Source organism: Citrus sinensis, chromosome 3 (genome assembly GCF_022201045.2).
Source record: "Citrus sinensis cultivar Valencia sweet orange chromosome 3, DVS_A1.0, whole genome shotgun sequence".
NCBI classification, from domain to species: Eukaryota; Viridiplantae; Streptophyta; class Magnoliopsida; order Sapindales; family Rutaceae; genus Citrus; species Citrus sinensis.
In genome coordinates this window covers 46,977,773-47,121,350 of record NC_068558.1, presented here as the reverse complement: position 1 = coordinate 47,121,350, position 143,578 = coordinate 46,977,773, and the positions used below count along the sequence as shown (strand labels likewise).

Here is a 143,578-nt window from a genome sequence, read left to right as displayed (position 1 = left end):
AAAATGCCCAGATCTTTTCAAAATTTGATTTAAAATCTGGTTTTTGGCAACTCGGCATTGAACCCTCCGAACGTTACAAAACCGCCTTTTGTATTCCCAATGCCCATTTCCAATGGACCGTCCTACCCTTTGGCCTCAAAACTGCCCCCTCCATTTTCCAAAAATCCATGGTCCAAATCTTCCAGCCCATTTTGCATCATGCATTGATTTACATTGACGATATTTTGCTTTTTTCAGGATCGCATGAAGAACATCGCAACCTATTGTCCCAATTCTATGATATTATCCAAAGTCATGGAATCATGTTATCAGCCAAGAAAAGCACCATTGCTACAGATAATATTGAATTCCTTGGTATGATCATTAAAGATGGACACTACCAGCCAGGAAAGCACATTGCCCAAGAATTGCTTCACTTTCCAGATCAGCAACTTTCCAAAAGGCAAATCCAACAGTTTCTCGGCATTATCAATTACATCCGTGATTTCCTCCCACATGTGGACCATCACACTCATCATCTCTCAGCTTTATTGAAAAAGCAGCCCCCAGAATGGAATGCTGACCACACACGTGCTGTCACTACTCTCAAGCAGATTGCGCAAAATCCGCCTCCTTTAAAGTTGCTTACTGATGGCAAGCGCATATTACAGACAGACGCAAGTGATGAATCATGGGGTGCCATCCTCCTCGAAGAACTCAATGACAAGGAACACTTTATCGCTTACGCTAGTGGACATTTTTCTGAAACACAGAAGCACTACCATAGCGTGTTTAAAGAAATCTTAGCGGTAAAGAATGGCATCAAAAAGTTTGAGTATCATCTGATTGGACACCATTTTCTCATCCGAATGGACAGCTCAGCCTTCCCCAATATCTTTCATTTCAAAGGTAAAACTGTTCCCGAAAAAATGTTACTCAGATTAAAAGATTGGTTTTCCAAATATGACTTTTCAGTCAAGCATATAAAGGGATCCCAGAACCTCATCCCTGATATGCTCTCCAGACTCTCTAAACCACAAGGCCCTCTCACCCTGTTTTCCACCACCTACCATTTTCCAATTATCTCCATGGCTACCTCACTACCCCCAGAAGCTCTCACCAAGAAAACTTTTCCCTTCAACAAAACCTTCTCTTCTGTTTTTGATATCCAAGAATTTGCAAGAAAAGCTCTCTTTCGCTTTTTCATGAAAGCCTACCTTGTCACCGACCCTTTTCCTTTTTCCACTTTCCACCCAGAAAATCTGTTCCTTACAGGTTTAACCCTTGATCCGACCAGAGACACCACTGAAGACGTGTTATGGTACATCTGGTGCCTAACAGTCCTTTACGCAACCAAGTTAGTCCTCCCCATTTCTCCCACTCTGGACCACCTCCTTAATCCAGATAACGCCACCTCCCTTACCTGGACCCTACTTGAATGGTTCTCCCCCATCCCATGGTGGAGAATGAAACTGCAACAACTGTCCGAAATTTACAACCTTGACCGTATGCCTGCCCCTGAAGCACAAATGTTCACATCAGTTTTTATTATTCACAGGCCATACTTCCAACATCCAGACACCCATCTCTTTTGGACTCAAGATCAGGTATATGAATGGTTCACTGCACCACATATAGCTGTGATTGAAAATGACATACAAGACGTCCTGCACAATTACCTTTGCCAATTAAACCACCAACCTCCGCCACTTAAAGATATCTCTCACACCTCCTTAGGTCCACAACATGACCTTCTCATGATACCCACTCCATCTGCCATATCTAAACCTAAGTCCACTGGCATCATCATCAAAGAAGAACGACCAGACTACACTGACTTCCTTTATCAAGACTCACAAGATCCATGGGAAGATTTTCTTCCTCTGAGCCAACACCTCCACCAGTTTCCCCAACCAACAATGGATGAACCTGGCCCCTCCGTACCAGGACCCTCAACCCAATCTTCCAAACGACCAGCTCAACCATCCAAAGTTGACAAAGCCACCCAAACTTCCCCTAAGTATACTCCGAAGTGTACTCCCAGAGACTATAATTGCCCTTATCCACCATGCCGTGGTCCCTCCTGTAAGCATCCAAAGCTCTCCAAAACTTTCTTCCAAAAGCATCCTCACTCTGGTGATACGGACCCAGATGAGACCGAAAGCTCATCCGACGACGAGTACATGAATCTCCGCTCTCCATAAAGTTGTTTGTCTTGTTGCTTTCAATAAAGTAGTTTGTCTTGTTGTCATAATGATGTTTCGCTTTATGTTTGCATAATTATTAAAGTTTGTTTTTACTTTAATACTTTTGTCCAAGTCATGCTTTAATTATTAAAGCACTTTTGTCTTTTGTAATAATTAAAGTCGTGCAATTATGTAAAAGATAGGGGTCCTGTCCTATCTTCTCACGAATCCTCCTCTATATAAAGGATTCTCCCCTTGCTTGTAAGATATAGAAGTTTGAAAGAAATAAACTCGTGTTTTTCTCTTACACCATGAATCCCTAAAACTCTTCTCTCTCTCTGCAAATGAAGTCCTAAGAAAGAAACAGAATAAAGAATTAAATTTGTTCATTTTGAAAACCTAAGGAAGTATGCTCTGCACTTGCCTTTTCTAAGGATCCTGTGCATCAGAAAACTTTTGATCATTTCTTATCTGGTTTGGTACCCTGTTTTAGACTAAAGGAAAGTCTGTTTTGGGTTGTATAACCTGAGAAAAATGTTTTAAAGGTTTTTGATTACAGAGGTATATCGGCTGGAAACCCGAGCTTGCGGACTACTGGTCCAAAGAACAGTTTTAACTGTTGTAGTTCTGGTATAACAACGCCACGTACTTCACCATAACTGGTATCAGAGCCATACCCATCCTTGAAAATTTCATGTTTTCTAAATTCACGATTTCTTGCCCAAAATGGTATAATTTAAGGCTTTTTCTATTTTGATCTCTAGCACTTCAGGCGCAGAGAGAACTTCTCCTTCATGGCATCCACTTCCTCTTCACCTCCTGTTACTCTTTCTTCCACCCTTTCTTTACCGAAATCTTGCACTTCTCATACTACTAATAAAATTGAAAATCTTGTAGAATACTCCTACATCCCTGAATCCGCCCAAATCAGTGAATCTTCTTACCCTCTCCTCAGCCCTTATCAGTTGTATAAACGACCTAGCTCCTTTACCCGCAGTATCCGCACCCTTATCTCTACCAGACGCCCTCACCCTAAAGAATACATCCAGTCTTCCCGCCTGGATCAGTGTGCTCTTCAAGCCACCTCTGCTGAGCAATATGTCACTCTGGAGATTCCCTCCGAGTTGCTCTCCAACTGGAAACGAGAAGGTTATACTCATCTCCACCTTGGCGGCATCAGATTAATCCTTACCCTTCATGGGAGAAAAGGATTACCGGTTACCGCTCGACTTGCTATGCTTGATACCCGGTTTAAACAGTACCAAGATGCTGTTATCGGTACTGTTCTCACAACCCTTCATGCAGGAAGTGTTTTACTCACTTTCTATCCCAATTTCAATCTTTCTCTCCAAGACCCCAATTTGCCCACAACCTTGAAAGTCCAAGTTCAGATTCAAGGTGCTGAACAAATTTCTTCTGCAAAAATTGCCACTTTACATCACCAACTGGTCTACAGGCTTCAAAATCATGCCTTAGATCTACCCGCTCCAGAACACCACTCTGACACCCTCATGGTGTTAGCAGAATCTGACCAGATCCCGACAATCATCCAGATTCCCCGACAAATTCCCCGTCATGAGCTCATCAAGCTTATGCCTCTTGAATGGATCTCCAACTATGAACAGTTCCACAACAATACAGCTCCAATTCAGACCTCTGACGGCATGTTTGAAAGACGACATGATGGAACAGTCAGAATGACTTTTAAACCACCCCCCAGTGCTCCACAAGAGCCTCCTAGGCTCTCCTTTACCTATTCTTCAATGATCACAGCTGTTCAGACAGCGCAGGAAGATCTGCCCATTACAGGGTTTAATTCTCAAGGCTACCCTGTTTATCCAGCCAAACACAATGGCCATTTCCTATGGGATGCCCCTGGTTCCGGCATGTGTGACCCAAATTGTCCCTGCTGGGATGATTGGGAAGAAGACGATGATTACGCAACCACAAGGAAAAAGAAACCCAAAAAGAAAAAACCTCCTGTTCCATGTCACCACTGTGACCCTAAACCACCATCAGATCCTCCACCTCCACCGGCTCCATTACCCATCTACCGAAAAGAACTCACATGGATTGCCAAACATTGCAAATCTGCGATTCCATCACCACTCTCACACCCAACACCTACCGTCCAACCACTGGCTTGTATGATGTTTTCCTCTACTTCTTCAGATTACTCTTCTTCCTTTCCTCCTTTGGAACCCCATACAGATTCTCAACGAAATGTTGTGTCCAAACCCTTTATCCCTTCCCCTATTACCTCCACTGGCCACCTAGAACCTCCCAAACCTTTTGAATCAGTCCTCAACTGGCAAACCCAAAATGCTAGAGCACAGAATGATACTTTGGTCAATATCAATTCCAAAGTTGAGAAAATCAGTTTACGAACTGAACAGCTTGAGACAAAGGTTGACTCCATCTCTGCTCAGATGCAGCAGATCCACCAAAATCTCCAGTCCAGAATTGGCCAACTCGATTCAGAGTTACGAGCCATGCTAGCCCACAGATACAATGGTCCCGAATTTGACCAAAAGGAAAGGGAAATCAGGCGATTAAAAGCTGAACTTGCTCAGATTGAATCTGAAAAACAGAGACCTACCCTTTTCACCAGTTCACCTCTTATTCCTTCTATCGGTCCAACTTACCATCCTTTTGCCTCTATGCTCTCTCCTATTAAACAATATGACCCTTCCAAGTTATTTGGCATGACTCATACTCTTTTCAGAGACAATCCTTTGCCACCGCCACCTAAACCTAAACCCAAACCTAGACCGCAGCCTCGACCTCCCCCTCTTCATCCTTCCTCTCTGACCATCCCTGGCCAACCATCTCCTACTTTTACACCGACCTCACCACCAGCTCCTTTATCAGTCCCTGCCCAATCAAAAGATAAAGAACCCATGAACCAATTTACTGCTCACGCAGTCGTCCATTCATCTACTGACAATCAAACTTCTGATTCAAATCTAGCTGTTTCAGATAGCCATACCGAAACCGACTCAGAATCTTCAGCATCCACCAGTGACTCTGAAAAGTCCTATGCTGATATTACCAAAATCCTGATGGCTCAACCTGATCAAGGCCAAACCTCTCATACAGAACCATATGTTGATATTCCCTCCGAAGTTGAAGACGAAATGCCTGAATCTTCTGCCACAAACCAACCTTCTCCAGCCCAGCCCAATCCACCCAGTCAAAAATCGTCAAATGGTCCATGGTTCACATTTGATGATCTTCCATCTCATAAATGGCGTGACCGACTCAATGAAATGTCTGCCTGGATTGACCTGCAGATGCTAAGAACAGGAGCAACAACTCAATCAGTCCTTAGAGAATTTGCTACTCGTTTTACGGGTGCTCTAAGAGATTGGTTTGATTCGTTAGGACAATATCGCCAGTTACAGTTTGTTGACCTTCCAGAAGTTTCAAGTGCTCTTGCTGTACTTCATGATCAATTCCTTGGCGACCCTTCTGCAGTCTTTGAAGCTGCCAGACGAGACTACCTCAACATGAAATGCTGCTCCCTCAATGCTAAGGATCTTGACTTCCATTATAAGCGAATGTCCCTGCTGTTCTATAAGCTTAATGGATTCAATGAGCCGACATTAAAGCATGTCTTTCTGGCTTCCCTCCCCGAAGAACTCCAACCTGACATCCAGAGACAACTTACAGCATCCAATCTTTCCCTAGACAACATCTCCCTTGGCAAAATCTTCCAGCTTGCCAAAACCTGTCTTGACAAACTTTGCGAGCAAAAACAGTTTTTCAAAGAACTGTTGAAAGACAAAGAACCTTTCCGCAGTGCTTGCAAAAAGCCTTATTTACAGATCAAATGCCACAAGAAAAAGGATTGCGATTGCAGTTCAAAGAAAAAACGGCATTTTCGGAAATTCAAAACTCCAGAATTTTCATCCAAACCTCGCAGATCCCGAAAGCCCTACCGGTTCTTCCGAAAGAAATCTTCCTCCTCCAGAGAATTCAAACGAAAGCAATCAAGCAGATGTTTCATCTGCAAGAGAAAAGGCCACTATGCCAAAGATTGTCCCAACAAAAGAGAAAAGGCCATCCGGTTGGTTGAACATCTTCAAGCAACCACAGACTACTCTCCTGCCAAAGATGAATTGGAATTCTATTTCTCTGAACAAGATGAACCCAACGATGAAACAGTGTTCGCACTACAAAATTCCTCTGACTCAGATAGTGACCAGTCTCAAGTGATTTTCCACCAACAGTTACTCTCCCTTGATACTACAGTTCCTATCCCATCCATCAAACTCCAGATCTTGCCCTCAAAATTCCAAAGGCCCATTCCAGCAATTGGTCTTATAGATACTGGTGCCCAACGAAGCATGTTGAACCCCCATATTCTTCCACCAGAATATTGGACCCAGTCTGAAGAACATTTCAAAGCTGTCAATGGCAAACTCTTCACCACCTCTTTGATTACCAAAAAATCCATTGGTATTCAAATCTTCCCAAATTGTGTCATTTGGACCAAGGTTATTGGTTCCACTCTTCCTAATAAGGATATCTTATTAGGATTTGACATCCTTCACCAAATCAAACACCTCCAAATCATTTCCACTGGAATCCGAGTCAAGTCCATGTTCAAACCATTCACAAACATTCTGAAACTCTACAATTTGTCTGAAACTCCCCAGTCTTACCAGGATATTTCAACCAAACTTTTGAGTTTCTGTCCAGAGTCCCATTCTGAGTTCACCCATCCAAATCCATTGTGGAAAAATAAGTCTTTCTTCATTAAGTTACCCTTCAAACTCAATGAAGACATTAACCCAACTAAAGCTACCCATCCAGGAATGAGTCCTTCTGACTTACTCCTAGCCCAACAAGAATGTTCACAATTGTTAGCCCAAGGTTTAATCGAGCCCACAAGTTCCCAATGGGCTTGCCAAGCCTTTTATGTTGAAAAGCATTCTGAAATTGTCCGAGGAAAGAAACGCCTAGTCATTGACTACCAGCCATTAAACATGTTTTTACAAGATGACAAATTCCCTTTACCTCGCCGACAAAGCATGTTCACTTTTCTTAAAAATGCCCAGATCTTTTCAAAATTTGATTTAAAATCTGGTTTTTGGCAACTCGGCATTGAACCCTCCGAACGTTACAAAACCGCCTTTTGTATTCCCAATGCCCATTTCCAATGGACCGTCCTACCCTTTGGCCTCAAAACTGCCCCCTCCATTTTCCAAAAATCCATGGTCCAAATCTTCCAGCCCATTTTGCATCATGCATTGATTTACATTGACGATATTTTGCTTTTTTCAGGATCGCATGAAGAACATCGCAACCTATTGTCCCAATTCTATGATATTATCCAAAGTCATGGAATCATGTTATCAGCCAAGAAAAGCACCATTGCTACAGATAATATTGAATTCCTTGGTATGATCATTAAAGATGGACACTACCAGCCAGGAAAGCACATTGCCCAAGAATTGCTTCACTTTCCAGATCAGCAACTTTCCAAAAGGCAAATCCAACAGTTTCTCGGCATTATCAATTACATCCGTGATTTCCTCCCACATGTGGACCATCACACTCATCATCTCTCAGCTTTATTGAAAAAGCAGCCCCCAGAATGGAATGCTGACCACACACGTGCTGTCACTACTCTCAAGCAGATTGCGCAAAATCCGCCTCCTTTAAAGTTGCTTACTGATGGCAAGCGCATATTACAGACAGACGCAAGTGATGAATCATGGGGTGCCATCCTCCTCGAAGAACTCAATGACAAGGAACACTTTATCGCTTACGCTAGTGGACATTTTTCTGAAACACAGAAGCACTACCATAGCGTGTTTAAAGAAATCTTAGCGGTAAAGAATGGCATCAAAAAGTTTGAGTATCATCTGATTGGACACCATTTTCTCATCCGAATGGACAGCTCAGCCTTCCCCAATATCTTTCATTTCAAAGGTAAAACTGTTCCCGAAAAAATGTTACTCAGATTAAAAGATTGGTTTTCCAAATATGACTTTTCAGTCAAGCATATAAAGGGATCCCAGAACCTCATCCCTGATATGCTCTCCAGACTCTCTAAACCACAAGGCCCTCTCACCCTGTTTTCCACCACCTACCATTTTCCAATTATCTCCATGGCTACCTCACTACCCCCAGAAGCTCTCACCAAGAAAACTTTTCCCTTCAACAAAACCTTCTCTTCTGTTTTTGATATCCAAGAATTTGCAAGAAAAGCTCTCTTTCGCTTTTTCATGAAAGCCTACCTTGTCACCGACCCTTTTCCTTTTTCCACTTTCCACCCAGAAAATCTGTTCCTTACAGGTTTAACCCTTGATCCGACCAGAGACACCACTGAAGACGTGTTATGGTACATCTGGTGCCTAACAGTCCTTTACGCAACCAAGTTAGTCCTCCCCATTTCTCCCACTCTGGACCACCTCCTTAATCCAGATAACGCCACCTCCCTTACCTGGACCCTACTTGAATGGTTCTCCCCCATCCCATGGTGGAGAATGAAACTGCAACAACTGTCCGAAATTTACAACCTTGACCGTATGCCTGCCCCTGAAGCACAAATGTTCACATCAGTTTTTATTATTCACAGGCCATACTTCCAACATCCAGACACCCATCTCTTTTGGACTCAAGATCAGGTATATGAATGGTTCACTGCACCACATATAGCTGTGATTGAAAATGACATACAAGACGTCCTGCACAATTACCTTTGCCAATTAAACCACCAACCTCCGCCACTTAAAGATATCTCTCACACCTCCTTAGGTCCACAACATGACCTTCTCATGATACCCACTCCATCTGCCATATCTAAACCTAAGTCCACTGGCATCATCATCAAAGAAGAACGACCAGACTACACTGACTTCCTTTATCAAGACTCACAAGATCCATGGGAAGATTTTCTTCCTCTGAGCCAACACCTCCACCAGTTTCCCCAACCAACAATGGATGAACCTGGCCCCTCCGTACCAGGACCCTCAACCCAATCTTCCAAACGACCAGCTCAACCATCCAAAGTTGAAAAAGCCACCCAAACTTCCCCTAAGTATACTCCGAAGTGTACTCCCAGAGACTATAATTGCCCTTATCCACCATGCCGTGGTCCCTCCTGTAAGCATCCAAAGCTCTCCAAAACTTTCTTCCAAAAGCATCCTCACTCTGGTGATACGGACCCAGATGAGACCGAAAGCTCATCCGAAGACGAGTACATGAATCTCCGCTCTCCATAAAGTTGTTTGTCTTGTTGCTTTCAATAAAGTAGTTTGTCTTGTTGTCATAATGATGTTTCGCTTTATGTTTGCATAATTATTAAAGTTTGTTTTTACTTTAATACTTTTGTCCAAGTCATGCTTTAATTATTAAAGCACTTTTGTCTTTTGTAATAATTAAAGTCGTGCAATTATGTAAAAGATAGGGGTCCTGTCCTATCTTCTCACGAATCCTCCTCTATATAAAGGATTCTCCCCTTGCTTGTAAGATATAGAAGTTTGAAAGAAATAAACTCGTGTTTTTCTCTTACACCATGAATCCCTAAAACTCTTCTCTCTCTCTGCAAATGAAGTCCTAAGAAAGAAACAGAATAAAGAATTAAATTTGTTCATTTTGAAAACCTAAGGAAGTATGCTCTGCACTTGCCTTTTCTAAGGATCCTGTGCATCAGAAAACTTTTGATCATTTCTTATCTGGTTTGGTACCCTGTTTTAGACTAAAGGAAAGTCTGTTTTGGGTTGTATAACCTGAGAAAAATGTTTTAAAGGTTTTTGATTACAGAGGTATATCGGCTGGAAACCCGAGCTTGCGGACTACTGGTCCAAAGAACAGTTTTAACTGTTGTAGTTCTGGTATAACAACGCCACGTACTTCACCATAACTGGTATCAGAGCCATACCCATCCTTGAAAATTTCATGTTTTCTAAATTCACGATTTCTTGCCCAAAATGGTATAATTTAAGGCTTTTTCTATTTTGATCTCTAGCACTTCAGGCGCAGAGAGAACTTCTCCTTCATGGCATCCACTTCCTCTTCACCTCCTGTTACTCTTTCTTCCACCCTTTCTTTACCGAAATCTTGCACTTCTCATACTACTAATAAAATTGAAAATCTTGTAGAATACTCCTACATCCCTGAATCCGCCCAAATCAGTGAATCTTCTTACCCTCTCCTCAGCCCTTATCAGTTGTATAAACGACCTAGCTCCTTTACCCGCAGTATCCGCACCCTTATCTCTACCAGACGCCCTCACCCTAAAGAATACATCCAGTCTTCCCGCCTGGATCAGTGTGCTCTTCAAGCCACCTCTGCTGAGCAATATGTCACTCTGGAGATTCCCTCCGAGTTGCTCTCCAACTGGAAACGAGAAGGTTATACTCATCTCCACCTTGGCGGCATCAGATTAATCCTTACCCTTCATGGGAGAAAAGGATTACCGGTTACCGCTCGACTTGCTATGCTTGATACCCGGTTTAAACAGTACCAAGATGCTGTTATCGGTACTGTTCTCACAACCCTTCATGCAGGAAGTGTTTTACTCACTTTCTATCCCAATTTCAATCTTTCTCTCCAAGACCCCAATTTGCCCACAACCTTGAAAGTCCAAGTTCAGATTCAAGGTGCTGAACAAATTTCTTCTGCAAAAATTGCCACTTTACATCACCAACTGGTCTACAGGCTTCAAAATCATGCCTTAGATCTACCCGCTCCAGAACACCACTCTGACACCCTCATGGTGTTAGCAGAATCTGACCAGATCCCGACAATCATCCAGATTCCCCGACAAATTCCCCGTCATGAGCTCATCAAGCTTATGCCTCTTGAATGGATCTCCAACTATGAACAGTTCCACAACAATACAGCTCCAATTCAGACCTCTGACGGCATGTTTGAAAGACGACATGATGGAACAGTCAGAATGACTTTTAAACCACCCCCCAGTGCTCCACAAGAGCCTCCTAGGCTCTCCTTTACCTATTCTTCAATGATCACAGCTGTTCAGACAGCGCAGGAAGATCTGCCCATTACAGGGTTTAATTCTCAAGGCTACCCTGTTTATCCAGCCAAACACAATGGCCATTTCCTATGGGATGCCCCTGGTTCCGGCATGTGTGCCCCAAATTGTCCCTGCTGGGATGATTGGGAAGAAGACGATGATTACGCAACCACAAGGAAAAAGAAACCCAAAAAGAAAAAACCTCCTGTTCCATGTCACCACTGTGACCCTAAACCACCATCAGATCCTCCACCTCCACCGGCTCCATTACCCATCTACCGAAAAGAACTCACATGGATTGCCAAACATTGCAAATCTGCGATTCCATCACCACTCTCACACCCAACACCTACCGTCCAACCACTGGCTTGTATGATGTTTTCCTCTACTTCTTCAGATTACTCTTCTTCCTTTCCTCCTTTGGAACCCCATACAGATTCTCAACGAAATGTTGTGTCCAAACCCTTTATCCCTTCCCCTATTACCTCCACTGGCCACCTAGAACCTCCCAAACCTTTTGAATCAGTCCTCAACTGGCAAACCCAAAATGCTAGAGCACAGAATGATACTTTGGTCAATATCAATTCCAAAGTTGAGAAAATCAGTTTACGAACTGAACAGCTTGAGACAAAGGTTGACTCCATCTCTGCTCAGATGCAGCAGATCCACCAAAATCTCCAGTCCAGAATTGGCCAACTCGATTCAGAGTTACGAGCCATGCTAGCCCACAGATACAATGGTCCCGAATTTGACCAAAAGGAAAGGGAAATCAGGCGATTAAAAGCTGAACTTGCTCAGATTGAATCTGAAAAACAGAGACCTACCCTTTTCACCAGTTCACCTCTTATTCCTTCTATCGGTCCAACTTACCATCCTTTTGCCTCTATGCTCTCTCCTATTAAACAATATGACCCTTCCAAGTTATTTGGCATGACTCATACTCTTTTCAGAGACAATCCTTTGCCACCGCCACCTAAACCTAAACCCAAACCTAGACCGCAGCCTCGACCTCCCCCTCTTCATCCTTCCTCTCTGACCATCCCTGGCCAACCATCTCCTACTTTTACACCGACCTCACCACCAGCTCCTTTATCAGTCCCTGCCCAATCAAAAGATAAAGAACCCATGAACCAATTTACTGCTCACGCAGTCATCCATTCATCTACTGACGATCAAACTTCTGCTTCAAATCTAGCTGTTTCAGATAGCCATACCGAAACCGACTCAGAATCTTCAGCATCCACCAGTGACTCTGAAAAGTCCTATGCTGATATTACCAAAATCCTGATGGCTCAACCTGATCAAGGCCAAACCTCTCATACAGAACCATATGTTGATATTCCCTCCGAAGTTGAAGACGAAATGCCTGAATCTTCTGCCACAAACCAACCTTCTCCAGCCCAGCCCAATCCACCCAGTCAAAAATCGTCAAATGGTCCATGGTTCACATTTGATGATCTTCCATCTCATAAATGGCGTGACCGACTCAATGAAATGTCTGCCTGGATTGACCTGCAGATGCTAAGAACAGGAGCAACAACTCAATCAGTCCTTAGAGAATTTGCTACTCGTTTTACGGGTGCTCTAAGAGATTGGTTTGATTCGTTAGGACAATATCGCCAGTTACAGTTTGTTGACCTTCCAGAAGTTTCAAGTGCTCTTGCTGTACTTCATGATCAATTCCTTGGCGACCCTTCTGCAGTCTTTGAAGCTGCCAGACGAGACTACCTCAACATGAAATGCTGCTCCCTCAATGCTAAGGATCTTGACTTCCATTATAAGCGAATGTCCCTGCTGTTCTATAAGCTTAATGGATTCAATGAGCCGACATTAAAGCATGTCTTTCTGGCTTCCCTCCCCGAAGAACTCCAACCTGACATCCAGAGACAACTTACAGCATCCAATCTTTCCCTAGACAACATCTCCCTTGGCAAAATCTTCCAGCTTGCCAAAACCTGTCTTGACAAACTTTGCGAGCAAAAACAGTTTTTCAAAGAACTGTTGAAAGACAAAGAACCTTTCCGCAGTGCTTGCAAAAAGCCTTATTTACAGATCAAATGCCACAAGAAAAAGGATTGCGATTGCAGTTCAAAGAAAAAACGGCATTTTCGGAAATTCAAAACTCCAGAATTTTCATCCAAACCTCGCAGATCCCGAAAGCCCTACCGGTTCTTCCGAAAGAAATCTTCCTCCTCCAGAGAATTCAAACGAAAGCAATCAAGCAGATGTTTCATCTGCAAGAGAAAAGGCCACTATGCCAAAGATTGTCCCAACAAAAGAGAAAAGGCCATCCGGTTGGTTGAACATCTTCAAGCAACCACAGACTACTCTCCTGCCAAAGATGAATTGGAATTCTATTTCTCTGAACAAGATGAACCCAACGATGAAACAGTGTTCGCACTACAAAATTCCTCTGACTCAGATAGTGACCAGTCTCAAGTGATTTTCCACCAACAGTTACTCTCCCTTGATACTACAGTTCCTATCCCATCCATCAAACTCCAGATCTTGCCCTCAAAATTCCAAAGGCCCATTCCAGCAATTGGTCTTATAGATACTGGTGCCCAACGAAGCATGTTGAACCCCCATATTCTTCCACCAGAATATTGGACCCAGTCTGAAGAACATTTCAAAGCTGTCAATGGCAAACTCTTCACCACCTCTTTGATTACCAAAAAATCCATTGGTATTCAAATCTTCCCAAATTGTGTCATTTGGACCAAGGTTATTGGTTCCACTCTTCCTAATAAGGATATCTTATTAGGATTTGACATCCTTCACCAAATCAAACACCTCCAAATCATTTCCACTGGAATCCGAGTCAAGTCCATGTTCAAACCATTCACAAACATTCTGAAACTCTACAATTTGTCTGAAACTCCCCAGTCTTACCAGGATATTTCAACCAAACTTTTGAGTTTCTGTCCAGAGTCCCATTCTGAGTTCACCCATCCAAATCCATTGTGGAAAAATAAGTCTTTCTTCATTAAGTTACCCTTCAAACTCAATAAAGACATTAACCCAACTAAAGCTACCCATCCAGGAATGAGTCCTTCTGACTTACTCCTAGCCCAACAAGAATGTTCACAATTGTTAGCCCAAGGTTTAATCGAGCCCACAAGTTCCCAATGGGCTTGCCAAGCCTTTTATGTTGAAAAGCATTCTGAAATTGTCCGAGGAAAGAAACGCCTAGTCATTGACTACCAGCCATTAAACATGTTTTTACAAGATGACAAATTCCCTTTACCTCGCCGACAAAGCATGTTCACTTTTCTTAAAAATGCCCAGATCTTTTCAAAATTTGATTTAAAATCTGGTTTTTGGCAACTCGGCATTGAACCCTCCGAACGTTACAAAACCGCCTTTTGTATTCCCAATGCCCATTTCCAATGGACCGTCCTACCCTTTGGCCTCAAAACTGCCCCCTCCATTTTCCAAAAATCCATGGTCCAAATCTTCCAGCCCATTTTGCATCATGCATTGATTTACATTGACGATATTTTGCTTTTTTCAGGATCGCATGAAGAACATCGCAACCTATTGTCCCAATTCTATGATATTATCCAAAGTCATGGAATCATGTTATCAGCCAAGAAAAGCACCATTGCTACAGATAATATTGAATTCCTTGGTATGATCATTAAAGATGGACACTACCAGCCAGGAAAGCACATTGCCCAAGAATTGCTTCACTTTCCAGATCAGCAACTTTCCAAAAGGCAAATCCAACAGTTTCTCGGCATTATCAATTACATCCGTGATTTCCTCCCACATGTGGACCATCACACTCATCATCTCTCAGCTTTATTGAAAAAGCAGCCCCCAGAATGGAATGCTGACCACACACGTGCTGTCACTACTCTCAAGCAGATTGCGCAAAATCCGCCTCCTTTAAAGTTGCTTACTGATGGCAAGCGCATATTACAGACAGACGCAAGTGATGAATCATGGGGTGCCATCCTCCTCGAAGAACTCAATGACAAGGAACACTTTATCGCTTACGCTAGTGGACATTTTTCTGAAACACAGAAGCACTACCATAGCGTGTTTAAAGAAATCTTAGCGGTAAAGAATGGCATCAAAAAGTTTGAGTATCATCTGATTGGACACCATTTTCTCATCCGAATGGACAGCTCAGCCTTCCCCAATATCTTTCATTTCAAAGGTAAAACTGTTCCCGAAAAAATGTTACTCAGATTAAAAGATTGGTTTTCCAAATATGACTTTTCAGTCAAGCATATAAAGGGATCCCAGAACCTCATCCCTGATATGCTCTCCAGACTCTCTAAACCACAAGGCCCTCTCACCCTGTTTTCCACCACCTACCATTTTCCAATTATCTCCATGGCTACCTCACTACCCCCAGAAGCTCTCACCAAGAAAACTTTTCCCTTCAACAAAACCTTCTCTTCTGTTTTTGATATCCAAGAATTTGCAAGAAAAGCTCTCTTTCGCTTTTTCATGAAAGCCTACCTTGTCACCGACCCTTTTCCTTTTTCCACTTTCCACCCAGAAAATCTGTTCCTTACAGGTTTAACCCTTGATCCGACCAGAGACACCACTGAAGACGTGTTATGGTACATCTGGTGCCTAACAGTCCTTTACGCAACCAAGTTAGTCCTCCCCATTTCTCCCACTCTGGACCACCTCCTTAATCCAGATAACGCCACCTCCCTTACCTGGACCCTACTTGAATGGTTCTCCCCCATCCCATGGTGGAGAATGAAACTGCAACAACTGTCCGAAATTTACAACCTTGACCGTATGCCTGCCCCTGAAGCACAAATGTTCACATCAGTTTTTATTATTCACAGGCCATACTTCCAACATCCAGACACCCATCTCTTTTGGACTCAAGATCAGGTATATGAATGGTTCACTGCACCACATATAGCTGTGATTGAAAATGACATACAAGACGTCCTGCACAATTACCTTTGCCAATTAAACCACCAACCTCCGCCACTTAAAGATATCTCTCACACCTCCTTAGGTCCACAACATGACCTTCTCATGATACCCACTCCATCTGCCATATCTAAACCTAAGTCCACTGGCATCATCATCAAAGAAGAACGACCAGACTACACTGACTTCCTTTATCAAGACTCACAAGATCCATGGGAAGATTTTCTTCCTCTGAGCCAACACCTCCACCAGTTTCCCCAACCAACAATGGATGAACCTGGCCCCTCCGTACCAGGACCCTCAACCCAATCTTCCAAACGACCAGCTCAACCATCCAAAGTTGACAAAGCCACCCAAACTTCCCCTAAGTATACTCCGAAGTGTACTCCCAGAGACTATAATTGCCCTTATCCACCATGCCGTGGTCCCTCCTGTAAGCATCCAAAGCTCTCCAAAACTTTCTTCCAAAAGCATCCTCACTCTGGTGATACGGACCCAGATGAGACCGAAAGCTCATCCGAAGACGAGTACATGAATCTCCGCTCTCCATAAAGTTGTTTGTCTTGTTGCTTTCAATAAAGTAGTTTGTCTTGTTGTCATAATGATGTTTCGCTTTATGTTTGCATAATTATTAAAGTTTGTTTTTACTTTAATACTTTTGTCCAAGTCATGCTTTAATTATTAAAGCACTTTTGTCTTTTGTAATAATTAAAGTCGTGCAATTATGTAAAAGATAGGGGTCCTGTCCTATCTTCTCACGAATCCTCCTCTATATAAAGGATTCTCCCCTTGCTTGTAAGATATAGAAGTTTGAAAGAAATAAACTCGTGTTTTTCTCTTACACCATGAATCCCTAAAACTCTTCTCTCTCTCTGCAAATGAAGTCCTAAGAAAGAAACAGAATAAAGAATTAAATTTGTTCATTTTGAAAACCTAAGGAAGTATGCTCTGCACTTGCCTTTTCTAAGGATCCTGTGCATCAGAAAACTTTTGATCATTTCTTATCTGGTTTGGTACCCTGTTTTAGACTAAAGGAAAGTCTGTTTTGGGTTGTATAACCTGAGAAAAATGTTTTAAAGGTTTTTGATTACAGAGGTATATCGGCTGGAAACCCGAGCTTGCGGACTACTGGTCCAAAGAACAGTTTTAACTGTTGTAGTTCTGGTATAACAACGCCACGTACTTCACCATAACTGGTATCAGAGCCATACCCATCCTTGAAAATTTCATGTTTTCTAAATTCACGATTTCTTGCCCAAAATGGTATAATTTAAGGCTTTTTCTATTTTGATCTCTAGCACTTCAGGCGCAGAGAGAACTTCTCCTTCATGGCATCCACTTCCTCTTCACCTCCTGTTACTCTTTCTTCCACCCTTTCTTTACCGAAATCTTGCACTTCTCATACTACTAATAAAATTGAAAATCTTGTAGAATACTCCTACATCCCTGAATCCGCCCAAATCAGTGAATCTTCTTACCCTCTCCTCAGCCCTTATCAGTTGTATAAACGACCTAGCTCCTTTACCCGCAGTATCCGCACCCTTATCTCTACCAGACGCCCTCACCCTAAAGAATACATCCAGTCTTCCCGCCTGGATCAGTGTGCTCTTCAAGCCACCTCTGCTGAGCAATATGTCACTCTGGAGATTCCCTCCGAGTTGCTCTCCAACTGGAAACGAGAAGGTTATACTCATCTCCACCTTGGCGGCATCAGATTAATCCTTACCCTTCATGGGAGAAAAGGATTACCGGTTACCGCTCGACTTGCTATGCTTGATACCCGGTTTAAACAGTACCAAGATGCTGTTATCGGTACTGTTCTCACAACCCTTCATGCAGGAAGTGTTTTACTCACTTTCTATCCCAATTTCAATCTTTCTCTCCAAGACCCCCATTTGCCCACAACCTTGAAAGTCCAAGTTCAGATTCAAGGTGCTGAACAAATTTCTTCTGCAAAAATTGCCACTTTACATCACCAACTGGTCTACAGGCTTCAAAATCATGCCTTAGATCTACCCGCTCCAGAACACCACTCTGACACCCTCATGGTGTTAGCAGAATCTGACCAGATCCCGACAATCATCCAGATTCCCCGACAAATTCCCCGTCATGAGCTCATCAAGCTTATGCCTCTTGAATGGATCTCCAACTATGAACAGTTCCACAACAATACAGCTCCAATTCAGACCTCTGACGGCATGTTTGAAAGACGACATGATGGAACAGTCAGAATGACTTTTAAACCACCCCCCAGTGCTCCACAAGAGCCTCCTAGGCTCTCCTTTACCTATTCTTCAATGATCACAGCTGTTCAGACAGCGCAGGAAGATCTGCCCATTACAGGGTTTAATTCTCAAGGCTACCCTGTTTATCCAGCCAAACACAATGGCCATTTCCTATGGGATGCCCCTGGTTCCGGCATGTGTGACCCAAATTGTCCCTGCTGGGATGATTGGGAAGAAGACGATGATTACGCAACCACAAGGAAAAAGAAACCCAAAAAGAAAAAACCTCCTGTTCCATGTCACCACTGTGACCCTAAACCACCATCAGATCCTCCACCTCCACCGGCTCCATTACCCATCTACCGAAAAGAACTCACATGGATTGCCAAACATTGCAAATCTGCGATTCCATCACCACTCTCACACCCAACACCTACCGTCCAACCACTGGCTTGTATGATGTTTTCCTCTACTTCTTCAGATTACTCTTCCTTTCCTCCTTTGGAACCCCATACAGATTCTCAACGAAATGTTGTGTCCAAACCCTTTATCCCTTCCCCTATTACCTCCACTGGCCACCTAGAACCTCCCAAACCTTTTGAATCAGTCCTCAACTGGCAAACCCAAAATGCTAGAGCACAGAATGATACTTTGGTCAATATCAATTCCAAAGTTGAGAAAATCAGTTTACGAACTGAACAGCTTGAGACAAAGGTTGACTCCATCTCTGCTCAGATGCAGCAGATCCACCAAAATCTCCAGTCCAGAATTGGCCAACTCGATTCAGAGTTACGAGCCATGCTAGCCCACAGATACAATGGTCCCGAATTTGACCAAAAGGAAAGGGAAATCAGGCGATTAAAAGCTGAACTTGCTCAGATTGAATCTGAAAAACAGAGACCTACCCTTTTCACCAGTTCACCTCTTATTCCTTCTATCGGTCCAACTTACCATCCTTTTGCCTCTATGCTCTCTCCTATTAAACAATATGACCCTTCCAAGTTATTTGGCATGACTCATACTCTTTTCAGAGACAATCCTTTGCCACCGCCACCTAAACCTAAACCCAAACCTAGACCGCAGCCTCGACCTCCCCCTCTTCATCCTTCCTCTCTGACCATCCCTGGCCAACCATCTCCTACTTTTACACCGACCTCACCACCAGCTCCTTTATCAGTCCCTGCCCAATCAAAAGATAAAGAACCCATGAACCAATTTACTGCTCACGCAGTCATCCATTCATCTACTGACGATCAAACTTCTGCTTCAAATCTAGCTGTTTCAGATAGCCATACCGAAACCGACTCAGAATCTTCAGCATCCACCAGTGACTCTGAAAAGTCCTATGCTGATATTACCAAAATCCTGATGGCTCAACCTGATCAAGGCCAAACCTCTCATACAGAACCATATGTTGATATTCCCTCCGAAGTTGAAGACGAAATGCCTGAATCTTCTGCCACAAACCAACCTTCTCCAGCCCAGCCCAATCCACCCAGTCAAAAATCGTCAAATGGTCCATGGTTCACATTTGATGATCTTCCATCTCATAAATGGCGTGACCGACTCAATGAAATGTCTGCCTGGATTGACCTGCAGATGCTAAGAACAGGAGCAACAACTCAATCAGTCCTTAGAGAATTTGCTACTCGTTTTACGGGTGCTCTAAGAGATTGGTTTGATTCGTTAGGACAATATCGCCAGTTACAGTTTGTTGACCTTCCAGAAGTTTCAAGTGCTCTTGCTGTACTTCATGATCAATTCCTTGGCGACCCTTCTGCAGTCTTTGAAGCTGCCAGACGAGACTACCTCAACATGAAATGCTGCTCCCTCAATGCTAAGGATCTTGACTTCCATTATAAGCGAATGTCCCTGCTGTTCTATAAGCTTAATGGATTCAATGAGCCGACATTAAAGCATGTCTTTCTGGCTTCCCTCCCCGAAGAACTCCAACCTGACATCCAGAGACAACTTACAGCATCCAATCTTTCCCTAGACAACATCTCCCTTGGCAAAATCTTCCAGCTTGCCAAAACCTGTCTTGACAAACTTTGCGAGCAAAAACAGTTTTTCAAAGAACTGTTGAAAGACAAAGAACCTTTCCGCAGTGCTTGCAAAAAGCCTTATTTACAGATCAAATGCCACAAGAAAAAGGATTGCGATTGCAGTTCAAAGAAAAAACGGCATTTTCGGAAATTCAAAACTCCAGAATTTTCATCCAAACCTCGCAGATCCCGAAAGCCCTACCGGTTCTTCCGAAAGAAATCTTCCTCCTCCAGAGAATTCAAACGAAAGCAATCAAGCAGATGTTTCATCTGCAAGAGAAAAGGCCACTATGCCAAAGATTGTCCCAACAAAAGAGAAAAGGCCATCCGGTTGGTTGAACATCTTCAAGCAACCACAGACTACTCTCCTGCCAAAGATGAATTGGAATTCTATTTCTCTGAACAAGATGAACCCAACGATGAAACAGTGTTCGCACTACAAAATTCCTCTGACTCAGATAGTGACCAGTCTCAAGTGATTTTCCACCAACAGTTACTCTCCCTTGATACTACAGTTCCTATCCCATCCATCAAACTCCAGATCTTGCCCTCAAAATTCCAAAGGCCCATTCCAGCAATTGGTCTTATAGATACTGGTGCCCAACGAAGCATGTTGAACCCCCATATTCTTCCACCAGAATATTGGACCCAGTCTGAAGAACATTTCAAAGCTGTCAATGGCAAACTCTTCACCACCTCTTTGATTACCAAAAAATCCATTGGTATTCAAATCTTCCCAAATTGTGTCATTTGGACCAAGGTTATTGGTTCCACTCTTCCTAATAAGGATATCTTATTAGGATTTGACATCCTTCACCCAATCAACCACCTCCAAATCATTCCACTGGAATCCGAGTCAAGTCCATGTTCAAACCATTCACAAACATTCTGAAACTCTACAATTTGTCTGAAACTCCCCAGTCTTACCAGGATATTTCAACCAAACTTTTGAGTTTCTGTCCAGAGTCCCATTCTGAGTTCACCCATCCAAATCCATTGTGGAAAAATAAGTCTTTCTTCATTAAGTTACCCTTCAAACTCAATGAAGACATTAACCCAACTAAAGCTACCCATCCAGGAATGAGTCCTTCTGACTTACTCCTAGCCCAACAAGAATGTTCACAATTGTTAGCCCAAGGTTTAATCGAGCCCACAAGTTCCCAATGGGCTTGCCAAGCCTTTTATGTTGAAAAGCATTCTGAAATTGTCCGAGGAAAGAAACGCCTAGTCATTGACTACCAGCCATTAAACATGTTTTTACAAGATGACAAATTCCCTTTACCTCGCCGACAAAGCATGTTCACTTTTCTTAAAAATGCCCAGATCTTTTCAAAATTTGATTTAAAATCTGGTTTTTGGCAACTCGGCATTGAACCCTCCGAACGTTACAAAACCGCCTTTTGTATTCCCAATGCCCATTTCCAATGGACCGTCCTACCCTTTGGCCTCAAAACTGCCCCCTCCATTTTCCAAAAATCCATGGTCCAAATCTTCCAGCCCATTTTGCATCATGCATTGATTTACATTGACGATATTTTGCTTTTTTCAGGATCGCATGAAGAACATCGCAACCTATTGTCCCAATTCTATGATATTATCCAAAGTCATGGAATCATGTTATCAGCCAAGAAAAGCACCATTGCTACAGATAATATTGAATTCCTTGGTATGATCATTAAAGATGGACACTACCAGCCAGGAAAGCACATTGCCCAAGAATTGCTTCACTTTCCAGATCAGCAACTTTCCAAAAGGCAAATCCAACAGTTTCTCGGCATTATCAATTACATCCGTGATTTCCTCCCACATGTGGACCATCACACTCATCATCTCTCAGCTTTATTGAAAAAGCAGCCCCCAGAATGGAATGCTGACCACACACGTGCTGTCACTACTCTCAAGCAGATTGCGCAAAATCCGCCTCCTTTAAAGTTGCTTACTGATGGCAAGCGCATATTACAGACAGACGCAAGTGATGAATCATGGGGTGCCATCCTCCTCGAAGAACTCAATGACAAGGAACACTTTATCGCTTACGCTAGTGGACATTTTTCTGAAACACAGAAGCACTACCATAGCGTGTTTAAAGAAATCTTAGCGGTAAAGAATGGCATCAAAAAGTTTGAGTATCATCTGATTGGACACCATTTTCTCATCCGAATGGACAGCTCAGCCTTCCCCAATATCTTTCATTTCAAAGGTAAAACTGTTCCCGAAAAAATGTTACTCAGATTAAAAGATTGGTTTTCCAAATATGACTTTTCAGTCAAGCATATAAAGGGATCCCAGAACCTCATCCCTGATATGCTCTCCAGACTCTCTAAACCACAAGGCCCTCTCACCCTGTTTTCCACCACCTACCATTTTCCAATTATCTCCATGGCTACCTCACTACCCCCAGAAGCTCTCACCAAGAAAACTTTTCCCTTCAACAAAACCTTCTCTTCTGTTTTTGATATCCAAGAATTTGCAAGAAAAGCTCTCTTTCGCTTTTTCATGAAAGCCTACCTTGTCACCGACCCTTTTCCTTTTTCCACTTTCCACCCAGAAAATCTGTTCCTTACAGGTTTAACCCTTGATCCGACCAGAGACACCACTGAAGACGTGTTATGGTACATCTGGTGCCTAACAGTCCTTTACGCAACCAAGTTAGTCCTCCCCATTTCTCCCACTCTGGACCACCTCCTTAATCCAGATAACGCCACCTCCCTTACCTGGACCCTACTTGAATGGTTCTCCCCCATCCCATGGTGGAGAATGAAACTGCAACAACTGTCCGAAATTTACAACCTTGACCGTATGCCTGCCCCTGAAGCACAAATGTTCACATCAGTTTTTATTATTCACAGGCCATACTTCCAACATCCAGACACCCATCTCTTTTGGACTCAAGATCAGGTATATGAATGGTTCACTGCACCACATATAGCTGTGATTGAAAATGACATACAAGACGTCCTGCACAATTACCTTTGCCAATTAAACCACCAACCTCCGCCACTTAAAGATATCTCTCACACCTCCTTAGGTCCACAACATGACCTTCTCATGATACCCACTCCATCTGCCATATCTAAACCTAAGTCCACTGGCATCATCATCAAAGAAGAACGACCAGACTACACTGACTTCCTTTATCAAGACTCACAAGATCCATGGGAAGATTTTCTTCCTCTGAGCCAACACCTCCACCAGTTTCCCCAACCAACAATGGATGAACCTGGCCCCTCCGTACCAGGACCCTCAACCCAATCTTCCAAACGACCAGCTCAACCATCCAAAGTTGACAAAGCCACCCAAACTTCCCCTAAGTATACTCCGAAGTGTACTCCCAGAGACTATAATTGCCCTTATCCACCATGCCGTGGTCCCTCCTGTAAGCATCCAAAGCTCTCCAAAACTTTCTTCCAAAAGCATCCTCACTCTGGTGATACGGACCCAGATGAGACCGAAAGCTCATCCGAAGACGAGTACATGAATCTCCGCTCTCCATAAAGTTGTTTGTCTTGTTGCTTTCAATAAAGTAGTTTGTCTTGTTGTCATAATGATGTTTCGCTTTATGTTTGCATAATTATTAAAGTTTGTTTTTACTTTAATACTTTTGTCCAAGTCATGCTTTAATTATTAAAGCACTTTTGTCTTTTGTAATAATTAAAGTCGTGCAATTATGTAAAAGATAGGGGTCCTGTCCTATCTTCTCACGAATCCTCCTCTATATAAAGGATTCTCCCCTTGCTTGTAAGATATAGAAGTTTGAAAGAAATAAACTCGTGTTTTTCTCTTACACCATGAATCCCTAAAACTCTTCTCTCTCTCTGCAAATGAAGTCCTAAGAAAGAAACAGAATAAAGAATTAAATTTGTTCATTTTGAAAACCTAAGGAAGTATGCTCTGCACTTGCCTTTTCTAAGGATCCTGTGCATCAGAAAACTTTTGATCATTTCTTATCTGGTTTGGTACCCTGTTTTAGACTAAAGGAAAGTCTGTTTTGGGTTGTATAACCTGAGAAAAATGTTTTAAAGGTTTTTGATTACAGAGGTATATCGGCTGGAAACCCGAGCTTGCGGACTACTGGTCCAAAGAACAGTTTTAACTGTTGTAGTTCTGGTATAACAACGCCACGTACTTCACCATAACTGGTATCAGAGCCATACCCATCCTTGAAAATTTCATGTTTTCTAAATTCACGATTTCTTGCCCAAAATGGTATAATTTAAGGCTTTTTCTATTTTGATCTCTAGCACTTCAGGCGCAGAGAGAACTTCTCCTTCATGGCATCCACTTCCTCTTCACCTCCTGTTACTCTTTCTTCCACCCTTTCTTTACCGAAATCTTGCACTTCTCATACTACTAATAAAATTGAAAATCTTGTAGAATACTCCTACATCCCTGAATCCGCCCAAATCAGTGAATCTTCTTACCCTCTCCTCAGCCCTTATCAGTTGTATAAACGACCTAGCTCCTTTACCCGCAGTATCCGCACCCTTATCTCTACCAGACGCCCTCACCCTAAAGAATACATCCAGTCTTCCCGCCTGGATCAGTGTGCTCTTCAAGCCACCTCTGCTGAGCAATATGTCACTCTGGAGATTCCCTCCGAGTTGCTCTCCAACTGGAAACGAGAAGGTTATACTCATCTCCACCTTGGCGGCATCAGATTAATCCTTACCCTTCATGGGAGAAAAGGATTACCGGTTACCGCTCGACTTGCTATGCTTGATACCCGGTTTAAACAGTACCAAGATGCTGTTATCGGTACTGTTCTCACAACCCTTCATGCAGGAAGTGTTTTACTCACTTTCTATCCCAATTTCAATCTTTCTCTCCAAGACCCCAATTTGCCCACAACCTTGAAAGTCCAAGTTCAGATTCAAGGTGCTGAACAAATTTCTTCTGCAAAAATTGCCACTTTACATCACCAACTGGTCTACAGGCTTCAAAATCATGCCTTAGATCTACCCGCTCCAGAACACCACTCTGACACCCTCATGGTGTTAGCAGAATCTGACCAGATCCCGACAATCATCCAGATTCCCCGACAAATTCCCCGTCATGAGCTCATCAAGCTTATGCCTCTTGAATGGATCTCCAACTATGAACAGTTCCACAACAATACAGCTCCAATTCAGACCTCTGACGGCATGTTTGAAAGACGACATGATGGAACAGTCAGAATGACTTTTAAACCACCCCCCAGTGCTCCACAAGAGCCTCCTAGGCTCTCCTTTACCTATTCTTCAATGATCACAGCTGTTCAGACAGCGCAGGAAGATCTGCCCATTACAGGGTTTAATTCTCAAGGCTACCCTGTTTATCCAGCCAAACACAATGGCCATTTCCTATGGGATGCCCCTGGTTCCGGCATGTGTGACCCAAATTGTCCCTGCTGGGATGATTGGGAAGAAGACGATGATTACGCAACCACAAGGAAAAAGAAACCCAAAAAGAAAAAACCTCCTGTTCCATGTCACCACTGTGACCCTAAACCACCATCAGATCCTCCACCTCCACCGGCTCCATTACCCATCTACCGAAAAGAACTCACATGGATTGCCAAACATTGCAAATCTGCGATTCCATCACCACTCTCACACCCAACACCTACCGTCCAACCACTGGCTTGTATGATGTTTTCCTCTACTTCTTCAGATTACTCTTCTTCCTTTCCTCCTTTGGAACCCCATACAGATTCTCAACGAAATGTTGTGTCCAAACCCTTTATCCCTTCCCCTATTACCTCCACTGGCCACCTAGAACCTCCCAAACCTTTTGAATCAGTCCTCAACTGGCAAACCCAAAATGCTAGAGCACAGAATGATACTTTGGTCAATATCAATTCCAAAGTTGAGAAAATCAGTTTACGAACTGAACAGCTTGAGACAAAGGTTGACTCCATCTCTGCTCAGATGCAGCAGATCCACCAAAATCTCCAGTCCAGAATTGGCCAACTCGATTCAGAGTTACGAGCCATGCTAGCCCACAGATACAATGGTCCCGAATTTGACCAAAAGGAAAGGGAAATCAGGCGATTAAAAGCTGAACTTGCTCAGATTGAATCTGAAAAACAGAGACCTACCCTTTTCACCAGTTCACCTCTTATTCCTTCTATCGGTCCAACTTACCATCCTTTTGCCTCTATGCTCTCTCCTATTAAACAATATGACCCTTCCAAGTTATTTGGCATGACTCATACTCTTTTCAGAGACAATCCTTTGCCACCGCCACCTAAACCTAAACCCAAACCTAGACCGCAGCCTCGACCTCCCCCTCTTCATCCTTCCTCTCTGACCACCCCTGGCCAACCATCTCCTACTTTTACACCGACCTCACCACCAGCTCCTTTATCAGTCCCTGCCCAATCAAAAGATAAAGAACCCATGAACCAATTTACTGCTCACGCAGTCATCCATTCATCTACTGACGATCAAACTTCTGCTTCAAATCTAGCTGTTTCAGATAGCCATACCGAAACCGACTCAGAATCTTCAGCATCCACCAGTGACTCTGAAAAGTCCTATGCTGATATTACCAAAATCCTGATGGCTCAACCTGATCAAGGCCAAACCTCTCATACAGAACCATATGTTGATATTCCCTCCGAAGTTGAAGACGAAATGCCTGAATCTTCTGCCACAAACCAACCTTCTCCAGCCCAGCCCAATCCACCCAGTCAAAAATCGTCAAATGGTCCATGGTTCACATTTGATGATCTTCCATCTCATAAATGGCGTGACCGACTCAATGAAATGTCTGCCTGGATTGACCTGCAGATGCTAAGAACAGGAGCAACAACTCAATCAGTCCTTAGAGAATTTGCTACTCGTTTTACGGGTGCTCTAAGAGATTGGTTTGATTCGTTAGGACAATATCGCCAGTTACAGTTTGTTGACCTTCCAGAAGTTTCAAGTGCTCTTGCTGTACTTCATGATCAATTCCTTGGCGACCCTTCTGCAGTCTTTGAAGCTGCCAGACGAGACTACCTCAACATGAAATGCTGCTCCCTCAATGCTAAGGATCTTGACTTCCATTATAAGCGAATGTCCCTGCTGTTCTATAAGCTTAATGGATTCAATGAGCCGACATTAAAGCATGTCTTTCTGGCTTCCCTCCCCGAAGAACTCCAACCTGACATCCAGAGACAACTTACAGCATCCAATCTTTCCCTAGACAACATCTCCCTTGGCAAAATCTTCCAGCTTGCCAAAACCTGTCTTGACAAACTTTGCGAGCAAAAACAGTTTTTCAAAGAACTGTTGAAAGACAAAGAACCTTTCCGCAGTGCTTGCAAAAAGCCTTATTTACAGATCAAATGCCACAAGAAAAAGGATTGCGATTGCAGTTCAAAGAAAAAACGGCATTTTCGGAAATTCAAAACTCCAGAATTTTCATCCAAACCTCGCAGATCCCGAAAGCCCTACCGGTTCTTCCGAAAGAAATCTTCCTCCTCCAGAGAATTCAAACGAAAGCAATCAAGCAGATGTTTCATCTGCAAGAGAAAAGGCCACTATGCCAAAGATTGTCCCAACAAAAGAGAAAAGGCCATCCGGTTGGTTGAACATCTTCAAGCAACCACAGACTACTCTCCTGCCAAAGATGAATTGGAATTCTATTTCTCTGAACAAGATGAACCCAACGATGAAACAGTGTTCGCACTACAAAATTCCTCTGACTCAGATAGTGACCAGTCTCAAGTGATTTTCCACCAACAGTTACTCTCCCTTGATACTACAGTTCCTATCCCATCCATCAAACTCCAGATCTTGCCCTCAAAATTCCAAAGGCCCATTCCAGCAATTGGTCTTATAGATACTGGTGCCCAACGAAGCATGTTGAACCCCCATATTCTTCCACCAGAATATTGGACCCAGTCTGAAGAACATTTCAAAGCTGTCAATGGCAAACTCTTCACCACCTCTTTGATTACCAAAAAATCCATTGGTATTCAAATCTTCCCAAATTGTGTCATTTGGACCAAGGTTATTGGTTCCACTCTTCCTAATAAGGATATCTTATTAGGATTTGACATCCTTCACCAAATCAAACACCTCCAAATCATTCCCACTGGAATCCGAGTCAAGTCCATGTTCAAACCATTCACAAACATTCTGAAACTCTACAATTTGTCTGAAACTCCCCAGTCTTACCAGGATATTTCAACCAAACTTTTGAGTTTCTGTCCAGAGTCCCATTCTGAGTTCACCCATCCAAATCCATTGTGGAAAAATAAGTCTTTCTTCATTAAGTTACCCTTCAAACTCAATGAAGACATTAACCCAACTAAAGCTACCCATCCAGGAATGAGTCCTTCTGACTTACTCCTAGCCCAACAAGAATGTTCACAATTGTTAGCCCAAGGTTTAATCGAGCCCACAAGTTCCCAATGGGCTTGCCAAGCCTTTTATGTTGAAAAGCATTCTGAAATTGTCCGAGGAAAGAAACGCCTAGTCATTGACTACCAGCCATTAAACATGTTTTTACAAGATGACAAATTCCCTTTACCTCGCCGACAAAGCATGTTCACTTTTCTTAAAAATGCCCAGATCTTTTCAAAATTTGATTTAAAATCTGGTTTTTGGCAACTCGGCATTGAACCCTCCGAACGTTACAAAACCGCCTTTTGTATTCCCAATGCCCATTTCCAATGGACCGTCCTACCCTTTGGCCTCAAAACTGCCCCCTCCATTTTCCAAAAATCCATGGTCCAAATCTTCCAGCCCATTTTGCATCATGCATTGATTTACATTGACGATATTTTGCTTTTTTCAGGATCGCATGAAGAACATCGCAACCTATTGTCCCAATTCTATGATATTATCCAAAGTCATGGAATCATGTTATCAGCCAAGAAAAGCACCATTGCTACAGATAATATTGAATTCCTTGGTATGATCATTAAAGATGGACACTACCAGCCAGGAAAGCACATTGCCCAAGAATTGCTTCACTTTCCAGATCAGCAACTTTCCAAAAGGCAAATCCAACAGTTTCTCGGCATTATCAATTACATCCGTGATTTCCTCCCACATGTGGACCATCACACTCATCATCTCTCAGCTTTATTGAAAAAGCAGCCCCCAGAATGGAATGCTGACCACACACGTGCTGTCACTACTCTCAAGCAGATTGCGCAAAATCCGCCTCCTTTAAAGTTGCTTACTGATGGCAAGCGCATATTACAGACAGACGCAAGTGATGAATCATGGGGTGCCATCCTCCTCGAAGAACTCAATGACAAGGAACACTTTATCGCTTACGCTAGTGGACATTTTTCTGAAACACAGAAGCACTACCATAGCGTGTTTAAAGAAATCTTAGCGGTAAAGAATGGCATCAAAAAGTTTGAGTATCATCTGATTGGACACCATTTTCTCATCCGAATGGACAGCTCAGCCTTCCCCAATATCTTTCATTTCAAAGGTAAAACTGTTCCCGAAAAAATGTTACTCAGATTAAAAGATTGGTTTTCCAAATATGACTTTTCAGTCAAGCATATAAAGGGATCCCAGAACCTCATCCCTGATATGCTCTCCAGACTCTCTAAACCACAAGGCCCTCTCACCCTGTTTTCCACCACCTACCATTTTCCAATTATCTCCATGGCTACCTCACTACCCCCAGAAGCTCTCACCAAGAAAACTTTTCCCTTCAACAAAACCTTCTCTTCTGTTTTTGATATCCAAGAATTTGCAAGAAAAGCTCTCTTTCGCTTTTTCATGAAAGCCTACCTTGTCACCGACCCTTTTCCTTTTTCCACTTTCCACCCAGAAAATCTGTTCCTTACAGGTTTAACCCTTGATCCGACCAGAGACACCACTGAAGACGTGTTATGGTACATCTGGTGCCTAACAGTCCTTTACGCAACCAAGTTAGTCCTCCCCATTTCTCCCACTCTGGACCACCTCCTTAATCCAGATAACGCCACCTCCCTTACCTGGACCCTACTTGAATGGTTCTCCCCCATCCCATGGTGGAGAATGAAACTGCAACAACTGTCCGAAATTTACAACCTTGACCGTATGCCTGCCCCTGAAGCACAAATGTTCACATCAGTTTTTATTATTCACAGGCCATACTTCCAACATCCAGACACCCATCTCTTTTGGACTCAAGATCAGGTATATGAATGGTTCACTGCACCACATATAGCTGTGATTGAAAATGACATACAAGACGTCCTGCACAATTACCTTTGCCAATTAAACCACCAACCTCCGCCACTTAAAGATATCTCTCACACCTCCTTAGGTCCACAACATGACCTTCTCATGATACCCACTCCATCTGCCATATCTAAACCTAAGTCCACTGGCATCATCATCAAAGAAGAACGACCAGACTACACTGACTTCCTTTATCAAGACTCACAAGATCCATGGGAAGATTTTCTTCCTCTGAGCCAACACCTCCACCAGTTTCCCCAACCAACAATGGATGAACCTGGCCCCTCCGTACCAGGACCCTCAACCCAATCTTCCAAACGACCAGCTCAACCATCCAAAGTTGACAAAGCCACCCAAACTTCCCCTAAGTATACTCCGAAGTGTACTCCCAGAGACTATAATTGCCCTTATCCACCATGCCGTGGTCCCTCCTGTAAGCATCCAAAGCTCTCCAAAACTTTCTTCCAAAAGCATCCTCACTCTGGTGATACGGACCCAGATGAGACCGAAAGCTCATCCGAAGACGAGTACATGAATCTCCGCTCTCCATAAAGTTGTTTGTCTTGTTGCTTTCAATAAAGTAGTTTGTCTTGTTGTCATAATGATGTTTCGCTTTATGTTTGCATAATTATTAAAGTTTGTTTTTACTTTAATACTTTTGTCCAAGTCATGCTTTAATTATTAAAGCACTTTTGTCTTTTGTAATAATTAAAGTCGTGCAATTATGTAAAAGATAGGGGTCCTGTCCTATCTTCTCACGAATCCTCCTCTATATAAAGGATTCTCCCCTTGCTTGTAAGATATAGAAGTTTGAAAGAAATAAACTCGTGTTTTTCTCTTACACCATGAATCCCTAAAACTCTTCTCTCTCTCTGCAAATGAAGTCCTAAGAAAGAAACAGAATAAAGAATTAAATTTGTTCATTTTGAAAACCTAAGGAAGTATGCTCTGCACTTGCCTTTTCTAAGGATCCTGTGCATCAGAAAACTTTTGATCATTTCTTATCTGGTTTGGTACCCTGTTTTAGACTAAAGGAAAGTCTGTTTTGGGTTGTATAACCTGAGAAAAATGTTTTAAAGGTTTTTGATTACAGAGGTATATCGGCTGGAAACCCGAGCTTGCGGACTACTGGTCCAAAGAACAGTTTTAACTGTTGTAGTTCTGGTATAACAACGCCACGTACTTCACCATAACTGGTATCAGAGCCATACCCATCCTTGAAAATTTCATGTTTTCTAAATTCACGATTTCTTGCCCAAAATGGTATAATTTAAGGCTTTTTCTATTTTGATCTCTAGCACTTCAGGCGCAGAGAGAACTTCTCCTTCATGGCATCCACTTCCTCTTCACCTCCTGTTACTCTTTCTTCCACCCTTTCTTTACCGAAATCTTGCACTTCTCATACTACTAATAAAATTGAAAATCTTGTAGAATACTCCTACATCCCTGAATCCGCCCAAATCAGTGAATCTTCTTACCCTCTCCTCAGCCCTTATCAGTTGTATAAACGACCTAGCTCCTTTACCCGCAGTATCCGCACCCTTATCTCTACCAGACGCCCTCACCCTAAAGAATACATCCAGTCTTCCCGCCTGGATCAGTGTGCTCTTCAAGCCACCTCTGCTGAGCAATATGTCACTCTGGAGATTCCCTCCGAGTTGCTCTCCAACTGGAAACGAGAAGGTTATACTCATCTCCACCTTGGCGGCATCAGATTAATCCTTACCCTTCATGGGAGAAAAGGATTACCGGTTACCGCTCGACTTGCTATGCTTGATACCCGGTTTAAACAGTACCAAGATGCTGTTATCGGTACTGTTCTCACAACCCTTCATGCAGGAAGTGTTTTACTCACTTTCTATCCCAATTTCAATCTTTCTCTCCAAGACCCCCATTTGCCCACAACCTTGAAAGTCCAAGTTCAGATTCAAGGTGCTGAACAAATTTCTTCTGCAAAAATTGCCACTTTACATCACCAACTGGTCTACAGGCTTCAAAATCATGCCTTAGATCTACCCGCTCCAGAACACCACTCTGACACCCTCATGGTGTTAGCAGAATCTGACCAGATCCCGACAATCATCCAGATTCCCCGACAAATTCCCCGTCATGAGCTCATCAAGCTTATGCCTCTTGAATGGATCTCCAACTATGAACAGTTCCACAACAATACAGCTCCAATTCAGACCTCTGACGGCATGTTTGAAAGACGACATGATGGAACAGTCAGAATGACTTTTAAACCACCCCCCAGTGCTCCACAAGAGCCTCCTAGGCTCTCCTTTACCTATTCTTCAATGATCACAGCTGTTCAGACAGCGCAGGAAGATCTGCCCATTACAGGGTTTAATTCTCAAGGCTACCCTGTTTATCCAGCCAAACACAATGGCCATTTCCTATGGGATGCCCCTGGTTCCGGCATGTGTGACCCAAATTGTCCCTGCTGGGATGATTGGGAAGAAGACGATGATTACGCAACCACAAGGAAAAAGAAACCCAAAAAGAAAAAACCTCCTGTTCCATGTCACCACTGTGACCCTAAACCACCATCAGATCCTCCACCTCCACCGGCTCCATTACCCATCTACCGAAAAGAACTCACATGGATTGCCAAACATTGCAAATCTGCGATTCCATCACCACTCTCACACCCAACACCTACCGTCCAACCACTGGCTTGTATGATGTTTTCCTCTACTTCTTCAGATTACTCTTCCTTTCCTCCTTTGGAACCCCATACAGATTCTCAACGAAATGTTGTGTCCAAACCCTTTATCCCTTCCCCTATTACCTCCACTGGCCACCTAGAACCTCCCAAACCTTTTGAATCAGTCCTCAACTGGCAAACCCAAAATGCTAGAGCACAGAATGATACTTTGGTCAATATCAATTCCAAAGTTGAGAAAATCAGTTTACGAACTGAACAGCTTGAGACAAAGGTTGACTCCATCTCTGCTCAGATGCAGCAGATCCACCAAAATCTCCAGTCCAGAATTGGCCAACTCGATTCAGAGTTACGAGCCATGCTAGCCCACAGATACAATGGTCCCGAATTTGACCAAAAGGAAAGGGAAATCAGGCGATTAAAAGCTGAACTTGCTCAGATTGAATCTGAAAAACAGAGACCTACCCTTTTCACCAGTTCACCTCTTATTCCTTCTATCGGTCCAACTTACCATCCTTTTGCCTCTATGCTCTCTCCTATTAAACAATATGACCCTTCCAAGTTATTTGGCATGACTCATACTCTTTTCAGAGACAATCCTTTGCCACCGCCACCTAAACCTAAACCCAAACCTAGACCGCAGCCTCGACCTCCCCCTCTTCATCCTTCCTCTCTGACCATCCCTGGCCAACCATCTCCTACTTTTACACCGACCTCACCACCAGCTCCTTTATCAGTCCCTGCCCAATCAAAAGATAAAGAACCCATGAACCAATTTACTGCTCACGCAGTCATCCATTCATCTACTGACGATCAAACTTCTGCTTCAAATCTAGCTGTTTCAGATAGCCATACCGAAACCGACTCAGAATCTTCAGCATCCACCAGTGACTCTGAAAAGTCCTATGCTGATATTACCAAAATCCTGATGGCTCAACCTGATCAAGGCCAAACCTCTCATACAGAACCATATGTTGATATTCCCTCCGAAGTTGAAGACGAAATGCCTGAATCTTCTGCCACAAACCAACCTTCTCCAGCCCAGCCCAATCCACCCAGTCAAAAATCGTCAAATGGTCCATGGTTCACATTTGATGATCTTCCATCTCATAAATGGCGTGACCGACTCAATGAAATGTCTGCCTGGATTGACCTGCAGATGCTAAGAACAGGAGCAACAACTCAATCAGTCCTTAGAGAATTTGCTACTCGTTTTACGGGTGCTCTAAGAGATTGGTTTGATTCGTTAGGACAATATCGCCAGTTACAGTTTGTTGACCTTCCAGAAGTTTCAAGTGCTCTTGCTGTACTTCATGATCAATTCCTTGGCGACCCTTCTGCAGTCTTTGAAGCTGCCAGACGAGACTACCTCAACATGAAATGCTGCTCCCTCAATGCTAAGGATCTTGACTTCCATTATAAGCGAATGTCCCTGCTGTTCTATAAGCTTAATGGATTCAATGAGCCGACATTAAAGCATGTCTTTCTGGCTTCCCTCCCCGAAGAACTCCAACCTGACATCCAGAGACAACTTACAGCATCCAATCTTTCCCTAGACAACATCTCCCTTGGCAAAATCTTCCAGCTTGCCAAAACCTGTCTTGACAAACTTTGCGAGCAAAAACAGTTTTTCAAAGAACTGTTGAAAGACAAAGAACCTTTCCGCAGTGCTTGCAAAAAGCCTTATTTACAGATCAAATGCCACAAGAAAAAGGATTGCGATTGCAGTTCAAAGAAAAAACGGCATTTTCGGAAATTCAAAACTCCAGAATTTTCATCCAAACCTCGCAGATCCCGAAAGCCCTACCGGTTCTTCCGAAAGAAATCTTCCTCCTCCAGAGAATTCAAACGAAAGCAATCAAGCAGATGTTTCATCTGCAAGAGAAAAGGCCACTATGCCAAAGATTGTCCCAACAAAAGAGAAAAGGCCATCCGGTTGGTTGAACATCTTCAAGCAACCACAGACTACTCTCCTGCCAAAGATGAATTGGAATTCTATTTCTCTGAACAAGATGAACCCAACGATGAAACAGTGTTCGCACTACAAAATTCCTCTGACTCAGATAGTGACCAGTCTCAAGTGATTTTCCACCAACAGTTACTCTCCCTTGATACTACAGTTCCTATCCCATCCATCAAACTCCAGATCTTGCCCTCAAAATTCCAAAGGCCCATTCCAGCAATTGGTCTTATAGATACTGGTGCCCAACGAAGCATGTTGAACCCCCATATTCTTCCACCAGAATATTGGACCCAGTCTGAAGAACATTTCAAAGCTGTCAATGGCAAACTCTTCACCACCTCTTTGATTACCAAAAAATCCATTGGTATTCAAATCTTCCCAAATTGTGTCATTTGGACCAAGGTTATTGGTTCCACTCTTCCTAATAAGGATATCTTATTAGGATTTGACATCCTTCACCAAATCAAACACCTCCAAATCATTCCCACTGGAATCCGAGTCAAGTCCATGTTCAAACCATTCACAAACATTCTGAAACTCTACAATTTGTCTGAAACTCCCCAGTCTTACCAGGATATTTCAACCAAACTTTTGAGTTTCTGTCCAGAGTCCCATTCTGAGTTCACCCATCCAAATCCATTGTGGAAAAATAAGTCTTTCTTCATTAAGTTACCCTTCAAACTCAATGAAGACATTAACCCAACTAAAGCTACCCATCCAGGAATGAGTCCTTCTGACTTACTCCTAGCCCAACAAGAATGTTCACAATTGTTAGCCCAAGGTTTAATCGAGCCCACAAGTTCCCAATGGGCTTGCCAAGCCTTTTATGTTGAAAAGCATTCTGAAATTGTCCGAGGAAAGAAACGCCTAGTCATTGACTACCAGCCATTAAACATGTTTTTACAAGATGACAAATTCCCTTTACCTCGCCGACAAAGCATGTTCACTTTTCTTAAAAATGCCCAGATCTTTTCAAAATTTGATTTAAAATCTGGTTTTTGGCAACTCGGCATTGAACCCTCCGAACGTTACAAAACCGCCTTTTGTATTCCCAATGCCCATTTCCAATGGACCGTCCTACCCTTTGGCCTCAAAACTGCCCCCTCCATTTTCCAAAAATCCATGGTCCAAATCTTCCAGCCCATTTTGCATCATGCATTGATTTACATTGACGATATTTTGCTTTTTTCAGGATCGCATGAAGAACATCGCAACCTATTGTCCCAATTCTATGATATTATCCAAAGTCATGGAATCATGTTATCAGCCAAGAAAAGCACCATTGCTACAGATAATATTGAATTCCTTGGTATGATCATTAAAGATGGACACTACCAGCCAGGAAAGCACATTGCCCAAGAATTGCTTCACTTTCCAGATCAGCAACTTTCCAAAAGGCAAATCCAACAGTTTCTCGGCATTATCAATTACATCCGTGATTTCCTCCCACATGTGGACCATCACACTCATCATCTCTCAGCTTTATTGAAAAAGCAGCCCCCAGAATGGAATGCTGACCACACACGTGCTGTCACTACTCTCAAGCAGATTGCGCAAAATCCGCCTCCTTTAAAGTTGCTTACTGATGGCAAGCGCATATTACAGACAGACGCAAGTGATGAATCATGGGGTGCCATCCTCCTCGAAGAACTCAATGACAAGGAACACTTTATCGCTTACGCTAGTGGACATTTTTCTGAAACACAGAAGCACTACCATAGCGTGTTTAAAGAAATCTTAGCGGTAAAGAATGGCATCAAAAAGTTTGAGTATCATCTGATTGGACACCATTTTCTCATCCGAATGGACAGCTCAGCCTTCCCCAATATCTTTCATTTCAAAGGTAAAACTGTTCCCGAAAAAATGTTACTCAGATTAAAAGATTGGTTTTCCAAATATGACTTTTCAGTCAAGCATATAAAGGGATCCCAGAACCTCATCCCTGATATGCTCTCCAGACTCTCTAAACCACAAGGCCCTCTCACCCTGTTTTCCACCACCTACCATTTTCCAATTATCTCCATGGCTACCTCACTACCCCCAGAAGCTCTCACCAAGAAAACTTTTCCCTTCAACAAAACCTTCTCTTCTGTTTTTGATATCCAAGAATTTGCAAGAAAAGCTCTCTTTCGCTTTTTCATGAAAGCCTACCTTGTCACCGACCCTTTTCCTTTTTCCACTTTCCACCCAGAAAATCTGTTCCTTACAGGTTTAACCCTTGATCCGACCAGAGACACCACTGAAGACGTGTTATGGTACATCTGGTGCCTAACAGTCCTTTACGCAACCAAGTTAGTCCTCCCCATTTCTCCCACTCTGGACCACCTCCTTAATCCAGATAACGCCACCTCCCTTACCTGGACCCTACTTGAATGGTTCTCCCCCATCCCATGGTGGAGAATGAAACTGCAACAACTGTCCGAAATTTACAACCTTGACCGTATGCCTGCCCCTGAAGCACAAATGTTCACATCAGTTTTTATTATTCACAGGCCATACTTCCAACATCCAGACACCCATCTCTTTTGGACTCAAGATCAGGTATATGAATGGTTCACTGCACCACATATAGCTGTGATTGAAAATGACATACAAGACGTCCTGCACAATTACCTTTGCCAATTAAACCACCAACCTCCGCCACTTAAAGATATCTCTCACACCTCCTTAGGTCCACAACATGACCTTCTCATGATACCCACTCCATCTGCCATATCTAAACCTAAGTCCACTGGCATCATCATCAAAGAAGAACGACCAGACTACACTGACTTCCTTTATCAAGACTCACAAGATCCATGGGAAGATTTTCTTCCTCTGAGCCAACACCTCCACCAGTTTCCCCAACCAACAATGGATGAACCTGGCCCCTCCGTACCAGGACCCTCAACCCAATCTTCCAAACGACCAGCTCAACCATCCAAAGTTGACAAAGCCACCCAAACTTCCCCTAAGTATACTCCGAAGTGTACTCCCAGAGACTATAATTGCCCTTATCCACCATGCCGTGGTCCCTCCTGTAAGCATCCAAAGCTCTCCAAAACTTTCTTCCAAAAGCATCCTCACTCTGGTGATACGGACCCAGATGAGACCGAAAGCTCATCCGAAGACGAGTACATGAATCTCCGCTCTCCATAAAGTTGTTTGTCTTGTTGCTTTCAATAAAGTAGTTTGTCTTGTTGTCATAATGATGTTTCGCTTTATGTTTGCATAATTATTAAAGTTTGTTTTTACTTTAATACTTTTGTCCAAGTCATGCTTTAATTATTAAAGCACTTTTGTCTTTTGTAATAATTAAAGTCGTGCAATTATGTAAAAGATAGGGGTCCTGTCCTATCTTCTCACGAATCCTCCTCTATATAAAGGATTCTCCCCTTGCTTGTAAGATATAGAAGTTTGAAAGAAATAAACTCGTGTTTTTCTCTTACACCATGAATCCCTAAAACTCTTCTCTCTCTCTGCAAATGAAGTCCTAAGAAAGAAACAGAATAAAGAATTAAATTTGTTCATTTTGAAAACCTAAGGAAGTATGCTCTGCACTTGCCTTTTCTAAGGATCCTGTGCATCAGAAAACTTTTGATCATTTCTTATCTGGTTTGGTACCCTGTTTTAGACTAAAGGAAAGTCTGTTTTGGGTTGTATAACCTGAGAAAAATGTTTTAAAGGTTTTTGATTACAGAGGTATATCGGCTGGAAACCCGAGCTTGCGGACTACTGGTCCAAAGAACAGTTTTAACTGTTGTAGTTCTGGTATAACAACGCCACGTACTTCACCATAACTGATCAGTTATGGTGAAGTACGTGGCGTTGTTATACCAGAACTACAACAGTTAAAACTGTTCTTTGGACCAGTAGTCCGCAAGCTCGGGTTTCCAGCCGATATACCTCTGTAATCAAAAACCTTTAAAACATTTTTCTCAGGTTATACAACCCAAAACAGACTTTCCTTTAGTCTAAAACAGGGTACCAAACCAGATAAGAAATGATCAAAAGTTTTCTGATGCACAGGATCCTTAGAAAAGGCAAGTGCAGAGCATACTTCCTTAGGTTTTCAAAATGAACAAATTTAATTCTTTATTCTGTTTCTTTCTTAGGACTTCATTTGCAGAGAGAGAGAAGAGTTTTAGGGATTCATGGTGTAAGAGAAAAACACGAGTTTATTTCTTTCAAACTTCTATATCTTACAAGCAAGGGGAGAATCCTTTATATAGAGGAGGATTCGTGAGAAGATAGGACAGGACCCCTATCTTTTACATAATTGCACGACTTTAATTATTACAAAAGACAAAAGTGCTTTAATAATTAAAGCATGACTTGGACAAAAGTATTAAAGTAAAAACAAACTTTAATAATTATGCAAACATAAAGCGAAACATCATTATGACAACAAGACAAACTACTTTATTGAAAGCAACAAGACAAACAACTTTATGGAGAGCGGAGATTCATGTACTCGTCTTCGGATGAGCTTTCGGTCTCATCTGGGTCCGTATCACCAGAGTGAGGATGCTTTTGGAAGAAAGTTTTGGAGAGCTTTGGATGCTTACAGGAGGGACCACGGCATGGTGGATAAGGGCAATTATAGTCTCTGGGAGTACACTTCGGAGTATACTTAGGGGAAGTTTGGGTGGCTTTGTCAACTTTGGATGGGTGAGCTGGTCGTTTGGAAGATTGGGTTGAGGGTCCTGGTACGGAGGGGCCAGGTTCATCCATTGTTGGTTGGGGAAACTGGTGGAGGTGTTGGCTCAGAGGAAGAAAATCTTCCCATGGATCTTGTGAGTCTTGATAAAGGAAGTCAGTGTAGTCTGGTCGTTCTTCTTTGATGATGATGCCAGTGGACTTAGGTTTAGATATGGCAGATGGAGTGGGTATCATGAGAAGGTCATGTTGTGGACCTAAGGAGGTGTGAGAGATATCTTTAAGTGGCGGAGGTTGGTGGTTTAATTGGCAAAGGTAATTGTGCAGGACGTCTTGTATGTCATTTTCAATCACAGCTATATGTGGTGCAGTGAACCATTCATATACCTGATCTTGAGTCCAAAAGAGATGGGTGTCTGGATGTTGGAAGTATGGCCTGTGAATAATAAAAACTGATGTGAACATTTGTGCTTCAGGGGCAGGCATACGGTCAAGGTTGTAAATTTCGGACAGTTGTTGCAGTTTCATTCTCCACCATGGGATGGGGGAGAACCATTCAAGTAGGGTCCAGGTAAGGGAGGTGGCGTTATCTGGATTAAGGAGGTGGTCCAGAGTGGGAGAAATGGGGAGGACTAACTTGGTTGCGTAAAGGACTGTTAGGCACCAGATGTACCATAACACGTCTTCAGTGGTGTCTCTGGTCGGATCAAGGGTTAAACCTGTAAGGAACAGATTTTCTGGGTGGAAAGTGGAAAAAGGAAAAGGGTCGGTGACAAGGTAGGCTTTCATGAAAAAGCGAAAGAGAGCTTTTCTTGCAAATTCTTGGATATCAAAAACAGAAGAGAAGGTTTTGTTGAAGGGAAAAGTTTTCTTGGTGAGAGCTTCTGGGGGTAGTGAGGTAGCCATGGAGATAATTGGAAAATGGTAGGTGGTGGAAAACAGGGTGAGAGGGCCTTGTGGTTTAGAGAGTCTGGAGAGCATATCAGGGATGAGGTTCTGGGATCCCTTTATATGCTTGACTGAAAAGTCATATTTGGAAAACCAATCTTTTAATCTGAGTAACATTTTTTCGGGAACAGTTTTACCTTTGAAATGAAAGATATTGGGGAAGGCTGAGCTGTCCATTCGGATGAGAAAATGGTGTCCAATCAGATGATACTCAAACTTTTTGATGCCATTCTTTACCGCTAAGATTTCTTTAAACACGCTATGGTAGTGCTTCTGTGTTTCAGAAAAATGTCCACTAGCGTAAGCGATAAAGTGTTCCTTGTCATTGAGTTCTTCGAGGAGGATGGCACCCCATGATTCATCACTTGCGTCTGTCTGTAATATGCGCTTGCCATCAGTAAGCAACTTTAAAGGAGGCGGATTTTGCGCAATCTGCTTGAGAGTAGTGACAGCACGTGTGTGGTCAGCATTCCATTCTGGGGGCTGCTTTTTCAATAAAGCTGAGAGATGATGAGTGTGATGGTCCACATGTGGGAGGAAATCACGGATGTAATTGATAATGCCGAGAAACTGTTGGATTTGCCTTTTGGAAAGTTGCTGATCTGGAAAGTGAAGCAATTCTTGGGCAATGTGCTTTCCTGGCTGGTAGTGTCCATCTTTAATGATCATACCAAGGAATTCAATATTATCTGTAGCAATGGTGCTTTTCTTGGCTGATAACATGATTCCATGACTTTGGATAATATCATAGAATTGGGACAATAGGTTGCGATGTTCTTCATGCGATCCTGAAAAAAGCAAAATATCGTCAATGTAAATCAATGCATGATGCAAAATGGGCTGGAAGATTTGGACCATGGATTTTTGGAAAATGGAGGGGGCAGTTTTGAGGCCAAAGGGTAGGACGGTCCATTGGAAATGGGCATTGGGAATACAAAAGGCGGTTTTGTAACGTTCGGAGGGTTCAATGCCGAGTTGCCAAAAACCAGATTTTAAATCAAATTTTGAAAAGATCTGGGCATTTTTAAGAAAAGTGAACATGCTTTGTCGGCGAGGTAAAGGGAATTTGTCATCTTGTAAAAACATGTTTAATGGCTGGTAGTCAATGACTAGGCGTTTCTTTCCTCGGACAATTTCAGAATGCTTTTCAACATAAAAGGCTTGGCAAGCCCATTGGGAACTTGTGGGCTCGATTAAACCTTGGGCTAACAATTGTGAACATTCTTGTTGGGCTAGGAGTAAGTCAGAAGGACTCATTCCTGGATGGGTAGCTTTAGTTGGGTTAATGTCTTCATTGAGTTTGAAGGGTAACTTAATGAAGAAAGACTTATTTTTCCACAATGGATTTGGATGGGTGAACTCAGAATGGGACTCTGGACAGAAACTCAAAAGTTTGGTTGAAATATCCTGGTAAGACTGGGGAGTTTCAGACAAATTGTAGAGTTTCAGAATGTTTGTGAATGGTTTGAACATGGACTTGACTCGGATTCCAGTGGAAATGATTTGGAGGTGTTTGATTTGGTGAAGGATGTCAAATCCTAATAAGATATCCTTATTAGGAAGAGTGGAACCAATAACCTTGGTCCAAATGACACAATTTGGGAAGATTTGAATACCAATGGATTTTTTGGTAATCAAAGAGGTGGTGAAGAGTTTGCCATTGACAGCTTTGAAATGTTCTTCAGACTGGGTCCAATATTCTGGTGGAAGAATATGGGGGTTCAACATGCTTCGTTGGGCACCAGTATCTATAAGACCAATTGCTGGAATGGGCCTTTGGAATTTTGAGGGCAAGATCTGGAGTTTGATGGATGGGATAGGAACTGTAGTATCAAGGGAGAGTAACTGTTGGTGGAAAATCACTTGAGACTGGTCACTATCTGAGTCAGAGGAATTTTGTAGTGCGAACACTGTTTCATCGTTGGGTTCATCTTGTTCAGAGAAATAGAATTCCAATTCATCTTTGGCAGGAGAGTAGTCTGTGGTTGCTTGAAGATGTTCAACCAACCGGATGGCCTTTTCTCTTTTGTTGGGACAATCTTTGGCATAGTGGCCTTTTCTCTTGCAGATGAAACATCTGCTTGATTGCTTTCGTTTGAATTCTCTAGAGGAGGAAGATTTCTTTCGGAAGAACCGGTAGGGCTTTCGGGATCTGCGAGGTTTGGATGAAAATTCTGGAGTTTTGAATTTCCGAAAATGCCGTTTTTTCTTTGAACTGCAATCGCAATCCTTTTTCTTGTGGCATTTGATCTGTAAATAAGGCTTTTTGCAAGCACTGCGGAAAGGTTCTTTGTCTTTCAACAGTTCTTTGAAAAACTGTTTTTGCTCGCAAAGTTTGTCAAGACAGGTTTTGGCAAGCTGGAAGATTTTGCCAAGGGAGATGTTGTCTAGGGAAAGATTGGATGCTGTAAGTTGTCTCTGGATGTCAGGTTGGAGTTCTTCGGGGAGGGAAGCCAGAAAGACATGCTTTAATGTCGGCTCATTGAATCCATTAAGCTTATAGAACAGCAGGGACATTCGCTTATAATGGAAGTCAAGATCCTTAGCATTGAGGGAGCAGCATTTCATGTTGAGGTAGTCTCGTCTGGCAGCTTCAAAGACTGCAGAAGGGTCGCCAAGGAATTGATCATGAAGTACAGCAAGAGCACTTGAAACTTCTGGAAGGTCAACAAACTGTAACTGGCGATATTGTCCTAACGAATCAAACCAATCTCTTAGAGCACCCGTAAAACGAGTAGCAAATTCTCTAAGGACTGATTGAGTTGTTGCTCCTGTTCTTAGCATCTGCAGGTCAATCCAGGCAGACATTTCATTGAGTCGGTCACGCCATTTATGAGATGGAAGATCATCAAATGTGAACCATGGACCATTTGACGATTTTTGACTGGGTGGATTGGGCTGGGCTGGAGAAGGTTGGTTTGTGGCAGAAGATTCAGGCATTTCGTCTTCAACTTCGGAGGGAATATCAACATATGGTTCTGTATGAGAGGTTTGGCCTTGATCAGGTTGAGCCATCAGGATTTTGGTAATATCAGCATAGGACTTTTCAGAGTCACTGGTGGATGCTGAAGATTCTGAGTCGGTTTCGGTATGGCTATCTGAAACAGCTAGATTTGAAGCAGAAGTTTGATCGTCAGTAGATGAATGGATGACTGCGTGAGCAGTAAATTGGTTCATGGGTTCTTTATCTTTTGATTGGGCAGGGACTGATAAAGGAGCTGGTGGTGAGGTCGGTGTAAAAGTAGGAGATGGTTGGCCAGGGATGGTCAGAGAGGAAGGATGAAGAGGGGGAGGTCGAGGCTGCGGTCTAGGTTTGGGTTTAGGTTTAGGTGGCGGTGGCAAAGGATTGTCTCTGAAAAGAGTATGAGTCATGCCAAATAACTTGGAAGGGTCATATTGTTTAATAGGAGAGAGCATAGAGGCAAAAGGATGGTAAGTTGGACCGATAGAAGGAATAAGAGGTGAACTGGTGAAAAGGGTAGGTCTCTGTTTTTCAGATTCAATCTGAGCAAGTTCAGCTTTTAATCGCCTGATTTCCCTTTCCTTTTGGTCAAATTCGGGACCATTGTATCTGTGGGCTAGCATGGCTCGTAACTCTGAATCGAGTTGGCCAATTCTGGACTGGAGATTTTGGTGGATCTGCTGCATCTGAGCAGAGATGGAGTCAACCTTTGTCTCAAGCTGTTCAGTTCGTAAACTGATTTTCTCAACTTTGGAATTGATATTGACCAAAGTATCATTCTGTGCTCTAGCATTTTGGGTTTGCCAGTTGAGGACTGATTCAAAAGGTTTGGGAGGTTCTAGGTGGCCAGTGGAGGTAATAGGGGAAGGGATAAAGGGTTTGGACACAACATTTCGTTGAGAATCTGTATGGGGTTCCAAAGGAGGAAAGGAAGAAGAGTAATCTGAAGAAGTAGAGGAAAACATCATACAAGCCAGTGGTTGGACGGTAGGTGTTGGGTGTGAGAGTGGTGATGGAATCGCAGATTTGCAATGTTTGGCAATCCATGTGAGTTCTTTTCGGTAGATGGGTAATGGAGCCGGTGGAGGTGGAGGATCTGATGGTGGTTTAGGGTCACAGTGGTGACATGGAACAGGAGGTTTTTTCTTTTTGGGTTTCTTTTTCCTTGTGGTTGCGTAATCATCGTCTTCTTCCCAATCATCCCAGCAGGGACAATTTGGGTCACACATGCCGGAACCAGGGGCATCCCATAGGAAATGGCCATTGTGTTTGGCTGGATAAACAGGGTAGCCTTGAGAATTAAACCCTGTAATGGGCAGATCTTCCTGCGCTGTCTGAACAGCTGTGATCATTGAAGAATAGGTAAAGGAGAGCCTAGGAGGCTCTTGTGGAGCACTGGGGGGTGGTTTAAAAGTCATTCTGACTGTTCCATCATGTCGTCTTTCAAACATGCCGTCAGAGGTCTGAATTGGAGCTGTATTGTTGTGGAACTGTTCATAGTTGGAGATCCATTCAAGAGGCATAAGCTTGATGAGCTCATGACGGGGAATTTGTCGGGGAATCTGGATGATTGTCGGGATCTGGTCAGATTCTGCTAACACCATGAGGGTGTCAGAGTGGTGTTCTGGAGCGGGTAGATCTAAGGCATGATTTTGAAGCCTGTAGACCAGTTGGTGATGTAAAGTGGCAATTTTTGCAGAAGAAATTTGTTCAGCACCTTGAATCTGAACTTGGACTTTCAAGGTTGTGGGCAAATGGGGGTCTTGGAGAGAAAGATTGAAATTGGGATAGAAAGTGAGTAAAACACTTCCTGCATGAAGGGTTGTGAGAACAGTACCGATAACAGCATCTTGGTACTGTTTAAACCGGGTATCAAGCATAGCAAGTCGAGCGGTAACCGGTAATCCTTTTCTCCCATGAAGGGTAAGGATTAATCTGATGCCGCCAAGGTGGAGATGAGTATAACCTTCTCGTTTCCAGTTGGAGAGCAACTCGGAGGGAATCTCCAGAGTGACATATTGCTCAGCAGAGGTGGCTTGAAGAGCACACTGATCCAGGCGGGAAGACTGGATGTATTCTTTAGGGTGAGGGCGTCTGGTAGAGATAAGGGTGCGGATACTGCGGGTAAAGGAGCTAGGTCGTTTATACAACTGATAAGGGCTGAGGAGAGGGTAAGAAGATTCACTGATTTGGGCGGATTCAGGGATGTAGGAGTATTCTACAAGATTTTCAATTTTATTAGTAGTATGAGAAGTGCAAGATTTCGGTAAAGAAAGGGTGGAAGAAAGAGTAACAGGAGGTGAAGAGGAAGTGGATGCCATGAAGGAGAAGTTCTCTCTGCGCTTGAAGTGCTAGAGATCAAAATAGAAAAAGCCTTAAATTATACCATTTTGGGCAAGAAATCGTGAATTTAGAAAACATGAAATTTTCAAGGATGGGTATGGCTCTGATACCAGTTATGGTGAAGTACGTGGCGTTGTTATACCAGAACTACAACAGTTAAAACTGTTCTTTGGACCAGTAGTCCGCAAGCTCGGGTTTCCAGCCGATATACCTCTGTAATCAAAAACCTTTAAAACATTTTTCTCAGGTTATACAACCCAAAACAGACTTTCCTTTAGTCTAAAACAGGGTACCAAACCAGATAAGAAATGATCAAAAGTTTTCTGATGCACAGGATCCTTAGAAAAGGCAAGTGCAGAGCATACTTCCTTAGGTTTTCAAAATGAACAAATTTAATTCTTTATTCTGTTTCTTTCTTAGGACTTCATTTGCAGAGAGAGAGAAGAGTTTTAGGGATTCATGGTGTAAGAGAAAAACACGAGTTTATTTCTTTCAAACTTCTATATCTTACAAGCAAGGGGAGAATCCTTTATATAGAGGAGGATTCGTGAGAAGATAGGACAGGACCCCTATCTTTTACATAATTGCACGACTTTAATTATTACAAAAGACAAAAGTGCTTTAATAATTAAAGCATGACTTGGACAAAAGTATTAAAGTAAAAACAAACTTTAATAATTATGCAAACATAAAGCGAAACATCATTATGACAACAAGACAAACTACTTTATTGAAAGCAACAAGACAAACAACTTTATGGAGAGCGGAGATTCATGTACTCGTCTTCGGATGAGCTTTCGGTCTCATCTGGGTCCGTATCACCAGAGTGAGGATGCTTTTGGAAGAAAGTTTTGGAGAGCTTTGGATGCTTACAGGAGGGACCACGGCATGGTGGATAAGGGCAATTATAGTCTCTGGGAGTACACTTCGGAGTATACTTAGGGGAAGTTTGGGTGGCTTTGTCAACTTTGGATGGTTGAGCTGGTCGTTTGGAAGATTGGGTTGAGGGTCCTGGTACGGAGGGGCCAGGTTCATCCATTGTTGGTTGGGGAAACTGGTGGAGGTGTTGGCTCAGAGGAAGAAAATCTTCCCATGGATCTTGTGAGTCTTGATAAAGGAAGTCAGTGTAGTCTGGTCGTTCTTCTTTGATGATGATGCCAGTGGACTTAGGTTTAGATATGGCAGATGGAGTGGGTATCATGAGAAGGTCATGTTGTGGACCTAAGGAGGTGTGAGAGATATCTTTAAGTGGCGGAGGTTGGTGGTTTAATTGGCAAAGGTAATTGTGCAGGACGTCTTGTATGTCATTTTCAATCACAGCTATATGTGGTGCAGTGAACCATTCATATACCTGATCTTGAGTCCAAAAGAGATGGGTGTCTGGATGTTGGAAGTATGGCCTGTGAATAATAAAAACTGATGTGAACATTTGTGCTTCAGGGGCAGGCATACGGTCAAGGTTGTAAATTTCGGACAGTTGTTGCAGTTTCATTCTCCACCATGGGATGGGGGAGAACCATTCAAGTAGGGTCCAGGTAAGGGAGGTGGCGTTATCTGGATTAAGGAGGTGGTCCAGAGTGGGAGAAATGGGGAGGACTAACTTGGTTGCGTAAAGGACTGTTAGGCACCAGATGTACCATAACACGTCTTCAGTGGTGTCTCTGGTCGGATCAAGGGTTAAACCTGTAAGGAACAGATTTTCTGGGTGGAAAGTGGAAAAAGGAAAAGGGTCGGTGACAAGGTAGGCTTTCATGAAAAAGCGAAAGAGAGCTTTTCTTGCAAATTCTTGGATATCAAAAACAGAAGAGAAGGTTTTGTTGAAGGGAAAAGTTTTCTTGGTGAGAGCTTCTGGGGGTAGTGAGGTAGCCATGGAGATAATTGGAAAATGGTAGGTGGTGGAAAACAGGGTGAGAGGGCCTTGTGGTTTAGAGAGTCTGGAGAGCATATCAGGGATGAGGTTCTGGGATCCCTTTATATGCTTGACTGAAAAGTCATATTTGGAAAACCAATCTTTTAATCTGAGTAACATTTTTTCGGGAACAGTTTTACCTTTGAAATGAAAGATATTGGGGAAGGCTGAGCTGTCCATTCGGATGAGAAAATGGTGTCCAATCAGATGATACTCAAACTTTTTGATGCCATTCTTTACCGCTAAGATTTCTTTAAACACGCTATGGTAGTGCTTCTGTGTTTCAGAAAAATGTCCACTAGCGTAAGCGATAAAGTGTTCCTTGTCATTGAGTTCTTCGAGGAGGATGGCACCCCATGATTCATCACTTGCGTCTGTCTGTAATATGCGCTTGCCATCAGTAAGCAACTTTAAAGGAGGCGGATTTTGCGCAATCTGCTTGAGAGTAGTGACAGCACGTGTGTGGTCAGCATTCCATTCTGGGGGCTGCTTTTTCAATAAAGCTGAGAGATGATGAGTGTGATGGTCCACATGTGGGAGGAAATCACGGATGTAATTGATAATGCCGAGAAACTGTTGGATTTGCCTTTTGGAAAGTTGCTGATCTGGAAAGTGAAGCAATTCTTGGGCAATGTGCTTTCCTGGCTGGTAGTGTCCATCTTTAATGATCATACCAAGGAATTCAATATTATCTGTAGCAATGGTGCTTTTCTTGGCTGATAACATGATTCCATGACTTTGGATAATATCATAGAATTGGGACAATAGGTTGCGATGTTCTTCATGCGATCCTGAAAAAAGCAAAATATCGTCAATGTAAATCAATGCATGATGCAAAATGGGCTGGAAGATTTGGACCATGGATTTTTGGAAAATGGAGGGGGCAGTTTTGAGGCCAAAGGGTAGGACGGTCCATTGGAAATGGGCATTGGGAATACAAAAGGCGGTTTTGTAACGTTCGGAGGGTTCAATGCCGAGTTGCCAAAAACCAGATTTTAAATCAAATTTTGAAAAGATCTGGGCATTTTTAAGAAAAGTGAACATGCTTTGTCGGCGAGGTAAAGGGAATTTGTCATCTTGTAAAAACATGTTTAATGGCTGGTAGTCAATGACTAGGCGTTTCTTTCCTCGGACAATTTCAGAATGCTTTTCAACATAAAAGGCTTGGCAAGCCCATTGGGAACTTGTGGGCTCGATTAAACCTTGGGCTAACAATTGTGAACATTCTTGTTGGGCTAGGAGTAAGTCAGAAGGACTCATTCCTGGATGGGTAGCTTTAGTTGGGTTAATGTCTTCATTGAGTTTGAAGGGTAACTTAATGAAGAAAGACTTATTTTTCCACAATGGATTTGGATGGGTGAACTCAGAATGGGACTCTGGACAGAAACTCAAAAGTTTGGTTGAAATATCCTGGTAAGACTGGGGAGTTTCAGACAAATTGTAGAGTTTCAGAATGTTTGTGAATGGTTTGAACATGGACTTGACTCGGATTCCAGTGGGAATGATTTGGAGGTGTTTGATTTGGTGAAGGATGTCAAATCCTAATAAGATATCCTTATTAGGAAGAGTGGAACCAATAACCTTGGTCCAAATGACACAATTTGGGAAGATTTGAATACCAATGGATTTTTTGGTAATCAAAGAGGTGGTGAAGAGTTTGCCATTGACAGCTTTGAAATGTTCTTCAGACTGGGTCCAATATTCTGGTGGAAGAATATGGGGGTTCAACATGCTTCGTTGGGCACCAGTATCTATAAGACCAATTGCTGGAATGGGCCTTTGGAATTTTGAGGGCAAGATCTGGAGTTTGATGGATGGGATAGGAACTGTAGTATCAAGGGAGAGTAACTGTTGGTGGAAAATCACTTGAGACTGGTCACTATCTGAGTCAGAGGAATTTTGTAGTGCGAACACTGTTTCATCGTTGGGTTCATCTTGTTCAGAGAAATAGAATTCCAATTCATCTTTGGCAGGAGAGTAGTCTGTGGTTGCTTGAAGATGTTCAACCAACCGGATGGCCTTTTCTCTTTTGTTGGGACAATCTTTGGCATAGTGGCCTTTTCTCTTGCAGATGAAACATCTGCTTGATTGCTTTCGTTTGAATTCTCTGGAGGAGGAAGATTTCTTTCGGAAGAACCGGTAGGGCTTTCGGGATCTGCGAGGTTTGGATGAAAATTCTGGAGTTTTGAATTTCCGAAAATGCCGTTTTTTCTTTGAACTGCAATCACAATCCTTTTTCTTGTGGCATTTGATCTGTAAATAAGGCTTTTTGCAAGCACTGCGGAAAGGTTCTTTGTCTTTCAACAGTTCTTTGAAAAACTGTTTTTGCTCGCAAAGTTTGTCAAGACAGGTTTTGGCAAGCTGGAAGATTTTGCCAAGGGAGATGTTGTCTAGGGAAAGATTGGATGCTGTAAGTTGTCTCTGGATGTCAGGTTGGAGTTCTTCGGGGAGGGAAGCCAGAAAGACATGCTTTAATGTCGGCTCATTGAATCCATTAAGCTTATAGAACAGCAGGGACATTCGCTTATAATGGAAGTCAAGATCCTTAGCATTGAGGGAGCAGCATTTCATGTTGAGGTAGTCTCGTCTGGCAGCTTCAAAGACTGCAGAAGGGTCGCCAAGGAATTGATCATGAAGTACAGCAAGAGCACTTGAAACTTCTGGAAGGTCAACAAACTGTAACTGGCGATATTGTCCTAACGAATCAAACCAATCTCTTAGAGCACCCGTAAAACGAGTAGCAAATTCTCTAAGGACTGATTGAGTTGTTGCTCCTGTTCTTAGCATCTGCAGGTCAATCCAGGCAGACATTTCATTGAGTCGGTCACGCCATTTATGAGATGGAAGATCATCAAATGTGAACCATGGACCATTTGACGATTTTTGACTGGGTGGATTGGGCTGGGCTGGAGAAGGTTGGTTTGTGGCAGAAGATTCAGGCATTTCGTCTTCAACTTCGGAGGGAATATCAACATATGGTTCTGTATGAGAGGTTTGGCCTTGATCAGGTTGAGCCATCAGGATTTTGGTAATATCAGCATAGGACTTTTCAGAGTCACTGGTGGATGCTGAAGATTCTGAGTCGGTTTCGGTATGGCTATCTGAAACAGCTAGATTTGAAGCAGAAGTTTGATCGTCAGTAGATGAATGGATGACTGCGTGAGCAGTAAATTGGTTCATGGGTTCTTTATCTTTTGATTGGGCAGGGACTGATAAAGGAGCTGGTGGTGAGGTCGGTGTAAAAGTAGGAGATGGTTGGCCAGGGATGGTCAGAGAGGAAGGATGAAGAGGGGGAGGTCGAGGCTGCGGTCTAGGTTTGGGTTTAGGTTTAGGTGGCGGTGGCAAAGGATTGTCTCTGAAAAGAGTATGAGTCATGCCAAATAACTTGGAAGGGTCATATTGTTTAATAGGAGAGAGCATAGAGGCAAAAGGATGGTAAGTTGGACCGATAGAAGGAATAAGAGGTGAACTGGTGAAAAGGGTAGGTCTCTGTTTTTCAGATTCAATCTGAGCAAGTTCAGCTTTTAATCGCCTGATTTCCCTTTCCTTTTGGTCAAATTCGGGACCATTGTATCTGTGGGCTAGCATGGCTCGTAACTCTGAATCGAGTTGGCCAATTCTGGACTGGAGATTTTGGTGGATCTGCTGCATCTGAGCAGAGATGGAGTCAACCTTTGTCTCAAGCTGTTCAGTTCGTAAACTGATTTTCTCAACTTTGGAATTGATATTGACCAAAGTATCATTCTGTGCTCTAGCATTTTGGGTTTGCCAGTTGAGGACTGATTCAAAAGGTTTGGGAGGTTCTAGGTGGCCAGTGGAGGTAATAGGGGAAGGGATAAAGGGTTTGGACACAACATTTCGTTGAGAATCTGTATGGGGTTCCAAAGGAGGAAAGGAAGAGTAATCTGAAGAAGTAGAGGAAAACATCATACAAGCCAGTGGTTGGACGGTAGGTGTTGGGTGTGAGAGTGGTGATGGAATCGCAGATTTGCAATGTTTGGCAATCCATGTGAGTTCTTTTCGGTAGATGGGTAATGGAGCCGGTGGAGGTGGAGGATCTGATGGTGGTTTAGGGTCACAGTGGTGACATGGAACAGGAGGTTTTTTCTTTTTGGGTTTCTTTTTCCTTGTGGTTGCGTAATCATCGTCTTCTTCCCAATCATCCCAGCAGGGACAATTTGGGTCACACATGCCGGAACCAGGGGCATCCCATAGGAAATGGCCATTGTGTTTGGCTGGATAAACAGGGTAGCCTTGAGAATTAAACCCTGTAATGGGCAGATCTTCCTGCGCTGTCTGAACAGCTGTGATCATTGAAGAATAGGTAAAGGAGAGCCTAGGAGGCTCTTGTGGAGCACTGGGGGGTGGTTTAAAAGTCATTCTGACTGTTCCATCATGTCGTCTTTCAAACATGCCGTCAGAGGTCTGAATTGGAGCTGTATTGTTGTGGAACTGTTCATAGTTGGAGATCCATTCAAGAGGCATAAGCTTGATGAGCTCATGACGGGGAATTTGTCGGGGAATCTGGATGATTGTCGGGATCTGGTCAGATTCTGCTAACACCATGAGGGTGTCAGAGTGGTGTTCTGGAGCGGGTAGATCTAAGGCATGATTTTGAAGCCTGTAGACCAGTTGGTGATGTAAAGTGGCAATTTTTGCAGAAGAAATTTGTTCAGCACCTTGAATCTGAACTTGGACTTTCAAGGTTGTGGGCAAATTGGGGTCTTGGAGAGAAAGATTGAAATTGGGATAGAAAGTGAGTAAAACACTTCCTGCATGAAGGGTTGTGAGAACAGTACCGATAACAGCATCTTGGTACTGTTTAAACCGGGTATCAAGCATAGCAAGTCGAGCGGTAACCGGTAATCCTTTTCTCCCATGAAGGGTAAGGATTAATCTGATGCCGCCAAGGTGGAGATGAGTATAACCTTCTCGTTTCCAGTTGGAGAGCAACTCGGAGGGAATCTCCAGAGTGACATATTGCTCAGCAGAGGTGGCTTGAAGAGCACACTGATCCAGGCGGGAAGACTGGATGTATTCTTTAGGGTGAGGGCGTCTGGTAGAGATAAGGGTGCGGATACTGCGGGTAAAGGAGCTAGGTCGTTTATACAACTGATAAGGGCTGAGGAGAGGGTAAGAAGATTCACTGATTTGGGCGGATTCAGGGATGTAGGAGTATTCTACAAGATTTTCAATTTTATTAGTAGTATGAGAAGTGCAAGATTTCGGTAAAGAAAGGGTGGAAGAAAGAGTAACAGGAGGTGAAGAGGAAGTGGATGCCATGAAGGAGAAGTTCTCTCTGCGCCTGAAGTGCTAGAGATCAAAATAGAAAAAGCCTTAAATTATACCATTTTGGGCAAGAAATCGTGAATTTAGAAAACATGAAATTTTCAAGGATGGGTATGGCTCTGATACCAGTTATGGTGAAGTACGTGGCGTTGTTATACCAGAACTACAACAGTTAAAACTGTTCTTTGGACCAGTAGTCCGCAAGCTCGGGTTTCCAGCCGATATACCTCTGTAATCAAAAACCTTTAAAACATTTTTCTCAGGTTATACAACCCAAAACAGACTTTCCTTTAGTCTAAAACAGGGTACCAAACCAGATAAGAAATGATCAAAAGTTTTCTGATGCACAGGATCCTTAGAAAAGGCAAGTGCAGAGCATACTTCCTTAGGTTTTCAAAATGAACAAATTTAATTCTTTATTCTGTTTCTTTCTTAGGACTTCATTTGCAGAGAGAGAGAAGAGTTTTAGGGATTCATGGTGTAAGAGAAAAACACGAGTTTATTTCTTTCAAACTTCTATATCTTACAAGCAAGGGGAGAATCCTTTATATAGAGGAGGATTCGTGAGAAGATAGGACAGGACCCCTATCTTTTACATAATTGCACGACTTTAATTATTACAAAAGACAAAAGTGCTTTAATAATTAAAGCATGACTTGGACAAAAGTATTAAAGTAAAAACAAACTTTAATAATTATGCAAACATAAAGCGAAACATCATTATGACAACAAGACAAACTACTTTATTGAAAGCAACAAGACAAACAACTTTATGGAGAGCGGAGATTCATGTACTCGTCTTCGGATGAGCTTTCGGTCTCATCTGGGTCCGTATCACCAGAGTGAGGATGCTTTTGGAAGAAAGTTTTGGAGAGCTTTGGATGCTTACAGGAGGGACCACGGCATGGTGGATAAGGGCAATTATAGTCTCTGGGAGTACACTTCGGAGTATACTTAGGGGAAGTTTGGGTGGCTTTGTCAACTTTGGATGGTTGAGCTGGTCGTTTGGAAGATTGGGTTGAGGGTCCTGGTACGGAGGGGCCAGGTTCATCCATTGTTGGTTGGGGAAACTGGTGGAGGTGTTGGCTCAGAGGAAGAAAATCTTCCCATGGATCTTGTGAGTCTTGATAAAGGAAGTCAGTGTAGTCTGGTCGTTCTTCTTTGATGATGATGCCAGTGGACTTAGGTTTAGATATGGCAGATGGAGTGGGTATCATGAGAAGGTCATGTTGTGGACCTAAGGAGGTGTGAGAGATATCTTTAAGTGGCGGAGGTTGGTGGTTTAATTGGCAAAGGTAATTGTGCAGGACGTCTTGTATGTCATTTTCAATCACAGCTATATGTGGTGCAGTGAACCATTCATATACCTGATCTTGAGTCCAAAAGAGATGGGTGTCTGGATGTTGGAAGTATGGCCTGTGAATAATAAAAACTGATGTGAACATTTGTGCTTCAGGGGCAGGCATACGGTCAAGGTTGTAAATTTCGGACAGTTGTTGCAGTTTCATTCTCCACCATGGGATGGGGGAGAACCATTCAAGTAGGGTCCAGGTAAGGGAGGTGGCGTTATCTGGATTAAGGAGGTGGTCCAGAGTGGGAGAAATGGGGAGGACTAACTTGGTTGCGTAAAGGACTGTTAGGCACCAGATGTACCATAACACGTCTTCAGTGGTGTCTCTGGTCGGATCAAGGGTTAAACCTGTAAGGAACAGATTTTCTGGGTGGAAAGTGGAAAAAGGAAAAGGGTCGGTGACAAGGTAGGCTTTCATGAAAAAGCGAAAGAGAGCTTTTCTTGCAAATTCTTGGATATCAAAAACAGAAGAGAAGGTTTTGTTGAAGGGAAAAGTTTTCTTGGTGAGAGCTTCTGGGGGTAGTGAGGTAGCCATGGAGATAATTGGAAAATGGTAGGTGGTGGAAAACAGGGTGAGAGGGCCTTGTGGTTTAGAGAGTCTGGAGAGCATATCAGGGATGAGGTTCTGGGATCCCTTTATATGCTTGACTGAAAAGTCATATTTGGAAAACCAATCTTTTAATCTGAGTAACATTTTTTCGGGAACAGTTTTACCTTTGAAATGAAAGATATTGGGGAAGGCTGAGCTGTCCATTCGGATGAGAAAATGGTGTCCAATCAGATGATACTCAAACTTTTTGATGCCATTCTTTACCGCTAAGATTTCTTTAAACACGCTATGGTAGTGCTTCTGTGTTTCAGAAAAATGTCCACTAGCGTAAGCGATAAAGTGTTCCTTGTCATTGAGTTCTTCGAGGAGGATGGCACCCCATGATTCATCACTTGCGTCTGTCTGTAATATGCGCTTGCCATCAGTAAGCAACTTTAAAGGAGGCGGATTTTGCGCAATCTGCTTGAGAGTAGTGACAGCACGTGTGTGGTCAGCATTCCATTCTGGGGGCTGCTTTTTCAATAAAGCTGAGAGATGATGAGTGTGATGGTCCACATGTGGGAGGAAATCACGGATGTAATTGATAATGCCGAGAAACTGTTGGATTTGCCTTTTGGAAAGTTGCTGATCTGGAAAGTGAAGCAATTCTTGGGCAATGTGCTTTCCTGGCTGGTAGTGTCCATCTTTAATGATCATACCAAGGAATTCAATATTATCTGTAGCAATGGTGCTTTTCTTGGCTGATAACATGATTCCATGACTTTGGATAATATCATAGAATTGGGACAATAGGTTGCGATGTTCTTCATGCGATCCTGAAAAAAGCAAAATATCGTCAATGTAAATCAATGCATGATGCAAAATGGGCTGGAAGATTTGGACCATGGATTTTTGGAAAATGGAGGGGGCAGTTTTGAGGCCAAAGGGTAGGACGGTCCATTGGAAATGGGCATTGGGAATACAAAAGGCGGTTTTGTAACGTTCGGAGGGTTCAATGCCGAGTTGCCAAAAACCAGATTTTAAATCAAATTTTGAAAAGATCTGGGCATTTTTAAGAAAAGTGAACATGCTTTGTCGGCGAGGTAAAGGGAATTTGTCATCTTGTAAAAACATGTTTAATGGCTGGTAGTCAATGACTAGGCGTTTCTTTCCTCGGACAATTTCAGAATGCTTTTCAACATAAAAGGCTTGGCAAGCCCATTGGGAACTTGTGGGCTCGATTAAACCTTGGGCTAACAATTGTGAACATTCTTGTTGGGCTAGGAGTAAGTCAGAAGGACTCATTCCTGGATGGGTAGCTTTAGTTGGGTTAATGTCTTCATTGAGTTTGAAGGGTAACTTAATGAAGAAAGACTTATTTTTCCACAATGGATTTGGATGGGTGAACTCAGAATGGGACTCTGGACAGAAACTCAAAAGTTTGGTTGAAATATCCTGGTAAGACTGGGGAGTTTCAGACAAATTGTAGAGTTTCAGAATGTTTGTGAATGGTTTGAACATGGACTTGACTCGGATTCCAGTGGAAATGATTTGGAGGTGTTTGATTTGGTGAAGGATGTCAAATCCTAATAAGATATCCTTATTAGGAAGAGTGGAACCAATAACCTTGGTCCAAATGACACAATTTGGGAAGATTTGAATACCAATGGATTTTTTGGTAATCAAAGAGGTGGTGAAGAGTTTGCCATTGACAGCTTTGAAATGTTCTTCAGACTGGGTCCAATATTCTGGTGGAAGAATATGGGGGTTCAACATGCTTCGTTGGGCACCAGTATCTATAAGACCAATTGCTGGAATGGGCCTTTGGAATTTTGAGGGCAAGATCTGGAGTTTGATGGATGGGATAGGAACTGTAGTATCAAGGGAGAGTAACTGTTGGTGGAAAATCACTTGAGACTGGTCACTATCTGAGTCAGAGGAATTTTGTAGTGCGAACACTGTTTCATCGTTGGGTTCATCTTGTTCAGAGAAATAGAATTCCAATTCATCTTTGGCAGGAGAGTAGTCTGTGGTTGCTTGAAGATGTTCAACCAACCGGATGGCCTTTTCTCTTTTGTTGGGACAATCTTTGGCATAGTGGCCTTTTCTCTTGCAGATGAAACATCTGCTTGATTGCTTTCGTTTGAATTCTCTGGAGGAGGAAGATTTCTTTCGGAAGAACCGGTAGGGCTTTCGGGATCTGCGAGGTTTGGATGAAAATTCTGGAGTTTTGAATTTCCGAAAATGCCGTTTTTTCTTTGAACTGCAATCGCAATCCTTTTTCTTGTGGCATTTGATCTGTAAATAAGGCTTTTTGCAAGCACTGCGGAAAGGTTCTTTGTCTTTCAACAGTTCTTTGAAAAACTGTTTTTGCTCGCAAAGTTTGTCAAGACAGGTTTTGGCAAGCTGGAAGATTTTGCCAAGGGAGATGTTGTCTAGGGAAAGATTGGATGCTGTAAGTTGTCTCTGGATGTCAGGTTGGAGTTCTTCGGGGAGGGAAGCCAGAAAGACATGCTTTAATGTCGGCTCATTGAATCCATTAAGCTTATAGAACAGCAGGGACATTCGCTTATAATGGAAGTCAAGATCCTTAGCATTGAGGGAGCAGCATTTCATGTTGAGGTAGTCTCGTCTGGCAGCTTCAAAGACTGCAGAAGGGTCGCCAAGGAATTGATCATGAAGTACAGCAAGAGCACTTGAAACTTCTGGAAGGTCAACAAACTGTAACTGGCGATATTGTCCTAACGAATCAAACCAATCTCTTAGAGCACCCGTAAAACGAGTAGCAAATTCTCTAAGGACTGATTGAGTTGTTGCTCCTGTTCTTAGCATCTGCAGGTCAATCCAGGCAGACATTTCATTGAGTCGGTCACGCCATTTATGAGATGGAAGATCATCAAATGTGAACCATGGACCATTTGACGATTTTTGACTGGGTGGATTGGGCTGGGCTGGAGAAGGTTGGTTTGTGGCAGAAGATTCAGGCATTTCGTCTTCAACTTCGGAGGGAATATCAACATATGGTTCTGTATGAGAGGTTTGGCCTTGATCAGGTTGAGCCATCAGGATTTTGGTAATATCAGCATAGGACTTTTCAGAGTCACTGGTGGATGCTGAAGATTCTGAGTCGGTTTCGGTATGGCTATCTGAAACAGCTAGATTTGAAGCAGAAGTTTGATCGTCAGTAGATGAATGGATGACTGCGTGAGCAGTAAATTGGTTCATGGGTTCTTTATCTTTTGATTGGGCAGGGACTGATAAAGGAGCTGGTGGTGAGGTCGGTGTAAAAGTAGGAGATGGTTGGCCAGGGATGGTCAGAGAGGAAGGATGAAGAGGGGGAGGTCGAGGCTGTGGTCTAGGTTTGGGTTTAGGTTTAGGTGGCGGTGGCAAAGGATTGTCTCTGAAAAGAGTATGAGTCATGCCAAATAACTTGGAAGGGTCATATTGTTTAATAGGAGAGAGCATAGAGGCAAAAGGATGGTAAGTTGGACCGATAGAAGGAATAAGAGGTGAACTGGTGAAAAGGGTAGGTCTCTGTTTTTCAGATTCAATCTGAGCAAGTTCAGCTTTTAATCGCCTGATTTCCCTTTCCTTTTGGTCAAATTCGGGACCATTGTATCTGTGGGCTAGCATGGCTCGTAACTCTGAATCGAGTTGGCCAATTCTGGACTGGAGATTTTGGTGGATCTGCTGCATCTGAGCAGAGATGGAGTCAACCTTTGTCTCAAGCTGTTCAGTTCGTAAACTGATTTTCTCAACTTTGGAATTGATATTGACCAAAGTATCATTCTGTGCTCTAGCATTTTGGGTTTGCCAGTTGAGGACTGATTCAAAAGGTTTGGGAGGTTCTAGGTGGCCAGTGGAGGTAATAGGGGAAGGGATAAAGGGTTTGGACACAACATTTCGTTGAGAATCTGTATGGGGTTCCAAAGGAGGAAAGGAAGAAGAGTAATCTGAAGAAGTAGAGGAAAACATCATACAAGCCAGTGGTTGGACGGTAGGTGTTGGGTGTGAGAGTGGTGATGGAATCGCAGATTTGCAATGTTTGGCAATCCATGTGAGTTCTTTTCGGTAGATGGGTAATGGAGCCGGTGGAGGTGGAGGATCTGATGGTGGTTTAGGGTCACAGTGGTGACATGGAACAGGAGGTTTTTTCTTTTTGGGTTTCTTTTTCCTTGTGGTTGCGTAAGCATCGTCTTCTTCCCAATCATCCCAGCAGGGACAATTTGGGGCACACATGCCGGAACCAGGGGCATCCCATAGGAAATGGCCATTGTGTTTGGCTGGATAAACAGGGTAGCCTTGAGAATTAAACCCTGTAATGGGCAGATCTTCCTGCGCTGTCTGAACAGCTGTGATCATTGAAGAATAGGTAAAGGAGAGCCTAGGAGGCTCTTGTGGAGCACTGGGGGGTGGTTTAAAAGTCATTCTGACTGTTCCATCATGTCGTCTTTCAAACATGCCGTCAGAGGTCTGAATTGGAGCTGTATTGTTGTGGAACTGTTCATAGTTGGAGATCCATTCAAGAGGCATAAGCTTGATGAGCTCATGACGGGGAATTTGTCGGGGAATCTGGATGATTGTCGGGATCTGGTCAGATTCTGCTAACACCATGAGGGTGTCAGAGTGGTGTTCTGGAGCGGGTAGATCTAAGGCATGATTTTGAAGCCTGTAGACCAGTTGGTGATGTAAAGTGGCAATTTTTGCAGAAGAAATTTGTTCAGCACCTTGAATCTGAACTTGGACTTTCAAGGTTGTGGGCAAATTGGGGTCTTGGAGAGAAAGATTGAAATTGGGATAGAAAGTGAGTAAAACACTTCCTGCATGAAGGGTTGTGAGAACAGTACCGATAACAGCATCTTGGTACTGTTTAAACCGGGTATCAAGCATAGCAAGTCGAGCGGTAACCGGTAATCCTTTTCTCCCATGAAGGGTAAGGATTAATCTGATGCCGCCAAGGTGGAGATGAGTATAACCTTCTCGTTTCCAGTTGGAGAGCAACTCGGAGGGAATCTCCAGAGTGACATATTGCTCAGCAGAGGTGGCTTGAAGAGCACACTGATCCAGGCGGGAAGACTGGATGTATTCTTTAGGGTGAGGGCGTCTGGTAGAGATAAGGGTGCGGATACTGCGGGTAAAGGAGCTAGGTCGTTTATACAACTGATAAGGGCTGAGGAGAGGGTAAGAAGATTCACTGATTTGGGCGGATTCAGGGATGTAGGAGTATTCTACAAGATTTTCAATTTTATTAGTAGTATGAGAAGTGCAAGATTTCGGTAAAGAAAGGGTGGAAGAAAGAGTAACAGGAGGTGAAGAGGAAGTGGATGCCATGAAGGAGAAGTTCTCTCTGCGCCTGAAGTGCTAGAGATCAAAATAGAAAAAGCCTTAAATTATACCATTTTGGGCAAGAAATCGTGAATTTAGAAAACATGAAATTTTCAAGGATGGGTATGGCTCTGATACCAGTTATTATTATTTATTGAAAAGATAAGACTGCAATAATTATTATTTATGTTTCTTTTAAAAAATATAATAACAATTCAATTTGATAGTGGGAAATATTTAATTAAAATAATATTAATTTATTCTTATTTGGTGAGTCTTTTGGAGGGGATTATATTTTTTTATACACTTATTTGCCACATCAAGAAGCAAATTGATATTTAAAAAGTAAAATTTAAAGAGATTTTTGGAGATGCTCTTACAACATAAGTCCATAAAAACAGAAAAATAAGAGGCCGTATAAAATATTTCAAGTTTTGGGCCGGTGGCCACAGAGCTACTCAATAGTTGTAGCAAGGCCGTCTCAAAATAGTCAGGCCCAAATATCGGCTGTTGGAGCTAGAGATTTGTTGGTTTTGGCCTTGATTGTTGTAGCTAGGCCCGAAGTCAGATTGGCCCATACTTGAGCTGCCTTGGTGACTGTGTCACTGTGACAAACCCGCTCGGTGACGGGTGGCAAACGTTTAACTAAATCCATATATGCAGCTAATAACAACTGAATTCAAATTAACATAAATAGTATATGTAGAAATTCTCAAATGCTGTCAATAAAATATGAAATTTCATGCAGATATAATTAAAAGATAAGGAAAATATAAATTATGATGTAATATTTTTTATTTTCCAGTTTTTGGGAGTCTTTGTTTTTTCCCTCATTTTTCAGTTGTGTTCGCACAAAATCTATATTTTAGCATCCGCCATCTAAAAAGTTATGGTTGTGTATCATCAATACATAAATTAAATTTTAAAGTGTTTGATAATTGGATGCTACTATGATTTAGAAACTAAATTAATTTTATTCTAAATTTGTACAATAAAAAATTTATAATACTTATAATATTTTATTAAAATTATCATTTAAAATTTTTATTTACCTTATTCTAACATATTTTATTTCATAGTTATTTTTTTTTCTTTATAACAATTATGGTTTAAAAGCCACAATACCTTAATACCAAATATACCTTTACTTAATACATAATTATCCTATTTCACAAATTATAGTTTGTACCGAAAATTTTAATAGATACAAAAATTCTTTAGTCTCAGTGTAATGCTAACCCCTTTCCCTCAAAATTCAAAAATTCACCGATGTTTAAAGACTGGGAGGAGGCACGTCCTGATATTTCAATCGCCATCAAGTACCTGCGGAGATATTTTCTTTCTAGTGACAGATTTTACTTGATTTCAATTTACCCGGCTGGGAAATATCTTGCCATTTGTTCAAATTCACCGACAATTCCTCAACTGGTTATTGCAAAGGCGGGTGATGCTAATTTGCTACAAAGAAAGATAACACAGTCGATTTTTTTAGGCACCAACGGAACAGAACAGAGGTCCTACCTGGAGCAGCGTATCCAATCAAACACCTTAAAATGCCTATCCAACTGCCATGTCAGCACTATCTGGATCAAACAAATGAGTGGCTATCTTGATCCAAACTTGGAGGAAGAAGCATCTCCACATTCCCAAGTTAGAATTATCAAATCAAACACACCCCACAAAACTAAAACCAGAATTTAAAAATTAAGAGAAAAAAAAAAGGGGAAAAGAGAACACAATAAACCACAACAAAATTAATTAACAATTATTTGCAACATTTTTCTTCAATTTTTGCCTCCTCTGTCTTCTCACAGGATCCCGTAGCCATGGCCTCCAGCGCACTCTCAATCTCTTCCTCCTCAACTCTTGTTGATGCCAAGGCTCCTCGCCAGTCCGCTCCTGCCTCAACACAATGTGTGTCTCTTCCTACACTCCCACCACCGCCGGTTCCCTCTCAAACCCGCCCTTGGAAGGCAACTACATATTGTGAGTCAAGTCACCTCACCTGATGGCTGATACATGCACTGCATACGGATCTTGTCATTAACATGGTCTTGGTATTTCTCAGGTCGAAAGATGGCCCGCAATGTCATGGCTATGGCAACAGGGGAGGCTCCAGCTGAAGTTGCTGCAACTGAGCTTCCAGAGATTGTCAAGACCGTGCAAGAAGCTGTAAGTTTCCACATTTTATCGATCAGGTTGCTAATTAATTGTTTTTTCTTTATTTTTTCAATTGTGACTTTATAATATGTACAGTGGGACAAAGTTGAAGATAAGTATGCAGTGACTTCACTTGCTGTAACTGTTGCTATTGCCGTATGGGGCTCTACGGGAATGATTTCGGTGAGATTCCCCCTGTGCATTTCCCCCGTGTTACCATTAGGTGGTCGTAGCTCTCCGATAAGGGAGAATTGCGTGGGATACACCTCATTTCTTTCAAAATATCTTATATATGCCTTAAATTATAATACTCTTAAATTTTACAGATATATACTTTAAAAAATTAGAGAGTACAAAAATAACCACAACTAAATCCTTATAAAACTGAATCCAAATCCTCAAGTCGGATAAATAGTCGAGAATACTCGACTTCAATCAAACCATACACAATTAGTAATTTGGCATAAATTTTTAACTTTTCCATGTTAATCGGGTAAATAGTCGAGAATACTCGACTTCAATTTAAATAAAAAATTGTCTGAAAATTTTTTAACTTTTTCAAATAAATCGAGTAAAGAGTCGAGAATACTCGACCTTAATTTAATTTTGCCCAACATTCATTCAACAAAAATTCTCGACTTTTCATTGAAATTCGATAACTGGTTGAAAATACTCTATTTAAATTGAAATGAAATTTTTATTTTTAATTAAGTCAGGTAAAAAGTTGAGTATACTCCACTTTGGTTTTGTTATTACGTAGAAGTCATGAGAGAGGAAGAAAATATAGATAGATAGTTTTTTTAGGTTATTTTTTACTTTTTATACTTTCATGAAATATATACATGTAATGGGGTATATATTTGATATTGAAAGACAAATGCGGCATATTTAAATAAAAGAAAAACCCTGACGATAACCCTAATAATTTTTATTTCACACGTGAGCCTTGGGTTAGAACTCAGAAGCTTGGGCATCCGTAAATCTTATTAAATTGTTCGGCCCAGATTGTTGGTGAAACTGGGTTCTAATATTAGTGTTAAGAGATCTTGAGCTTCTACCAATTCTAAAAACTAGCTTAAAATTCACAACCAACCCATTTCACAATTGATGTGAAATAATCCCAACAGTTACCATACGATTTTGTCGTCTTATTTTCTACATGTAATTCAATTCCCAAACATGAACTAGAAAAATTGGTCTTTTTTGTAACAGGCAATTGATAGGCTTCCTTTAGTTCCTGGAGTTCTCGAGCTTGTCGGCATTGGCTACACCGGGGTAAGTTGGAAAAATTAGAAAGATTTTGTTGCTAAATTCATATGTGTAGAAATTTTCTCTTATTTTCTCATGCTTCCGCTTTCTTTGTTGTACAGTGGTTTGCATACAAGAACCTGGTTTTCAAACCAGACAGGTAATTGCAGATTTTGCTACATCTTACGGACTCGACTGAAACATATTTTTCCAGTGTCATTTGAATTTATTTTAGCAGTTCTAAGAAATTTTCCTGCCCTCCTCGAGTGATGTTTAACACGTGGTTATAAGATTTCAGGGAAGCATTAATACAGAAAATAAAAGACACATACAAGGATATAATAGGGAGCAGCTGAAGGAAACCAAAGGAATAGTACGGCTGCTGAGATGATGAGGTAAAAGTTTCACTTTTTGAAGCGAATATCTTGCAGCATTAATTGAGTATAAGAATGTAAACAACAATGCTTCTTCTGTTGGCATTAGTTCCTAACCAGAGTAATTAAAACTCATGTGATGTACTTCTATCCTTTTAAATACATGTTTGTAACTACTAAATATTCCCTTTGCCTTTCTTTCCTTATTCTGAAGGCCCTGAACAACTTAAATAGAAAAGTTCACTCATGAGTTTATGACATGAAAGTTTCTTTTAAAGGAAAAGAATCCCAAGTTTCTTTTTCCTCATTCATTTTGTTTCTCCTTTCACAAGAGTCCAAATTATCTCAGCTAATGGTAAAAGGAGTTATTGAAATAAAAAACAGATAACTAAGGGAAATACAACGAAGCAGACACATTAGCCCAAATTTTTACAGAAAAATTAAAATACTTAATGTTACAGCACACTACATGTGTTCCTTATTATAGTAAATAGACAACACAATCACAACCACTTTTATAAGAACAATTAAGGATATTAAATCTACTTGAAGAACTCCATGATGTAGAGATTACAGACACAAGATGCAAAATTAATACCCTTAAATCCAGCAGCAATTGCCAATTCCGTGTATTCTTTTTTGGTTCGCTCCCTTCCTCCCCCGTCTCGAGTCATCAAAAGTACATCTAAAAGGGACGTTTCTCTTGCGGCAGAGCTAACCTCAGGTATCTCTGGAACTATCGAGTTCATCACAATTACCTTCCCGTTACCTGGAACGGCTTTGTAACAATTTTTCAGTATCCTCAAGCAGTGATCATCGTCCCAACAGTGCAGTATCCACTGCAAATTCCCATATTAATTACACGTGTTTAGTAGAATGACTTTAAAAAGGAAGAACAACGATCACTGATGCCTTCGATTCAAATATGTGATTGGTAATTTTCGAAATTACCTACCTTCATTAGAATGGCATCGCCTTCTGGAACGCTTTCGAACATGTTACCACCCACATGCTCCACGCCTGCAACAATCACAAATTAATTAACCACTCTGTATGAGTCTCATAATCATGTAATTGACTCATTAAAACACCAAGAGTAGTCTAAGTAGATGAAGAACTATATATATACATACCAGCGTAGGATGGAGCATCTTGGACAACATGAGGCAAGTCAAAGTTAACCGCCTTAATTTGGGGATATTTGGAAGTAATCATACTGAGGGTGACACCAAAGCCTCCTCCAACATCGACGAGTCGCTCAACGTTCTGAAAGCCCTCGTAATGTTCCAGGATTCTCTCCATGGCTATGGTTGAGTGGTTGAACATTGCCTCGTGATAAGTTTCATTAAACCTGGGGTTTCCGGAAGCGTACTCAAAGATGTGCATTCCATGCACCCTATTGAATGGTATTCCTCCCTCCATAACTGCATCTTTCAATCCCAACCTACATGCATTTTTAAAATTACTTAAATTGACTACTATATAGATTTGACCCGAAAGGGGAAAAAAAAAAAAAGAGAGAATAATAATGTACCAGCTCTCCATGAAAACCTTGTCGAGAGGCAAGGCCATAAAGTGACCCAACGAGGCTCCATCTTTATTACTAACAAAATATTTGGACACAGGGTTGAGAGCATACAGCCGCTCGCCACCAGAAACAGAGCACTCAAGCACACGGTGGCTGACCAGAAGCCTAAGCATTCTGTCTAGCATCATTGGTGCTTTTACGTTTTGCGCTTGTAACTGCGCTGCAATCTCTGGAGCCGAGAGCTCCCCAGCTTTGGCTATGATTTCAAAAACGCCAAGCTGAATAGCTGCCTGGGTTGCCATGGGCAGCACTACGCCCATTGCTAGCTGCATGGCATGTGAATAGCTCTCTTCTTCTTCTTCTTCTTCTTCATGTTTTTTCTGAGCGAGTTTTTGATATTCCGATAAAGAACCCATTGTTTCGTTGCTTTATTTTTGGTTGACTACTATTGCTTTTATTTTACTTGGCATATTGTGACTGAAGCTTGAACGGTTCATTTATAGAGAGATAGCAGACCAGGGGTAAGCTCCTTCAGACAATTTTCCACACATTTGATTATGTTCTAAGTCATAATTTCACATCAAACCACAAATTGAAACCACCAACAACTAATAATAGATGGACATGTTTTGATAAATGTTAAAAATTCTTTAATATAAAAATTTAAATGTTTCTCTCTTTTCAATATCCCTCCAATATTTTTAAATTTTAAAAGAAGAAATAAATCATTAATGTTCTTATTACTTTCTCTTCGTTATCTAATTCATATTCCTTCGGTCTCTCTTTAGTGTTCAATCACCATTCTAATGGCTGATATCTTTTAAATCTTATGGAGCAGAGGAAGATTTTTATTTTTTATTTTTACGAAGAAGATGTAGTCCACATAAAATATATTTTTTTTTATAACTTAGAAACTTCACATCTATTTGTCATTTGAGTTACATATTCAACGCACTCTTAAAATATCAAATTCTGCCTGCTTCCTAGAAATTGTAAATCAAAAATAATAATTCTGGTTGGCCTTTATTGTTGCTTTTCTTGCATTCTACATTAAGAAATTAGAACAAAATTTTTGACTATATATTTAGCAATCTTTATCATTTATGGCGTGTTTACTTGTGGATTTGAGGAATGAGAATGAAACCTATATTTACTTGATGAATTGTAATTTGAGAATAAGGAATGGGAATCTCATTCTCATAAGAGGGTTGGGAATGAAAATGTGGGAGTGGGAATGAGAATGAAAACATATATTTACTTTTCTATCCTTCTAATTTTTTTATATTTCCTAAATTATCCTTGTTCAAATCACAAATAATTTATTATTTTAAATGTCATTAATAATAATAATAATTATTATTATTAAATTTTATTAACTTTATTATTTTAGTTATTATTAATTATTTTTATTAATATTATCATTATTAACAATAAAAATAATGATAAAAATAATAATTAATAATAATAATAATATTATTAAATTTTATTAACTTTATTATTTTTAATAATAACAACAACAATAATAATGATAATATTGTTAATAATGATAAATTAATTATTTTTATTAATTATTAATACTATAGGTATTTTAGTAAATTGATTCTTATTTACATTCCTCATTCCCATTTATTTTGCCAAGTAAACACATCAATAGCATTCCAGCACATTCTCATTCCCATTTCAAGAAATAAATGTATCATTAATTCACGGACATGCCTATCCAATAATTGTTGATCTATTTCCCATACATTTGCATTCATTTTAGATCATAATAAAATAAGCTAAAGATGGAATGGGATGAATCGAAGTCAGGCCAGCTCAAGAGCTTTCATGGCCTTCAGAGAAAATTTTAATTTAGGCTTTTTTGTATTGTTAGATGTGAAATAAAAATTTGTTAAAAAAATTATTATAATAATTTTTGTTAGTAATAAATAGGAAAACAGGTATAATCACATAAAAAACTAAGCTATAATAGAGCTGCTTAGTCAATGATAATGGACAATGTTTGTAAGTCTTTAATGCATTAATATAAGATTTTGACTTGTTGACCAGAAACAAGAAAGATGGCGGTCAATTTATGGCAGCTGCCTTGAGGCGGCTGTGGGAGCAGCAAATGACAAGTACAAAGACGTGGATAATAATGGAGTAATCATTTTATTAAAAAAATATTAAAATATCTTATCTGATATATTTTTCTAATTCAGATGGATCACAGTAGTTGACGGAAGCTTCAATAGTGGGGCAGGCCCCCGTTGGACTATTCTAAATACTTAAAGTAATTTTAAAAAATTAAAAATTATTTTTAATGTTTGATGAATTTTTTAAAATTATTTTATTTTACAGTAGATTTTAAAAACATAAGAAATCAGTAATTTTTTAAAATCTGATTTTGTGAATAAATTTTATACTCGATATAATTTCATTTATATCATCATATATATTATAAACATTTAAACTTATCCTTATTATTTAAGAAATAAAATTATTAACTTTAAAGAAATTATTATTATTACTACTCATTATATTAAGATAAAAAAATTAAAAAAATAAATATTTATTTTAGTTATTAATTCTTATATATACACAATAAAAAAATATTTTATATACATATTTATAAATATCTAAATAAGATTGCTTCAATATTATGTTTAATTTAGTTATTTATATTCTTACAACAATTTTACAGTAAGATTTACTAAATATGTATAACTGCTTTTAAAATTCAGGCACTTTTAATAATAAATTTTATTAAATATTAAACATTTTCTCTTCATATCTAATTATTTATACAGCCAACTAACAACAATTATTTCAAAAGACACAACTCAAATAAATTGAAATTTTTTTTAATAGTTATTATTTAGTCTAATGTCAAAAAGATTTCTTCCCCATTCGTGTGGGAGGTTCCAACCCCAAATCACTTATTTGTAATAGGAGAGATTTTACCATTTCAGTTAAATTGCATCCACGAAACAAAAAGTCTATTCTTTCTTTCTTTTTCTTTTTAACATAAGCGGATGGGTAAAGTACAAATTCATTTTTTTTTTTGCGTCTTACCTCCCCTAAAATTTCAGTATATAAAAAAAAACTATTTAAAATCCACTGAACCACCCAAATGAGAGCAACAAAAACCCACCCATTCTAATAGGCAAGTTAATAAATTAAAAAAAAACTTAATTAATAGTAAAATCCATTAGCATCTTTCTTAAAGAAGACTAATAATATCTGATGATGAAATATCTAACCGACCAAGTTAGCGAGCTGCAATTGACACTTGAGATTAGCTAATCGATTAGCAACAACATTGGTCTCTCCTCGAAAAGTAGGAATGATCTTGAAGTGCATGAAATTCACCACGATGTAGTAGTTAATTAAATCCAATTCTCGAGATTACAAAACAAGTAACAACGAGAATTGAAGCATAACCTCATGCCATGAATAATTCCAACCTCTAGCAATGGCATTTTCAATAACTAGCAACATGGCATATCACCTCAAAAAAAAAGCTGCCCGAAGACGTCCCAATTATTCCCAAAGCCGCCAAGATAAGTACCAGACCGATCAGAGTTTTTAATTTTAAGAGTTGATATTGAAAAGCCTCATATTCATGCAACTTTTTATAAACACAAATAAAATGATGGACCAATTATATCGACCCGTGCAACTGTGCACGGACAGTCAAAGTAACAGGAAGGCTTTTTTATTTAAAAAAAAAAATTGTTACATCTTACAACCTATTATCTATTATTAGCTTAAGTTTATACGCTTATATAGTGTAATTTGAGATCTACCGAGGAGTTATATATACTTCCAAAAATATTTAGAGAGATACATACACCTTCTATTAATTTGTGTAGGAGAGCATCAATTGAGTCTTGAACAGGTGTCCCCCTATTGCACCACTAAACCCAGACCTTAATAACTTAAGGTTACATTTGGAAGATAGGATTTGATTGAATTAACTTTTAAAATTAAATTGGATTAGATTAGATTATAAATAATATCATATTTTATTTGTTACAATATTGAAAAGGACTATATTAATTTAATTTAATAAAGTTAAATAATTATTTAAATAATATAATCATTTTAAATTATATTGATAATTGTTGACTTTAATATTTAATATTCAATGCTACTATAAAGAAATAGTTTATTATTTTATGTTTAAAATTCAATATTAGTTTAATTAAATTTATGAATAAAATTTTGATATTCGATATAAAACAAAATTATAGGTTAAAAAATTATGAAATTAACTTCTATATTTAATTTTTATTAAAATATTAGGTTAAATGAAAAATAAAATAATGATAAAGAGGACACAAATTCTTCATTTAATTTTATCTCACCTAAACATATATAAATATAAAGACTAATAATCCCAATTGTTATGAATTAATTTTTATTTATCCTATTAATTCATGACAATCAAACATACCTTAAATTAAATTATTTTATTAATCTCAAAATTCAATGCAACCCCACAATTCATCTAAGCATGATCTAAGAGTGCAAATAAAGTCTAGAAAATTCCACACCATAAAAAATTAACGCCACCTTCTCTCATTAAATTCTTCATTATTAACAATCACACTGCCAGCAGTAACCGCACGTCAAGGTAATGCTGCTGCTTTCTCACCTTAAAGATTTCTATCGATTATATTATAGCAACTCCAAATAAAATTTAAACGCATGATGTGATAACTAGATTAAAAAAAAAGAAAAAGAAATCTCAATCGTAGTAAAGACATGCCGATTTCCAATTTCATGACCCATGAGGTGAAAAATGATACTTTGCCACCTAACCTTATTGTTAGATAAACAAGGTGTTCGATGAATGGATTAACGGTAATTATCTCCCGTCTATCTTTTTTTTCGCTCTTTTTTAAAAATATATAAATTTTAATTTTTTTTACTAAATTCCACTTAAATTTATATTTTTTTGCACTTATCCACTACCGTCTTCAAACCGTTAAGAAAGCTAACGGAATATTATCCAAATTACGCTTTTGAAGCGTAGGTGAAATTATAATTATACCTTATGACGTCAGTAAAGTCTTAATGGTTTGAAGACGGTAGTGGACAAACAACGCTGATGTGTTGACCTTCCTACTTTGACGGGTTATTTGCTCGTCCCTCTCCTACTGTTTTCGAATTTCACCAATTATTTACTCTTATAATTTTTTTAATATATCCTGTTACTCAAATTTCTAAAGAAAATAACTTTTTTTTTTCACTCTGCTAAATTTTTCTGTTAAAGAAAGTAATTGCGTATTATATATAAAAACCATAAAAATATTAAGTGAGTGATAAACACGAAAACTCGATTGAGAAAAAAAAGTGGCAGCCTCCCTAGTTTGGCACTCTCCCGAATAACTTTCTTTTACAATGAGAGTTTTATGTAATTATGTATTTGTACAAGCATTTTTTCAGATAGAAAATATTAAATAATGTGGGGAATTAGAAAATATGATAGAGATAATAAATACTTAGTTACGTGTGATGAGACTTCCTGGTAATAAAATTTTGGTTTTAATAACGGAATCTATAAGGAAACTAACTTATCTATTGGGAGAATAATTATGATAATTTAAGGGTTAAAGTTTCGAGTACAAATTTGTATTGAAAAATAAGGGAGACTGATACTTGAGTTCCTCCCACAATTTGTTTTTACCATTTTAATCCTTTATAGGTTTTTAATACCTCATTTTGTCTCTGGTATTCAAAGAATGATAGAGAAAACACGTCGTTTAAGGGTAAAAAATACATTTTAATATTTAATTAATTAGTTCTAATTAGCAGAGTTATCAGACAAATCACTTTATATGTGAAAGTGTCATATTTATTATGTAACAGTGTAATTTTCTGTTTTTCTTTTAATATCATGGACAATATGAGTACTAAAAGTCTATCATGGATATTAAGAGGGATTAAAGTATAATTCTAAGATTTGAGAAAAAAAAAAAAAAAACCTACTCCTGAACTGGGTGGCTTATACGTAAATATATATAATTAAGCAAACTCGGAAAAAATAAAAAGCTGATAATACTTATTAATCCAAAGTTAAACACTAAGCATAAACTTGTTTGATTAGTCAGTCACGCATACAACAATAGTTCCTTGATCTATCTGAAACTGAATATACACAGGTCATCCAATTGTCTTGACAAAATGCCAACAAATTAATGCATTGTGTCCTGCGAAACCTATGACTTTGGCATGTTCCGTTTGGGATTGTGATGTTGTGACTCAAAACAGTGAAAATTTTGATTATGAAATAACACTTGTCATTAGATTATAGATTATAGCTATTTTTATGGATTAAATCTTATTAGAAAATTGCAAATATTGTCACAAAATTAATCTAATGTGTAAAACATTTTTTATTGTTGACTTATACGAGCAAGGAGCACATAAGTAAGTCGACATAACCGAGATTCAAAGAGTATATTGACTTAAGCGAGGATTGTCGGGATAATCAAGAAGCTGCAAATTGAAACAACAAAGTAAAATTAATATAAAAAATAATGGCCGTGATATTGATCTTGTCAACACTACCAGTTAGAGCTGTACAAAAGATAATTCGACTATCCGCTCAAATAAAAAGCCAAAAATGGCTAAACCTTGCTTTCTTTTTACTTTTATCGTGTCTGCGCCATCAAGCATACCGTAGATTTTGCGGAAACAACTTTGAACAAAATTATTGTAGTTGGCACTTGTCATTTTCTATTTGCTCTATTGTTCAAAGCTGCCGGTTGTTACTAAGAATCAAGTTGAAGATTTGAGGAAAAAAAACTCATTCATTGATAAGTGACTTGCTTGAATTCTTAGAATACATATTACGTGGCAAAGAGAGTGGTAGGAGATGGCTGAAGAGAATAACATGCACAAGAGGTGTTGAATGGTAAAATAAGGACTGACGATGATATAATCTTAGTCCATACAGATGGACAAATAAGGATCAATTGCATCAGTAACTATGCGTGCCAGAAAAATATGATATTTTAATATAATTCCAAGAACTTTATTGGACTATACTTCCCGATCAATGGGATTAGAAATCTTGTCAAAAACGTGCCTTGAATTTACGGTGAAACTCCTTTAGAAATCTCCAGTGCCAGTTTTGATTTTTATTAGTTAGATGATTTTTTTTGCTGATGTGATTAGTTTTCCTTCCCCGATCCATTTGTCAAATTAGCACTTACAAGATAGCGAAACTATTTTATAGTTAAGATAACTAATTATACATACATACATACATACATACATACATACATACATACATACATACATACATACATATATATATATATATATATATATATATACAATGGCGGCTTTAATACTAGGCGAATTAGGCAGTTGCCTAAGGCCCCGATTTTCGGTATCTATTTATTAATTAATATAATTAATTTTTTTTAAGATTCAAAAAAATTAAGTTACGTATATATTTTTTGTACAGTAAAAAAAGCCTAATTTTTAGGCTTTACCCTATCATTACTCTTATTCATAATTATCTCTCTTATTTAATAATCTTTACCTTAAATATAAGATATATTTTTATGCTATAATAATGATTTTGAATGTTACTTCTTTACTTTCTTTTACTATTTCCCAAAAAACAATCAATGCTTTCCCTTTCCAAAAAAAAAACTCTTATTAAGATTAGTAACGTTAGATTTTTAGAACTAACTTTTGGTATTCTATTAAAATCTATTTAAAAGCTCATTATCTATAAACCGATACACATTGAATCAAAGCTATTTTCAGCAAGAAATTTTTGTGCTCTCTTCTCTTCTCTACAAAATTCATTGCCATCATCATCTTCATCTCAACTAGTCAATTGACTCAAATCCAGGTGCTATCATTCTATTTTTTTTTATTATTGTTCTTATCCTTTTTAAATTTAATTTATTTTTTATTTTTTGTATTGATTTTGGCTTGAATAATCTAGAAAAAAATTGTGTTTGTTTATTTGTTTTTTTATTTGAAAAGCATGTCAACTAGAAAATATGTATCGGGATATGAAAAATTGAAAAAAAAGAGGAGAATATAAAAGTTAGTTCAATCTCAAAAAGGGGTTCTTGATAAATTTGTCACAACTAGTAAAAAAGATATAGATTTAAATGAAGAATTAGTTATTGAACAACCAAGTTTAAATGAATTAAATAATGATGAAACGGTGAATGAAATAAACAACATTGAAGATGATAAAAATAAAAATGCGAACAAAGTTGATGTAGAAAATTTATTTGTTCCAAATAATATTTATGATCCAGGAAGATGGGAAAATGTTGATACAAAGTTAAGAGATCTTTTAGTAGAAAAATGCCCAATTAGAGAGAATAACATAACTTTCCCAAAAGATGAAAATTCTGGGCATTTCTCTACTGCATTTTATGTTAAAATGTTAACAAATGGAGAAAAACATGATAGAAAATGGTTAATATATTCAAAAGATTTTAACAAAGTATATTGTTTTTGTTGCAAATTATTCAATACAAGTTGTAGCAAAAATTAGCTTAGTGATGAAGGAACAAGAGATTGGAAAAATCTTAATTCTAAACTTAAAAGTCATGAAACAACCAATGAACATATAACTAATATGAATGCATGGGTTGATTTAGAAGCAAGACTATCGAAAAGAAAAACAATTGATAAAGATGTTCAAGAAAGAATTGACAAGGAAAAAGAACATTGGCAAAAAGTATTAATACGAATTATTGCTGTTGTAAAAAATCTTGCTAAAAATAATTTAGCATTTCATGGAAAAAATGAGAAGATCTATGAAGAGAGAAATGAGAATTTTTTAAGTTTAATTGAAATGATTGCAGAGTTTGATCCAACAATGCAAGAACATATTCGACGTATTAAAACCGGTGAAATTCATGATCATTATCTTGGACATAACATACAAAATGAACTCATATTAATGCTAGCACTTGAAATAAAAAAATCAATTGTTAACAAAGTTAAGGAAGCAAAGTACTTTTCAGTTATACTTGATTGTACTGCAGATGTAAGCCACCAAGAACAAATGTCTCTTATATTAAGATGTGTGGATATTTCAACAAATCTAGTAAAGATAGAAGAATATTTTTTAGGATTTTTACAAGTTGACAATACCACTGGAAAAGGTCTTTTAATGAACTTGTGGATGTAATTAAAACTCTTGAACTTGATATTAATGATGTAAGAGGACAAGGATATGATAATGGATCTAATATGAAAGGGAAAAATCAAGGTGTACAAAAAAGATTATTAGATATAAATCCTAGAGCATTTTATACACCATGTGGCTGTCATAGTCTTAACTTAGTGCTTTGTGATATGGCTAATTCTTGTCGTAAGGCTATTTCATTTTTTGGAGTTGGTCAACGTGTTTACTCACTATTTTCTTCTTCACCTAAGAGATGAAAAATTTTACAAGATAATATACCTAATTTAACTGTTAAATCATTGTCACAAACACGTTGGGAAAGTCGCATAGAAAGTGTCAAAGCAATAAGCTTTCAAACTCCCCAAATTAGAGATGCTTTACTTGAATTAGCAGAAGTTAGTGAAGATCCTAAAATAAAAAGTGAAGCTAAATGTTTGGCAACATATGAATTGGAAAACTTTGAATTTTTGTTAGGCATGATTATTTGGTATGATATATTATTTGCTGTGAACACTGTTAGTAAAAGCTTACAAAAGGAAGATATGCAAATTGATGTTGCCATAAATCAACTAAAAGGTCTTACATCCTTTTTTGAGAATTACAGAGAAAATGGTTTTGTGTCTGCTATGATTTCAGCTAAAGAGATTGCAAATGAAATGGAAATAGAACCAAAATTTCATCAAAAACGTATAATTCGTAGAAAAAATAAATTTGGCGAGAATAATAATGAAGAGAAAATTCTATCTCCCGAAGATTCTTTTAGAATTGATTACTTTGTATATATAGTAGATCAAGCTATTTCTTCAATCACCAATAGATTTGAGCAGTTTCAATTCTATGAAAATATTTTTGGATTTTTATTTAATTTTGAAAAATTAAAATCATTAGATGATGAAAGCTTAAAAAGTTATTGTATTAATCTTGAAAATATCTTAAAATATGATATGTTTTCTGATATTGATGGATTAGATTTGTTTTCAGAGTTAAAAGTCTTAAAAGAAGTTTTACGCATGGAAAGAAATAGTCCACTTGATATACTTAATTATATTAAAAAAGTAGATTCTTTTCCAATTGCATTTGTTGCTTATAGAATATTATTGACTGTACCTGTAACTGTTGCTTCTGCTGAGAGAAGTTTTTCTAAATTGAAGTTAATAAAATCTTATTTAAGAACTACAATGTCACAAGAAAGATTAAATGGATTAGCTATATTAGCTATTGAAAAAAATTTGTTAGCTAAATTAGAATATAAGATTTTAATTAATAATTTTGCATCTCAAAAAGCAAGAAGAATAAAATTTAATTGATTAGTAATTTGCATTAGTGATGGCTTGTAGCAAGGATCATAGTAGGTAAGATTAATGATTTAAAGTTCACAGGAAGATTATGGTTGTGGCTTATGAAGTTTTAAAGCATCTTAAGGAGATGAAATTTGTGGAAGGCAAAATTAATTAATATTTGTGTGGAAATAAATAGATATCTTTCCGGCTATTATTTTTTTTTGAGATCTTGTTAATAATTGTTGTAATTCAAGATATTATTGAATATAGTTAAAGTTTGAGCTATTTGATGTTGTTGTGAGAATTTTTTGAGCTGTTTAATGTTTTTGTGAGATTTAATATTTTAACATCAAAAGACCTAAAAGAAAATTTCGCCTAAGGCCCCCAATTGGTTAAAGCCGGCCCTGTATATATATGTATGCATATGTATATGTATATGGGTAAAACATTCTATTTTTTAATGGAAAAGTCAGATTTCAGGTTTTTGCATTTCAGCTTGTGCCGTAACTCTTAAAAATGGGAGGCAATTTATGAGTACGTTTTGGCAACACGTAATTTATTTTGTTATAATAATGAAGCCAAGAACTGAAAGATATACATGTCGCTGCTGCACCATGTTCATTATTCTACTACAAGATAACTCATTAATTCACAACGTCTTGTAACAACAAATATGTAAGATCTGATAGAGCCTTAGGGTACTTTAGGAGCATTATTTGATATTCATCCTCGCGCGCGGATAAACCTTTCCCCAAGATCACTCATAATATTTCCGTAAAATCTACTTGAAGAACTCCATGATGTAGAGATTGCAGACACAAGATGCAAAATTAATATGCTTAAACCCAGCAGCAATTGCCAATTCCGTGAATTCTTTCTTCGTTCGCTCCCTTCCTCCCCCGTCTCGAGTCATCAAAAGTACATCCAAAAGTGATGTTTCTCTTGCGGAAGAGCTAACCTCAGGTATCTCTGGAACTATCGAGTTCATTACAATTACCTTCCCGTTATCCGGAATGGCTTTGTAACAATTTTTCAGTATCCTCAAGCAGTGATCATCGTCCCAACAGTGAAGTATCCACTGCAAATTCCCATATTAATTACACGTGTTTAGTAGAATGACTTTAAAAAGGAAGATCAGCGATCACTGATGCCTTCAATTCATATATGTGATTGGTAATTTTCGAAACTACCTACCTTCATTAGAATGGCATCGCCTTCTGGAACGCTATCGAACATGTTACCACCCACATGCTCCACGCCTGCAACATTCACAAATTAATTAACCACTCTGTATATGAGTCTCATAATCATGTAATTGATTCATTAAAACACCAAGAGTAGTCTAAGTAGTTGAAGAACTATATATATACATACCAGCGTAGGATGGAGCATCTTGGACAACATGAGGCAAGTCAAAGTTAACCGCCTTAATTTGGGGATATTTGGAAGTAATCATACTGAGGGTGACACCAAAGCCTCCTCCAACATCGACGAGTCGCTCAACGTTCTGAAAGCCCTCGTAATGTTCCAGGATTCTCTCCATGGCTATGGTTGAGTGGTTGAACATTGCCTTGTGATAAGTTTCATTAAACCCGGGGTTTCCGGAAGCGTACTCAAAGATGTGCATTCCATGCACCCTATTGAATGGTATTCCTCCCTCCATAACTGCATCTCTCAATCCCAACCTACATGCATTTTTAAAATTACTTAAATTGACTACTTTATAGATTTGACCCAAAAAAAGGAAAAAAGAAAAAGAAAAATAATAATGTACCAACTCTCCATGAAGACCTTGTCGAGAGGCAAGGCCATAAAGTGACCCAACGAAACACCATCTTTATTACTAACAAAATATTTGGACACGGGGGTGAGACCATATAGCCTCTCGCCACTAGAAACAGAGCACTCAAGCACACGGTGGCTGACCAGAAGCCTGAGCATTCTGTCTAGCATCATTGGTGCTTTTACGTTTTGCGCTTGTAACTGTGCTGCAATCTCTGGAGCCGAGAGTTTGCCAGCTTTGGCTATGATTTCAAAAACGCCAAGCTGAATAGCTGCCTGGGTTGCCATGGGCAGCACTACGCCCATTGCTAGCTGCATGGCATGTGAATAGCTCTCTTCTTCTTCATATTTATTATTCTGTTTGGGTAACTGTATTTCCGACAACGAACGCATTGTTTCTTATAGTTTTTTTTTTCCCTCCTTTTTGTGTTTTGTGATTGAAGCTTTGCGGGGTGATTTATAGATACAGACCTAACATAGGCTGTGGCTGGCTGCTACCCTTGTCTGCGGTTCTCATTTTACTTGGGGTCAATATCGGCAGTCTAGACAATTCAAGATCGATTAGGATTCGAGTTAAGTTCTTGCGAGCACTGAATCAATGTTAAAATTGTTTTAATTTTTTTTTAAATTTATCTTGTCTAACAACTTTTTATCACTGAATCCTTATCCTTGAAGATCCCACCAAATGCCCCTGCTAATATTATTATTATTTTCTTTTTTTAAAGGAAAGGGGCAAGGAAAATCTAAATTCATTTTTTTAACTCCCTATTTTTGTAAAGTTTCAAACCCTAATGGTTAGTTAAATAAAGTTGGCTAAAAACTACTAGGCCACGTCCATGGAGGCCCTAGTAATATTTGATTACCTGCTCTATAATAATTAATATGACTATTGATATTTACCTAGAAGAATTTTTCATAATGACAGACAAAATCATATGAATTTATCTTTACATTGAGAAAATAATTAAAAAATAAATTAACACATCTCACGAGTTTATTATTATTATTAGGGAAATTATAATTTTACTACCAAAGTTTTACTGACATATCATGTCAGTATCAAGGTTTGCCAAAAAGTACATTTTACTATTAAAGTTTTACACCGTTATCAATTCACTACAATTCCGTTAAGAAAAAGTTAATGTTTAACGGAAATTGAGTTAAAAGTGGATTTTACCCCCAAGAGTTTGGTAGTAAAATGATAATTCCTCTAAAAATTCGGTAGTAAAATGATAATTCCCCTAAAAATTCGGTAGTAAAATGATAATTTTCCCTAAAAATTTGGTAGTAAAATGATAATTTATCAATCAAATTAATAGATAATTTTACTCTTACAGCTGGAAATGTCTTTGACGCCCTTATGACATCAGTAAATTTTTAACGTTGTTAATGGAATGATAGTGAATTGATAACGGCGCAAAACTTTAGTAGTAAAATGCACATTTCGGCAAACCTTGGTACTAACATGATATGTCAGTAAAATTTTAGTAGTAAAATGATAATATCCATGATTATTATTATTATTATTATTATTATAATAATAATAATAATAATAATAATAATAATAATAATAATAATAAAGTCAGTGCAGATATGCTATTAAACTACACAGTTATATAATGCAATGAAAAATAATTCTATTAAACCACATATTTTAATAATAATAATAATAAATAAATAAATAAATAAAGTCAGTGCAGACATACTATTAAACTGCACAGTTATATAATGCATTGAAAAATAATTTTATTAAATCATATATTTTAATAGCGTGTTTGCGTTAAAAAACATTTGGGCGGCTGCATATGAATATATATATATATATATATGATTGGGCTTTCTAAGTGACATGCATTTGTACCATTTTTGGCAAAGCATCTCGTGCTTTATTTGACTTTATTATCATATGGTAAATGTTTTTTCATTCAAAGAGGAAAAGTAAGAATACTTTGTTATCCTCGCCCGGTGGCTTAGTGTGACGGGGGGAAAAAAGAAGGAAAAGAAAAGTCATCCATGCCTGTTCAACAATTCCTTCTACATGTCTCCCACGTATCCGTTCATTTCTTTGATAAAAGGTTTTATCAGTTATCATTGTACTCTTGTTGCTTGTGAAAAAAGAATCAGGAGATCATAGGTTTAAGAAACATGTACATAACTTGAAGGAAACCCTAATTGCATTTTTGTGAACAAATAGGTCATTGATAAGTTCGACCATTAGATTGAGTTCACAGTACAAGGGCACCGTTAAAACTTGAATATTTTTAATCGATCAATATAATGCTTTCACAAATTATGATGGGGGACACTGGCTAAATGTGTGTATATATATATATATATATAGGGTAACACAGATAGCGTTTTATACAATTTTATACATAGTCTTTAGACCATTGTATTATTTTCTACTCGTTAAGATCGTATGGAGGACATACATATGATTTATTTTTTTCTCTCTCTCTCTCTGTCTCTTTAATTACTAGCTATTTAATTTATCTCCTTTCATTTTTTAATTTTACCCTAAGAAAAGTGCTATGCACCCACTAATGAACTCCACACTACAAGAGAAAATATAAAAAATAAAATATTTTTATTGGTACCCTAAAAATTTGAATATTACTCTAAAGATTTTTTTTTTGAATTACAATTATGAAAATTATTGAGATCAATTAACATAATTTTTGTTATGGTGTAGCATAATGTGCTATTCTTATATTAAGGAGAGAATATACTCCCATTTTAGGGAGAATATTACTCTCATAACAGGTCAGATTTGAGTCTTTATTTAATAAGCGAGTGAGTTCTTTACCATAAGATTTATGTTAATAGAATTCATTAACGAGGTATGTATCATTTCTCCCTCTCTAATTATTTAGTATCTATCTCCATTGTCCCTTTTGTATTGTCTTCTCTCTTAATTAATGATCTCTTCTAAAATCTCTAATCAGAATTCCAATCAATTTCACTCTCGAATAATTTTTTATTTTCTTAATCTTGTAAATCTTGAATTAGTATGTGGGGAAAGGGGGGGGGGGAGCAAATAATCCTAATTTTCGACAAAGAACAGCTCCATCGAATTCTAATCATCACCAAGATATATTACAGCCACATCTAACAAAAAAAAGAGAAAGAAAAGGTATAATTCATTTCTTTTTTAACTACAGTAATAAAAGTTTACAAATTTTATGAAAGAAAGAGAAGGAAAAAAAAAAGGAGAACAAGATATTGATGAAGTGTACCAGAGAGAAGAGAAAATACGCGGAGAGGAAAAAAATAAGAGTAGGTTAAAAAAAAAAAACCGACATGGAAGGTAGTTGAAAGGAAAAAAAAAAAACAAACTGACCTTCATAAAAATGGCAACCCCTTTTGGAATTCTTTCGAACATATTTCCACTTTTTTGTTCTACGCCTATAGAATACAAAAATGTGATTTAAAGATAATAATAATCATAAGAAAATAGATTTTGTCAAGTAAGGGCGGAACAAGCCAATCTTGGCCGGCGAGGCCAAAATTTTTTTTCAAGCCTATAAAATAGGTATTTTATTAATATATGTTTATTTTAATATAAAATATTGAGTATTAAATTATTTTTTTACAGGGAACATGGCCCATAGCAGTCCCTTAATAGATCCGCCCATGTTGTCAAGTACATATTATACATGCATGCATATATATATAGATATATATATGGGCATCAATTAACACTTTAGTTTTTTTTAAGACCACCACGATGGTGGGCGTTAAGCGAGACTCATATCTGTAATATAAATCATTATATGGTAAAAAAATATGGGGGGAGATATAAGCCAAAACCTTTAAATCCAAGAGAAATATAAGAAGACATAAAAATAAATCAAAGAGCAAGAGTCAATAGCAAACTAGCAAAAAATAAAAGAAAAGAAAAACTATCTCCTAACATGAGGGACCTCCTGCGAATTTAAATGAATGATACTAAACAAACCAACGAGTAAACCCGAAGGACCCAATAAATGCTAACGAATCTTATGACTACAAGCTCAATTAGCCATGAAATTAGCTATAAAAGTAACCTCGCGAAGAACATGCCTTACAATGATAGAGGGAGAAAAAGACAACTCAAACTCGATCGACCAAGAAGATAAATATAATCCTACTGCACAAAAACATTAATTAACACTTCAAGGTTACTAATAATAAAAGAATAATTAAAAATGGTGTAATTTGAAGATTATAAAAACTATATTTTTAATAGAAGTATAATAAAAAAAATTAAAAATGATACATATATAGTATAATGTATAAATAACCCATGCATACCACGATAAGATGGCACGTCTTGTTTTACATAAGGGAAGTTAAAATAAACACTATTGTTGTGGGAGTATTTAGAGATAATCATATTAACTTATTAAGGGTGGCTCCTGGACCACCACCAACATCCCCAAGCTGTTTAATAGACTCTAAGCCTTTGTAAGAGTTGAGAATTCTCTTCATAACAACGGCAGCGTGGTTAAAAATTGACCTATTGAGAACTTCACGGAACTTGTGATCGATGTCGACAAACCCAGAGGGTGGATTCCATGCACCTAATTTAATGGAATTTCTCCATCAAGAATTGCACCTTTAAGTTAAAACCTAATTAAAATACAAAATCTACACACACACACACAAGTGAAAATGAAAAACGTGAGAGAAGAAGGAGACGATGTTGAATAATTAATAGACAAACCACAAGTCAAATAAAACTCTGCCCTGAGCCAAGGCCATGACAGGACACAATGAGATACCATCATGGATCGGCACAAAGTATTTGGTCACGGGGGCAAGACAAAGTAGCCTCTCACCGCCGCAAAAAGAGCAACCTAGAACACATTGACTCGCCAGAAGCCTGAGAATTCAGTCCAGCTCTGCTGCAGAGTTTAGAACATGGAGCTGCTTTGGCTATGATTTCAAAAATGCCAAGCTATATGGCCGTTTAAATGATCATCGGTAGCACTATGCTCTTCGATAATCCCATGGTGTATGAAAAGGTTTCTTCTTCTTCTTCTTTGTTTGGTTTGAATTGGGTTTCTACCAATGAATCCATTTTATTAATTCATTATAGTGTCTGTTTGTGTTGCTCAACTTATAGTTGTCCTTTTGATTTTCTCTATTTATAGAACGACATAAAGTCGTTGTGTAATCTCAGAGAAATGTTTAATTTATTCTTTATACCACAATCTACTGACAAAACATTCATGGAATGAAGCTTTAAAAAAAATTCCAGGATAAGTGACTTAGGCGTTCCTTTTGAACCACTAGGTTGTGGATTAACTGTCTTTTTAGCATCTTAAAGTTTATTAGTTGGGCGGCCTGACCCTTGCTAGTAGATGGTAACATTTATTAGATGATGAAACAAAATTTAAGCTTTAAGCCATTGATTGTTGTATTTCCAAACAAAAACATGCTTGAGAGAGAAATTCAATTTCTCACCTTGGTTAACCATGATCAATGCTGCTACTTAGCTCTTCTTACGGCTTCTAGCTTCTTCAAATCAGCTGTTACTTGCTACAAAACTAAACTCAACACCCGCTGCACACACACGAACTCATGTTTTTGCAAGTAAACCACATAATCATCAGAAATTGAAGATCTCCTAACCCTACTACATAAAAAAATAGATAAGACAACAGTAATTTAACAATACACATATTATGTAAGTTGTAAAATATGACATTTAACAATGTTCGTACGTTGCGCGAGTTAAAAAATACAAAATGCTCTGTAGATTTTGTTTGGTTACTTAGAAAAACAGAGAGAAAATTTTGACTGAGAGAAAATGGAAAACTTCGACAACTTTATTAATTGAGTCACGATACAATTTATAGTAGTGTGAGAATCTTTTCAAGTTTTACAATCTCACAAAACTCGTGAGCACAGATTCTAATATTCATAACAAACTTTTGGAGGGAAGCTTATAAGCTCTCTAACTAACTGCAAAACTAACTTCCAGCGTGGCTTGATGACTCAACAGCTGACTCAGCGTATGTTATTCTTAACATGCCCCCATAAGCTCAAGGTCGTGGGCAGACATTGAGCTTAGTTCGCATATAGGCAAAATGATCAAAACTTAGAGGTTTGGTGAGCACATCAGCTAACTGATCAGAACTAGATACATGTTCAATGAAGAGATCCTTGTTGGCAATGTGCTCTCTGACAAAATGTAAATCCAATTCTATATGTTTAGTTCTTGAATGATATTTAGGATTGCTAGCCAAAGCTTCTGCACTGCTGTTGTCACAGTAAAGAACAGGAGGTTTGGGAAGTGATACTTTGAGCTCTTTCAACAGATATGTAATCCACAGAACCTCAGATGTAGCTAAGGCCAATGCTCTATACTCAGATTCAGCAGATGACCTGGAAACAATGTTCTGTTTCTTAGATGACCAAGACACAAGATTGGACCCAAGATAAACACAATACCCTCCAACAGATCTTCTATCATCTGGATCAGACCCCCAATCTGCATCAGAATATGCTATGAAACTTGGAGAACCTGACTTGAAGAACTGCAGTCCAAAATGTGTTGTGCTTTGTAGATATCGTAATACCCTCTTGCAAGCCTGCCAATGCAAGCTAGTTGGAGCAGCTAAAAACTGACTCAATTTGTTTACAGTGAATGCAATATCTGGTCTGGTCAGAGTCAGATACTGCAGAGAACCAATGATGCTTCTGTAAAGAGAGGGATTTGTAAATGAGCAACCTTTGTCCTTCTGCAACTTATCAGCAACACTGATAGGTGTATTACAGCCTTTACTCTCAAGCATATGAGCTTTTCTTAAGATGTCACCAACATACTTAGTTTGAGATAGATGTAACCCTTCAGCAGATGGAGTCACTTCTACTCCAAGAAAGTAGTTAAAATCTTCTAAATCTTTAAGTGCAAATTCTGAGCTAAGTAGGCTGATAACCTCTGAAATATAAACCTCACTAGAACCTGTTATCAGAATATCATCTACATAAACAAGGATGATGAGAACATTACTGCCAATATGCTTGAAAAACAGTGAAGTATCTGACTTTGAAGATCTGAAACCCCACTGAACTAAAGACCCTTTTAATCTATCATACCAAGCCCTTGGAGCCTGCTTAAGACCATAAAGGGCTTTTTGTAATTTGCATACATGAGTGGGAAACTGAGAGTTGATAAAGCCTTCTGGCTGAGGCATAAACACATCTTCAGTAAGCATGCCATTAAGAAAGGCATTGTTAACATCCAATTGCCGAACTGGCCAACATTGCATGACTGCTAAGCTAAGAACAATACGAACAGTGCAGGGTTTAACAACTTGACTGAAGATTTCAAAGAAATCTACTCCATAGGTTTGATGAAAACCTTTTGCAACCAACCGAGCCTTATACTTGGAAATGCTACCATCTGGGTTATATTTAACTCGAAAAACCCACTTATTTCCAACAAGTTTTGTAGCTGTTTCAGCTGGAACCAATGTCCAGGTGCCATTTTTCTGCAAAGCATTATACTCCTCTGGCATGGCCATTTTCCACTTTGTATCAATCAGGGCTGCTTTAACACTCACTGGTTCAAGGTCTTGGGTAGCTGTAAGATAGGTCTTTGGTTTAAAAATACCAGATTTGGCTCGAGTAACCATTTGATGAGTTGAAATGATAGGTTGAGATGATGATTGTAATTCATCAGAGGGATTGGCTAAAGCATTATGTGATGAAGAATGTGATGATGTTGAGCTGTATGAATCTGAGATTGGTGAGGGACAAGGAAGATGTGAAGCTTGATGAGCATGTTGAGGTGAATGTGAAGTTGGTAACTCTGCTGAAGCAGGAGATGTAGCTGATGACTAATGCAAGCCACTGTCATTGAGGATACAAACAGATGGAGAGTATGATGATAGAGAATTGGAAGAAGACTCGGATGAAGAGAACAACTCTGAATAGGGAAAATCAGACTCATTGAAAACAATATGAGCAGCAACATAAACTTTGCCTGACTTTGTTAGACACCTATATCCTTTGTGAAGAGGGTTGTAACCTAAGAACAAACATTTTTGGGAATGAAAATCAAGCTTGTGGTCATTATAAGGCCTGAGAAAAGGATAGCAAGCACAACTAAAAACTCTGAGAAGTTGATAGTTTGATGGCTGATTATGGAGCTTTTGATAGGGAGATAAGTTGTTCAGTGTAGTGGTAGGCATTCTATTAATGAGATAAGAGGTTGTATGGAAAGCCTCCCACCAGAAAGAAATAGGCATTTTTGCTTGAGCAAGGAGTGTTAATCCAGTTTCTACTAAGTGTCTATGTTTTCTCTCAACAACACCATTTTGATGGTGAGTATAGGGACAACTAAATCTAGCTTGGATACCTTCTTTTTGAAGAAATGACTGAAAAGCTTTGAATTCACCTCCCATGTCAGACTGCAAGGTTTTGATATGCAGATTGAATTGTTTCTCAACTAAGCTCTTGAAGTGTTTGAAAGTAGTAAGGGCATCAGATTTTAAAACTAAGGGAAAAATCCAACAGTATCGGGTGAAGTCATCAACAAAGGAAATATAGTATCTATAACCATCTAGTGATAAAACAAGAGCTGGTCCTCATAAGTCTGTGTGTATTAATTCTAAGGGGTATTTTGTTTTGATTTCAGTAGCAGGGAAGTGTAATTGATGTAACTTTCCAAGTTGACAGGCATCACAGAAAATAAAATTTGATTTACTAACATTGGCTGACATTAAACAATTGTTTCTGAGAATACTTTGTATGACATGCTTACTTGGATGACCAAGTCTATTGTGCAACATATTTGCTGACATAGAACTTGAAGTTTGAAAGCTTACAAGAAATGTAGACTTAAAACAGAAGTCATTATTTGAACTTTGAACAGAAGTAACTACATTATTGCAGGAAAGAGTTGACATCATAGAACTAGGATGAGACACTGGCAGAACAAGAGTGGAAGAAGAGAGAGATTCCTCTTTTGACAGTAGCTTGTATAGGCCATCTCTAGCAATCCCCTGAGCCAACAGAGTGCCCTTCACCTTGTCCTTTAGGAAGCAAACATCAGAGAAAAACTCAATGGTTATATCATTATCAGTGAGAAGTTTGGAAATACTAATGAGGTTCTTGGTAATTTGAGGAACACACAAAATATTCTGTAGTTGTAAACAGGTGCCAAATGAGGTGTGAAGTTGTGTAGTACCTATGTGAGTAATTCTAAGACCTTGGCCATTACCAACAATTAGTAAGTTTGAGCCAAAATAGATCTTACCATCACTCAGATTTTGAACTGTGTTTGTTAAGTGATGAGTTGCACCACTGTCCAGAAACCATCCCTGATCAGCAGCTCCTTCAGATGTTGTTATGAAGGCTGCTCTTGGTCCTTAATACTGATTAGAGAAGTGATTTGGAGCTGGAGCTGGAAAATTTGGGATAAAATTTCTGTTGAACCTGTCTCTGCAGTCAGCTGCTGTATGATTAAACCTGAAGCATATCTGACAAGCAGCACCATTTCCCTGAGCAAAATTCTTTCCAGCACCTCCTGAGTTGAAACCACCTTTGCCATAATTGTTATTGAAGCCACCTGGACCAGGAAATCCACTGTTAAATCCACCAGCAGCACCTCTGAAATTATTATTATTCAAGTTTCCTCTTCCTGGATTGAACCCTTGGTAACCACCTCTTCCATTACCACCAAAACCACCTCTTCCACCAGAGTTATTATTCCAATTGTTTCCTCCAGCCTTCCAGTTGTTTTGATTATTGTTATTACCTTTCTTTGAAAAATTTCCAGCCTGAGCTACATTTGCTGCATAATTGTTCTTGGTTTCCTTACTATCATGAAGCTTGTTATTCTCAAGTCTAGCCTCATGTGTGAGAAGCATAGCATAAGCCTCACTAAGATCCATTTTCAACATGTTTGCCTCAATATAGACTACTACAGGATAATATGACTGATCTAGACCAGTAATAAGATGAGTGATTAAATCCAAATCATGCACAGGACTACCAGCTAAAGCAAGACCATTTGTAACTGACTTAAGCTTTGTAAAATACTCAGACATGGTTAGAGATCCTTTTCGCAGATTACTCAAAAGCATTTTCAGATGAACTTTCTTAGCCATAGATTCAGATCCAAATTGTTTTTCTAGATTTTTCCACAGCTCAAAAGAAGTCTTAGAGCTTACCACAAGACTGAGAATATCTACATTCATGGACGACAGAATCCAACTGAGCAGGAGCTGATCTTGACGTCTCCAGGCTGCATACTCTGGATTCTCTTGACCTTCGATGCTAGAAGAAGAAGAACCTTCAGATCTAGCCTCTGGAGAAAGAAATTGACTAGGACAGATTCTTGATCCATCAATATAGCCTTCAAGACCATTGCCTCGAATTAAAGACAGTACTTGCTGTTTCCAGATCGTATAGTTTGCACGATCAAGCTTAATTGGATTTGTGAAGGTGAAAGAAGTTATGGAAGTGTTGCTCGACTGTTGATTGGAACCGATTAAGGCCATTAGATTCAAGCTCTGATACCAAGTTAAAAAATACAAAATGCTCTGTAGATTTTGTTTGGTTACTTAGAAAAACAGAGAGAAAATTTTGACTGAGAGAAAATGGAAAACTTCGACAACTTTATTAATTGAGTCACGATACAATTTATAGTAGTGTGAGAATCTTTTCAAGTTTTACAATCTCACAAAACTCGTGAGCACAAATTCTAATATTCATAACAAACTTTTGGAGGGAAGCTTATAAGCTCTCTAACTAACTGCAAAACTGACTTCCAGCGTGGCTTGATGACTCAACAGCTGACTCAGCGTATGTTATTCTTAACAGCGCGTCACTAGAGGTTGCTAAAAGTTGACCTACAATTACATGTTTCATGGCACGTTGTGAAATACATTTTCACAAAGGTTTTATAATTGAGGCGAATTTCATTAGTCAAATGTCAACGTGCAATTTAAGCACGTTGTTAAAAGTTTCACTTCAGCAACATTTTAAAAAGCACGTTGTTAATAAGAATTTTATCACAACATTCTCTTATTTGTACGTTGTCATTTGACTGTAAAATACTTTGCCACAACTTATACATGCATGTTAGTTGATTATATTTGTCACCTTTGTTAATTATGTCTACAGAAATAACAAAGCAACTAAATTTAAATAATAATAGAATTTATCAAATCAGGTCATTTATTTATTTTTATATAAAATTTAAATAATTATTTTTTATCAACCAAAAAATGGGACTAAATATGAATTAGTTAAATATTTACTCTATGCACTGATTCAATTAAAGATTTTACTTTCAGCTTAAATTTTAACTAGTAATAATAATAATAATGAAAATTAGTTAATTAAAGTTTGTATATCGAGCATTACATGATACTTATTTTTTTATTAAAATAACATCAATCCAAATAATTTAATTCATAAAAACGAAAATGATTAAATCCTAACCCAACCATATTTCACCATCATTCCGTTCGAAGGTCGAAGGTCGAAGGATGCGATCGCACCAGTAAAATGACTTGACACTGCTATACTCGAAAGCCTTTCAAAATGAAGCTCACGTCGTTCGCTTAATTTTGAAGGTAGCATTACTTTAAAATTTCTTGAATTTCCTAGATGGGTCTTTTTAATCTCATAACAACCGCCATTAATGATGTTCATTCAAAACTAAATCTTTTATATCTATATAGAGTGGAAATCACATGTGTGGGCTATTGATGCTATAGTACCGTTTTCTCTTGCATTGCAGCTGCTCGAAGAAAATCTTGTGAGAGAAACTAAAGACTATGATGATACCAAAACAGGTGGCCTTCTTAGGCGTGATGCTACTATAACTTTTGGAGAATTTTTCACCCTTAATGTGCCTTCCATTATCAATATGGTGTGCACTTCGTCTTGGCAATGAAGTGAAACAGGTAAAAAGCAAAACAAACCTTTTCTCTAGTTCTTAAAAATCTTAAATTTCTCCTATTTATGTTTGCTTGATTGCAATTTATGTTGTTGATTGCTCTCTACATAATTGTTATATTTTTGTTGACTCGAAAGCGATTTTGAATCGGCTCAATTAGACCTAAATGTAGTAAAAATCGATAAGGAAGGATAATGGAAACATTCTTAAAAGTTAAATGGTAGGTCAAGAAGCTGCAACCTTGTCCAAGGCGAGGATTTTTTTATTTTTTATTTATTTTTTAATATGCCTATCAGCTTTTGTATTGTTAGTTGATACATCATTGTTGATATGATCATCACTTCACTCACAAAAATCATGTGACTTGCTACATTTGGTACAATATGAACATTTTAACTTGATTTTGGAATTTATAATAAAATGTTTAATTTCTTATTAGATTAATTTAAATGGTTAAAACTAATATTTGTAGTCTTTTTTTAATGTATCAGTTCCTCTTCAATATTTTGGCACTTTTTTTTTTCTCTTTAAGGACCGGTTATAGTATTGTAACTTGATAATTGATTCATATTCCAGTTGTAGATAGATATAGAATATATGTTTGTTCATTCTTGGGAAAGAGAATCTAATAGTCTTCTTCTTTTTGCTCATATCAGCGATTTTGAGCTTATTTTGTATTGGCATGTAACTTGATATGTTCATTCTTTTATTTATGGTTGGTTGAGGAATAATTTTGTGAGTTTTGTTTCTTTGATTTTGCTCATCAAGTGTTTGTCAAAATGTTTGTTTAGACTTTGTTTGTATAATTAATTCCTATCTCTTTTTAGTGCGTTAATTATTGTTCCATTTTGAAGCTTTGGAAAGTAGTGTTAGCCTAAGAGTTGCATTAAATTTATTTAGACAAGATAATAGTTGCAAGTGATCTTGCTATGATACTTTGTTAATCAACATATACATAAAGTTGATTTTTATTTTTTTTTAGAATGGTTTACTTCATAGACTTAATTTATGTTCTTATAAAATTCTGCTTATTTTCATATCCTGAACTTTGTTGTGACGAATTAATTTTGTTTTGATGGAAGTTTCCTTTGTAGAGTTGAGCTTTGAAGAAATTTATATTTCTATTATTATTATTTTTCTGACTCTAAGATGTTATAACTTGTCTTTTGATTGTTGGTAGTTCATTATGTTGCTATGATAACTAGAACTTCAATATGCATTATGATTTTACTCATCCTTGTGATGTTGGTGCTTTAAATGTTAGAACTTTATGTTTGGATATAATTTTAATAATTAGAATTTATATTTACGAATTTTGTTATTAAGAATGTATAAATACTACATATGTTAATGCAGCAGGATCAAAAAGTTTATATTATTAGAATTAATATATAATAGAGAAAAAGACAAGTACATTTTTGCAATATAACAAAACTGTTGCAAGTTAGCAATAGGGAACGTAAAACTAATGTCAAGTTACATGCATGTGATGTAATTTAGGGTAATTCGGAACGTAATGCATCTTGTCTAAAATTTATAAATAACAAGAAGCACGTACTGTTGGCTGTTGCCACATAAGAACTGACAACATCAAAAAGTTTGAGGTGAAATGTGTCGAAGCGTTGAGAAATCAAGTAATCAACCACGAAAAAAGCACGTGGTTATATGATAAAATGACCACAGTCAGGGTCACATTTAGCTACGCCTTTTGCTCGTTGTCAAATGTCAGGCACATTCGGTAACATCAACATCAACAACGTACAGATTTGTATTGTTTCATGTTATTGATAATGTATTTAAGATGTTGTTGTATCCCCTTTTTCTTGTCATGAGATCTCTAATCTCTTGAGTTGCACATCAGATCAGTTGCATCATTCTCCACAACAACTGGTTCTAAATTATGATGAGGTTCAAGATCAACAGAAGGAACATTAGCATGTGGTAATCCTATCATAGAAGCTGAAAAAGATGGGACAGATAAAACCACACGTTCTTCTCTTTACATAACATTGTGAGGCTCAATACTTCCACTATCATTATCATTCTCAAAATAAATGGAACGATTAGACTTAATGATTTTTGTAGTGTAGGAATGACGATAGAATCTAGAACCCATTGAGCCTATGCAATAGCCAATAAAATGACTAATGATAGTTTTCGGATCAAGATTCCTTAATTTTGGTTTATAAGGCTTTGTTTCAGCTCTACATCCCAAGATATAAAAAATGATGTAAACAGGGTTTCTTCTGTAATCATAATTTATAAGGAGTCTTGGGCACTAACTTGCTGAGAAATTGATTCAAATATAAGCTGCAATTCTCAAAACTTCACCCCACAGAAAAATCTTGCAAGGTGCAGTTACTTAGCATACACCACACTATGTCAATTAGTAAATTTATGAATATGTGAGTAAATTAATTTTGATGAGTTTTAATTATTCCATTTACAAATTTGTATGAGAGAGAAAAGAGAAAAATATTAAATAAAATAAGAAAGAGAATTAAATATTAAAGAGAGGAGAGAGAAAAATATTAATAAAATTAATAACTCATTTAATCTAATCTGACCCTTCATTTCAATTTAATCTAATGATTAAAAAATTGTATTTAAATTAGTGTATAAAAATATGTCTTTTGAACTTGTTCCTATATATATACACATTATCTCTTCTAAGTTTGAACTCGAGTAGCCAGTTATAAAGAAATCCAAAGGAAAACCACTCATTTAAACCCGAAGGCAAAAAATAGTTTTTAAAAAAAAACATGACTAACTTTGATACATTTTAGTTACCATAATAAAATTCCTATTTCCCGAACTTGCTTCGACATCTCACATATAAATTAACTGTTGAAAACTATATTTCATGAGTAAATAATTGTTACCATATGCTAATAATTGATAAGCTTTATTTAATACAAATTAAAAAAACAGAAGTACAGTATTAGATTTTATCTTACTAAAGGAAACACCCCGAGTTCCAAGTGCACGACATGGGCTCTTAGTAGTATTTTAAGATTTTATTTTAAACATGTCCAAACATGTTTCAGTTGTAAGTCCCCGGTTCCAGAATTTCTCGTAGTACTCGCAATATGCAAAGTTCCTGTAGTGGGCAGGATTAACATATCGTTGATCAGATGTGGCGCTGGTCCGATCATAGCATCAGGTGATGGACAATAGATGGTTGGGATTGAAATCCTTTCCTTGTTGCAGTTCACTATTGCACGATGTAGTACGCTTTTGTAGCGATCATTGCTGAGTACCTACACAGCGCAGGCCGGTAAAAATATTTGCATTGCGATGAAGGTTGAAGCGTACAAATTTTGTCAACTCCGCTCAATAAAAAGAAATTGTAGTTTCATATATTTTATTGAAGATACTCATGTAATTTTCAATGGTACAAGCAGTAACTTAGTAACCATATTTCTTGATATTGTCACCTGGATTTGGCCACCAATATTGACAGTGAAGGTCCGTGAGATGGGATTGACAGCAACCCACCTGCCATTTATGAGCACTTGTAAGCCCGGGACATCGTCTTGAAGAAGAATGGTGATAACATTGGGATCAGTCTGGCAGGGTAACCCGTAGGTCAGCTCCGGTTGCGGACATAGGGGACAGTAATTGATGGCCATGTGCTGGCCATGGTTGCCTAATGCTTTGATTGGATAATCTCTTTCCAGGCCTAAACTCTGTGAAATTGCTTCAACTAAGGTCAACACTAATCATCTGGCATCTCTGCGGTAATCAGCGGCATCCTCTCTGTGGAAACGCATTGTAAAATTACAAAAAACAATTTCATTAGAATATATTTTGGTCAAAATTGATATATATGTTTGATTTAGTACCTGAAAGATTGAGGGTTGGTTGCCCACTCATGCATATAGTCCTCTAAAGGGTAGCAATGGAGTCTTACGTAATCTCTCGAGTCGGATACTTATTCAGATTTCAGATTGAAGCTAGTGGAGATTCTTGTTGCTTTCATCGGATCGTCCGAATAATTCTTCAATCTTTCACTCAGGCAAATGGAAAAATTGCCTCGACAAGCATAACATCTTGTCCATCACCTCTTCTGGAATGCCATTGTTTTCAGTCTTCACACAGGCCAGAAGTGAACCAAAATGTTAATTAGAATGTTACTCTCTAATGGATAAGAATCTTGAATATGATGTTTGTGAAATACCCGAAAGAAACCATAATCCTGACAAGCTTGGCCTGTCTGTTTCACAACATCGGAGCGGTTTGAGCCATTGAGATACCGGAGATCAATTTGAGGAATGCAATCATCCAGATAAACACCATCAAGGTTTGGACGATTTGACGCTGGTCGGATGTAGTTTGATGGAATAGAGCTTACGCTAGACGCGACATTGAATACCAGTGAGTTTGGGAAAGCCATTGCACATGACTTACTGCTGATCAAGAAGCTGTAATTATATTGGATAGCCTCTTTAGCAGAGTGAGCTTGTAAATATACAGTACTTTGAATTGAAGGAAAGTGACATCACAAATCTCAATTAATTACATAGCCTCAGAACAAGTAAGACTAAATTAATTACCTGCTGTTTATGAAAAAAAAAAAATGTCAGTTATTATTACATAATGTTAATTTCATCACATTATCATGATATATGTATGTATGTATGTATGTATGTATGTATGTATGTATGTGTGTGTGTAAGTGTGTGTATATATATGTGTTTCACAGGAGGTAAGGACAATCCAAAACTTTGAAAATTGATCAAACAGCTCAATGCAGACGAAAAAGCCATAAGTGTGTAATGGATATGACATAAGCGCTCATTCATAATTCATAAATACTATCTATTGCTTGACAGAGAAGCTCATAACTGCATCTGTGTGGCTTTCACAGAGTGATACGGTAACCTATTCAAAAAGCTGATGTTATTACACCTACGGCACAAAGCTTGGTGTCATCAATCTGCGATAGTTAGCTGTGCAAAGCAAGGATGCGTTGTTGGGGTCGCATAAGTGTAAATGTCTCGTGCGTGTGAGTGTGTGTGTGTGTGTGTGTGTGTGTGTGTGTGTGTGTGTGTGTAGAGTAAGGAGAAAGTTAAAAACTAGATAAATATAAATTCTAATACACTATAAATATATATATATATAGTGTGTGTGTGTGTGTTTTCATTGTCTTTTAATTTGGTTTTTACTTTATTAAAATTTAAGGGGTCTGTTATTGTAAAATCATCAACTTATAAACTAGGTACTGAACGTCAATTGATAATATAGTATTGCTCCAAGACTTGATATGCTTATGGATTCACCTTCTTGATCTTCCACTTTAAATGACTGTTAAAATAATCTGAAAAATCTTTTTTTTTTTAATTCAAGTGTAATTCAAGTTTTATTTTTGTAACTCTACCTAATCCAGATTCAACTCATCCAAGACCCAGTTCTGCTCAAGATGCATGCAATGATAATGAATCAATAAACCTAACCTAAGAAATATCGATCAAGAATAGAACAAAAAAAGATACAAGCACAAGGGAATTAAGTGGTTGAAGACCTGATTATGGTGCCTACATCCACTGAGGAAACAAGCTTCAAGACAATTCAAAGGTTACAGAGATCTGAAGGTGCTTACAGAAAATACAAGCAACTGAGTAACTAACTTTCACTCTCTCTAGCTCTCTATTTCCACGACTAGATCCTTAAAGAATGCACCGGAAACAGCCTTATGTGGTTAGTTTCTGGATTTGTTAGTCACCATCTGTCTTCCCACCAAAAACCAACTGATTTAACAACCTCAACACATGCCATTCACATGTCTTGATAAACTGAGACCAAAACGGCAAGCAAACCAAGTCACTTTGGTTAATAGTAATAAGTTTAACATCGCATGTGTGGCACGTGAATCACTAATGGCTTTAGTTGACATACTCGATCATGTCGGTTTGGCTTTAAAGCTCAGAAGATGATACTTCATACGAACACTTAACCTTGAAAGGACATGTTGACCATTCAAGTTTGAGTTCATATTCATCAATTTTCTAACACTTTACTGCAGTAATTTGTTATTGTTTTAGAACTATACATACACACAATGTTGGGGGATACAAAGTGTAATCCTGATGAAAAATAAGATAAGTAACTCATTTACACAAGAATTCATAAATTCTTCATGTTAAATGCAGGTAACAATGAGGTGGAAAATTTCCTAAGATTTTTGGCGCGTTAATCAGATATTTTGAACGATGAGATGATGGCAACTGCAATCCAAAGATCTTTGTTTCTTGGTGATCATGTCGAATTTGCTGAAGGCTGAAGCTAAGGCCATGAGATTTGGAATTGAGGTGGCAATAGATGCACCAGAAACAACCTTATATGGTTAGTTTATGGATTTGTTAGTCACCATCTGTCGTCCCGCCAAATTCCAACTGATTTAACAATCTCAACACATGCCATTCACATGTCTTCATAAACTGAGACCAAAACGGCAAGCAAACCAAGTCATTTTGCTTAATAGTAATAAGTTTGACATCGCATGTGTGGCACGTGAATCACTAATGGCTTTAGGGTGTGTTTGGGAGTGAGGTGCTGTAACTTTTAAACTGCAGCTGTTGTGGAGTAAAAGCTATAACTATGCAGTAGAAGTTGAGAAAAAAAAAAATTACTAAACTGTCAAAGTCTAGCTACAAGTGTTACCAAACACCTTAATAGCTGCGCTTTGGCAGCCCAACTACCTTACCACACTCCCAAACAGGCTCTTAGTTGACATACTCGATCATGTCGGTTTGGTTTTAAAGCGACATTAAACTTTTCTCAATTCACATGATTGAAGAAAACTAGCTAATTTAATTAAATAACTAGTCTATATTTTTATTGAGGTAATTTGTAATCTAAAATTAGTCGAATCAGGAGACAAATCAACGTAATGTTAATTTTTTTATAGGAATTATTAAATAAACACACTCAGAAACTTAAGTCCTGGTAAAGCTGTCTTCTAATTAGTGGAGTTTGGCCTTGTTCTATAAATAAACTAGGTTGATTTAATTAGTTTTTATATATTATAAATATATAGAATGCATACCATAATAAAAAGGGGTGTGCATCTCACAAAACATGAGACAAATCAAAATTAATGCCCTTCATAGGAGGATATTAAGATAAAATTGGATTGATTAGATTGCATTGAGTCTTGAAAACCCTACTAAAAGGTAACTCCAATGCGGGTAAATTAAGTAGAGTACCTGCCATGATGCAAGGTCAGCAGGGGGCACAATCAACTTGATTACGGGTAAATTAAGAAGTATTTTTTTTCCTAACCAAAAAAAAAAAAAAAGGTATTTGGAAACAGGCGAAAGGCTATCTCCACAAAACGCAGAGCAAGCAATCGAGCACACAGTGGTCGAATAGAAGCCTGAGAATCCGAGCCGGCATCATATTCATGGGTGCTTTTGGATTTTCCGAAGGAATATGAGCTGCAATCATTTTAGCAGAAAGCTTTGCACCAGGACCAGCTTTTGTCTTTAATTTGATCTTAAAACATCAAGCTCAACTGCGCTGTTATTGCTTGCATGACCATGGGTGGCACACTATAACCACTACCAGTTCCTTTGCATATCAATAAATATTTTCTTCATTTTCCTTATTCCATTTCTAGTGAGCACTTCCATTTCTAGTGAGCACACTCTCATTTTTAATGAGGACACTCTTATTTTATTAAAATAAAGATATCAATAAATAATAAAAAAAATAAAATTCAATACATTGACAATTATGTCTTTTTATCTGTTATTATATTAAAATCAGTGTTCTTTTTTAATCTTTTACTAACATTTTCATTTTATTAAAATAAGAATATCCTCAATAGAATCATTACAGATTCACTATTAAACAACATACCTTTATAATGCATTAAAAATTAACTATATTGAGCTGCACGGTGTAACATGTTAGTACTATAAAAAAATAAAAGTGTCCGCACCTGAGAATGATTATACACACACATTCAGCTTTTTAAATGTGGATGCTAAATGTGAATTTCATGACACTAACGTGTTTTTATTTAATTATGTATAACATCATATGATGTTAAAGTGAATCTACATAAAATTCGCATTTAGGCATCCGCACCTGAGATGCTATGTGTGTGTGTCGACACACATTCCAAATAGGTATTCACTTTAATATTATATTGCATTATAGTTTTTCTGTTCAAATAACTATTACGCTATGTGGTGAAATAGTGGATTCGAATGAAATCCTTATTCAAACATATATATAGTCTCACTTAAAACTAGTGTTGGTAGAACGGATCACCGGATCGTGTTCATGTCATATCAAATTTAGGTCAACCCAAACACGGGCCATTTAATAATTGTGTCAAAATATTGAGATCCTAACCCGACACGAAAAATAAATGAGTTACCCAAAATTCGCTTGATGTCTATATATTTAACAAAATTTACATTAAACATTTGTGCGCGCGCACACACATATGTGAAATGCAAGTTATGCAACCCAAGAGGGGGGGTGAATTGGGATTTTAAATTTTATGCAATACAATTCGCACAACAATTTAATCTACCGCCTTAATCAAATCAAAAACAATAAATTCAATCAAGTACAATATTAAAAGAGTAAGGGAAGAGAAAACGAACACAAGGATTTTTACGTGGTTCGGCTATCCCCACCTACGTCCACGCCTCCAAGCTCACCCGGCTTGAGGATTTCACTATCCAAGCCTCCCAAGGCTTCAAATGTTTACAATTGACTTCCAAGGTGTCAATGAACCTTTACAACAAGAGATTATATCCCCAATCTCTTCACCCCAAGTGTTTCCCACACTTGTACACTCACAAATTGATGAGAAATGAAATTCACAACAATAAAACTCTCTTTAAGAGTGAATAACAAATTATAGCTCAATGATGATTCAACAAATGATGATTTACGAAATGGAAGCTCAATATATGTTATATGATCTTATATTTGCTTGTGTTGGTTCTTAAAATGAAGTTTGAGTTGAGTTTTTATAGTGAAAGCCCAAAAACTAGCCGTTATAGGCAAATTCCAGCGCTCAAGCGGTTAGCCGCTTGATTATCCGGCTAGCCGCTCAGGAACAGTAATATTACCGTTATTTTTGAATTTTACTACAGTACTATTGTTCACTAAAATTACACTTTAGCCCAAAACTTTCTATAATTATACTATGGCCCAAAACGTCAGAAAACTTTGCAAATAGGTCCAATTTCAGAACTTCATAAAAATAGATGTCTTTCTCAAACTTTCTGAAATTATGATATGGCCCCAAAGATTTTCTTGTTTCACACAAAGGTCCTTTTCAACATAATACCTATATTTTTCAAAGTTCTCAAAATCTTTCACTTTAGTCCAAAATATTCATAAATTATAGTATGGCCCAAAACATTTCAAATGTTTGTAAAAACGTCCAACTCCGAAATTTAATACTTATTAAAATCAAAGATTTCAAATCTTAGCATTTAAGTCCAAATTACTTAAATTCACAAAATACTTTTCTTTATAAAAACAAAAACTTTTAGTTTATGAAAATTATTTAATTAAATTAATTTCTTGAGCTTCTCAAATGCTAAATCATGCATCAATTAAATCATACCGGCTTTACAAGAATTTGTCGCAATAATTCGTCCGTTGAGCTCTAAGCTTTATTCTTGATTTCGCCGTTGTCCGTTGAGTGTCTTCAATCTTGATTTCACTTGATTCACTTGCATAAATATTATCCTTAAAAAACTAGTAAAAATGTGAAATACAATATTTATTAAATCACTCAATACATATGTTTGTTATCATCAAAATTACATTATGTATAGCCCTTTAGGCTAACAATATGATTTATTGATAATATAAAATATATATCTACCAAAATATTACGCATTCACACTATTGAAATTTTTATTATATATATATATATATATATATATATACCAGAAGGAAATAGGATCGAAGGATGGATGTGTTTTCGAAATAATTCTTTATTGATTGGTTTGTAAAGAAACAAATTGGATCGCGGTTGGCAAATTTTAAACTTGATATGGTACTTAGCGTTGTTATCTGAGGAATCGCTCATGCTCAGTTATTTTAGAGCAGATCTTTAATAGTGCTTTGGACCAGTAGCCCGCATCCTCAAGTATTCCAGCTGATATACCAAATCAATTTTGTTTTACCAAATAATAATTAAATTCTTTAAACGCGGTTAGTCAATTTTTATAATCACTTTACCATATATTTATTAGATTCTTTAGCAAGCCTAGCAACAATCATACATCTAAAGGCTTGGGTGCATACACAGTACCAGATCTGGTTCCCAAAAATGGTGCTCTGAAAGAATGGAGGGAGAAGAGAAGATTTACAACTGAGGATCGAGATCTGGTCTCTTTGCCTCAGAGGAATGTACAATTTATATGGCAGATCTGATAGAGATCAGTCTGCAGAGCATGCTTTAAAAATAAATAAACTGCTGAAATTTAAATGTACATAAAATTAAATTGCAGAAAAGTAAATTGCAGAAATTTAAAGTGCGGAAATTTAAATGTATATGAAATTGAAATTGCTTAAATTTAAATGCTTTACATTTATTTCTTTTGATCTGACAGCTTTATAAATGGAAAATCAGAAAATAGTCTGAAAACAAGGAACTTAGGAAAAATTCCTTGAATACAGAAGATTTTCTTTAATCCCGAGAGAGAGAAGAGAGAGAATTCTAGAGAGAAGGGAGAGAAGAAGAGAGAGAAGTTCTAAACTTTAGAAATGAAAAACCTGAGAAGTCTAAGTCTTCCTTTCGGTTTAAATACAAAAGATTTTTAAACTGTTCACTGTAGCGGAGCTTTGAGTGCACAGTAATCTTTGGAACTCTGCACTATTCACTGTAGCGGAGTTTTGAGTGCACAGTAATCTTTGGAACTCTGTACTGTAGCATGGATGTAGCTTTATACAAAATACAATTTAAATAAAATTTTATAAATGAAATTATGAAACACTATGTATATTTTCATCCTTACTAAAAAAAAAAAAAAGAGAATCATATCCAATATTTGAGCTTTCGTTACAATAACCTACAAATTAATTTAAAATATAACATATAATCGTGTTATTTATTAGGTAAATAAATCAAGAACTTTAATCTTAACTTGACATGAAAAAAAAAATTGTGTTAAATTTGACGATCTATGCTATATATTCGTATCGTGTTCATGTCGAGTGATTGGTTTATGTTAGATTTTGCCAGCTCGACGTATAACTGATGGATTTTATGAGAAAAATTTGAAGGGTGTCAAAAGCTCAACTCCATTAAATATGGAATGTTCTATTAAACGTAAGAAAACGTGGTCAACCATTATCAAGTTGAGTGCTAATAGTAACCCTAATGGTATCCTGACTCTCGGATTGGAGGCCCACTTAAAATTCTAATTTGCATTTTTTGACCTAGTTTTCGCTCGGCCGCCTAGCACTAGCTCTCATCTTCTTTCATGGTTCATACAGCTAAACATTTTTCTAAGAATTACTTCTTACTGCTAAACTTATGAACTATATACATAGAGACAAGTCTAGATGTGTTCTTTCTTAAATTCTCCTTCTGGATCTTCCACTTAAAAATGGGCATTTGCTTGAACTGGTTTCCAAATAACGGTTTTACGTCTTTGTGCGCGCATGGAACCTTTGATTATAGATCTTCCACTTAAACCAACTTTTAAAAATATATAATCTTCACAATTACCGCACTGCACTAAAACCGCTCTTTTAACCCAACTTAATTTTTGCACGTTTGATATAAAAATTTATTTATAATTTTCAAAGAAGTAGTAAACACGTTCCATATAAAAGAAAAAAATTATTGAATTGATAAAATCTTATGACATAATTTTTTACCTCATTGTCGAGCATAATTATAGTAATAAACAACCCAACTTCACCCAAAAAAAAAAGGGCGCACAAATAAATAAACCAAGGACAAATGTATGATCGTTTTATTTGACTAACCGGACGAACCGCGCGAGTTGAACTTGAAGACAGTTCTCCTCCTGTGCGTCACAACCTCCCACTTCCACAGAAACCGCCACGTACCAGTCATCACTGCCACGCTGGCTCAACACTGTCCGCTTTTCACACTTGCGTACGAAAATGACCGGATAAATGCAGTAGTCTAACACGAGCCACTTCACAGAAGGGCCCCACTAGTCACAGCTGGAAGCGCTTTTACGGACTTAACCTCACAGTATGGAAACTTGTGGCCGAGATTGGAGGATCAAATAACAGAAGAAGGCCGAAAAATAAATTGGGAAAAAAGTGCAAGGGTGAGCTTTAGGTTAATCGGCTACTAAATATTTGCCACTTGGCACCATCCAGTGATTCACGCTCTTCCGTCTCTCTCTCCTCAGTTACCCTCACTCCTTCTTAGCCTCAAATAAAAATTAGGGAATTTTTTTTTTTTAAAAAAAAATCCTCAAGTAATTATAGTGGCTGAGATTGCTCCTTGGTTTCCCAAACTGTGGCTTCTGGAGTTTTAAGTCTCAGAAGAAAACTCTTTCAGTCCTGCTTCTTTTCTCTTCAACTTCTTCATTTATCTAGATAATTTAAACAAATAGTTTTTTTTTTGTAAACTGTTTCCGATTCAGATCCACCGTTGCCGGTAATCATGATTCCTCCGGCAAGTCGCAGGTGAATTCTGTTCATGCGCTCTATCGATGCAGCCGGGCTTCTAGTACATCATGGCTTTCTCGAAGGGTACTGTCCACATATTTCTGTTTTATCTTTTACTTATAGCTCTCTGTTTGGTTGCCGAGAATATGTGCTAAAATAGCGAAATGATGGAAATTTAAGTTTCACTATTTTACTTCTCTATAAATAATTTTTTTTCTTTATTAAAAAAAAGAAATAAAAAAGTCAATATGAGATTTGAATTAAGTTTCTTGGTTCTTGTCATAGTAGTATACTTCTCAGGCAACCGCAGAGAGAGTTAAAAGTTTTATGCTGTTATTTAAGCTAATTATGTTGATGTATTATTGGGAGGTGTATTAACTGTTGTAGAGATACTTGTTAATGACTGATTGAAGTTTCTGTCTCTCTGTTTGTTTGTTTTTTTTTTTTTCGTATTTCAAAGGTTTTGGCATCTACGGGTTCGTTTTGGTGAGGATTCTGAATAAAGGAATTTTCTTTTAAGAGAAGCGTCTCTGTCTCTGTCTGTCTCTCTCTCTCTGTTCTGGTGGATTCTTAATATTTCACAAAGAACTTGTTATTATTTATTTATTTATTGCCCATTTATTTTACTCCTTAAGCACTCATATAACAACACCTTATGTTATATCTTCAGTGAGTGTGAATTGGAATGCTTATTGTGCTGAAAAGAAACAGAGACGGATCTCTATCGATTGCTGTTGCTTTTTTCTCTTTTGCAGTAGTGTTGCCTTATCAGGTTCTGTCAACCATTACTATAACAACGGCTTTGTCATTTGATACTGTAAGAAGAAATGAAGGGAGGGTTTTGTTTTACCCACTGCTTGTTAGAGAGGATTTGAAGCAGCGCTAGCTGCTAGCTGCCTGACTTTGGTTATGGACACCTACTCCTCTGGCGAAGACTTGGTTCTTAAGGTCACATTTAGTAGAAACCTTTGATTACTTTTTTATTTTCTGTCTCTATCTTCTTCTTCTTCTTCTTATTCTTCTTTTATTTATTATTTGTTTGGTGATATGAAATAGCTGATTAAGGATTGAATATATGAATTCTGAATTTTGCTTGATGGTAGACAAGGAAGCCATATACAATTACGAAGCAACGTGAACGATGGACAGAGGAGGAGCATAATAGGTTTCTAGAAGCGCTGAAGCTTTATGGCCGTGCTTGGCAACGCATAGAAGGTTAAATTTTTCTGACGCCTTTTAACTTTTCTTTTTTTCCTTTGTGAAGGCATGTTCTTGAAGTTCTCCAATTTTATTCAATTTATTGTAATTTGGTTTAATTTTTCCATTAAACAGTTGAATTGGTTGGATGTACCTATTAGGAATCACATGAAATGCTATTATTCAGTATTTTTGACTTAATTGGAGATCTGTCTCGTCTCTTCTTTCTATGTTTTACATGGTTCCGTGCAGAACATATAGGGACAAAGAAAGCTGTGCAGATCAGAAGTCATGCACAAAAATTCTTTTCCAAGGTCAATCCATACCTTATTGTCTCACTCTTACATCAGATATATCTCTGCTTGTTACTGCTATGTTGTAGCTCCAACTGCATCATGAGACAATGTCGATCAATGCAACTTGTATTTATTGTATTTAAATGGAAAACTTTCTGATTACTTGCTTTTCATATAACCAGAGTGTGTAATTCTGTTGATGTGCATTCTCTTCTTGTGCTGTTATTGGTCTCCAAAGTATACAATTGTTGTTATATGCAAGTGGTTTTTTTTCATCTGTGCTCTGACAAGAAGCTTATCACAGATGATTTTACATGTGAACTTAATAAACAAATAACAATCTTAGAAACAAACTATTTAGATCTTGTCTATGCTCAGTTAGTTTTTCCGCTGACTTAGTCAAGATTATGCACTTGACCAGACACTAGTATTTTTACTTTCAGATAATAGTGTGAGAAGCCAGGGAAAGATTAATAATGAATATTGATTCTGAAGGAGTTGAATCCTTCATCGGCTGATTTTACCTTGTCTCCTTGAGGCCTCCCTCAATCCATGAAGAGAATGCTAGAATGCATTGGTTGTGTAACCAGCCAAGGGCCCTTCAGTGCTCAAGCTAGTGTTTTGTTTGAAAAAAGAAAGGGAAATATGATATGTTCTGGAATTTTCTGAATGAATAGTGCCAGTTGGATCAGACACTATTTATAACCAGTTACTTGGGCTAGTCCTCCCTTTCCTAAGCAGGATTTAGCCAATGATCAAATTTGATTACCTTCTTGAATTGATTTTGTAATTAAAGTTGCCTTCATCAAATTTTCAAATTAAATAAGAGTTGCCTGCATGTACGTCTACCGAGGGCACGTTCACTTTGGAAGTTTCAGTTTCTATTTTTCAGAAGATTGCAAGATTTCTTTATGTTCTTTAATTGTTGTTGGCAGTAGTTACAAAGTATTTACAAAATACTAACAAATGGGTCTAAAGTTTAAGTTGCCATGTCAATAGAGCGGGATAATGCAATCCAGCTGTGGTATTATCTGTATTCTTTCTAATGAAAGCTTGCTCGTAAGTAACAGGAATTACATTTAATACATATTACTGCATTTGAGTCATTGTGGTATTATTGGGAGCTCCATCTTAGTTGTCATGCTCTTGATTGCTCAAGTTTACCGTGGAACATGAATATATTAAGTGAAGCAATATTGGCTGCAGTGGTTAAGGTAAAAATATTTTCTTATAGATTTGGACATGTATCTGTGTCTGTTTTAACACGGGGCATGATGTAAATTATTTGCCTCAAAGAGAAGATTTTTCGTAATTTTACAGAGGCAGCCTAACTAGCTGAGAGAGCTGGTGAATTCCTGGAAAGAAAAGAAAGGAAAAATATAATGGAAGGCTTCTCATACTCAGAAGCTTAATATTTACTTGAAGAAGATTTAGAGTCCTAAAGCTTTTCAAATGAAATATCTCTTCATTCACCTTTTTCATGCAAACTTGGACAATTTCACATTGAAATTTATCCTTTTCTCATCTTTCTTGTATTAAATACATATGGTAGAAAAGGGGGGCTGGTTTGGCTTAAGCAATTTGATTGCTCAGCCAAACCAGGCTCCTTTTTTTGTTTTACTGACATTATGCAATATGAAATAACTGAAGTTGCATGCTGTTTAAATTTAGTTTTCACCAAAATTGTATGGGATGCCCAAGTCTTGTGGTTGATTTATCAGATCTGATATCACATTGTTATAAATAAATAACAAGTTAGAATAGAGATAGCATCAGAGGACTTATTTGAGGCTATTTCATAATTCTAAGGCCCTGTTTGAAATTGAGATTGGACAGCTATACCTTAAAAGATACAGCACTAAAATGTTTGGTAAACACTAGCTGCTGGAGGTTGGAAACTAAGTTGATTTGATTTTATACTTCTATGATAAAAAATCTATTACTTTTTTTACTAATTTTTGTCAAAATTATTTAAAAAATATATTTACTGCATATTATTAACTTTTATTTTATAGTTACAGTACTTTTTCCACAATAACTGTAGCTTAAAATTTACAGCACCTCAATACGAAACAGGGCCTAAATTTAAGAAGAAAATTGCTTGATATGTATATTTTTTAAATAGATAAGAAAATTGCTTGACTGTATAGAATAGTTTGATGAGGATTCCACTGCTTGTTTTTTCTCATTTTCTTTTCCATAGCTTTTCTAGACGGCAAGAGAATTTGCATGGACATTATTTGGTTGTTATATTTCAATTAATTAAAGAATCTAAGGATAATTACATTCTAATCTTGTACTAAATATATTAGTTATGCCTGTAAGTTACTGGCAGTGAATGGTTGGGCTGTTGCTCTTTAACAGCTTTTTAAAAAATTCAATTTTAATTTAGAATATTGAAATTACTTTGCTTGCAGTTGGAGAAGGAGGCTCTTTCTAAAGGGGTTCCTATAGGTCAAGCAATTGACATAGACATTCCTCCTCCACGTCCTAAAAGGAAACCACGCAATCCTTATCCTCGAAAGACCTGCACAAATGCTCCTATGTCACAGATAGGAGCAAAGGATGGGAAACTTCGAAGTTCAGTTTCTTCTTTGCGTTGCAATCAAGTGCTGGACTTGGAGAAAGAACCAATTTGTGATGTGAGTTGTATTTTCTTCTCTCGTTAAAACTATTCTTCTTTTAATCCCAATTTCTTCCCTTTGTAATAAACTTATTTCACATATTTAATAGAGGCCTAATGGTGATGAGAAGCCAACTTATACTATCGAAAGTCAGAAGGACAACTGCTCGGAAGTGTTTATACTGCACCAAGAAGCTCACTGTTCCTCTGTTTCTTCTGTGAATAAAAACTCCATGCCAACACCAGTGGGGCTCAGAGACTCTTGCAATCTCAGGGAATTTGTTCCATCACTGAAAGAAGTGGTAAATCAGGATGAAACACGTGAATCTTATGTCACTGTTGAACTTAAAGCAAATGAGAAGTTTGGTAAACCTGATGCCAAACTGGCACTTCAGGATAATGGCTCAAGTAAACCCTTGAACTTGGAGAACGCCTGCCCTTCACATGAGAAGTCAGTTCATGGTGAAAAAAGAGATGATGTGGCCGATGCATTGCCGACGGCTGAGGTGCAAGCTACGCAGAACTATCCAAGGCACGTAAATGTGCACATTCTAGATGGGAGCCTTGGAACAGGTACTCAAAGCCCTTCAGATATGCCTATGCAGGAGTCCATATTTCATCCTATAGGAGAAGTTCATGGAAATCCTAATCTGTTCACAAATCCAGCTGCGTCTGCTACTACTGAAAATGAGAGTAATGTGCCAAAATCTACTCATCAATCATTTCCAACTTTCCATCCTCCCTTTACCCAATTTCGCCATGATCAAGATGACTATCGATCATTTCTACACATCTCATCCGCATTTTCAAGTCTTATAGTGTCTACTCTGTTACAAAACCCTGCGGCCCATGCTGCAGCAAGCTTTGCTGCTACATTTTGGCCCTATACAAATATGGAAACTTCAGCTGATTCTCCTACATGTCCGCAGGGTGGTTTCTTATCTAGACAAATGAGCTCCCCGCCAAGTATGGCAGCTATTGCCGCAGCCACTGTAGCAGCTGCCACTGCATGGTGGGCAGCACATGGACTGCTTCCCTTGTGTGCCCCATTTCATACTCCTTTTACCTGCCCTCCTGCTTGTGCAACTGCAGTTTCATCAATGGATACTGCACAAGTTCCGGCAGCCAAGACAGACAAAAATGACAATACTCCTCCAAATCCTGCCTTAAAGGATCATCAACCAGACCTTGAATATTCTGAAGCTTTGCAAGCTCAAAATTCAGCGTCTAAATCACTCACTGTGTTAACATCAGATTCCGAGGAGAGTGCAAGTGCGAAGCTTAAAATGGAACTGAAAGCTACTGATCATGAGAAGAATTCTGAAGAAAATGAGCTTCATGATTCAAACAAAACAAAAAACAGAAAGCAGGTAGACCGTTCATCATGCGGTTCCAATACACCTTCTAGCAGTGAAGTTGAAACTGATGCATTAGAAAAGCAAGAGAAAGGCAAAGAGGAGTCTAAAGAAATTGATCCGAGTCTTCCTGCCACCGATCCTGGTAACCGTCGTAGTAGAAGCAGCAGTAACATTACCGATTCTTGGAAGGAAGTTTCTGAAGTGGTAATTGCAAAATTCATTTTTGTGATCTTTTTTATTATTGTGTCACAGTCGAATGAAAATGGGTTTTAAACCATAATGTTTGAACAGTCACTGCTTGTCTTCTTATAGTTAGTTATGCATGTCAGGGGCGGCTGGCTTTTCAAGCACTCTTCTCTAGAGAGGTATTGCCTCAAAGCTTTTCACCTCCACATGATCTGAAGGACAAAATGCAGCAGGACAATGTAGAGGATAAGCAAAACGGCAATAAGAAAGATGGAGATAAATCACTTTTCGATCTCAACAGCAAGACATGGGGTTCTTGTTTCGGCCATCAAGAGGTGGAGAAAAGCACGGTGTCCGGAGTCGAGAACAATGGGGGGGAGGGGCTGCTGACAATCGGGCTTGGGCATGGTAAACTGAAGGCCCGTCGAACTGGTTTTAAACCTTACAAAAGGTGTTCTGTGGAGGCCAAAGAAAACAGAATACTCAACACCGGCAACCAAGCCGAAGAGAAATGCCCCAAGAGGATACGCGTGGAAGGAGCAACAACTTGACATTGGTTATTGCATGCAGTTAAGCAAGGGAAACTTTTGTTAATTTGCATGGATTTCTAATTTTCCCACCTATTTCGTTATGTTTATTATGAGGTCTATTTCACGACTCTTCGTGTAGTTGGGTGTTGTACTATATTATACGTCGACATTGACTTATTTGCCTTCCTGAACTTATGCAACTGCACTTAATTCCATTTTCAATAGACGACTTGGACAAAAATCATCAAGTATTGAACAGGCCGTGATCTGGCCTCTGCGCGCAGAAAGTATGTTTTCTAGATTTATCATTGTTGCCCGTTCTTTTCTTTTTTTTCTCTCTTGCTCCCAATTATTTTTAAACATTTAGTCTCTTTCCACTGAGGTAATACTGACTCAGCTAAGAATTTATAGTATGAATAGCTAAATCAGACACAAGTGTAGATGGTAACAAATATTGTGACGGTGGCGTCCGTGGCTGCACTATTGGACATGTTCATCGGTGACTACACTGATGCCAATTGCTAAAGAGAGGAAATCTTACGAAGCATGTTCCACCTGTCATTCAAGATTGCTGCCATCGAGAACCATTCTCTATTTCATTAGGCCACACTAATGGTACTAGCTAGATATAGGTTCGACCCAAAATACGAAATATTATTTGCACTTGTTGAAGAAAATGGGCGCTTTACAAGTTACAACTCTATTATTTACAGTCTGACGGAAATTAATATTGTATGATAATTAGTACGAGTTACCTTGCTTAATGCCGCCAGCAGTCGGTTATATACTTGCCTATATACATTATATTTCTATCTGAAGGTATTTGGTTTCTGCATCAATTCTGTTAACTTGTATCCATTTCAAAAACAAGCTCAAATCTCTGTTGCGCGATCATGATTTCCAGGCCGTATAGGTCAGAGGGTAGAAATTCCACAAGAGCTGGAGTTGTAGACCTAGCTTTGCAGCCAATCATGTTTACTTGGGAGCAGAATCTGAGGATAGGTTAGAAGAGGGTTGAAATATTAGAAAGTTCGACTGATGAGACTGCAAATTATTAATATAGCCCTGAATTCGCTTTTTATCAGACGGATTTAGTGAAAATGGAGGGTACAACGACAGAGATGCTGCTTCTCCCACGATAAATGAAAGCAGAAGCATTGCTTTGGAGTACAATGCTGAAGCACTAGCCTTATTCCCCATGTACTCCTCAACCTGCGAAGATGTAGGATCCATTTAGGCAAGAATAATCCATGGCTAATACAGATTATAATGATTTAAGATGAGATTTAACAGCAGATAGTAGGAGTTCACTTACAGCACCGATTTTCCCAACCGAAAGTGCCCTTTGATAAATGATTTCCATGGCATCGGGCATCTCAGCAGCCCCTGCAATATATTTGAGAGCTCCTTGAGTAAAATGCAAACCAAGTTTAGCAAAGGAAGAGCAGCATTATTACAGAACATTGATGAACAGCCTACCATCACTATCTCGAATATTATACGATAATTTCTCTGCACGATCAAAGGCAAGGATAAACCCTTGCTCTGCCCATGTAGAAACAGAGAAAGGACTGCTAAAATCTACATTATTTTCCGAATTTGGATCTGAGGAAATGCCACCTTGAACAGGTGTATGCCCATAAGCTGAACTAGGGCCAGGTAATTCACCATGTGACATGGAGGTCAGCCAGGAGCCACAAATTTGAAGAGCCTTCTTCCATATAGCCAAAACAACCAGTTCAACTGAAAATGATTCTAAAAAGAGTCCTGCATCATACTGCATACAGCAGCAACCACAACTTTTGAGTAAAAGCTAGAGCATCCATGCTGCATTTATGCATCAAACAGCTTAGAAAGAAACAAAATTGAGGCCATCCTAGTTTTGTCTGGTTCGGACAATACAGATTTATTGGTAACTCTATATCCCTTTTTACTTAAATCAGGCGATATGAACGTGACATGAATACATCTCTCCAGAAAACTGCCCTGCAACAATCACCCCATCTCCTCCCCAGATAAAAGTCGGTTATGTTATCCAGTCACAATGTATATATGCCACCAGCTACAACCCACTCTGAAATGGAAGTATACAGAATACTCTATAGAAGAGTAAACTTCAATAGCCCGGTTTCCATGTGTAACCCACTGCAATAAGTCTATAACAGAACTTAACTAAAATCTTGTTGTATATTGAAATGTCTTTTTTATTCCTTTTATTTCTTAAAGCACAAAAACATGAACACAGAATTAAATAACAGACAGACGGCAAAGGACACGTTAGTCTACAGTTTAGTTATACCCCAAACCTCAATATTTCATTAAATTGTTAAGAAACAAGAATCAAAGGTAGGGGGAAAAAAGGAGAAGTGTTCACCTTTGCTTCTGCTAGTTCTGTAAGAGCATGCACGTACTGATGTAACAATTGAAGCCCAGTGGATGGATGTAATACTGTCAGTCCTTGCACTTCTTTCAATATACATAATCTGTTTGATGTTTCTAGTGGAGCTGGTACATGAAATAGTGAATTCTCTGCACCACTAGCAGAATCAGAAGGCATATCCTTTGTTTGCATAGTAATTGCTGAATGGTCATTCTTCTTCGAAGGGCAGATGGAAACTTTGGCCATGGAATTATCTTGCAGGGAAGCATCAAGGTAGAAAGAAAACCCATCCGTTGAAGCAAAATGAGAATTGATAAGAACATATTCTTTCTCAATGGACTCCATTAAATCTGCAAAACTTGATGGGTAAGACAAAAAGATTAATCTCAAAACAATTGGACTTCAACGAGAACATCCTAAACTATAAAACAAACCTTTAAGCTGATCAGATGAGTATTGACTGCCAACAGATTTCTTCATCCTGTCACATGCCATATTTGGTATGAACTCATGCAGATCCCTAGTGCTCAATGAATTGCCTTGATCTCCAGTATTCAATATCACTTTGTCACATGCAGAAGAACATGCTGATTTTGGATTTTTGCTAGATGAGTTCGTAGGATGCTCAGAATGTAATGAATGCCTATCCTCAGGAGTAGAAGAATTCAAGAGCTCCACCATTGGTTTTGTTTCTGGAACTACCGAATGCTGCTCAGCATGCACTGTCTGCCTATAGATCGTAACATTATAAATCATTATAATCAGGTTAAACAGTCTTATCTGTTGAAGGATCAAACAGAAAGGCCGCGAAGGATATAGATTCTGAAATACCTAAGAAACAGCACCACAAAATACCAAACCTTAAAACGTTACCTCAGCTCCCCCAGGAATCTGTGATTAAAGAACTCCTTGAATGTTATTCTCTCAACTGTCAATCAAAAGCAATCGAAGTTAAAAACTAAAATGAAGTTTTCTTGAAAATGATTGTAATAAATTATTCTAAATCAATATTTGATGGATAATACTGATTCTCACAGTTAAGCTATAAAGAGTAGCATACTATTACTCCACACAGACCCAACAGAAAGCAGTACCTGGATTTTGGCGTAAAAGGCATCTGCAGAGATCCACACAATCAGGATGTAGTTCTTCTATAGCACCTGGTGGAAATCGCAGCTCAGTGGATGTCAAAATATTCTGAAAGAGCTGTGAAAACAAGAGGACAATATTTTATTACCCATCAAATAAGTAAAAAGTAGCTCCAAAATTGAGAACAATCACAATATCAACCACCCTTTTTTTAATTTTAAACTTTGATAATGCATAGAAAACAATAGAGTTTATCTTCTCAAAACCTGCAACTGATTACTGCCATCAAAAGGTGGCTTCCCAGTCACCAGTTGAAACAGGATTGCTCCAACACTCCATAAGTCAGCCTGCATACACCATAATATTCATTAAAAATATTTCATAATAATAACACTGCTAAAAATTGTATAAGAAAGAACATGGATGTAAAACTGATAACCTTTGCATCATACTTATGGTTCTGAATAATCTCGGGGGCCATGTACAATGGTGAACCACATAGAGTATCGGCTAGATCTTGAGGTGTCAGGGACCTAGCATACGAATAAATCCAGGAAATGACCACATGCAAAGATAATTTTAATTTTAATTAAAAAAAAAAAGTAAAAAAGATGAAGAAGAAGAAGAAGAAGAATTACCGTGCAAAACCAAAATCCCCTATCTTCAATACGGGGGTCACTTCATTAGTTGACACGAGTAAGTTCTGGCAAGCATTAGCAGAAACAATCATGAAGACATAACACATATAATAAGTGTCTGATTTATTATTACGAACAAGTATACAAGAGATTCTAGTTGGCCACTACATAAAGTTCATGTAAGAATAAATCTTTTCTTCCCTGAAAAGGAGAATCAAAACACCCCAAAATTTTCCAGGTTTGCATGATGTACTCAAAGTTTGCATGGTTCATTAACAAGCTGCTCTAGTAAGCGGTCTACATTTGACCATAAAGTATAGCATAAATACACTCAATAGAGAATCTAACCATAAACATCTAAAAGAGAGCAAGACACAGTACCTGTGGCTTCAAATCCCTGTGAATAAGATGCTTTTCTTGGAGTACTTGCAATCCAGCAGCTGTAAAAATAATCACAAAATTAAACAAACAGAAGCAGTTTGCTTCCACAAGCACCAGTGCAAAAAAAAGAAAAAAATACCCAAAAAAAAAAAATGATATAACCGATTGAAGCTAAACAACCGAATAAAGTTATTTGTAAGGTTCACCTGACACCCAACTGGCCAAGCATCTCAAAAAACTCATTTAACAGTAATTGAGCATTTAACAAGCAGACGGCCAAAGCATATAGAATTTGCCAAAATTGCCTAACTTTAATAACAGGAAATTTGATCAAATATAAATAACCAAAAAGTAAAGATAGATATACCCAATTGTCTCATAAAATGCCTAGCAACAGCCTCTGATACTTTGCCATGTTTGTGAATATAAGCGGCAAGATCACCTCCATCACAATATTCCAAAACCAAATAAATTTTCTCTCTAGTCTGCCACAAACATTATTATAACACATACATTATCGTCAGACTCAAACAACACCATAAGAAAAGACAAGAAGAAAAATACAAGTGGGTAATTTGTGGAGAGACCTCGATAGCTTCAAAGAAACGAATAATGTTGGGGTGACTGATGGTGCTGAGAATGGAGATTTCTTTGAGTAAATTATCACTGACTTTAGGACTAAGCAACTTTTTGTCAATCTCTTTCACTGCTACTTCAATACCCAACTGACGATGCCTGGCTCTCCAGACCACCGCGAACGAACCCGACCCGATTCTCGGCCCCACTATGTACTCTCCTATCAACCGGGTTCGGTTCGGCTCCATCACCCAAAACAAACCTCCACAGCAACGACTAGTATACTTCTTGCTTGTTTCTTTTCTCTTTTTTTTTTTTTCCAATTTTCTTGTTTCTTTCAGTTGTAAAATATCATGTTGTTCTTGTCGTCTTATAATGTGTTGTTGTTTCGCGTCGAGAATTCATGACAATATATGTGTTTTTGTTTGTTGGGTTCTTAATTCTTATGGTTAAAACGAGCCAAAAAAAAAAAAAAAGTGGTTGCGTGTGTGTGTGGAAACGACGCCGATAGATGATGGTAAGCAGGGGCAGAGATGGATAGAGTGCAGAGAATCACTTTTTCGGAGACCTACGAGTGGATTACTCTTGACTTGGAGCCTCTATCAGCTGACTTTTCTCGTTGTTTTTCTTTTAACTGTGCTGACAATTACCTTTTTAACCTGGGTTTAATTTTAATCACATCGAACTCCGACTTCGACTCCGAGATAATCCAACCCATCTGAAGTTCTGAACAGTTTTGTTTTGATGCGAGGTTGTCTGATTAATTCTTTGATATTTTAATTTCATTTAGGTCCCTATTATTTTTATAGTTCTTCAACTAACAGTGGAATTTTTATTTTATTTTCAAATATGTCCCCAATTCAAATCTATTTCTTTTTTCAATTAGAATTAAACACTTATTTTATAAAATAATTAAATTGTATATTTATTGAATAAACTGAAATTATTAGGGGGCTAAAATGTTATTGTTGTTTACTTTATTCTAAAATATGTTATGGTTTGGTTTGATTGATTGGAAAAAAAAAATTATATCAATGTATTATAACATCACCACTAATAGTAGAAAGTTACAAAACAATATAGTAACAATTAACAACATTTTCATAATTTCATAGTTTATTTCTTTTACAATCAAATACTTGTTCTTTTTCTCTTTATTAAATCAAATAATTCAAGTATTTCACATTCTCTATCACTCAAATAAAAATAAATTTCATAAACAATCTTTTTTAGCACAATTTTAATGTTTTATGGTGTAAGCTCATTGTTGTCATGATATATATATACACGCGTATTAAAAATTTTGATGTTTCATTTCTTGATATATATTTTATTTTTTACTTCTTTATATAGATGGACATTCATATAAATATTTACAATAAATTTATAAATTAGCCTGGACAATAAAAATATTTGCTCCACCCTTATATAAAATAATGTTAATTTATGACCAAGTTTTCAACCTGATATACATCAACACATGCATTTCATTATGAACAAAATTATATATATATATATATATATATTAGTCAAATAAAAATAATGCATCGTTAATTCGTTCACGATATTGTCATATTTATGTAGGTGCGGTGGTTACAATATTCCTATCAAACTTTAGCTACGATGAGGAGGAAAAAACCGAGTGGATTAACAAATAATGCATGTATATATTTTTCTTTCTTAAGTTTATTCGATTATGATAATTGAATTTGTCAAAGAAGTCTTGTATTCCACTATCAAGAAACTAACTTCCAAAATTTCTTACATTGTGATAATAGCAAAATGAAGTAAGATACATGAAATTCAATTTTCTTTTGATTATGCTTGTAATGAAACCCGATTCTTATTAAAATGGAGTAACAATTAATATTCGAACCACTAAAATTGCTCATGTTTACTTAATGTTTAAAAGCAACGACTCATAAAATAAATAAATGAAATCAGTAAAAATTGAAAAAAAAAAAAACTATAGAAGATATTAGAAATCTTGAAGGAGTATTGCTGAGTCGTTCAGATTTCTAGTGTCGGTGTTGACTTTGCACAGAAAAAAGAAGAAGAAAAGCATGCTAATCTTCAAATTTTAACCTAAAATTTTTATTGTTGTGATGAGTGTTTGGTAAGGGAGAGATGAAGGAAAGTAGATAGAGGAGAGAGAAAAAAAGTAGAAATTTTAAAAAAACTTAGGGCATGTTTGGTATTATTTTTTATATAGTGTTTTTGATTTTGTTTTATAGAACAAGAATGATTAGTTTTTTATTAAAAAAAAAAACATGTTTGGCAGCTTGTTTTTAAATTGATGTATGGAAATAAGAACTGTGAAAATGCGTTTGGTAACTTGTCTGGAAAAATAAAAATAATAAAATTTATTTGATACATATTTAAAAAAATATTTAAATAATTACATTATAAAAATATAAGCACCTAATTTTAATATGTTTTTAAAATTAAAATTTAGTCAAATTTTAAGAAAAATATCATCTATTTTTATTTTGTAAATTTCCTAAAATTTTAAAGAAATTAATTTTATATTTAATGATTTATGATAATTTTAAAACTTATTTATTGATTGTATATTTATTTTATAGTAATTATGTTAAATTTATTTTTTATTAATAATATAATTATACATATGAAATAGTGTCTAAACCATAACTTTAAACACATGTATAGTATTTTTTTTACTAAAGATTTAGAGTGATGTATCATTACTCAAAGATTTATTATATTATAATAAATTATTAATCTAAGAAACATATAAGACCTACCAAATTTTAGTTGTAATTATTACATTATAGGCGTGAGACCCATAATGGTAGAAAACAAAATGATAAAAAACACCATTTTGTCATTCTCTATCTTTGTGAAGAAAAAGTGAAAAACAATTTTTTTTATTTTTGTATTTTATGTTTATAGTCCAAAAACGCACCCACCAAAAAAATTTTACACTTCTATTTTTTCATAAAATAAAAAATAGCTAACCAAAAACGATACTAAACACACCCATTTTCTGTGGGTATTTTCGATATTTCAAGTTAAAATGAGAAAAATGAAGGATAATGAGATGTACTGAGTGAATATCACTACTAGATTAAAATGCCAAAGCAGATCTACCAGGCCACATTGGACCACAAATATAGACGAGCACATCATGTGGCCGATGGGCCACAAGAAATAGCCCACTCAAATCCGACGAAGATAAAATACGATCCAAAATTTTGTTGGGTCCATACTCCATAATCCACATGCTTTCGGGCAAAAACAAATCTTTTTCAAGTCAAAATGGTTTCAAGATCGTGGCACGTACCAAGCAAAATTTGGCATCCCAACACAAAAGATTTGAACTTCAAAACCGAGAAAGGTCCCCAAAATTTTGCACCAAAATCCAGAATTTATATACCCCAATTGTTTTTCAATCGCCGTATAAGTACAGAAGTCGCCATCTAGTAATCCAAAAAGCGTGTAAGATACCCACAGCGCGTGGCTCTCGGGAAACATTGGAGGTTGAAAATAGTTTTGGTGTATTTACATCTGAATCCCTTAAAGTTTATATATACATGTTCTCAAATAAAAGTGTGTGTGTGCATGGGCGGATCCAATTAAGGCCCAGGAGGTGCTTCAGCTCCCCTGGATCATTAAGTTTTCTTTTAAATGTACCATAAGCCCCTTCTGAAAACGTTAGATAAAATAATTTGGACACATTTTTCATATATTAAAAGACTTGTGGTTCAATGATAAGAGTGTTATTTAATGATTTTAAAACCTTGGTTCAAATCCCATTAGCCACATTATTTTATTTTTTAAAATATTTTGTGGAAACTACTTCGAAAAATAATATTTTCACGCATTTAAAATACTACTTCAAAAAATGATTTTTTCACGCATTTAAAAATAATAATTTATTACTATTATTATTGAGAATTTAAAAAAAATAATAAAATTTGAGTTTATAAGACTTAAAATGTATTCGAGTGAACATTAAAAAAATCTAAGTTAAATAAAATTTTTTGAACTAAGCCCCCCCTCATTTTAGTTTCTGGGTCCGCCACTCTGTGTGTGTGTATATATATTGTCAATTCGTATCAAATCGGTTCCTAATCCTTGTTTAATTGACTAAAATTACCATTTCTAAATTTTAATAATGAATATAATTTCAATAGGGTTCACTAACTATCATACTCTATATTAGGGACCTATTTGATAGAAATGGAAAAGCTACGGGAAACAGATGTTACAATTTCAGTTTCTATATTATTACATATTGTAAAGTAGCTTTTTTAAGATCTGACATTCCGTAATTCTCAAACTACATACATAAAAAAAAAAATAAAAAAAAATGAAGATGTTACATTGTCAATGCTCGAAACCACGTACATATTAAATAATTGTTATCATAAAAAAGAGAAAATGGCAAATGGGGTTATTTATATTAAGAAAAATGATATTACAAGCCACAAATTGAACTGAATTGAAGTGCTAAATGCATATGCCACGCCCCTATAAAGCGCACACAATTCCATAGGTGCGATACGAACGAGCTGTAACCCATTCCAGAGACCAATCGTCCCTTCTTCTCCAACTTCAATGACCTTCAGACCTTGCCACGTGTCCATCTGGGTATACTTAATTGCTACATGGCATAGTAACGACTCTGAAACAAACAAAATGGCCATGAGAAGACCCTTGAACGTATCCTATTCCTCCCTCATGAACACTTTCTTCTTCTTCTTTTAAGACCTTTCCTTCAAATATTCTCTCAACTTTGCAGCGAAAGTCAAGATTTTGACGAGCAATGTTACCGCTGCAGTTAACTTTTTTTATTCTCATTGCACTTGTTCACCAATCAGCCATGTCTAATTCTCTTCTGTGCAATGAGACATGTGGTAACTTTCACAGCATCCCATTTCCATTTCACTTGAACAATTCTTGTGCCTCAGTTTCTAGCAGCGCTTTTCGTCTCTCTTGCTTGAATTCAACTACCCTTTACCTCAAACTCGACACTCTAAGTTATCGAGTTCTTGAATTCTTCTCGGATGGAGTACTAGTTGATTTTCCAGGCGTCACTTCTTGTCGTCAATACAATGATCTGAATGCCTTTGGTTTTGCCAAAACCGACTACTTTGGTCTCTCAGCAGATAATGTCATAGGCTTATACGATTGTGAGGATTCTTCCTTGTGTAAAGCCGGCTGTGAAACAAACAACTTGCCTGGCTGTGATGGCAATAGCCAAGGCTCACCTGCATGCTGCTATCCACTTTCTGATCGCAGTACATGGCATTTTGGTGATGGGTTCTCTGTTTTTTCAAAGTTTGGATGCAGGGGATTTTCATCCTGGGTTGTTTCACGTGGAAGCAATACTGGCAAGCGTGGTGTTAAATTGGAATGGGCAGTTCCTGGAAATATATCATCCAACCAAATTTGTGATAGCAATGCTAACATTGTTAATGCTACTGCGGTTGAAGCAGGTGTGAGGTGCTTGTGTCAGGACGGTTTTGTTGGTGATGGATTCGCTAATGGCACTGGATGCATAAAATGTACGTATTTCTTTATTATTATTATTTTTTTTTTAAATGCGTACAAAATTTTGTTTTGACTATCATGATCTTGATCATGTTGTAGTTGACTTCAAGTGAGGCATCAAATGAATACTGTGTTGAGGCGAGTGGTATGCATGAAGATATTAGTTTGTTGTGTGATTAATAAAATGCCCTGATTCACTGAATTAATGATTAATGCGTCTAATTACATGTCATTAAGGTAGCCCTTGCCCTTGCCATTATCTTTTGAAGATAGAATTATCATGACAGTGGCAACAATTACGTAAACTATTATTAGAAAAATAAAGTTCCTACATTTTTCCTTGGGTAATTAATTTGATATTTACGCGACTGGAACATTTTTCTTTAACATTGTTGGGGCGGCTGATCGCTATTGGGCCGATATTTTTATACAATTATGTTTTGTTTTATCACACTTGCTTTTTAATTTTAAAACGATAACTTCTAATTTGTGGTGGGTATTGCATATGTTTTTGGCGACAGCATGCTTCAAGGATGGACAAGAAGTATATGGCAGTGACTGCTTCACCAAAAGAAAAAATGAAAAACAAGGTGTAATTGTAGCAGGTAAGTAATCGTAAATGGGCCTTTTGTGATTTGAGTGATTACAAAATTGCTGTTTACGCACTATCTGTAAAAAATAGAATTGAAGCTTCATTTCGATGCAACTTCATACATATAAATTGCAGGTGTTCTTGCTCCAGCCTTCATCATTGCCTCGTTATTAGCACTATTGTGTCTGCTGAAAAGGCCTGTTAAAGCGCAAGCATTTGACCAATATGACCAGGCTCATTTTAATAGTACAATCTCGTTCCGGAAAGCTTGTAGGACTCGGTTGTTCGCTTACCATGAGCTAGAAGAAGCCACCAGAGGATTCAAGGATTCTCAAAAACTAGCAGATAGCAAGAATGGTTCAATTTATGCTGGCGTCATAGGGGATGGTTCACACGTTGCTGTACAGAAGGTACAATGTGAGAATGAAACGGACCTTATCCAAGTCTTATCCCAAGTTGAACTTCTATCAGCAATTATGCACAGGAATTTGGCCCGTCTCCTTGGATGCTGTATTGATTCCGGATTCATCAACCCAATTGTAGTTTATGAGTATCCTGCAAATGGTACCCTGGAAGAACATTTGCTTAAAAGCAGTGAACAGAAAGCTTGCCTTGATTGGTATAAGAGGCTAATCATTGCTGCTGAAACAGCTAGCGTTCTTGCATTCTTGCAGTTTGAGATTTCTCCCCCGATTTTCCACCATGACCTCAAATCCTGTTACATCTTCCTAGATGAAGACTATTGTGTTAAAGTTGCAGGGTTTGGGATACCAAGCACTAGCCTTGGAGTGGGGTCTAATTCATGCAACAATCAACAAGCCATGTGTGTCAACAAAACCGATGTTTATGACTTTGGCGTGTTACTTCTAGAGCTAATTACAGGCTGCAGACAAGCAGACCAGTCAACAGTGACATTGCAAAAAATCAGAAGTGGGAAAATACAAGAAATTGTGGATCCATCTCTTTATTATCACGAGCAACCAATTTTTCGGAGGGAGCAAATGGAGATGGTAGCGGACATTGCAACAAGGTGTCTGTTATTTGGCAGAGATGGGAAAATCGGTATGATTGATATAGCAAAAGAGCTGGTACATATTGCAAAAGAGAGCATTGATGAAGGAAGTAAGAGGGGACCTCCTGCATCTGCATTGGAAGAAACATTTTCGAATTCAAGTCTTTTGCAGATGATCTCGATGTCACCTGACTCCATTTATGTTCCTTGAATTGCTCTACATAGCAAAGGTGATCAGTCCATTTCGCTTGCCGAAAATTTATTGCAGCTTGTGGGCGCATTATGTGCATTGTATGCAGCATCGTTGTACGTATAGAACATGATGATGGATACTCGTTATTTCTTTTCCATTTTCTACCGAATATGATGACTAGGCAAATTCTTGTTTTCAGACCCAAATGGTCAACACAAGGGGTGGTTGTGTAAGAGTAAGGTGCCCCTTACAACCCACCCACCACTAAAAAAAGGATCAAATGCAAAAAAAAAAGTCATCTTTATGCGTTTTAAATGGATTATTAATTGCAAATATGGTAGTAATTTTGAAAGGAAAAAAAACACTCTTGTAAATTCTTTATTAATATTTTCACGTTTATTTTAGTGGTCACAGACTCACAATGATCGCCGGCCGTGGGTATCACTATTATTTTCATTCGTTAAGAAGTTAACAAAGCTATATATATATCTGTCATCGAATCACATGATATAAAGTTGGAAAATTTGACTACTTGAAGAAGGGTTCTGTGAAAGTGAAAGTTGACCAACCAGCAACCCTTCGATCTCTTGCTAGTAGCTACATTTCCGTGTCTTCATCAACAATCAAAGGTTCGTTTAGCCGTTTCTTCCGTATTGGTATCATCGTCTCAACTTTAGTTGTAAAATCATATAAAAGCACCCCCTTTGATCATTTTATATCATGTAAATGATTAAATTAATCATGCCAAAACATTAATATATTATAGATGGCAATAGATCCATTGCTGTATCACTCTATGAATCTCCTCTCAAGATTACACCTACAGTAAGTGATTATATGTTATGTTGGGGCAGAGATGAGTGAGGAGGCGGCGCATGGAGATGGAAGTGAAGCTGTTGAAGCTCCACAGGGTTCAGTTCCTCGGCTGAACGAGAGGATCCTCTCATCTATGTCGAGGAGATCAGTTGCTGCACATCCTTGGCATGATCTTGAAATTGGTAACATTTGATAATGAATTAATAGAGCCAACCCTTGCTAATTTTTATTTTATTTTATTTTATTTTATTTTATTTTGCATTTAACAATAGTGGGGAAACTAATCAATTTCTTTCAATTGATATTTTGTATGCAGGACCTGGAGCTCCCACCATCTTCAATGTTGTATGTTCTCAAATTCATTTTTTTTTTCCACAGACTTAGAAAGCAATATCAAGTAGCCTTAGGGTTAGAGTGATACAACTTTTTAATAAACAGAATTTGAAAATGAGAGCCTGATTTCTGCAATCTAATTTCAACCATTAGGTGAAGTGTTGCTAACCCTAATTATTACTTCATTTTTTTGGATAACAATAATATATTTCAAGCTTCAACTGTTGGTGTCGAGTATCTGCTTGCGCGTTCAAGTGTTTGTTCAATTTGTTCAGGTTGTTGAGATATCAAAGGGAAGTAAGGTCAAATATGAACTTGACAAGAAAACAGGATTGATTAAGGTATGAACAATTTGTTTTCTCCTCTGTCTGATTCTTATTTCTTGCTTAATGGCTTTTTATTTTTATTTTTCAGTTCTTCTTAATGTTCGAATGAATGCTCAGGTTGATCGAATTCTTTATTCCTCTGTGGTCTATCCTCATAACTATGGTTTCATCCCTCGCACATTATGTGAAGATAATGATCCAATGGATGTTTTGATTCTTATGCAGGTAATGTAGATCTGTCAGTATTGTCAAAGGCAAACTCTTGTTAACTAATCATATAGATATAGTCATGGAAATTTTTACTTTCTCCAATATTGCAGAGATTTTAGAAAATTTTGTTGCAGTTTTTTTATCCGGTTTCCAAAATCTGCTTTTACTCTGTATGCTAGTTTCTCCCATTCACTCTCTCTGTTTTAAGGAAGTCTTATACGAAGATATTGGATAAATTCCACATGTCCCATATTTATTCCTTAATCGTTGCTTCATTGAGCTTCATGCTTAATAATTAATATGATTCAAGATTTATAGACATTTAACTGGATTTGCATAGGAGCCAGTCCTTCCCGGATGTTTCCTGCGGGCCAAGGCTATTGGATTAATGCCCATGATTGATCAGGTGCTCCATAAAACTTTCAAAAAACTGAACCGTAGGTCCTTAAGATCTTATATTTGTTTTATGGATTAACCATTTTTATCTTTTCTTCTTATTCAGGGAGAAAAAGATGATAAGATCATTGCAGTTTGTGCCGATGATCCAGAGTATAAGCACTACAATGACATCAAAGAGCTTCCCCCTCATCGCCTTTCCGAGATCCGTCGTTTCTTTGAAGATTGTATCCTTTTTAATCTTAAATCTAAAAAGCCTAACTGACAACTTTTGTTAAATTTAAATGTTGTTGGATGTTGGTCTGCAATGTGAAGAATATTGGTGTCTTAACACAATGCACAGACAAGAAAAATGAGAACAAGGAGGTAGCAGTTAATGAATTTTTACCTTCTTCTGCTGCTGTTGAAGCCATCCAGTACTCAATGTAAGCACAAAATCGAGTATCTCTTGGATGAATAGAAATATTTATGAAGAATAGGGAAGACAGTCAGAAAGGGATAATTTTGAATGTTGTTATAAAGCATCATATTTGATTGATTGTTTCTCTGTCTGATTAAGTACCAATCTCTATAAACAATCTTCCACATTACTGAGGTGTTCTTTTCTACTTGTTGCAGGGATCTTTATGCCGAGTACATTCTGCACACCCTGAGGCGGTAGGCACTTCCCTTTTTTTTTCTTTGCCCCAACCCTTTGATAATCGAGGGAAATACGTCAATTTGAATAAGTTATTTTCTCAATGTATTTTGAAGGTTAGATAAACTCAATGTTTCTACATTTTGATACTTTTGATGATAATTTGTGCTTGTCTTTTGAACAATTTTATGGAAAGAAATGGCAAATGAATGTCTATCCTCCTGAGATTCTAGATTTTGAGCTGTGTACTGGACTCTAGAGATTTCCTTGTTGATCTTAAAAGATTCATAGCTGGAGTCTCTTGATCAGAGTACTTGGTACTTGGATTTGATTTGTGTGTGGAAAGTGAATTTGCACATTGATACTGAGGAGAAACAATGATCGTGCACATTAGTGATTAGGGTGACTGTTCTAAGTCCGCATCGTCATAAATTAAATTATTATAAGGACATTGGCCAATATCATTATAAAAATATACTTTTATTTATTGGTTTAGGATATCTAGAATTAAAACTACTGGGACATTTAACAACCTTAAACTAGCACGAAGCTACCTTTCTTTGAATGGTGCTTCAGGCTGTCAAGATATTGGTAAAGCAGCTTGAAGATAGGATAGAGGCTGCTTCCTCTGTAAATCCCCGCCACCCCATTCATTCATTCATTCTGCGACCAGGACCGCTTTTTATGCTTGTTTCAATCTCGGTTGCCCCCATGAGTGGCATGCGTTTGCTTGGATCTGCTTTCGCTTTTACCCAAGGTGGACAATATGCGCCCAAAATTTCTTTAAATTGAATTCAGGCGAGTGACAGAGAGACCCTTAGTTAATATAATATAGAATATATAACCAACACAGTGCACTCTGTCAAATTTCATTCCGCGCGGTGTCAAGAATACATATTAAGTATCAAATTAAATATAATTTTCCCCAAATATATATATATATATATAATTTAAAGAAAACTCGATCAAGCGTTCTGAAATTATTAATTTAGCTAAATAATAGGAACAGGATCACGTCGAGACCACAAGAAGTGAACAAAATAAATGAAAATAGTGTTGTGCGTGTATTCTGCAAAATTAACGGTGGAGGTTAAGTGGGAAGCTTCTTTCACTCAACGTCAGACACGAGGGCATTCCCTGGAACTGGAAGAGTTGACCAACCCTTCTTCTCTCATTAACATCAACAATGCTAACTAAAATATTATTTTACATAAACAGTAAGCGCAGATTTAGGATCTTTTGCCTATATATTATCTTCGATATCCCATCTCCTTTCACATTCATTTCTGATTCAAGCAGTATCTTCAAGGTAAGTCGGTCGGTAGTTCCAAATTCCTTGTGATATAACTAGGTGGTGCATACGGTAACATTTCCCAGTCTTTTCACTTTGTTGCCAGATGAGTGAGGAAGCAGCAAATGTAAGCCGTTCAGCTCCAAAACTGAATGAGAGGATCCTCTCGTCTTTGTCAAGGAGATCAGTGGCTGCACATCCTTGGCATGATCTTGAGATTGGTATATGAAAATGAAACTCTCTTAGGCATCCTCATATTGTATTCTGAATAGCTAGATGAAGAGCAATAAAGAAGCTAATAAAAGAGCTATGTTTTGCATGCAGGACCTGGAGCTCCCAACGTGTTCAACTGTGTACGTCTTCAGTCATACATAAGATACTATGAAAATGATGAATGCATTTGGAAGTATCTCATTGATGAATTGTTTGTTGAAATGGTTTCAGGTTGTTGAAATAACAAAGGGAAGTAAGGTCAAATATGAACTGGATAAGAAGACAGGACTGATCAAAGTATGGGGCCCTCTGTTCTGTTTCCAAATTGTCTTGCCTATTTCGCAAGATCTGACTCTTGACAGTTACATTGCACGTAATCTTCAGGTTGATCGGGTGTTGTATTCGTCTGTGGTTTATCCTCACAACTATGGTTTCATCCCTCGCACATTATGTGAAGATAATGATCCGCTGGATGTTTTAGTTCTCATGCAGGTATTTTTGGCCATTACGGGGGCTTTTCAGAAATTTGATTGTTAAATCTGATCTACTCTTTGCGGACGTTAATTATGCTTAACAATTGACATTTTTTTGTACAGGAGCCAGTCCTTCCGGGATGTTTCCTCAGGGCAAGGGCCATTGGACTGATGCCCATGATTGATCAGGTATTCTATAAATACCTAATATCAAAATTTTGAAAGAACTCACATCATCAAAAGAGCTTGTTCATTAGACATATATGATGAAATACCAAATCAATATAATTCAGGGAGAGAAAGATGACAAGATCATTGCAGTATGTGCCGACGATCCAGAGTACAAGCACTACACTGACATCAAAGAACTTCCCCCACATCGTCTTACTGAGATTCGCCGTTTCTTCGAAGATTGTATCCTTGTCAATCTCTATTAACAACTGTAGTTTCATCTAGTATTACAAAGGAAAGGATAATTAATGGTTACTTAACACAATGCACAGACAAGAAAAATGAGAACAAGAAAGTTGCAGTTAACGAGTTTTTGCCTACGTCCACTGCTGTTGAAGCCATTCAGTACTCAATGTGTGTCCGTCCTAAATTATCTTTTAACTTCGAAGCTGATTGGGCAATTTTATTTGTTTACGACAATTTTCAACCTACTGAGTTATTTTTCAATTGGCAGGGACCTTTATGCCGAGTACATTATGCTTTCCCTGAGGCGATAGGCGAGCCATATATTCCACCAATTGTTTTTCAGTTAGGTGGAGGGGGAATGGAAATCCATCACTTAAATAAGTCATTTCATCTATGCTATTTATTATCGACAATGTTCGACGATGATGTAACCTCTATTTTTTGCACTTGCACTCTTTCTGTAAGTTTTGAAAATTGTTTTAAGCTCTTTTCATTTCAGCCTGAACTACTTGGTCTGTAACTTCATTTCAAATAGTTCTTGCTAAAAGTTCAAAAATTAACCGAAATGAGATTTCTGCAATATCGTGTAATAGGACTTCAAAAAGTGCCTGAAATAAGTTGCAGCAAATCAAATGATACTCCTCATCTATAGTCATCATTCAATTCCCCGCAACCACAAAACCCAGTTGTTTTTTGCCAGGTCTTCAATTCATCTCATAGGTGAATCAATAATTAGAGTGAATCAGCCCCCAGTAATTAATTCCCCAATGCAGCTATCTTCATGCAAAATAGAGCTACCCGATCTGGAAAAGGGAGTACCGAGGATAATATTAAGGTGCTTTTGCTTTAACATCTTCTATTGATAGTTTGATAGGTATTTGCCCTAATTCAATTTGATGATACTACGAAGAATTTCATTTGACAGTCAGAACCATTTGTGCCAGACCAAACGAAATCAATGATGATATACTTTAAACACACAAAGTCAATGTTCCATAAATAACTGCTTGCTTTGATGAATGATGACATACCACATTTTAATTTTGCAAGAATTGGTTACAATTTGGTTACAATGTATAAATCTTTTCATTCCCATTATGAGTACCATTTATTCAGAAGTTCCAGAAGAAGAACTGCCGCAGAGTCCTTCGCCTTTTTGACACTAGGCATTGGCTCTCCTACGCACTCATCCGTCCATCCCTTATCAGTGGTATTCACACGAACAGCATAAGTGAACCTCTTTGCATGTGCCGGACCACCCTCACGCACACACCTAAAGGAGCCAAATCAACAGATTATTGATATAGGATGCTATCATGTCAAAGGAGGATATTAGCATAAGTGCTTGGCATCGCTTCTTACCGATACAAAGGCATAGGCCAATTTCTACGCAAACAGATATCATTGAGAGTTTGCCTTGTAAATGTTTGGGTGCCATTTTTCCTCTTCTTCCCATTCTCATCACCTTTCTCCTTGGCTTCAGCTGTTTCCTTCTCCTTCAAAACAGCAAGTGCATTCCTAGCAGCTAGTTTCTGTGCCATTTTCTTTTGTGGATTCTGAGCAACTCCTACCTGGACACCATCAATATAGACTTCAACAGTAGCCAAATTACCACTTCGACTGGCTTTATATTCCAAGCCTTCAGCCTGTTGCTGGCAGCGTTCTTGTAGCTCCCGCACAGGATGCATCGGAAGTGTTTCTGGAGTGACCATAGGATCCAACAAAGGTTGGAAAACCTGGAATGGAGGAAAAAATTGAAAGCAGTCATTTATCAGATCAAATGCAACCTTTCATATGCTTTAAGGGAAGAATAAACAGAAAAATGAATAAATAAATAAGTAAATGAAGGAACAAAACAAAGGTAGATGGTATAGGAATGATGATTGGTTCATCATAAAGAAACTGACCTGCCAGACGACAGAAGTATCTCTGCCACTGTCAAGAAAGATGGCACCGGCAATAGATTCTACAATGTCACCAAGAACTTTTGGAGCTTTGCAATCTCCCAGGCCAAAGGAGTTGAAACCTGGCTTCAACAATTCTTCTAGCACCTCCTTCACAAAATCTCGAATCTGAAAAGTACAAATATAAAAAATTATGTCAGGATGATTCTCACACAACATTTTGCAGAATAAATTGAGATCACAGTTGTGCCAAGGGACACATGTCCAAGCAATTATCAAAATTCAAGAGATTCAAGAGAAGGAATGAGAAAACCAAACCTGCCTATCAAGGGCACTAGAGCCATGCCGAAGGTGCACATGGAGCTTATGTTTAACTGCAACACGAGCAAAGTTTTCGTTGTTTACGGCAGCAGCTCGTAAGTCAGTCAAGCGACCTGGAGGTAGATTAGTATATGAGAAAAATAAGTGCTTAGTGATTAGATGATCTAGGACAGCATCACCAACAAATTCCAACCGCTGGTAACAAGATACTCCAGAAGAGGGTCGGGAAGCATGAGTAATAGCTTCTACCAAGAGCCCACGATCTTTAAACTTAATCTTCAAGGCATCTTCTAAGGCATGAAAATCAACACTTCTAAGTACGCTCTCGGGAACACAGGCTGGTCTACTTGGGCATCCTACCTCTTCAGGATCAGACTCCACCTGAATCCCAATCCATTTCATGAGGTGGTTAGCTGCATCCTTCCCACCTTCAACATAATAAACTCCAATGAGAGCTTCAACGACATCTGCCAATGTCTTGCTAGAGAGGACTCTATAAGAACTTGAATCACCCTCAAGCTCACCATCTTCCATATCATCATCTTCATACTCATTGTAGTTCTTATCAGTTCCCAGTTTATCCTCAGCAACTGATTTCTCCTGGTCAAATAAGGATGAATCTCCATCCTTCGTATCTTCATCAAAGACAGGCAGCACCCCAGGAGCAGCCCATCTAGAAGGTGCAAAGCGATCTGCTTGGATATATGACTGAAGTCCCTTACTCAGTGCATACTGATACAGAACCAAATTACTCACCATTTGTTGTCTCATCCTTGTTAGTTGACCCTCATGTTTCTGAGGGTATTTAAGAAACAGAAATCGACTGACAACCCATTTCAGATAAGCATCTCCCAGAAGCTCTGCTCTCTCATAGCAGAATGTCTCCTGGCATGAGGCAGCAGTCAAGGCCTCCAGTATCTGTAGATGATCAAGGTACACATAAATTAGCAAGTTGTGAACTACTTAAAACTGGTCTGATCACCTCGATTACTAAATCACCTTTGAAGCTGGGACTGGATAATTAATTTTATCCTTCAGTTGAATCGCAAGCAGCATACTCTCAACCCTCCTCATTATTGATGGCAACCTCTGTGCACCTCGAACAAGTGATCCAGGAAGTGGATGTATAAAGCAGAGTTCAGGAGGTAGAAACACATAATATGTCTTGTCAAGAATCTCTTCCCCTTCACCTTCTTGTTCTACATTTACACAAAAACGGCAGATTTAGAAATACATGCAAAATTGTAAAGTAACACTAACTTTAACAGGCAGGTTATGTATATATGTGCGCGTGTCATACCTTCTGAGTGTTCAAATCGAGGGGATAGGAGATTCTTGCAATATGAAACACCACGTCCTCTTATTAAAGGTTGCTTCTTAAATATTAACTCAACTCCATACCTAACAATGATAAATAGAAGAATCAATAGCTGAAGACACCCTTTGTTGTGCAAGAAGATAGAGAAAACTTCTCGAACCCATAAGGATTTATAGAATACTGTCAACAAACTTGAGGAGCAAAGCCTTAAATAAAGCCAATGTACATACACCTGACAATATTAAATTATTTCCCTTGCAGACTGATAGATAAGCTTTTCCCTTTCAAGCACATCTGATGAGCAAGTATTAATGCTTATCCCTTTTTTGTATTACAAGGCATGCACTCCATAAACATGGCTAAAATAAATTTGTATATTTCGATTGTAGCCATGGTGGATAATGATCAATAAAAGGAATAAAAAAATTCTAAAAAAAGAAAAATATAAAAAAGGGGGTGATTAGGCAAGGGGGAGATAATTAGGAATATGGAATCAAATGCTAACTCATCTGTTTTCTTTTTTTCCCTTTTTTGTAGAGTAATCTTGTGCATTTTTTGAAAGATGTTCCTAGAAAACGATTGACTTTAGATTCAAATACTTTGAATCTAAGATATGAATAGTTGGTTTAAGTACTGGAAGAAAGACATGTATATGGGTTTTGATCAGAATATATATCAACGAAAATAAAGGAAATAGTGACTCCCAACCATAAATTGCAAAATAGACCATACTTTTGCTTGTAGTAGTCAGCATATGAGCTGTACTCCAGAGGACCAAGATAGCCCTCTTTCCTCGGGAATGAGCTCTCTGCAGTCATTTCATAGCGAATTGACTCCACATAAAACCTCTTCCCTGAGTGAGCAGCCGTTACAATTCTGCCTTCCAGATCTCCAGCATTTGCACAAGAATCAGCCATCATCAATTTTCCTGTAGGCATATCTGCATTATGAATTTGCATAGCTTCTCGATCAGGAACCAATCCAGAAGCCTTCACAACATCAAACTGTGCTATGGCTCCTCTGATACCATATGTAGGATGGGATTTCTGTCCAAAAGCCATGCCATGACGCAACTTTCCAAATCCATACTCTCTTCTGTCACCGCCTAGCGTCCGTTCGTTCGTGCCAAGATAAACATCTGGTCGAGCTCTCTGAAGGGGATTGGTCCATGCGTCTGTTTTAGTTATCTTCTCAACTAAATCCCAGTCAAGTTCATTCATAGGATCTACAGACTTATCGCTAACCACAGGGACAAACAAATATGCCTTCGCAGGATCCCACGGGGTGGTGTAAGGTTCAACATCCACATCCAATACAATGCTCATTAATCTTACATGGAAGTTTTTAAGGGATGCCAGCTGCACAGGAGCCGGAATTAAAATGACCACCAGAAGCAAAAATTGTAATTAATACTCAAATAATTCAGTAAATATCAACCTGACTTTCAGTAATATCTATTGGGCCCCTAAAGACAAGAGATGCCTTCGTAATTATGGCACGAGCGACAAATAGATCCATCGACATCGATAACACCTATTAAGAATAAATTTTGTCAAGAAAAAACAAGGTTTGATGGTCCTAACTATACCAGCACCGAAAATGTTAATACCTCTGCATCCAGCTCACTGCTGAAAAGTACTGCAAAATCTGAAACTTGAGTTAAGAAAGGATCTTTTGAAATGCCATTGTTCACACATTTGACAGTGTACATGAACAAATGAAACAATTTGGAGCCGGTGCAACCATCTCTTCCCGATAAGATCCATTCTCCCTGAAGGCAGAGAGAGTTTCAGCATGTCTGTGATAGACTAGAAATCAATTTATGACATGGAATCCCCAACTTATTAGCATCAAAAGAGACATGATAAATGTTACGCCAAGATATACTCTTTTCTTTTCCCTTATAAGATATGTAACTCAAACTATATTTTCTTTCATTGTAATTTTCTGAAAAACATATTACTATTATTTCATAATATGCATCCCAATGTTCCAATAAGAATGTTCAACCAAAGTACCATTTGAAAAATATTCAAAGGAATTTTGATTTTCTTTCTTTTTTTTAAAGAAAAAATAAGAGCTAAGAAAAGGAATTTAAAATAAACAAAGTAAAGCATCATATCGGAAAGTAACTATATGTTTCAGCAATTGAACCATACATTATACAAAGTTAGCAAAAACATAAATCCCTGAACTCAGCACCTAGATGGTATGCTGCACTCTGATCATAAATCCCTGAATTCAATACCAAGATGGTACGTTGCACTCTGATCAACAATAGCAATCCGATGCATTTCTACATCGAGTCACGGTGGTACAAGGTTTTTTATATAAAGGTACAAATGGAAACCAGTTGGAAAGTTTAATGATTCAAAAGTTGTCCCCGTGAAATGAAACAATGATTTTCAATACATTTTCAGGGGAAATGATGTGGCCAAATAAGCTTCCTTCCCTATGTTCAAAATACTTTCTACCTACTCTTTCAATTTTTCAACCTTATAATTTCCCTTTTGTATGCCATAACACACGACAAAGTTAAACTGAGAGAATAGGATGCAATTGAGAAATTATCCAAAAAGTCAACCACCAAAGCATTGTGTTGCAGAATTTGAAGATGACATTCATTCATGTAGTAAGTAGTCCATTTATTAGCCAACTGAATTGCCCATGTTATACATAAAACAGAACTAACCTGCAGTATATCAGCAACACCTTCAGGATAGAACTCTCTATGCCTTGCAGTACCAGGAAGTGGTTCTCCTTCATCATTCTGGTCAACCTTCTCTTGCTGTTCCCCACTTCCCTTGTCTGGCAATAGCATATCGGTAAAAGCTCCCATCTCATGAAGCTTCTTGCAAGCAGCCAAACAAACAGCCTACAAAAGAAGCAGATATTAATACAGTACTTGGGCATGAAAGCCTGGTAAAGCTTTGCATAATTAACGTAACATGATGGCATGCCTGTTGAGCAAGGCGCATTGAACTGCACACAGGACCCTCAAGCTTTTCAAATGGTGCATTACAAGGGAGTTGAAGCTTGCATGAGTATTCAGTGGGACCACCCGGCTTCTCATGCCTCTCCATTATAAATTCAGGACGGAGTATTGAATACCTGGTTGATAGGTGCAAAACAAATGAATAAAAATTTAATATTCACTAAAATCTGTAAATTGTCAATCTATTACTGAGAAGCACAGCACCTGTCACTGGGCAGCTGAGAACAGTAAAAATGGATGAGTCCAACAGCAGAATTTAAGCTGACGACAGCACCAGTGGACTCCACTTGGTATACTGTACCAGGCACTGCATCCACTGAAATTAGCCTCGAAGTATCCTTAAGGTGACTAAGGTCTGTTCTCTCAATCGCTTCTTTTCTCAGGGTCTCCTCACTATTTCTAGCATTCCTTAAGAATGTAGCATGAGACAAATTTCCTCTGGCATTAAAACAAAAATTTGAGTTAATTCATATCCAATACAAGTTGCAACTAAAATGCTAAAATAATCAGATACAGCACATGTACCTCTCAATCATCAATATGTAGTCTGACCCAGGCTTTCTAGCACGGCCCCTCGACTGAATGTACGCCAAAACAGTTTTGGCGAGGTCAAAGCGTATAACAACATTGCATTGCCTAATGTCAAGTCCTTCCTCAGCAACACTAGTGGCAACTAACAATGTCACCTACCATACAGACAAGCCTTGATTATATATCTGCAAATGAAAGTTACACTATAACTTGTGATCAAATTGAGTCAGCAAGTACTGCATTTAGACATACACGACCATCCCGGAATTTTGCAATTGTCTCCTGCATTTGAAATGTCCGCATTTCTTGACTATTGTTGTGCCCAATCAAACTTGCAGACTTAACAAAACTCAGAGACGGAAGCTCCGCAAAAACCTGCAAACTTAGTCAGCCATTACAAATTGTTAGGAACTTAAAAGAGGAATCACAATAGTAATTAACCAAAAGAAACATTACGAATTGACAACCTTAGGAAGAACTAGAGCAGCCACAACTCTCTCAACAAAGATGATTGCACGAAAATCCTCTGTGTGCTGATACTTGAGAAGTATTTTGATCAGTGATTGCACCTTCGGGGTCACTTTTCCATCAGCTACAGCTGCCCCTATTATGACATCAACGTGCTCTCCACCAGAGACAACTAAATTAAGCAAGTACGCCAGTTTAGAAGATACTTTTTTCATATTTTTCAAGATAATCACATTCTTAAAGTAGAATGATTAGGAGAGGCAGCATCAACTCAACATAGAGACAAGACTTATGCAAGTTGGTGCACTCAGTGTCTGGGAACCCATTCAAGCTCACTTGGGCTCCAAGCCGAAAATGAAGAAGTTGGATTAGCATGACATTTATCCCAGTAAATTTACAGAGATCATTCTATGAAAAACTAAGTTTGTAATTGTTAGCTACATTTCAACCTTTCCACTCCACATTCTACGCAGATTATCATGTGATCTCTCTTTGTCTCTCTCTCTTTTCTATCCATTTTTTTTAAAAAACCATGAAAATCCATCTCAAACCTACTTAAGAAGTCCAAGAATAAATCACAAATTTGATGATGATAGAACAAGCCAACATCTTAAGTTGCTTAATACTACTACAGCAACAATAAACATAAAACTTACCATGACTGTCGAGTAGCTCTCCCTCCTCAATCTCATTGGTCCCACCTTCAACAAAGCCATTTTCAGAGTCTACAACTTTTGCATCCTTCTTGGATACAGCACCTTCTACTAATTCGCATTGTAAAAGAGACACAACTTTACTGAGGTAGGATTCCTGGAACTTGACATCAAGCTGGTAGTTTGCCCTCTCATCATTTTGCAAGGCTGTCAAAAAAGATTGTGCTACCTATATGATAGATAAATGAATATCATTCCCCAACTATTTATATACTTGACCTTGACTGATAAAACTAACCACCTTGTTCATAAGATTCGATACCTTGTAAGCACACCACTGACCCAGTTCACCAAGAGCATAATTGATAGCCCTCAACTTTTGTATTAAATTAGCAGCTCCGTCACTTTCTGTTCTTTCAGATACACCATAAACTTGGCGCAGCTCTTCCTTGGCCCCAGCATCTCTAGCTCCCATAAATTGCCATTTGCTCCTCCTAGAGCTTGATTGAGCAGCTTCTTCAACAGCCACTTCCATTTGCTTTAATTGTTCATGAAGGGACCACAAGCTTGCAGCTTTGTCATATTCGACCACAACTTCTGAGGGCATAGGTACATGCTTTTCCAGCTCCTTTCGGTCTTTTATCGTACAAACTACAGAGTCTAGTTTACTTTCAAGATTACGGATCTTTATTGCACAATCCACTTGACTTGAAACACCTGAAAAAACCATTAATCCATATACCAATAAAATATCACTTAAAAATATTTTTGTGCAGAAAAGAAGTTTCAAGGAACTAATTGAGAAAAAAAAATTATTAATGATATGCCCCAGCAGAAAAATCAATAACTTAAACAGAAACACAAATGGAATAATAAAAAAGTCCAATTGGCAGCAATGAAACAAATACCCTTCAAATTAACAGGAGAAGCAGTCATGCCAAAAACAGATGGTCTCTTCTCCTTAGATGTTGTATGATAGAATTCAGACATCACTAAAGAATATGGATGTTTCTTCACAGCATGATGACACTCATCAAGAATAAGGAGATTGATTGCTTCCATTTTAATTATGCTGTGCCTCAGAATGTTCAACAGAATTTGAGCTGTCATCACTAAAACCTGTAACAACAATTGCATTGAGTAAATGAAGTAATGAGCAGGCATCACCTCCAGTTACAGAACCAACAAAAAGTGTAACGAAACATTCACTGTTACCAAAAAATAAACTTCAGAAGAGAATAATGAAAGCTACACCAAAGTTTTCAATATATAGCTTCTAAGATACTATGGACAACTGTAAAAGATAATTATAAAACAAAGATGTGGTAGAAATGCACATGCTTATATTGATATGAAATTCATCTAGTACCCAAGCTAATATATGCTGAGCATCTTATTACTGTCAGGTCAGCATCATGAGTTACTACCAACTAAGCATCAGTTAGAATATGTAGCAAAAAGGAAATACATAAGACCAAAGAGAAATACCTCAAGAAACAGGAAAACTATTAGTTAAAGCAAAGAGGTACTCAAAACTACCTGTTTAGTGTCAAACTCACGCTGCCACCTTTGAGCATCCCAGAAATCTTGCCCCATTTCACCACAATAATGGCCCACCACGTAACCGGTTTGCTCACGAATAACTTCAGCTTGCTGGAATTAGAAAAGCAGAATGATAATTTCAGTGTCGCCGTCAATTAACACAGCCAAAACTTAATACTCTAAGGCAGAACACAAAATCCAAATTTACACTACCTGATACACCAGTGGAACTTTAGGAACCAAAAAGACAGCAAGCATTTTCTTGTTTTGCCTTTGCAAATCATTGCAGATACTTCTAATGAGAAGAACAGCTATTAGCGTCTTCCCTGCCCCGGTCTCAAGAAAAGCTATTGTATTTTTCTTCTTAGCCTGTTCAAGAACATCTAATTGATATGGACGTGCTTGCTCCTCCGGCATTTTTTCCTTAGCCTCGGATTTCTTCCCCACCTTTCCATTGCATTCCTGGTTTATCCCATTGGCCTCCTTTCCCGCTCTATTATGATCAGCTTCCCAAGAGCCTAATCGAAAAACCATCCCATTAGACCCCAACCGATCCCTCTCCCAATAACCCCTTGGTTCTCTATCCCTAAAATCCTTATCCCTTACATCTTTCCTACTACTACCATTATAATGTTCCCTTCTCCTCATAGGATCCCTGTCCCTTCTACCAATGTCATCCAAGTCACGCAGCCTCTTCCGACCAAAAACCCTATCCTTGTCTGAAGAGCAGTATTGCCCTCTACTGGAATACTGGCTCTCATTCTTGCAAACACTAACCCGGGCCCTTTTACTGAACCTATCTTCACTATCAAAATCACGAATCCTTGACGCCTCATGATCATTATTCCCATTATCCCTATGCACTCCATTCTCCTTAGTGAAATGATCGGACAACCTACCTCCTGCTTTACCATTAACCAAATATCCATTCACATTTTCACAATTCTCCAACTTTCGTTTTCTGTCAACACCATCTTTATCGCTACCATTATTTGACAGTAAAATCAAGCCTTCAGCCTGATGATTCTCACCACCAGTGGAATCTTCACTACCATTCTTTAATAAATTACCATTACTATTAGGCAAACCACTACCATTCTTAATACTATCAAGAATGTGATCAATCCCTCCAAAAAAATCATTGCTAAGACTATCTTGATTTGAAGTATTATCGACTGAATCTTGAACGACTGAAGTGTCAAAATTGACAAACTCATCAATAAGAATGTCCTCACAGGCATCCAACCAGTAAGATGATTGATTGGACTCACCACCACCTACAGTATCTGAAACCCTAGTCTCTCCCTCCATTTTAAATTTTAAGAATAATTTTAGTATAAGTAAATAAAAATTTCACGCAACAAAAATGATCAAATCTTGAAAAGGAAACTCAGCATCTCAAAGTATAATTAGACAAAAAAAAATAATTAAAAAAGAAGAAGAAGAAAAATTAAATATAAAATAAGATAAACGACTTCGATTCATAGATAGAAAGAATTGAGAACTGGAAAAAAGAGAGGGAGGGAGTGAGTTTACAGATTAGGGAGGATAGACCGTACGAAACACGCGAATAGTTAAGGGTGGGGAATTTTAATTTATAACCCAAAAAAAAAAGAAAAAGAAAACCAATAATTTTAAATAATAATTAAAAATAAACCACCCGTAATGCTGTCTTTGTGTTTGATTCTTTAAGATTCGACGGTCTATCAACGCCCTACTCTGCCACTCTCTCTCTACTTTTCTTTTAACCCTTTTGAATCAAGCTATTGCTTTGCTTGCCGCTGGGTTTTGGCTCTCACTACTGTTCTTAGGACGCACGGGGTCATAAAGAGAGTGTTTTATTTCCAAAAAATGAGCTTTCCTTTTCTTCTTCTTCTTTTTTTTTTTTTGGTTAATTATTTTTAATTTGTTGATTTTTAGACAGAGCAGGGCAGAATCCGGACTAAGGCGGTGTCGGAACAGTTCGAACGCACGCGCTTACCTTGCCGGGTAAGAACTGTGGCTTGAGGGATGAAACAGAGTGACAAAACTGTTACAAAACAATTATAACCCTGAGTTACGTGGAGATATATGATGGGGTAATTTGGTAGCTTATTGGAAACGACACTGTTACGGGAAAGCGTAGCCGCTTTGCACTTTTGTACCAAAGGACAGTGTACACGTGTCGAGTTGACAAAATCACCGCTTGTGGAAAAAGGTATCCACTAATCCGACAGCGGTCAAAGGTCAACGTAGATTGGACCATCTGGGCCGTTTGATTTTATTCTGGATGAGATTAAAAGGAGGTAATTATTCCCAAGATCAGGCTGAATATTTTTATCCTATGAGATCATTTCTCATGGGACCCACACACCAAATGGGGTTAGTGCCGCTGCTGCAGCCCACTGGGGATTCTCTGTTGATCGAGGGGTTGTGTTAAGTGTTAACGCGTGGGCTTTTAATGTATAAATGGATCGGCATTTGTAATCTATCATTCAATGCCATTTATTTAAAAATATTCCATATATCTGGTCGGTGTGAACACATTTTATCATATCTGGGTTGGTTTCAATTGCCCCGTTTGACAAGAGTCTTTGGGTTGGTAGCATTAATGGGGCATTAATCGGGGCTCGGATGGCTGTGGGAATTGCAACATTTTCACATCTTTTTCTTGTGTTGTTGTGCAGTCTGCAGATTCCCTGAACAAGCAACCATCTTTGCAATTGAAGGTATTGTATTTTTTAATTATTTGGTCAAATGGTGAACCGATGTCCTCTCAAAATTAAGCATGATTATGAAGATAGTGGTTTGAATTCTTATGAATTCAATTTTTTTTAATTAAGTATGATTGTATGAAATTTATTTATAAGTGTTTCTCTCTTACGAAATGTGCATATAATAGAGATATTCTTTGTTTGTGAGAGTTATTTATCTGGACATGTACTTCATAAAATTTAATGTAATAATTCTAATTGTAAATATCAGTGTAATAATCTACTATTACAATTGTTGTTATAGCAGTTGTAAATATCTGTGTAATCCGATGTGTATCAGTATTCAAAAAAAGAAAAAAAAGTATTGTATTTTCTAAGAGATAAAGAGTGTGTGTATATAATTATGAAATAAAATTGATACTATATATCAAATGTAATTTTTAAATAATAATTTTAATAAAAATAATAGAGTAGTGAATCAAATTAACTTATTTTTCAAATCCAACAATTAATATTTACTAAACATCTTAACGCTGTAAATTTAAGGTATAGTTGTTAAATCTCAATACTAAACAAAACCTTACTAATTTATACGAAAACAAAGACTAATCTTTATTATTATTATTATCATCATCATCATCATCATCATCATCATCATCATCATCATCATCATCATCATCATCATCATCATCATCATCATCATCATCATCATCATTGCTTTCATTATTGTTAACAATAAGTATTTTTAATAATAATTTTTTGAGTAATAATAATCATGATTATTATAACAAATAATAACAATTAACTAAGGACATTTTAATAACTTGTAATAATTCATTTCGATTCTAAGGCTAAGCAAACATATCAATGGTAATATAGTTCATTCCGATTCTGATTCCTACAACTTAAGTAAATATCTTATTTTGATTCTTATTCCTTATAATGATTCTAGCTCATCCTAATTTCAGTTTATTTTGATTTCAATCTATTCCAATTATTGATTGGTAAGCAAGTAAACACCATCAATGAATAATGAGAATCACTCTCATTCCCTAATTCATTAAGTAAACACACCCTAATAGTAATACTAACAGTGAATATTATTCCAAACACACCATAATAGTAATAGTAATAGCAATTATTGTTATTTTTTATTATTAATTATATTATTATTTAATATTTAAATGGATAAAAAGGAATATTTGCGTCAATTTATTATATATTGCCATTCTTCCATTTTCATATGAAGTTATAAAATCTTGTGCATACAAATTAATATGACATCGTTTATTTAGTTAGATTAAGTAATTTTTTCTTTGTACTATTTATTTTCTTTATTTTGTATATCTATTCAACCAATAAATTTAGATCAAATTAATTTTTGTAAAATAATACAAAAATTTATAACTCTATGATCAAACATTTCTAAATTCTCAGTACACTTCAGAATAAGTAGATAAACTTTTTTAATCGAAATTAACATTTTACACCTATTGTTTATTTAGACAAGTATTAGATACTAAATATGATTAATTTTTAAATAATAAGTGTCCAACTATCATAAGTTGAAGGAAACATAAATTATAATCTAAATAATGTCCAGCATATTTGGCGGGTCAAGTCTGGCACTATTACGTACTAGTAAATGAATCCTTTATTTTATCAATTTATCTCAATAACCCCTCTTTTAATTATCCTTTTCTGTATTGCCCCTAACTAATCAAACTTTAATTTATGCTTTTGTTTTTGTTTTTGTTTTTGTTTTTTTAATGATACCACTAGTGATCTTCATCATCATCAATACCAAGTTTCTAAATCTCCACCGCCGCTCTATGTATTTTCCGTCAAATCACTCTCCAAATTTCAACTCTACGTCTCTAAGTTAATCCTTATCTTAACAGTTAACTCAACTTGTTCCATGAGAAATGATTATGGGGTCTGTTTGGGAAGGAAATATGAGGCCAATGATGAAGCGCCATGTGTCGATATTTAAGAAATTAGCTTACCTCGGGTACTTTGGATACCCCAGGTACCCTAGGTACCCCGACTACCCTAAGTACTCCGGGGGTACCTCGGGTACACTATGTAAGGATACAAAAAACTTTCGTAAAAATGTGAAGGGATATGTGGGCCCCGAATCTCAAAAAGATAGGTTGAATACGTGTCAAAAAATAAAGAATTAGTAAGGAAATCTCATGCAACAAAAGAGGAGACAGCCGTCTGTCACGCCAGCAAATCTGCCAAAAGTTTGATATTATGACAGTTGGGACCACTAGCTTTTCCTCCTACGCCTGCAAAATTATAACGGAATTGCAGAGGTACACAGGACCCCTCCACTACACCTAGCACATGAATACGCTACAAACTTGCTCTCCACGTATATTTTTGAAACGCCTAAGCCTCCATACGCATGAAAATAAGAATATTCCTAACATGACAGTATGGAACGCCACTAAAATAACGCCAGGTGGCACGGTGACCCGGGGTACACCATATAAATACTCATGTTTAATTTTTATCAAGTAAGTTCGCACACACACCACCACCAAAAACTAGAGTTTCTTCAACCTCAAAACCTCTATTACCGAGAGCTTGCAAGCTCTCCAACCTGAGATAACTCAACTCTGACTTGAGTGTCGGAGTGTGGTCGCGGGCCACCCCCGGCTCCACCTCTGACCTATTTTTTGGTTGTTTTGCAGGTTTAAGGCAAGTTTCACTAGCCCTCCGCACCTGAAGTCAGACCCCCTCCATATCCACCACCATCTCAATTCTCCTCCACAAAAAGCCTATACAGCCCACACACGTCGAATAAGCGAGGCATCCCGCTCCCCAACAAAAAATAAATTTATTGCTCTTAGCTTGGTTTTGTGGTTTTTTATTCATTGACCCAAAATCAGCCACAAACAGGGTTTTTAGTCGAAGGCCTATGGCGGCAATGATAATGTCTTAGTCGATGACTTGCGACGATGGAGATGGTTCTTTAAACTCCTGGATCTTGAATTGGGTCTTTGTTTTTGAGTTTGATCGAAAACCGTACCAGCATGTGGGGTTGTAGCGGGATGCGATGAAACTTTTAGGAATTTTCTTATTTCAAAATTACACTTGGGATGTGAGTATTTCAAAATAATTAAAAATCATATGGGTGTTATTGAATGGTGTGTTTGTCAGTGATCAAACTCCTGATTGATGCAATGAAGAATCATGCGGATGTTGTAATAAACACTTTTAAAGTCAAACCAGAGAAGCTAATGTTGAAGGGAGGCGGTGGCCGGTGGTCATCAATACCAGACGAGGATGATGATGATTTTAAACAATGGTAAATAAACTAAATAAAGGAAAATTCTAGAGTTAAATGAAATTAAGTAAAAAAAAACACTGGGGCTGAAGAGATTAATTGGGGGGCATCATACTCCTAGTTGCGTTTCGGTTTGTAACCCCGGTTCCAGATGGGTTGAAAAGCTACTTCTGCTCGGATTCAAATCTTGGTTGATTCAGGTTGTAATTTGGGGTAGAATTACAATGTATGTTGTAATTTTGGGCCGTGTTGTAATTTTTTATTATAAAAAATTCATATTACGAATACAAAATAAAAAGCTTAAATCAAGTCAAAATCTAAGCAGAACTCTTAAAAAAAAAAATCCAAGCAAAACTTAAGAATTTAGACTTTGAAAGAGCAAATTCAAATATTCAATTATGAAAACAAGAATAAAGAAAACAACTTAAAATCGTTCCAAGTCACGAAATCAATCCAAGCAAATAAGAACAAACATAAATTACTGAGCACAAATTCATCTCTATTTTTCTTCCTTCAACACTCAACACAAGCAGCACATCTGGAAAATTTTGCATATGCTCCTTAAGTTTTGATTTTCATAAAATAATAAACGTTGGGAAGTTTTCTTATCCTTTTTTCCAAAATGTTGAAGGTGAATCAGTATTTTTTTTTTTTAACCACAAAACATTATAAGGGCGAAAAAAAAAAGAATACTTAACTTGTTGGCAAAGAAATACCTAATAAAATAATGACAATTAGTTGGCGAAGTCTAAAGTCGGTCATGTTACCTTCCTTCAAAATCTTGGAAATTGCCCCACTTCCAAGTTGATGACAACTTTATTGAGATTTTTTTTTTTGGTTTTGACCACGAGGTATTTTGGGGAGGGCCCTAATTGTGAGAGTCACCTTTAAGCCCGTACCACAATCCAGACTAGAAGTCCCCGCTCGAACCAAGACGCACAGGTTCTCCCAACAAAGGCGACTTTCCTGCGACTCGAACTGGGAAGCAAACCTAGTCAAGCCACTTAAGGGGACTCCATTATCAGTGAAGCCAACACTTTGTTGGTAACTTTATTGAGCTATAAAAGCGTTATAGTCACAGCCATCGGTCATACAAATATTACATAAACTCTTTCACAAGCTCAATTTACTTGATGACTGAAACATCAATTTGGATCCGGTGACTAATATTTTAAAACCAGTGGCCAAAAGGGCAAAAAAAAAAGGAATAATCCTTTGTCATTGGGTTAAAAGATAGCACGCGGCATTAGATGCTTTAAAAATTCGTACAAACTCTACTAAACACTTGGCATGTGTCTATTTCTTGGATTAAAGAATGAAAACGATACCTTATTTCTATTGTATGTGTTTGCTTAAAAAAATTAATTGTGAATAGGAATAAGAGTGATGGAGCCCTCTAAAATTTAGAAATATAAAATGAAATTTGTATGGGGAAGTAAGAATGAAAATGAGGAGTTTTACTCATCTAATCATGTTTTTCAACTATGCTTTCAGAAAAGACCACAATCTAAACTTTTTTACAATCATAACCATGCACACTCACTTTGAACTATATTACCCTGAAAACAAAACCAAACAAAAGTTTTGTTTTTGAGTTAAAAACTCTTCAACAGTTTTGTTCACAACCAAATAATTGCGATTAATTTTTAGGAGCCCATCGCGTCAGCCGCCTGCAGCCGCTCCAA

General features: G+C 38.0%; 9 protein-coding genes and 1 long non-coding RNA gene across 17 annotated transcripts; 6 read left to right on the top strand and 4 right to left on the bottom strand.

Annotated features, from left to right (window-relative positions):
• The first annotated feature begins 62,070 nt into the window (after positions 1-62,070).
• Positions 62,071-64,380, top strand: LOC102626754 (protein CURVATURE THYLAKOID 1B, chloroplastic). Its single transcript, XM_006491324.4, has 6 exons — positions 62,071-62,403; positions 62,486-62,589; positions 62,674-62,760; positions 63,790-63,852; positions 63,948-63,985; positions 64,124-64,380. The coding sequence occupies exons 1-6, from the start codon at positions 62,244-62,246 to the stop codon at positions 64,179-64,181; spliced, it is 510 nt and encodes a 169-aa protein (XP_006491387.1). The 5' UTR covers positions 62,071-62,243; the 3' UTR covers positions 64,182-64,380.
• Positions 64,381-64,615: 235 nt separating this feature from the next.
• Positions 64,616-66,429, bottom strand: LOC102626454 (anthranilate N-methyltransferase-like). The gene is made up of 4 exons (XM_006491323.4): positions 65,734-66,429; positions 65,333-65,643; positions 65,155-65,219; positions 64,616-65,038 (listed from the first exon to the last, which is right to left on the bottom strand). The coding sequence occupies exons 1-4, from the start codon at positions 66,141-66,143 to the stop codon at positions 64,742-64,744; spliced, it is 1,083 nt and encodes a 360-aa protein (XP_006491386.2). The 5' UTR covers positions 66,144-66,429; the 3' UTR covers positions 64,616-64,741.
• Positions 66,430-76,720: 10,291 nt separating this feature from the next.
• Positions 76,721-78,385, bottom strand: LOC102627036 (anthranilate N-methyltransferase-like). The gene is made up of 4 exons (XM_006491325.4): positions 77,945-78,385; positions 77,545-77,855; positions 77,365-77,429; positions 76,721-77,248 (listed from the first exon to the last, which is right to left on the bottom strand). The coding sequence occupies exons 1-4, from the start codon at positions 78,343-78,345 to the stop codon at positions 76,952-76,954; spliced, it is 1,074 nt and encodes a 357-aa protein (XP_006491388.2). The 5' UTR covers positions 78,346-78,385; the 3' UTR covers positions 76,721-76,951.
• A 10,702-nt stretch (positions 78,386-89,087) lies between these two features.
• Positions 89,088-92,210, top strand: LOC112495774 (uncharacterized). Of its 2 annotated transcripts, XR_003062110.2 has the most exons (3): positions 89,236-89,528; positions 89,696-89,861; positions 91,716-92,210. It is a non-coding gene; the product is annotated as an uncharacterized LOC112495774 (long non-coding RNA). The 2 variants fall into 2 exon arrangements; XR_008052828.1 differs by lacking the exon at positions 91,716-92,210 and having other exon boundaries at positions 89,088-89,528; positions 89,696-90,049.
• A 10,003-nt stretch (positions 92,211-102,213) lies between these two features.
• LOC102627326 (protein LATE ELONGATED HYPOCOTYL) lies at positions 102,214-108,905 on the top strand. 5 transcript variants are annotated; one of them, XM_006491330.4, is made up of 8 exons: positions 102,214-102,577; positions 102,954-102,979; positions 103,249-103,441; positions 103,597-103,708; positions 103,943-104,004; positions 106,404-106,628; positions 106,720-108,171; positions 108,280-108,487. In XM_006491330.4, exons 3-8 carry the CDS (start codon positions 103,403-103,405, stop codon positions 108,367-108,369), a joined length of 1,980 nt encoding a protein of 659 aa, XP_006491393.2. In that variant the 5' UTR covers positions 102,214-102,577; positions 102,954-102,979; positions 103,249-103,402; the 3' UTR covers positions 108,370-108,487. The 5 variants fall into 5 exon arrangements, with proteins under 5 accessions (XP_006491393.2, XP_006491389.2, XP_006491390.2 ...); XM_006491326.4 differs by having other exon boundaries at positions 102,222-102,577; positions 108,297-108,905; XM_006491327.4 differs by having other exon boundaries at positions 102,222-102,577; positions 103,164-103,441; positions 108,297-108,905.
• Positions 108,906-109,316: 411 nt separating this feature from the next.
• Positions 109,317-114,352, bottom strand: LOC102628393 (serine/threonine-protein kinase ATG1a). Its single transcript, XM_006491331.4, has 13 exons — positions 113,759-114,352; positions 113,539-113,656; positions 113,172-113,230; positions 112,791-112,855; positions 112,592-112,685; positions 112,419-112,499; positions 112,158-112,269; positions 111,937-111,991; positions 111,498-111,793; positions 111,058-111,413; positions 110,163-110,460; positions 109,999-110,069; positions 109,317-109,895 (listed from the first exon to the last, which is right to left on the bottom strand). The coding sequence occupies exons 1-13, from the start codon at positions 113,993-113,995 to the stop codon at positions 109,659-109,661; spliced, it is 2,079 nt and encodes a 692-aa protein (XP_006491394.2). The 5' UTR covers positions 113,996-114,352; the 3' UTR covers positions 109,317-109,658.
• Positions 114,353-118,349: 3,997 nt separating this feature from the next.
• On the top strand, positions 118,350-121,599 carry LOC102631434 (probably inactive receptor-like protein kinase At2g46850). 2 transcript variants are annotated; one of them, XM_052438603.1, is made up of 4 exons: positions 118,350-119,278; positions 119,786-119,869; positions 119,992-121,098; positions 121,467-121,599. In XM_052438603.1, the coding sequence occupies exons 1-3, from the start codon at positions 118,537-118,539 to the stop codon at positions 121,077-121,079; spliced, it is 1,914 nt and encodes a 637-aa protein (XP_052294563.1). In that variant the 5' UTR covers positions 118,350-118,536; the 3' UTR covers positions 121,080-121,098; positions 121,467-121,599. The 2 variants fall into 2 exon arrangements, with proteins under 2 accessions (XP_052294563.1, XP_052294562.1); XM_052438602.1 differs by lacking the exon at positions 121,467-121,599 and having other exon boundaries at positions 118,353-119,278; positions 119,992-121,230.
• Positions 121,531-124,013, top strand: LOC102628694 (soluble inorganic pyrophosphatase 1). 2 transcript variants are annotated; one of them, XM_006491332.4, is made up of 9 exons: positions 121,531-121,690; positions 121,916-122,059; positions 122,194-122,222; positions 122,486-122,551; positions 122,654-122,761; positions 123,087-123,152; positions 123,249-123,369; positions 123,486-123,567; positions 123,761-124,013. In XM_006491332.4, the coding sequence occupies exons 2-9, from the start codon at positions 121,918-121,920 to the stop codon at positions 123,801-123,803; spliced, it is 657 nt and encodes a 218-aa protein (XP_006491395.2). In that variant the 5' UTR covers positions 121,531-121,690; positions 121,916-121,917; the 3' UTR covers positions 123,804-124,013. The 2 variants fall into 2 exon arrangements, with proteins under 2 accessions (XP_006491395.2, XP_024948371.2); XM_025092603.2 differs by lacking the exon at positions 121,531-121,690 and having other exon boundaries at positions 121,700-122,059.
• A 138-nt stretch (positions 124,014-124,151) lies between these two features.
• Positions 124,152-126,771, top strand: LOC102629144 (soluble inorganic pyrophosphatase 1-like). The gene is made up of 9 exons (XM_006491335.4): positions 124,152-125,088; positions 125,177-125,291; positions 125,395-125,423; positions 125,515-125,580; positions 125,668-125,775; positions 125,880-125,945; positions 126,050-126,170; positions 126,260-126,341; positions 126,442-126,771. The coding sequence occupies exons 1-9, from the start codon at positions 124,966-124,968 to the stop codon at positions 126,482-126,484; spliced, it is 753 nt and encodes a 250-aa protein (XP_006491398.1). The 5' UTR covers positions 124,152-124,965; the 3' UTR covers positions 126,485-126,771.
• A 393-nt stretch (positions 126,772-127,164) lies between these two features.
• LOC102629634 (endoribonuclease Dicer homolog 1) lies at positions 127,165-137,936 on the bottom strand. Its single transcript, XM_006491336.4, has 20 exons — positions 136,119-137,936; positions 135,903-136,016; positions 135,272-135,482; positions 134,686-135,080; positions 134,367-134,592; positions 133,710-133,882; positions 133,495-133,617; positions 133,237-133,397; positions 132,916-133,149; positions 132,677-132,827; positions 132,409-132,591; positions 131,326-131,487; positions 131,154-131,249; positions 130,449-131,074; positions 129,699-129,799; positions 129,398-129,597; positions 128,396-129,316; positions 128,081-128,245; positions 127,536-127,909; positions 127,165-127,446 (listed from the first exon to the last, which is right to left on the bottom strand). Exons 1-20 carry the CDS (start codon positions 137,214-137,216, stop codon positions 127,269-127,271), a joined length of 5,892 nt encoding a protein of 1,963 aa, XP_006491399.2. The 5' UTR covers positions 137,217-137,936; the 3' UTR covers positions 127,165-127,268.
• Between the last annotated feature and the right edge of the window lie 5,642 nt (positions 137,937-143,578).

Coding starts and splice junctions, on each gene's coding strand:
- LOC102629634 (XM_006491336.4), bottom strand. CDS start 137,216: ATGGAGGGAGAGACTAGGGTTTCAGATACTGTAGGTGGTGGTGAGTCC. Junction 135,081..135,271: donor TTCTCCTGTTAATTTGAAGG/GTATTTGTTTCA, acceptor TGGTTTTTTCAG/GTGTTTCAAGTCAAGTGGAT. Junction 134,593..134,685: donor GTCAGTGGTGTGCTTACAAG/GTATCGAATCTT, acceptor TCTATCATATAG/GTAGCACAATCTTTTTTGAC.
- LOC102627036 (XM_006491325.4), bottom strand. CDS start 78,345: ATGCGTTCGTTGTCGGAAATACAGTTACCCAAACAGAATAATAAATAT. Junction 77,856..77,944: donor AAGGTCTTCATGGAGAGTTG/GTACATTATTAT, acceptor AAATGCATGTAG/GTTGGGATTGAGAGATGCAG. Junction 77,430..77,544: donor AGATGCTCCATCCTACGCTG/GTATGTATATAT, acceptor TGAATGTTGCAG/GCGTGGAGCATGTGGGTGGT.
- LOC102628393 (XM_006491331.4), bottom strand. CDS start 113,995: ATGGAGCCGAACCGAACCCGGTTGATAGGAGAGTACATAGTGGGGCCG. Junction 112,856..113,171: donor ACAGGGATTTGAAGCCACAG/GTACTGTGTCTT, acceptor AATGCTTGCCAG/AACTTACTCGTGTCAACTAA. Junction 110,070..110,162: donor TAATATTCGAGATAGTGATG/GTAGGCTGTTCA, acceptor AATATATTGCAG/GGGCTGCTGAGATGCCCGAT.
- LOC102626754 (XM_006491324.4), top strand. CDS start 62,244: ATGGCCTCCAGCGCACTCTCAATCTCTTCCTCCTCAACTCTTGTTGAT. Junction 62,404..62,485: donor TTGGAAGGCAACTACATATT/GTGAGTCAAGTC, acceptor GGTATTTCTCAG/GTCGAAAGATGGCCCGCAAT. Junction 62,590..62,673: donor TCAAGACCGTGCAAGAAGCT/GTAAGTTTCCAC, acceptor TAATATGTACAG/TGGGACAAAGTTGAAGATAA.
- LOC102629144 (XM_006491335.4), top strand. CDS start 124,966: ATGCTAACTAAAATATTATTTTACATAAACAGTAAGCGCAGATTTAGG. Junction 125,292..125,394: donor TTGGCATGATCTTGAGATTG/GTATATGAAAAT, acceptor TTTTGCATGCAG/GACCTGGAGCTCCCAACGTG. Junction 126,342..126,441: donor GAAGCCATTCAGTACTCAAT/GTGTGTCCGTCC, acceptor TTCAATTGGCAG/GGACCTTTATGCCGAGTACA.
- LOC102627326 (XM_052438732.1), top strand. CDS start 103,403: ATGGACACCTACTCCTCTGGCGAAGACTTGGTTCTTAAG. Junction 103,442..103,596: donor GCGAAGACTTGGTTCTTAAG/GTCACATTTAGT, acceptor GCTTGATGGTAG/ACAAGGAAGCCATATACAAT. Junction 106,629..106,719: donor AGAAAGAACCAATTTGTGAT/GTGAGTTGTATT, acceptor CATATTTAATAG/AGGCCTAATGGTGATGAGAA.
- LOC102626454 (XM_006491323.4), bottom strand. CDS start 66,143: ATGGGTTCTTTATCGGAATATCAAAAACTCGCTCAGAAAAAACATGAA. Junction 65,644..65,733: donor AAGGTTTTCATGGAGAGCTG/GTACATTATTAT, acceptor AAATGCATGTAG/GTTGGGATTGAAAGATGCAG. Junction 65,039..65,154: donor GCGATGCCATTCTAATGAAG/GTAGGTAATTTC, acceptor GGGAATTTGCAG/TGGATACTGCACTGTTGGGA.
- LOC102631434 (XM_052438603.1), top strand. CDS start 118,537: ATGTTACCGCTGCAGTTAACTTTTTTTATTCTCATTGCACTTGTTCAC. Junction 119,279..119,785: donor TGGCACTGGATGCATAAAAT/GTACGTATTTCT, acceptor TTTTGGCGACAG/CATGCTTCAAGGATGGACAA. Junction 119,870..119,991: donor ACAAGGTGTAATTGTAGCAG/GTAAGTAATCGT, acceptor TATAAATTGCAG/GTGTTCTTGCTCCAGCCTTC.
- LOC102628694 (XM_006491332.4), top strand. CDS start 121,918: ATGAGTGAGGAGGCGGCGCATGGAGATGGAAGTGAAGCTGTTGAAGCT. Junction 122,552..122,653: donor AGAAAACAGGATTGATTAAG/GTATGAACAATT, acceptor ATGAATGCTCAG/GTTGATCGAATTCTTTATTC. Junction 122,762..123,086: donor ATGTTTTGATTCTTATGCAG/GTAATGTAGATC, acceptor GGATTTGCATAG/GAGCCAGTCCTTCCCGGATG.